At 39.7% G+C, this 144,179-nt stretch overlaps 2 long non-coding RNA genes and 2 pseudogenes across 7 annotated transcripts; 2 read left to right on the top strand and 2 right to left on the bottom strand.

Annotated features, from left to right (window-relative positions):
* Nucleotides 1-43,125: 43,125 nt before the first annotated feature.
* On the bottom strand, nt 43,126-129,602 carry LOC133092688 (uncharacterized). Of its 6 annotated transcripts, XR_009701107.1 has the most exons (8): nt 129,482-129,557; nt 126,521-126,592; nt 115,312-115,383; nt 105,267-105,370; nt 104,944-105,131; nt 104,036-104,187; nt 83,490-83,620; nt 82,997-83,392 (listed from the first exon to the last, which is right to left on the bottom strand). It is a non-coding gene; the product is annotated as an uncharacterized LOC133092688 (long non-coding RNA). The 6 variants fall into 6 exon arrangements; XR_009701106.1 differs by lacking the exons at nt 82,997-83,392; nt 83,490-83,620; nt 129,482-129,557 and adding exons at nt 43,126-43,204; nt 129,568-129,602; XR_009701105.1 differs by lacking the exons at nt 82,997-83,392; nt 83,490-83,620 and adding an exon at nt 43,126-43,204.
* LOC133092175 (uncharacterized) lies at nt 98,057-99,684 on the bottom strand. Its single transcript, XR_009701031.1, has 3 exons — nt 99,449-99,684; nt 98,440-98,583; nt 98,057-98,197 (listed from the first exon to the last, which is right to left on the bottom strand). It is a non-coding gene; the product is annotated as an uncharacterized LOC133092175 (long non-coding RNA).
* LOC133092477 (polyadenylate-binding protein 4-like) lies at nt 109,402-110,534 on the top strand (annotated as a pseudogene).
* A 643-nt stretch (nt 129,603-130,245) lies between the features above and the next one.
* LOC133091792 (nitric oxide-associated protein 1-like) lies at nt 130,246-135,914 on the top strand (annotated as a pseudogene).
* The last annotated feature ends 8,265 nt before the right edge of the window (nt 135,915-144,179 follow it).

The following is a 144,179-nucleotide window of genomic DNA, read 5'->3' as shown; positions in this document are numbered from 1 at the left end:
ATGTCCTTTCTGTGAACTTCTTGGTTTCAAGGAATTTTTTGTAACCACATCTACCTACAACTCTATTCATCAGGTTTGCATGTACATTTTATATCATTTATCGGAAACAGTTTGTCAGTTCTAAATAGTTAGGAGTGGGCGCAAAAAGATATTGATAAGTTCATGATGATGAGCATAGCATACACTACTTGGACCTATTTGAAATGTGATTAATTATGGAAGGCAGCGGGAGCCCAAAGTACAGCTTTATCCAGTATGGCCGGCATCTTCCTTTATCTTACAGGAAATGGCCAACAGTGGAAACCTGGAGAGTTAGGATCTGAAAAAGAAGCCCCTGGTCCTTGACTAATTGTTGAGGTGTGATGGGCTGGGGATCAGGACACCTATTAAACTGTTAAAATGTTTATAATTAGGTACTTTCAATAGTCTTAAAATTTCAGTTATTTCCCCCAAATCAGGATGTATTAAAAGTGAGCGTTTTGTTCCAATGTAACTAAAGTAATATATTGGATTAGACTATTTTATGCCCATCCCTGTGAATGCCACTGCCCTGGTATCATTTACTGAGCATACTGCCCCAAACAAGCCAGTAATCTTGAATGCCATTTCCCCATTCTCTCAAAGCTCCTTGTAGTAGAAAGAACATGATTTTAGAGTCTAGAGATCTGAATTTAGATCCCAAGAGAGCTTCAATTTTTCTCATCTATAAATTGGGACTCCTAAATGTTCTAGGATTAAGATGGATTTGTACAACTTGTGCCCCATAATCATGAACCAATAAATGTTAGTTCCTTTCTCTGGCACTGTCTAAAATGTCTTAATCCTTCAAGAAATATTGCTGGGTGTAGAAGGCAGAAATGGTTTATGGAAGACAGTCCCTAGGGCACTGTTATCACCCTAGCAAGGATCTCTTCTTTTCTCTACCTGCCCTTGGAATTCCCCAGCTACAGCCTCGCAATGTTAAGAATCACTTTGCCCACAGCAGAGGCAGCTTGTGAATCCAGTGGAGATCTGAGATGAAAATGCCGCCCCAAGCCATGTGACGATGGTCATACATTTTAGAAAGGAACATTATATAAGCAAACCCTTGGAAGTTCCCTTTGCTCTCAGTATAGCCTTCAGCAGTGCCTGCAGCCTCTGGCACCATGGATACTGCCTTTACTGAGGCAATAGTCTCCATTGTTGTGGGCAGCCTCCCAGAGTAATTGACAGTGGCAAGGGTTAGGAGAAGGAGGGAGGCCATAGAACAAACATCAAAGGCAATTATCGCAAAATCCAGCTTGTTGTGAATGGAAGCAGTCACTAAGAATGTCATTTTGGAAATAAATTCCTTGGATAGATTAAAAATTTTGATAGTCACCAAAGTAAAAATGTTACCCAAGAGTTTTGACCAAAAGCATACTAGCATCTGCTTCCTGGGGTTGAGTGTTTCCTGATTTGCAAATACACTCCTTCCTGGTACCTAAAAAGCTGTTTGATTATATTTCCAAAGTACTGACATCTGTTTTCCATTCCACAGTAAGTTCATACATTCCTTCCTGCCAGCTTGCAGTAAATAGTTGTGCAGTACCTACTACGAGCAAAGCTTTGCTTCAAGGTAATTTGAAAATTTGATAGAGGTGGGCAGGGGAGCACATTAATTCAAACCAGAGATCTTACACAAATCATCACCCTGTCAATTATTTTTGTCAGTAATGGCTCCAGGCCACTACGAAAAATTCTTCTTCAGGTAGACATAAAATCTGATAGATCTGATGTTTTGAAGGCCCCAGAGAATTCAGCTCCCCTTATTTTCCTTGCTCTTAATATTGGGAAATAGATCTCAAATTCAAGTGGTCTCTTTTTTAGTATTTTATATGCTTATATTTTAGTGTACATACTTCTCAACTTCCTTTTTTTGGTAGTACTCCTACATATGCCGAAAATTGAGATCCTTACACCTTATTATTTTGCAACTCCCATTTTTTATTTAACAACATATTCTAAACATCTTTTCATATCAATAAAATTTGTATTTTTTCTTTATATCACATGTCACTAGCTAAAATTAAACTTACTGTTATATTCCTATCTATCCTCTCCTTATTTCTACTGATTGTCATGTTCTCCCACCATAATTTAAGCTCTGGAATGAAGAGAATTTGTTTTCTGTGTTCTCCATGTCTGAAACAATGCCTGGCACATAGTTGGAACTTCACAGTTGTTGTTAAATGAATGATTGAATAAATAAAAATATCTTACTTTAAATGTTAAGATATAACTACTATTTTGGGACTTCCCTGGTGGCACAGTGGCTAAGAATCTGCCTGCCAATGCAGGGCACACGGTTCAAGCCCTGGTCCAGGAAGATCCCACATGCTGTGGAGCAACTAAGCCCGTGCACCACAACTAAGGCTCACAACTGAGCCTGTGCTCTACAGCCTGCGAGCCACAACTACTGAGCCTGCGTGCCACAACTAATGAATCCTGCATGCCTAGAGCCCGTGTTCTTCAACAAGAGAAGCCCTCGTTTGCCGCAACTAGAGAAAGCCCATGCACAGAAACAAAGACCCAAAGCAGCCAAAAATAAATAAATAAATAAATTTATTTAAAAAAAAAGACATAAGTACTATTTTACTTTTCTGAACCTGTGGTTTACTCAATTTTAAAATAACTGTAGGGACTTCCCTGGTGGTCCAGTGGTTAAGACTCCACACTCCCAATTCAGGGGGCCCAGGTTCGATTCCTGGTTGGGGAACTAAGATCCCACATACTGCAGCTGAGCCTGCACACCACAACTAGAGAGCCCTTGCACTGCAACTACTGAGCCCACGTGCTCTAGAGCCCACATGCCGCAACTAGAGAGAAGCCCACGCGCCGCAACAGCGACCCTGCAAAGCCAAAAAAACCCCAAACAAAACAACCTCTTAAAAAAATAATAACTGTAGAAGAGAAACCATTGAAAAAATGAAAAGACAACCTACTGAATGAGAGAAATATTTGCAAATGACATGACCAGTACGAGATTAATATCCAAAATATATAAACAGCTCATATAACGTAATATTAAAAAAAAATCCTGATCAAAAATGGGCAGAAGACCTAAACAGACATTTTTCCAAAGAAGATATACACAGGGGCTTCCCTGGTGGTGCAGTGGTTAAGAATCCACCTGCCAATGCAGGCAACACAGGTTCAAGCCCTGGTCTGGGAAGATCCCATGTGCCGCGGAGCAACTAAGCCCAAGTGTCACAACTACTGAACCTGCGCTCTAGAGCCCTCGTGCAACAACTACTGAAGCCCGTCTGCCTACAGCCCATGCTCTGCAACAAGAGAAGACACCACAATGAGAAGCCCGTGCACCACAAGAAAGAGTAGCCCCTGCTCACCGGAACTAGAGGAAGCCCCCGTGCAGAAATGAAAACCCAAGACAGCCAAAAATAAATAAATAAAATATATAAATTTTTAAAAAAAGAAGATATACACAAACATGATAATTATAATTGCAGAAGTTTTCCGCAGGTAGTGAAGGGTCTGATCCCCACATTGGGCTCCCAATGTGGGGATCAGACCCAGGTCCTGTGTTACAGGACCCCAGTCTAAGTGTCCTATATCAGAAGATGAGCCCCCAGAATACCTGGCTTTGAAGACCTCACAGCTAGCCATACATATTCAAAGTGGTGAAAGGAAAAAAACCCATAACCAAGAAGATTCAACTCACAAAGGCTATAATTCAGATCTGAAGAAGCAATAAAGAATTATAGACAAGCAAAAGCTAAGAGAGTTCAGCGCCACTAAACTGGCTTTACAAGAAATGTTAAAGGGACTTTTCTAAGTGGAAAAGAAAAGACCACAGCTATAAAAATTAAAACTATGAAGGGGAAAATCTCATTGGTAAAGGCAAATACACAGTAAAGGTAGTAGATCAACCACCTACAAAGATAGTAGGAAGGTTAAAAGACAAAAAATAGTAAAGTCATCCATATCCCCAATAACTAGTTAAGGGATACACAAAACAAAAAGAGGTAAAATATGAAGTCAAAAATATCAAATGTGTGTTGGGCGGTGGAGTAAAAATGCAGCGTTGTTAGAATACATTTGAACGTAAGAGATCATCCATTTTTATTTATTTATTTATTTTTTGCCGCACCATGCAGCTTGCGGGATCTTATTTCTTATGTCCCCAACCAGGGATCAAACCCAGGGCCCTGGCAGTGAGAGCACCAAGTCCTAACCACTGGACTGCCAGGGAATTCCCGAGATCAACTTTAAATATATGTATATTTAAAATATAATATTACCACAAACCAAAAATTTATAATAGATACACACAAAAAGATAAAGGAATCCAAAATAACACTAAAGATAGTCATCAAAACATAAGAAGAGAGCAAAAGAAGAGGAAAAAAACAGGAAGATTGGTTCAAGATGGCGGAGTAGAAGGACATGTTCTCACCCCCTCTTTCGAGAACACCGGAATCACAACTAACTGCTGAACAGTCATCGACAGGAAGACACTGGAACTCACCAAAAAAGATACCCCACATCCAAAGACAAAGGAGAAGCCGCAATGAGACGGTAGGAGGGGCGCTATCACAATAAAGTCAAATCCCATAACTGCTGGGTGGGTGACTCACACACTGGAAAACACTTATACCACAGAAGTCCACCCACTGGAGTGAAGTTTCGGAGCTACACATCAGGCTTCCCAACCTGGGGATCTGGCAATGGGAGGAGGAATTCCTAGAAAATCAGACATTGAAGGCTAGTGGGATTTGACTGCAGGACTTCGGCAGCACTGGGGGAAACAGAGACTCCACTCTTGGAGGGCACACACAAAGTAGTGTGCACATCGGGACCCAGAGGAAGGAGCAGTGACCCCATGGGAGACTGAACCAGACCTACCTGCTACTGTTGGAGGGTCTCCTGCAGAGGCGGGGGGCAGCTGTGGCTAACCAAGGGACAAGGAAACTGGCAGTAAAAGTTCTGGGAAGTACTCCTTGGCGTGAGCCCTGCCAGAGTCCACCATTAGCTCCACCAAAGAGCCTGGGTAGGCTCCAGTGTTGGGTTGCCTCAGGCCAAACAACCAACAGGGAGGGAACCCAGCCCCACCCATCAGCAGACAAGCACATTAAAGTTTTACTGAGCTCTGCCCACCAGAGCAACAGCCAGCTCTACCCACCACCAGTCCCTCCCATCAGGAAACTTCCACAAGACTCTTAGACAGCCTCATCCACCAGAGGGCAGACAGCAGAAGCAAGAATAACTACAATCCTCCAGCCTGTGAAACAAAAACCACATTCACAGAAAGATAGACAAGATGAAAAGGCAGAAGGCTATGTACCAGATGAAGGAACAAGATAAAACCCCAGAAAAACAACTAAATGAAATGGAGATAGGCAACTTTCCAGAAAAAGAATTCAGAATAATGACAGTGAAGATGATCCAGGACCTCAGAAAAAGAATGGAGGCAAAGATCAAGAAGATACAAGAAATGTTTAAGAAAGATCTAGAAGAATTAAAGAACAAACAGAGATGAACGATACAATAACTGAAATAAAAAATACGCTAGAAGGATTCAATAGCAGAATAACTGAGGCAGAAGAACGGATAAGTGACCTAGAAGACAGAATGGTGGAATTCACTGCTGCAGAACAGAATAAATAAAAAAGAATGAAAAGAAATGAAGACAGTCTAAGAGACCTCTGGGACAACATTAAACGCAACAATCATTCACATTATAGGGGTCCCAGAAGGAGAAGAGAGAGAGAAAGGACCCGAGAAAATATCTGAAGAGATTATAGTTGAAAACTTCCCTAACATGGGAAAGGAAATAGCCACCAAAGTACAGGAAGTGCAGAGTCCCATACAGGATAAACCCAAGGAGAAACACACCGAGACACATAGTAATCAAATTGTCAAAAATTAAAGACAAAGAAAAATTATGGAAAGCAACAAGGGAAAAACGACAAATAACATACAAGGGAACTCCCATAAGGTTAACAGCTGATTTCTCAGCAGAAACTCTACAAGCCAGAAGGGAGTGGCGTGATATACTTAAAGTGATGAAAGGGAAGAAACTACAACCAAGATTACTCTACCTGGCAAGGATCTCATTCAGATTTGAGGGAGAAAACAAAAGCTTTACAGACAAGCAAAAGCTAAGAGAATTCAGCACCACCAAACCAGCTCTACAACAAATGCTAAAGGAACTTCTCTAACTGGGAAACACAAGAGAAGAAAAGGACCTACAAAAACAAACCCAAAACAATTAAGAAAATGGTCATAGGAACATACATATCAATAATTACCTTAAACGTGAATGGATTAAATGCTCCAACCAAAAGACACAGGCTTGCTGAATGAATACAAAAACAAGACCCATATATATGCTGTCTACAAGAGACCCACTTCAGACCTAGGGACACATACAGACTGAAAGTGAGGGGATGGAAAAAGATATTCCATGCAAATGGAAATCAAAAGAAAGCTGGAGTACCAATACTCATACCAGATAAAATAGACTTTAAAATAAAGAATGTTACAAGAGACAAGGAAGGACACTACATAATGATCAAGGGATCAATCCAAGAAGAAGATAGAACAATTATAAATATATATGCACCCAACATAGGAACACCTCAATACATAATGCAACTGCTAACAGCTATAAAAGAGGAAATTGACAGTAACACAATAATAGTGGGGGACTTTAACACCTCACTTACACCAATGGACAGATCATCCAAAAAGAAAATTAATAAGGAAACACAAGCTGCAAATGACACAGTAGACCAGATAGATTTAATTGGTATTTATAGAACATTCCATCCCAAAACAGCAGATTACACTTTCTTCTCAAGTGAGCACGGAACATTCTCCAGGATAGATCACATCTTGGGTCACAAATCAAGCCTCAGTAAACATAAGAAAACTGAAATCATATAAAGCATCTTTTCTGACCACAACGTTATGAGATTAGAAATCAATTACAGGGAAAAAAACGTAAAAAACACAAACACATGGAGGCTAAACAATACGTTACTAAATAACCAAGAGATCACTGAAGAAATCAAAGAGGAAATCAAAAAATACCTAGAGACAAATGACAATGAAAACTCGACAATCCAAAACTATGGGATGCAGCAAAAGCAGTTCTAAGAGGGAAGTTTATAGCTATACAAGCCTACCTCAAGAAACAAGAAAAATCTCAAATAAACAATCTAACCTTACACCTAAAGGAACTAGAGAAAGAAGAACAAACAAAACCCAAAGTTAGCAGAAGCAAAGAAATCATAAAGATCAGAGAAGAAATAAATGAAATAGAAACAAAGAAAACAATAGCAAAGATCAAAAAAACTAAAAGCTGGTTCTTTGAGAAGATAAACAAAATTGATAAACCATTAGCCAGACTCATCAAGAAAAAGAGGGAGAGGACTCAAATCAATAAAATTAGAAATGAAAAAGGAGAAGTTACAACAGACACCACAGAAATACAAAGCATCCTAAGAGACTACTACAAGCAACTCTATGCCAATAAAATGGACAACCTGGAAGAAAAGGACAAATTCTTAGAAAGGTATACCTTAAAAGACTGAACCAGGAAGAAATAGAAAATATGAACAGACCACTCACAAGTAATGAAATTGAAACTGTGATTAAAAATCTTCCAACAAACAAAAGTCCAGGACCACCGTGATGAAGAGTGGCCCCCACTTGCCGCAACTAGAGAAAGCCCTCACACAGAAATGAAGACCCAACACAGCCATAAATAAATAAATAAATAAACCGAAAGTTTAAAAAAAAAAAAAGTCCAGGACCAGATGGCTTCACAGGTGAATTCTATCAAACATTTAGAAAACAGCTAACACCCATCCTTCTCAAACTCTTCCAAAAAATTGCAGAGGAAGGAACACTCCCAAACTCATCCTATGAGGCCACCATCACCCTGATACCAAAACCAGACAAAGATACTACAAAAAAAGAAAATTACAGACCAATATCACTGATGAATATAGATCCAAAAATCCTCAACAAAATACTAGCAAACAGAATCCAACAACACATTAAAAGGATCATACACACAACCAAGTGGGATCTATCCCAGGGATGCAAGGATTCTTCAATATACGCAAATCAATCAATGTGATACACCATATTAACAAACTGAAGAAAAAAAAACCATATGATCATCTCAATAGATGCAGAAAAAGCTTTTGACAAAATTCAACACCCATTTATCAAAAAAACTCTCCAGAAAGTGGGCATAGAGGGAACCTACCTCAACATAATAAAGGTCATATACGACAAACCCACAGCAAACATCATTCTCAATGGCAAAAAACTGAAAGCATTCCCTTTAAGATCAGGAACAAGACAAGGATGTCCACTCTCACCACTATTATTCAACATAGTTTTGGAAGTCCTAGCCACAGCAATCAGAGAAGAAAAAGAAATAAAAGGAATACAAATTGGAAAAGAAGAAGTAAAACTGTCACTGTTTGCAGATGACATGATACTATACATAGAGAATCCTAAAACTGCCACCAGAAAACTGCTAGAGCTAATTAATGAATTTGGTAAAGTTGCAGGATACAAAATTAATGCACAGAAATCTCTTGCATTCCTATACACTAATGATGAAAAATCTGAAAGAGAAATTAAGGAAACACTCCCATTTACCATTGCAACAAAAAGAATAAAATACCTAGGAAAAAAGCTACCTAGGGAGACAAAAGGCCTGTATGCAGAAAACTGTAAGAAACTGATGAAAGAAATTAAAGATGATACCAACAGATGGAGAGATATACCATGTTCTTGGATTGGAAGAATCAATATTGTGAAAATGACTATACTACCCAAAGCAATCTACAGATTCAATGCAACCCCTATCAAATTACCAATGGTATTTTTTACTGAACTAGAACAAAAAATCTTAAAATTTGTATGGAGACACAAAAGACCCCGAATAGCCAAAGCAGTTTTGAGGGAAAAAAATGGAGCTGGAGGAATCAGACTCCCTGACTTCAGACTATACTACAAAGCTACAGTAATCAAGACAATATGGTACTGGCACAAAAACAGAAACATAGACCAATGGAAAAGGATAGAAAGCCCAGAGATAAACCCACGCACCTTTGGTCAACTAATCAATGACAAAGGAGGCAAGGATATACAATGGAGAAAAGACAGTCTCTTCAATAAGTGGTGCTGGGAAAACTGGACAGCTATATGTAAAAGAATGAAATTAGAACATTCCCTAACACCATACACAAAAATAAACTCAAAATGGATTCGAGACCTAAATGTAAGACTGGGCACGATAATACTCTTAGAGGAAAACATAGGAAGAACACTCTTTGACATAAATCACAGCAAGATCTTTTTTGATCCACCTCCTAGAGTAATGGAAATAAAAACAAAAATAAACAAATGGGACCTAATGAAACTTCAAAGCTTTTGCACAGCAAAGGAAACCATAAACAAGACGAAGAGACAACCCTCAGAATGGGAGAAAATATTTGCAATGAATCATAGGAGAAAGGATTGATCTCCAAAATATATAAACAGCTCATGCAGCTCAGTATTAAAAAAACAAACAACCCAATCCAAAAATGGGCAGAAGACCTAAATAGACATTTCTCCAAAGAAGACATACAGATGGCCAAGAAGCACATGAAAAGCTGCTCAACGTCATTAATTATTAGAGAAATGCAAATCAAAACTACGAGGTATCACCTTACACCAGTTAGAAAGGGCATCATCAGAAAATCTACAAACAACAAATCCTGGAGAGGGTGTGGAGAAAAGGGAACCCTCTTGCACTGTTGGTGGGTATGTAAATTGATACAGCCACTATGGAGAACAGTATGGAGGTTCCTTAAAGAACTAAAAATAGAATTACCATATGACCCAGCAATCCCACTACTGGGCATATACCCAGAGAAAACCATAATTCAAAAAGACACATTCACCCCAATGTTCATTGCAGCACTATTTACAATAGCCAGGTCATGGAAGCAACCTAAATGCCCATCGACAGACGAATGGGTAAAGAAGATGTGGTACATATATACAATGGAATATTACTCAGCCATAGAAAGGAACGAAATTGGGTCATTTGTAGAGACGTGGATGGATCTAGAGAACACTAAAAAAGAAAATTACAGGCTAATATCACCAATGAATATAAATGCAAAAATCCTCAACAAAATATTAGCAAACTGAATTCAACAATACATGAAAAGGATCACAGAACATTTTTTTTTTTAATTAAAGTATAGTTGATTTACAATGTTGTGTTAGTTTCTGGTGTACAGCAAAGCGATTCAGTTATATACATATATACATACATATATACACATTATTTTTCATATTCTTTTCCATTATGGTTTATTACAGGGTATTGAATATAGTTCCCTGTGCTATAGAGTAGGACCTTGTTTATCTGTTTTATATACAGTAGTTTTTCTGCTAATCCCAAACTCCTCATTTATCCCTTCACCACCTCCTTTCCCTTTTGGTTACCATAAGTTTGTTTTCTATGTCTGTGAGTCTGTTTCTGTTTTGTAAATAATTTCATTTGTGTCATATTTTAGATTCCACGTATAAGTGATATCATATGGTATTTGTCTTTCTCATTCGTACATTGGTATGATTTATTGCAGAGAATGTTTTGCCTATATTCTCTTCTAGGAGTCTTATGATGTCATGGCTTATATTTAAGTGTTTAAGCCATTTTGAGTTTATTTTTTGTATGGTTTGAGGATTTCTGCTAACTTCATTAATTTACATGCTGCTGTTCAGCTTTCCCAACAACATTTGCTGACAAGACCATCTTTTCTCCATTGTATATGCTTGCTCCTTTGTCAAAGAGCAATTGACCATAGGTGTGTGTGTTTACTTCTGGGCTCTGTATTCTCTTCCATTCATCCATATGTCTGTTTTGGGGCCAATACCACACTGTTTTGATTACTGTAGCTTTGTAGTATTGTCTGAAGTCTGGGAGGGTTATGCCTCCATCTTTTTCTGTTTCCTCAGGATTTCTTTGGCAATTCTGGGTCTTTTATGGTCTGATATAAATTTTAGGATTATCACTATTTTTTTAAATACAAAAAAGTAAACATACCATTTTAATTGTCAAAAAATTATCAGAATTCATCAATGAATTCAGTAAAGTTGCAGGATACAAAATTAATATACAGAAACTTGTTGCATCTCTATATACTAACAACAAGCTATCAGAAATAGAAATTAAGAAAACAATCCCACTTACAATTGCATCATAAGGAAAAAAGTACCTAGGAATAAATCTACCTAAGCAGGTAAAGACCTATATTTGGAAAACTATAAAACATTGATGTAAGAAACTGAAGGACTCTCACCTTCTGATATGGCCCACACTCTGTCTGTGAAGTGTGTTTCTCCCAGTGCCACTCTTACCTTTAGAGATGGACTGTATTCTGTCTATGGAATATGTATCTCTCTAAATAAATCACTTCTTACTTATCACTTTGCCCCTCACTGGCCTCCTTCTATACTGAGAAATAAAGAAGCTGAGCTTCATTAAGCCCTGAGACCAGCTGGTGAGCCACAAAGGGACAGCAATAAGCTAGACCAACTCCTGCTCATTGTTGACACTGTGGGAGACACCTTCTGCAGCATTTCTTTGTGACAACTTTTTGGGCACTAACACCTGGTTGGGAGACTACCTTGGAAGGGATAGCACCTAAAATCGAACTAAGGTCCCCACCCAGGTGGAGGATGGTAACTTCAGGCTGAGCACAAGATTCCTGGAACACTGCCCTTTTACCTCACCACCAACCAATCAGAAGAAAGTCACACACTCTGCAGCTCTCATCCCAGATTTTGCCTATTAAAAACTTCTCCCTGAAAACCATTGGGGAGTTCAGGGTTTTTGAGCATGAGCCACCCATTCTCCTTGCTTGGCCCTGCAATAAGCCTTTCTCTCCTCCAAAAAAAAAAGAAAAAAAAAAAGGAAACTGAAGACACAAACAAATGAAAAGATATACCATCCTCATGGATTGGAAGAATTAATATTGTTAAAATGACCATACTACCCAAGGCAATCTACAGATTCAATGCAATCCCTATGAAAATACTAATGGCATTTTTCCAGAGCTAGATAGAACAGCTAATTCTAAAATTTGTATGGAAATACCAAACCCCAAATAGTGAAAACAATCTTGAGAAAAAAGAACAAAGCTGGAAGTAATACACTCCCTGAATTCAAACTATACTACAAAGCTTAGCAATCAAAAAGTATGGTACTAGCATGAAAACACACACATAGATAAATGGAACAGAATAGAGAGCCCAGAAATGAACCCACACTTATATGGTCAATTAACCTATGACAAAGGAGCCAAGAATATACCATGGGGAAAAGACAGCCTCCTCAATAAATGGTGCTGTGAAAACTAGACAGTTACATTCAAAAGCATTAAAGTGGACTACTTTCTCATACCAAATACAAAAATAAACTCAAAATGGATTAAAGACTTAAATGTAAGACCCCAAACCATAAAACTCCTAGAAGAAAACACAGGCAGTTCACTCTTTGACATTGGTCTCAGCAATAATTTTTTGCTGTGTCTCCTCAGGCAAGGGAATCAAAAGCAAAAACAAACACATGGAACTACATTCATCTAAAAAGCTTTACAGAGCAAAGGAAACTATCAACAAAACAGAAAGGCTGTCTACAGAATGGGAGATGATATTTCCAAACAATATACCTGATAAGGGGTTAATATGCAAAATATACAAAGAACCCATAAAACTCAACATCAAAAAAGCAAACAACCTGATTAAAAATTGGCAGAGGACCTGAATAGATATTTCTCCAAAGAAGACATACAGATTGCCAACAGATACATGAAGACATGATCAACATCACTAATCGTCAGGGACATGCACATCAAAACCACAATGAGATATTACCTCATACCTGTCAGAATGTCTATTATCAAAAAGACAACACATAAGTGTTTACTAGGATGAGGAGGAAAGGGAACCCTGGTCCACTGCTGGTAGGATAGTAAATCGGTACAGCCACTATGGAAAATGGTATGGGGAATTCCTAAAAAAAAATTAAAAATAGATCTACCCTATGACCCAGCAATTCTACTTTTGTGTATTTTTCCAAGTAAAACAAAAACACTAATTCAAAAAGATATATGTACCCTTATGGTCATTGCAGCACTACTTACAATAGCCAAGACATGGAAGTAACCTAAGCTTCCATCAATAGATGAACTGATAAAGAAGATGTGGTATAATAAAATGTAAATTACTCAACAATAAAAAAGCATGAAATTCTGCCATTTGTAACAACGTGGATGGACCTAGAGGGTATTATGCTTAGTGAAATAAATCAAACAAAGACATATTCTATGTTATCACTTATACTGGAATCTATAAAACAAAACAAATGAATAAAAATAACAAAACAGAAACAGATTCATAGATACAGAGAACAAACCAGTAGTTTCCAGGGGCACGTATGTAGGTGGTTCAGTGAAATGGGTGAGAGAGATTAAGCGGTACAAACTTCCAATTACAAAATAAATGAGTTATGGGGATGAAATGAAAAGCATGAGGAATATAGTCAATAATATTAAAACAACTTTGGATGGTGACAGATGCTAACCAGACTTGTCATGTTATTCATTTTGTAGTGTAGAGAAATATCAAATCACTATGTTGTACACTGGAACTTATAGTGTTGTAGGTCAATTATACTTCAATAAAAAATAATAACAAAATTTTTATAAAATCCATGTCTTTATTGACATTTATGTTAAGTTTTGAGAAGAATAGATGATATATGTATGATCATTTAGCTATGTTTAACCTTTTTGCTTTTATTATGAGGATAGTTCAATCAACTGAAAATTAACTACAAGGGTAAGGTTTATAAATTGTATTCAAAATTCAAATCTTTTAAAATATTCTGTTCAATAAAACATAATTAACATCAAAATAGTAACAATTAAAAATTTTTTAAATTAAAAAAGAAGTCATGGTAAATCTTCCCATGACTGAAATTCAAGGAATCCTCCTGTTTGGGCAGTTTTCTTCCAAGTAGTGATTCAGGGATCCAGGCTCCTTCTGTATTAAAAATGTGGCTCCCAAGGTTGCCCTGGGAGTCATCTCCCTTCCCGTCAGCTGGGAGGGTTCAAGGGCATAGAGGATAACGCACGGAAGTTTTAATGGGCCAGGCCTGGAGGTGCTACATATCACTTTTGACCACATGCCACTTGGCATATCTAAGTGTAAGGGAGGTGTGGAAATACAGTTCAGGTGTGTGTCTAGGAGGAGAAGAAAGCGGGTTTGGTAAACAACTAGCCAATCTCTGCCACTGTAGTTAAATAAGTCGGTCCCTGTTAGATATCTATAAATAAAGAGTTCAGAGTAAAATCATTCACTCCTGTATATTTGTGTTTATCAAATCTGGAAACTATTTGTTGCAGAGAATTTCCAAAGTCTCCATCTATGACAAAACCATTCCCTATTCTTGTGAGCTGCCTTTTATTTCTCCAAGGAAAAAAAGGAAAAACTTAAACTTGATTTTTATAAAAATTCATTTGTATTTAAACTGCTTTGCAGTTTTACCAAACCCACTTCCTTCTTCTCCTAGACACACAACTAATAAAATGTCTGCATAAAAGCTGTAGTTTTGACTTGATTACAAAACCTGCCAGAGTTGCCCCCAAAGGTGTGGATTTCCAAACAGTGTGGCTGTCAACACTGCAAAATGCATTTCTGAGGGTCTGAAATCTTACCACGTGGAAAGGAATGAATTTTTCAAAATTTCCAAATTCTAAGATAGGCCTAGATGAAGCCTGGTATTTCCACTCAGATTGTCTTACCATAGTGTTTGTTTTCTAATTAATACTGGTTAAGACTATAAGCTCCAGAAGGAGTTTTAGTCCATTGGTGAGAGGGGTAGAAAGGTGATACTAGGAAAAAAGTAACATTTACTGAGGCTAATTTGTCAGGACTGAGCTAGGCACTGTGCCCATACACTTGACTTCCTTTAATCCTCACATCAACACTGCAAGGAAGGTAGTGTGATCCCAGTTTTATCGGTGAGGACCCTTTGTCTCTGGGAGGCTAACTAGCTCACCTGTGGTCACAAGCCAGCAAAGGACAAAGCTTGGATGTGAGCTGAGGTGTGTCTGTCACCAAAGCCCACACTCTTGACTAGAGCAGACTGGGAAAAATAATGAAAATGAAGAACTTGGGACATGAGCTAGAGACCAACACTAAGGAGCTTTGGAATTTGATTCCTCAGTCTTTTTTTCCTAAGAAATCCCTGGAGATGATTAATTCCTTTGTATTTCTGTTAGCCACTAGCTCTGTAGAAAGACTGCAGGCACATGCAAGGTTAGAACTTCAGATCCTAGTACCAGCTCTCTGATATTTCTGGTCACTCACTGAAATCACCTTGCAGGGAGTTTTTCCAAACCAGTTGTCTGTGGAAGCAATCAAGTTCTAACCCAGATTCTGACTGGGAAGGTTTGGCTACCCTGATCACACCTCCATGGGAAAAATGAAACTGACAGATTAAGGGAGCAATTCCAAGAATAATTTTGGCACTCAAGACTGAAAAACAATTTTCCTTTTTATTTGGGCAGGGAAAATGCCTCAAGGACAGTAAAAGCCTGCAGGAGAAGCCAGCTGAGAGCCCTTTTTTCTCTTCCCCTCTGCCAAGGCTCATGTCTGTAAAACAGATGAACTATTTGCTACCTTCCTGGGTTTTTACTCAGTTGTTTATAGCAGACCTGGCAATATGTGCATCATCAAAGTAAAAAATGAAGCCAAACAGCAAGATTTCAGAGTGGGAGAAATAGCAGTCTTTACAAACACATGAATTAAACTAAAATTCCAACTTCAACTATAAAGTAAGTTTTTTGAACCCTAAGAATTATATTTTACAATATTGAATGTATCATTTTTGCAAAAGCACACCTTTCGAATCTACTTGGGTTAACACTATTTTCAAATTACCTTTCTCACAGCCATTGCATAGAGTACAAAGGAGATAAAGGAACAACTGTGCTAAAATGTATTCCCTGTAAATTGGTACAGTCTCTGTGGAATCTTGGTGAAGGATACATTGACAACGTTTATCAAAATTACAATACAAAATTACAAACTTTTTGACTCAGAAATTTCACATCCAGGAATTTATATTGTAGAAATACTTGCATAGGTACTGATATATGAACATGGTTATTCTGCACCATAGTTTATATAAAGGCAAAAGAATGGAAACAACCTAAGTTTCAGTAGAGGACTAACTAAATAAATCACAGTACATGTATACAATGGAATAGTATGCAGTCACTGGAATGAATAAGGAAACTAACATTTAATGTGCTGATATTTAATGAGATCCAGGATATATTATTAAACAAAAAAAGCCAAATGCAGAACAGTGTGGTAAGTACAGACAAAAGTCAGCTTGTATGGGGATAGGGGGATATATATGTTTTTGCTTTATACGCAGGAACTATCTCTAGAAAGATAAAGAGAAATTTGTAAAAGTTACTTCAGAGAACTGGTAGCTGGTGAGGAGACTTCTCACTGTATGCTCTTTTACCTTTGAGTTTTGAACTATATTAGCAATTTAACAGGATAATTTTTTAATAGAAAAGATTGAGAATTAAAAAACATATAACAAAATAAGCATAACCAATAGTTTCTTTAATAGTATGTTTTTTTTTCCTTTAAAGAAAAAGTAAATAACAAGAATTGTGGAGTTATACATCACACCCTAACACCTGGACATTTTAAAGCTCTCTTTACAATAACTTAGAATCAAAGAAAAATCCAAGCCCAAACTTCAAAATGTACAGAAGATAAATATAATAAAATTTCTAGGTATTTACATGGTGTCAAAGTGACTCTCCCCAGATTTCTTGTTTGATTCCAAGGAGCAAAAGTGTAACTATTCAGTGGAGAAACTAGATAACACCTTGACTGCGTGATCAAAATTAATATCACCAATCAGAGGCAGACAGACCTTGTGACACCATGAAAAAGACACAGATCACTTATGGGAATGTAAAACCAGAATCTAACCATGAGGCAACCCAAACTGAAGAACATTCTAATAACTGACCTGTATTCTTTAAAAAATGTCAAAGTGGGAATTCCCTGGTGGTCCAGTGGTTAGGACTCCATGCTTTCACTGCCAGGGGCCCAGGTTCAATCTTTGGTTGGGGAACTAAAATCCCACAAGCCCCATGGCGCGGCCAAAAAAAAAAAAAAAAAGGCAATGTTATGAAAGACAAAGAAAAGCTAAGGACTGTTCCACATTAAAAGAGACTAAACAGACATAACTAAATTCAATGTGTCATCCTAGACCAGGTCCTGCACTAATGGGAAAAATAATATTGTAAAGGATATTATTGGGACATTTCACAAAATTGGTATATGGATTATAGACTGGATAAAAGTAATGTACCGATGGTTATATAGAAATATATTCTAAAGAAGTACCTGTAATTATAGTAAGAGTGTGGTGTGTGCAACTTATGAATGGTTCATAAAAATATTATGCATAATCATGTGTGTATAGCTATAGATAGTGAATTATAAAGCAAATATGGCAAAATGTTATAAGTTGATGGATTCATTGTGAATGTACTGATTGCCACTGATTTGTTCACATTAAGATGGTTAATTTTTTTTAAATATTTTATTTGTTTATTTATTTGGATGTACCGGGTCTTAGTTGCGGCATGTGGGATGTAGTTCTCTGACCAGGGATCGAACCCAGGCCTCCTGCATTGGGAGCGCAGAGTCTCAGCCACTGGACCACCAGGGCAGTCCCAAGACGGTTAATTTTATATTTTGTGAATTTCACCTCAATGAAAAAACTGATGGATTGAGTAAAGGATATAAAAGTGTATCTAAGATTTCTCTGCACTATTCTTGCAACTTTTCTATAAGTTTGAAGTTATTTCAAGGAAAGAGTTAAATGAAACCTCTATGTAGTTAGTCTTAGGAAAATGGAAACCATAGTCGTGGTTCAACATAGAGAATTTAATTTGGAAATTAAATCAGTTAAAGAGATGTTAAAGGACTGAAAAAAGCAAAGGGACACTGAGGTAATTCCAAGGTAAAGCCTGCAGGTAGCATCTGCCGTGTTCTAGGAAGGGCTCCACAGAGCTGAGACTCAGGACTCTGAGGGGTAGCGTGGGGCTGCTTCAGGGAGCCTGGGAAAGAATCTGGAGGCTGAAACCCATCTGCTGCTGCTGCTGCTGCCACCAGGGTGATGAGGCGTGCTGGCCTAAGCTGAGCTTAAGGTCTTCTAAACTTTTCTGGTTCATATGCAGAATAATGGTCCAAACCAGTGCTGTGGTCCCCACTGGGAAGTGGCCCAGTTTCTCTTTACTCACCTTCATAGTGGGTCAGAAGTGGATTCACCTGAGAGTAATGGAATACAGTATGGATACCATTTCCCCCAGGAAAGGGCTTGGACCTGATGCGGACTTGGGTGTAGGCAACAAACTTGGGTCTTCCATGATCTCCATGGTGTGACTTCAGGAAGACAGTCAACGTGCTCACTCCCACCTCAGAGAGCCCTCCCAGTCATGGGCACCACCCAGAAACCCAGGCCTCAGCTGCCATTGCCATTTTCTACCAGGATCCAGCAAGTGCTATTTTAGTGTTGACTTATTATTTTATTCATGAGAAAACGATGACCCAGAGAAGTAATTTGCCAGCATTGGAACTCTTATTAAAAACTGGGAAAGGGGTATATGCAAAAGGGGACTCATTTTCACCTTTGCCCTTAGGGAACGTGAAGAAAGATAATCTGAAATGGGGAGATGGTGATATTGAAGACAGAGATTCAATGGAGGGGTTCTGAGTAGCAACATCCTGCTTTGCCACCTTGAAGTCATTCAATCTCCCCTACATAGGAGAGGCTTCAGATGCCCAGAGTAGTTTGCTTCTTCAGGGTTGAGCCGCTGACACACCTCACGGTGAGAAGTGGGATCAGGGCATCCCCAGGTCTTCCCTGTGGGCTATCCCAAGAAGCCAGCACTTCCTGAGGGCTTATTATGTCACTGGCACTTGTCTACCCACACATTTTTTTATGCATTAGCTCATCCCAGAAACCCTTTGGGCGGCTATTATTATCTCCGTTTTACAGATAAGGAAACTGAGGCACAGAGAGGTCAAGTAATTTACCCAAGGTCACACAGCTAATGAGTAGCAGAGCTTTGAATTTGGGCAGTCTGGCTTCAGGCTGTGCTCCTAAACACTCTCAGGTGAAGAGGTTCAGTCCTACCAACCTCAATGGGGGCTCAACTCAAGCACCCAGTAACCACCTCATGTGCTGGTCACTGTCATAGGCTGATATAATGGCCCCCAATGATATCCACGTCCTAATGTCCAGAACCTGTAAATGTCACCTTATATGGCAAAAGGGACTTTGCAGATGTGACTAAATAGAAGACTTTGAAAGGCAGACACTATCCTGCATTATCCAGATGGGTCTGAACATAGTCAGGTGTCCCTATAAGAGGTGGGCAGAAGGGGATTTGAGCACAAAATAGCAAGTAGGAGACCTGAGGATGGAAACAAGGGGTTGGATCGATTTGAGGAGGGAGCCAGGAGTCAAGGAATGCAGGCAGCCTCCAGAAATTAGAAAAGTTAGATTCTCCCCTACATCCCTAGAAAGAGCCAGTCCTGCTAATACCTTGTGTTTGGCTCAGTCAAATTGATTTTGGACTTTTGACTTCCAGAAGTAGAAGAGAACAAATGTGTGTTGTTTTAAGCATGTGGTCATTTGTTACAGTAGCAATAGGAAACTAATAGTCGCCAACTCTGAGGGGGCCTCATTTCAGGGGTCGTGGCATTGGGGCAGGGACTGCAGGCAGTCCTGCCTCCCTCCACCCCTCCCCCCACCCCAATCAGTCACCTGTCAAATCAACTGTCAGCTGCTCTCATTCCTTCATTCACCTATTTATTGAGTGCCTCTTAGGGTCGAGGCGCCATTGTAAGTCCTGGGCTTATAATAAGCAGTAAACAAGACAGAAATGCCATCTCAGGGCTTCCATTCCAATGAAGGAGAAACATATACACACGTATACACAAGTGAAGAAACAAATACTCTGAAGACAGTCATCTGTTGAGCTTAGGCCTCAGTCATCTCTCATCTGGGTAACCTCACAGGCTTCTAGCTGCCTCCTCGTGGAAGAAATACTCGTCTGGTTCCTATATGTGTCAGATCCCATGTGATGCACCTTCATTCTTGCAGTCCCCTCACCCCAACCAATGCATTCAGCCCACCACAAAGGAGTATTCTTAAATGGCCCACATGCCTGAGGGATCAAGACCAAACTCCTGAACGTGGCTGAAAAGATCCTTCACCCTTTGGACCCTGCGTTCCACTCCAGCCTCATCCCACCCTCCCCTTGCCCTGCCTGACTTTGCCCTCCAGCCTAGCTGACCCAATGGTGTTCTTAGCTAGGTTAAGACCCCTCTCTAGGCCTTTGCCTGTCTACTTCCTGTCTGGGATGCCCTTCCCCATTCCCTTTCCAGAAAGCCTTTTTAGGGCCCCCAAGTCTGGGATGGTTTTTTTTTTTATTTTTTTAATTTAGGTGTTTATTTGATATTTAAGTATGGAGCTCAAGTAGATAGATAAATAATCCTTGAGCTCAGAAGAAATGTTTAGACTCTGAAAATATAAATTTGGAAACCACTGGCTTATTTTTAAAATATATAGATTCTTACATTACGTATAGGTGAGAGGAAAAGAATTTTAAGAGTGGATTGAAAAATTCAACAAGTAGAGTGCACTAGAATGAATTCCAACAGACCAATACTTGAATAAAGTACTCTAAAATGATACTTGAGTTCAATATATCAACAATCATAATCAAAAAATCATCTTGTTTCACCTGTAAGCTTTTAGGTGGGCAAAATATTTTTATTCATGTTTTTTATATAAGGTAATAAAAATCTACATAGATGCCTGGGATGGTTTTTCATGATACTTGGGGAATATCCCAAACATAGCACCTACCATACAGTAATATATTTACATGTCATTTTCCCTCACTGATCTTCAAGCTCCGTGGGAATAGGACTGACCACTTTATACATCTTGGAATTGTTAGTGCACCTTAAAAATCTCCAGGCATGCAGTAAGCCTTCATAAATATTTTCTGAATTAGCCACTGTGAGTGTGGACGTTTTACAAAATAACCATAGGAGTGAAGAGAAAGAAGTCATTCATGAGGGCTAGGTGTGCCTTTTGGAGAATGTTGAAATTTCAGACACGCTTCATGGAAGGGCCAGGGCTTGGCAGGGCTTTTACATGCTGGCAAACTGAAGCCTGGTTTTTGGAGATGAAGGTGCACTTAGGAGGCTGGGGAGGAGGCTGAGGGGAGGAAGCTTAAACAGGGTGAGACAGTGGCTTTAAGCAGGAAAGTTTCAAGAAAACAGAAAGGTTTTTTAAAACCACATTGGTGAGGTGCATGGGCCTTAATTATTAAGGTGTCAGAAAACTGTTGAAGGTACGTAACTGGCTGGGCTTCTTTGGTGTACTGGACAGGTTATTTCAGAAGTAGAAGATCATTCTCCAGAGATATGTTAAAAGGAACAATTCTAAATACAATGGCTCTTCCTTTATTTGAACCAGATTGCTTTAAAATGGCTCAGGCTGCCCAGGGGAGGAAGAAGGACCCAGAGAGCTGGCAGAGAAGGGTTGGCCTAGGGCTAGGAGGCAGTTGAGCCCCCAGGAAGCCAAGACGCTGGAGGTGAATATACAAAGAGCTCCATGATTCTGTGCTCTTGTAGGCCCTCTTAAATTCTGAAGGGGGATGAGCATCTTCATTGTGTGCCTAAAGCTTGTTTACTCCCTGGGGCTGGTTCTTTGATTGCTGTGCTTCAGAATATTTGCTTAAAAATGAGATACAATGGGACAGTATTTACACAGAACCCCAGGTGGGCTGGTGTAAATTCTGGACCAAAATTGGAGGAGGACTGACCTTCAACTCTTCTGGGAATCTCTACAGCAATTTAATGGACTACAGAGCTTATTCAGAAGATAGACTGGGTGAGACCTGAATATTAGTATTCTCTTTTAACTATTTTTAGGCTGAGAGGGGGTAGGGGAGGATGACGTTTCTCTTTCGCACTACTAAAGGAAAATAAAAATGGAGTTCTAAGGGAGTTCTCTGAAATGGAGCTGGGAGGCCTGTGAGGAAGTGTGACCTACGCATGTCTCAGCATGGATGGAATCTTAATGCAGGCATCCAAAACATCTGCTCAATATTCTAGAATCTCAAGACACTTATTAAACCCTTACCCTAAAACAACTCATGACAGCCTATTCCTTAAGAACAAATATTTCCTTTCCTGCATCAGAGTCAATACTAATTCTTGACAGACAACTTTAACAACCTTGTGGATTTTGCCTTTTAAGTTCCCAACTCTCTCTTCCCTGAATCACTTTTTCAGTTTTCCCCGAATCTGTATCTCCTTAATTACAATTCCTAACACCCCAAATAAAGTTCTCTGTTCTTTGCAGCCTTGATATTGATTATTGTTTGACATTACATGGTGTCAGAAGTGGGATCCAAAGTGACTCACCTCTACCTCCAGCACTGCTGTGAAGGTGAGTAAGGTGTTTATGGGACTCCCTTGCACTCCGATGTTCTCCTTGGTGGCCTTGGGTCATGGGGGTAACTCCTCTTGGTTCCAAACCTACCGGTTTGTTAGAGGTTCTGAGCCTTTATTTGTGTGTCCTCTATTGCTGTCTTCATCTAGGAAGGGAATCCTTCATCTTGGTGAGTATTCAGTTATGGGGAGTTTGGTTTCTAAGGGCAGTGCTGACAGGCAGCTGCCATTGGACCTCAGCTCGTGTTTAAAACTGATGGGCCCTCCTCTTGAAAATTTCTGTTGTGTTGGACTAAAATCAACCACGACTACTTGAAACTCTGTTGGCCCACATGGGGCTTATTTGAGAGTCCTAAATTAGTTTATTTGCACACTCAATTGGAGAAAAGCTATAGAATAAGACAATAGGAATAGGAAGCATGTTTCGATGGGCATTTTCAGCCTCCAAATATAATACTAAATCCATAATTGCTTTCCTCAGAGAAACTAACACAATTATCTCAAAGGATTTCCAAGTTGGAAAAATCTTCCAAGTCTTCTGAGAACTCTCTCTCTCTGGCTCTCTCTGCTCCTTCCCATTCTTCTGAATGTCTACTGCAGTGTTCTCTTCCTTTATATCTCTGAACTTTTTTTTAATAACATTAAGATTGATGCCCCACAGATGGCTAGCCATACTGCACCCCCCCCACTCTGTAATGATGGCTCCTTTTATCACTTTTTTTTTTTTTAATTTATTTTATTTTATTTATTTATTTTTGGCTATGACGGCTCCTTTTAAAACCAGGTATAATGTAGTTGGATGGGTGGATCAACCTATCATTTAAGTTAAATCTTACAAATCTTGGCAAAACTGGAAATGCAGTCCTATAGGCAGTTCAAATTCCACCCATTCCTTATCATCAACCCCCAAACCTCCCCTATTTATCTCAAAAGGCTTGTAACCTCTCTGAGAACTCTTAATGGAACTCTAGACCATCTCCAATTCCTAAGACTGAGAAAAGAAAAGAGAAAAGAGGCCCTTTTAAACACAAATTGTTAAAAGGACAATTTTGCCCAAACAGCTTCCTTAAAATTTCTTGTCAAGGGCAAGTACAGATCATAAAAATCTTTTTCACAAATAATAAAAGACTTTAGCCAACTGAGTGAGTAGATTTAATTTATTCTTTTATTTATAAACTAGTGAGTTTTGTATTGTAGCTAATTTATGACTAAAGTAAAGTGAAAATTATGAGCTCTCTGTGTCTAAGTATGTTATAGTAATGCTATTTTTCTACCTTTGGATGATATTGTCAAAATTAATTTGTAAAAGAGCTCTATTTAATTGGCTTAAACAAACAACTACTTATATAAGAGTCTCAGAAATATAATAGAAACTAACCCAAAGAATTTCAGGTTCACGTGATCTGGGAAAATATTTGGTATTAAAGCTAGTTTGTTTGTTGTTTTAGTTAATATGGACACATCTTTAGAGTTATCAACATTAAGTATGATACTTTTATTGTACCTAGCTTTACTAAATGCCAAATAAATTTATTTTATCTCTGTTACAGAATTTTTCAGCAAGAAAAATAACTTATTAGGATGAAATTTTCAGAAGTAAATTAAATGTAAATGAGATAAGAGTTTTTAGATAAACTCTTTAAGAATAATTATGTTTTATGGTATGTCTACTTAAAACTAGTTTCTTAAATCTTTCTGCTAACATGATTCTTTAGGGCTTTGCTAAGTTAAGTTAAATGATGGGAATTCATTGAATGTATAAATCATTTCCAAATAAGATAAAATACTGAAACATTAATTGCTAAACAAGTCTAAGTTTACCTAGTTTTGTCTTATTACAGAAAAACTAAAGATGTTTGGGTTTATTAGAAGCATGTCTGTACCACATTAAGAAAAAGAATGCTATGAGGAAATGTATGTTTCTAAAAATTATGAAATGTATTCATAAGTTTGCCAATCCAAAAAAAAAAAAAATACTGGTATAACGAACAGTTCACAATTGCTTACTTCTTAGTTTTCACTAGAAATTAAGGTTTCTCAGGGTTAAGAATTCAAATTAATACATGTAATTAAGACTACTAAAATTAATAAGGAAAACATCTTTGTACACAAGAAAATTTTTAAAAAGGCATAAGGAATGGACATACATTTTGTTAAGGAAAAAGAAAGTGATTTTGTTCTAAAGTTGGTTATTTCTAAATGGGAAAGAAAACAAGGGACAAGTAGAATGGACATAGAAAGTTGTAAAAGGTTTGTGAAAAAAGGAATCTTTAGAAAGGAAGTTTATTTGTGGTCAGGACTGTCTAAGATTGGAATGAATTAAGTAAATGAGTTTTAATATCAAAAATAAACTGGTGCAAAATTAAAATTTAGTTTATCTCTCTGCTAAACGGACAAAATTTTCTTAGATTATTGTAAACAATGGTTACAATTTCTTTACCTTTAATATAATCTACCTACAAAAACAAAGATTCTATATTTTGTAGCTAAGGGTTTTTACAACTATTTAACTTTCTGTATTCATCTATGTAGTCTTTGTCACTTTGATTAAAGTACTGTTTCACAATGACCTATGATCCAATTAGATCAAATGCTTTAACAACTTTTGATATTTTTGACCAACTTCCCCCAAATCAAATTCTAAATGAAGCCTTATTGCCCTGGAAATAACTTTGGGGTTCCCAGAGGGCCCCTCAAACACATCAAAAGATTTATTTTTTCTCCTTATGAAAGAGAGATATTAAAGTAATTAAGCTTATTTGGTAAATTAAATTACATGGGAAGCACTGTCAAATAAGCAATAATAAACCTTTTGAAGTTATATTGTATGGGTAAATGTTATTAATATAAATATATTAGAATATATACGAAATTCCTAAAATTTAGATATATATGTCCTAGTATAATGTTATCACCATAATTCTAGTGATCTTAAAATGATGTGTGTCACAGATTTAACCAAATTTTCTTGTCAATTCCATTATAATGAATCAGATTTTAATACAAGAATAGTCTTGAATTACATACATGAATTAACTCATTGAATTACTGATGGCCTCCCAAGTTCAGAGATGGCAAATCTGTCTTAAACATAACCCAGGAAAACCTATTCATGCATCTTTGGGACATTTTCCTCTCCCCTGGGGACCCTTTGAGATATGCCAAATGGACTTCATCCAATTGTATCCCTCTCAAGAGTAAAAATATGTTCTGGTAATGATTTTCATGTTTTCTCACTGGGTAGAAGCATTTCCTTGTCACAGAGCTATAGCCACAGCAGCCCAACTTGGGGAATTCCTTCTGAAATACATAGTGACAGAGGCTCCTACTTTCAGGACAAATTTTACAGTCTGTCTGTAATATTTGGCCAGTAATGCAACATTTTCACTGTGCTTAGCATCCTCAGGCTTCTGCATTGGTAGAACATGCTGTTGGAATAATTAGAACTCAGCAAAACTAGTTGAATCATTTAACCTTCCTTGGCTCAAAGCATTGGCTTTGTTTTTGCTTAATCTCATATCCACTTCCTCAGGAAGAATATACTTTTACCATTTGAAATTGTTACTGGCAGGCCCATGCAACTAGATGAAGGAATATATGAACCTACTCTGATTAAAGAAGACCTTCTCACCTACTGCCAAGAATTAACTAAAGCCCTTGAAATACATGCAAAGCTCATAGAGCAGTCTTTTCACCGTGCATTCCCAGGAGATGAAGACCTACAACATCATGACCTTCAACTTAGTGACTATATCTACTGGAAATGATATCTTCACAAAGATGCCCTCCAACCTCACTGGAAGTGACCTTGCCAGGCATTGTTAACTAACCTTTGTGCCACTACACTTAAGGACACTGACTCATGGATTCATGTTTCTCATTTAAAGAAGACACCTAGACTTAACTGGCTAGAGAACTGAAACTAAAATTAACCAGAAAAAGACGGGGATAATGAAACAGATGACAACTGTTGTGGACAGCTTTCCCAAGATTCAGGACCAGGCCTCTATAATCTTCCTTTTTATATGCCTTTTTCCACATATCAATGCTTTTGATTCAAACGTTTTTTTCTCCTATGGGTACAATCCTATGTTAATTTTAAAAGTGAATCCAGGAGTCAAGATGGCAGTGTGGGAAGACACCGAGTTAGCGTCTCCCCACAACTAGGGAGGCTGCCGGCTGCTGGTGGGGGACGCTGATGCCCAAGGAGACAGGAGGAACCCCCAAGTGAACCAGTAGGACGTGGGGGGACAGAGGAGGGAGGAGAAGTGGAGGCCAGACAGGATCAGCACCCCTGAGTCTGGGAAGATCAGGAGAGGTAGGCAGGGGGGGCCCTCCGGGAGGAGCAAGAGAGGAACGGAGGGAGATCTCCCGGTCCACTCGGCCCGGGGAGCCTGCTGAGCTCCCAGGCCAGTACCCCACCTCCAAAGACCCCTCCAGGCCATGTGGGTCCTGGGGGCATAGGAGGGAGGCCAGGGATATCAGGAGAGGCAGGCGGGAGGGGCCTTCCTGGAGAAGCGGAGGGCGTTTGCTCACCCGCTCAGGCCAGGGAGCCTGCTAAGCACCCAGGCCAGTCCTCTGCCCTCCAAGGCCCACTCCACCAGCCACATTGGCCCTGGGGGCATAGGAAAGAGGCCAAGGGGAGAACAGGAGAGGCAGGTGGGAGGGGCCCTCCGGGACAGGAGGAGCAGGAGAGGAGAGGAGGGCATTTCTCCCGCCCAGTCGAGCCCAGGAAGCCTGCTGGGCTCCCAGGTGAGGTCCCCTGCCCTCTGAGACCAGGGGTGGGGGGCACGCCTGGGCCCCTTCTGTTCCTTGAGCCTAAGCCCCACCCAGCACAGCCACCAGGGCCTTTTCCAGCCCTGGGGGTCCTGAGCATAGGCCCCACCCACCTCCCAAACCTCACCCTTGCTTAGGCCCCGCCCTCCACAGCCAAGGGCTTTTCCCTGTTTTTTTTTTCCCTCTTTTCCCTCCTCCTCTTTTTTACTGTGGTGGTACTGTTGTACCTTCCGGTTGTTGTTTCATCTATATTTTTATTTTTATATTCTTTCTAACATATCTGTTAGCTTCCTAGTCTAATTTTATTTTTTACTTTGTTATTGTTCTCTCTCTCTCTCTTTTTTTTTTTTGCCACCCCACGCAGCTTGCGGGATCTTGGTTCATGACCCGGGGGGTCGGGCCGAAGCTCCTGCAGTGGGAGCTCCGTGTCAGAACCACTGGACTAACAGAGAAACTCAGACTCCAGGGAATAATCATCAGAGTGAGGTCTCATGGAGATCCTCGTGGCAGCACCAAGACCCAGCTCTACCTAACAGTCTACAAACTCCAGTGTTGGAAGCCTCAGGCCAAACAACCAGTAAGACAGGAACACAATCCCACTCATAAAAAAAAAAAAAAAAAATGAGATGGCAAAAAAAATATGTCACAGATGAAGGAGCAACGTAAAAACCTAAAAGACCAAATAAATGAAGAGGAAATAGGCAACCTAACTGAAAAAGAATTCAGAGTAATGATAGTAAGGATGATCCAGAATCTCAGAAATAGAATGGAGGCATGGATTGAGAAAATACAAGAAATGTTTAACAAAGATCTAGAAGAACTAAAGAACAAACAAACAGAGGTGAACAACACAATAACTGAAATGAAAAATATACTAGAAGGAATCAATAACAGAATAACTGAGGCAGAAGAACAAATAAGTGAGCTGGAAGACAAAATGGTGAAAATAACTGCTGAGGAGCAGAATAAAGAAAAAAGAATGAAAAGAAATGAAGACAATCTGACAGACCTCTGGAATAACACTAAATGCACCAACATTCGAATTATAGGGGTCCCAGAAGAAGAGAAAAAGAAAGGGTCTAAGAAAATATTTGAAGAGATTATAGTGGAAAACTTCCCTAACATGGGAAAGGAAATAGTCACCCAAGTCCAGGAAGCATAGAGAGTCCCATACAGGATAAACCTTAGGAAAAACACACCAAGACACATATTAATCAAACTAACAAAAATTAAATTCAAAGAAAAAATATTAAAAGCAGCAAGGGAAAAACAAAAAATAACATATAAAGGAATCCCCATAAGGTTATCAGCTGATTTTTCAGCAGAAACTCTGCAGACCGGGAGGGAGTGGCAGGATATACTTAAAGTGATGAAAGAGAAAAACCTACAACCAAGATTACTCTACCCAGCAAGGATCTCATTCAGATTCAACAGAGAAATCAAAAGCTTTTCAGACAAGCAAAAGCTAAGAGAATTCAGCACCACCAAACCAGCTTTACAACAAACGCTAAAGAAACTTCTCTAGGCAGGAAACACAAGAAAAGAAAAAGACCCACAAAAACAAAGCCAAAACAATTAAGAAAATGGTAATAGGAACATACATATCGATAATAACCTTGAATGTAAATGGATTAAATGTCCCAACCAAAACACACAGGCTGGCTGAATGGATACAAAAATAAGACCCATATATATTCTGTCTACAAGAGACCCACTTCAGACCTAGGGACCCATACAGACTGAAGGTGAAGGGATGGAAAAAGATATTCCATGCAAATGGAAATCAAAAGAAAGCTGGAGTAGCAATACTCATATCTGATAAAATAAACTTTAAAATAAAGACTGTTACAAGAGATAAGGAGGGACACTACATAATGATCAAAGGATCAATCCAAGAAGAAGATATAACAATTATAAATGTTTATGCACCCAACATAGGAGCACCTCAATACATAAGGCAAATGCTAACAACCATGAAAGGAGAAATCGACAGTAACACAATAATAGTAGGGGACTTTAACACGCCACTTACACCAATGGACAGATCATCCAAACAGAAAATTAATAAGGAAACACAAGCTGCAAATGACACAGTAGACCAGATAGATTTAATTGATATTTATAGAACATTCCACCCAAAAGCGGCAGAATGGACTTTCTTCTCAAGAACACATGGAACATTCTCCAGGATAGATCATATCTTGGGTCACAAATCAAACCTCAGAAAATTTAAGAAAATTGAAATCATACCAAGCATCTTTTCTGACCACAACGCTATGAGATTGGAAATCAATTACAGGAAAAAAACTGTAAAAAACAGAAATATATGGAGGCTAAACAGTGCACTACTAAATAACCAAGATATCACTGAAGATCAAAGAAGAAATTAAAAAAATACATAGAAACAAATAACAACCAAAACATGATGATGCAAAACCTATGGGATGCAGCAAAAGCAGTTCTAAGAGGGAAGTTTAGAGCAATTCAATCTCACCTCAAGAAACAAGAAAAATCTCAAATAAACAATCTAACCCTACACTTAAAACAACTAGAGAAAGAAGAACAAAGAAAACCCAAAGTCAGTAGAAGGAAAGAAATCATAAAGATCAGAGCAGAAATAAATGAAATAGAAACAAAGAAAACAATAGCAAAGTTCAATAAAACTAAAACCTGGTTCTTTGAGAAGATAAACAAAATTGATAAACCCTGAGCCAGACTCATCAAGAAAAAAAGGGAGAGGATGCAAATCAATAAAATTAGAAATGAAAAAGGAGAAATCACAACTGACACTGCAGAAATACAAAGGATTATAAGAGACTGCTACAAACAGCTGTATGCCAATAAAATGGACAACCACGAAGAAATGGACAAATTCTTGGAAAGGTACAATTTTCCAAGACTGAACCAGGAAGAATTAGAAAATATAAACAGACCTATCACAAGTAATGAAATTGAAACCATAATTAAAAATCTTCCAACAAACAAAAGTCCAGGACCAGATGGCTTCACAGGCGAATTCTATCAAACATTTAGAGAAGAGCTAACACTGATCTTTCTCAAACTCTTCCAAAAATTGCAGAGGGAGAAAAGCTCCCAAATTCATTCTACAAAGCCACCATCACCCCGATACCAAAACCAGAAAAAGATATCACACACACACACAAAATTATAGACCAATATCACTGATGAACATAGATGCGAAAATCCTGAACAAAATACTAGCAAACAAAATCCAACAACACATTAAAAGGATCATATACCATGATCAAGTGGGATTTATCCCAAGTATGCAAGGATTCTTCAATATAAGCAAATCAATCAATGTGGTACACCACCTTAGCAAATTAAGGAATAAAAACCATATGATCATCCCAATAGATGCAAAAAAAGCTTTTGACAAAAACTGTCCAGAAAATGGGCATAGAGGGAACCTACCTCAACATAATAAAGGCCATATATGACAAACCCACAGCAAACATCATACTCAAGGGTGAAAAACTGAAAGCATTTCCACTAAGATCAGGAACAAGACAAGGATGTCCACTCTCGCCACTCTTATTCAACATAGTTTTGGAAGTCCTAGCCACAGCAATCAGAGAAGAAAAAGAAATAAAAGTAATACAAATTGGAAAAGAAGAAGTAAAACCGTCACTGTATGCAGATGAGATGACACTATATATAGAAAATCCTAAAGATGTCACCAGAAAACTATTAGAACTAATCAATGAATTTGGTAAGGTTGCAGGATACAAAATTAATGCACAGAAATCTCTGGCATTCCTATACACCAACAACGAAAAATCAGAAAGAGAAATTAAGGAAACAATCCCATTTACCATCGCAACAAAAAGAATAAAATACCTTGGAATAAACCTGCCTAAGGAGGCAAAAGACTTGTACTCAGAAAACTATAAAACACTGATGAAAGAAATCAAAGATGACATAAACAGGTGGAGAAATATACCACATTCTTGGATTGGAAGAATCAATATTGTGAAAATGACTATACTACCTAAAGCAATCTACAGATTCAATGCAATCCCTATCAAACTACCAATGGTATTCTTCACAGAATTGAAACAAAAAATTTTACAATTCGTATGGAAACACAAAAGACCCCGAATAGCCAAACCAATCTTGAGAAAGAAAAACAGAGCTGGAGGAATCAGGCTCCCCAACTTCAAGCTATATCACAAAGCTACAGTAATCAAGACAGTATGGTACTGGCTCAAAAACAGAAATATAGATCAATGGTACAGGATAGAAAGCCCAGAGATAAACCCATGCACATGTGGTCACCTAATTTATGACAAGGGAGGCAAGAACATACAATGGAGAAAGGACAGCCTCTTCAATAAGTGGTGCTGGGAAACTGGACAGCTTCATGTAAAAGAATGAAATTAGAACACTACCTAACACCATACTCAAAAATGAGCTCCAAATGGATTAAAGACCTAAATGTAAGACCAGACACTATAAAACTGTTAGAGGAAAACATAGGAAAAACACTCTCTGACATAAACTACAGCAAGATCTGTTTTGACCACCTCCTAGAGTAATGGAAATAAAAACAAAAATAAACAAATGGGACTTAATTAAACTTAAAAGCTTTTGCACAGCAAAGGAAACCATAAACAAGACAAAAAGACAACCCTCAGAATGGGAGAAAATATTTGCAAATGAAACAACAGACAAAGGATTAATCTCCAAAATATACAAACAGCTCATGGAGCTAAATATCAAAAAAACAAACAATCCAATTAAAAATTGGGCGGAAGACCTAAATAGACAGTTCACCAAGGAAGACATACAGATGGCCAAGAGGCACATGAAAAGATGCTCAACATCACTAATTATTAGAAAAATGCAAATCAAAACTACAATGAGCTATCTCCTCATGCCAGTCAGAATGGCTATTATCAAAAAATCTAGAAACAATAAATGCTGGAAAGGGTGTGGTGAAAAGGGAACCCTCCTGCACTGCTGGTGGGAATGTAAATTGATACAACCACTATGGAAAACAGTATGGAGGTTCCTTAAAAAACTAAAAATAGAACTACCATATGACCCAGCAATCCCACTACTGGGCATATACCCTGAGAAAACCATAATTCAAAAAGAGTCATGTACCACAATGTTCACTGCAGCACTATTTACAATAGCCAGGACATGGAACCAGCCTAAATGTCCATCAACAGATGAATGCATAAAGAAGATGTGGCACATATATACAATGGAATATTACTCAGCCATAAAAAGAAATGAAATTGAGTTATTTGTAGTGAGATGGATGGACCTAGAGTCTGTCATATAGAGTGAAATAAGTCAGAAAGAGAAAAACAAATATCGTATTCTAATGCATATATATGGAATCTAAAAAAAAAAGAAAATGGTACTGATGAACCTAGTTGCAGGGCAGGAATAAAAATGTAGACATAGAGAATGGACTTGAGAACACGGGGTTGGGGGGGAAGCTGGGGCAAAGTGAGAGAAGCATCGACATATATACACTACCACATGTAAAATAGATAGCTTGTGGGAAGCAGCCGCATAGCACAGGGAGACCAGCTCGGTGCTTTGTGATGACCTAGAGGGGTGGGATAGGGAGGGTGGGAGGGAGGCTCAAGAGGGAGGGGATATGGGGACAGATGTATGCATATGGCTGATGCACTTTGGTGGACAACAGGAACTAACACAGTATTGTGAAGCAATTATACTCCAATAAAGATCTATTAAAAAAAAAAGTGAATCCAATTGTTGGATTTGTGGACAACTGCCCTCATCCAGCACTTCTGGGTTGATTGGCAAATATTAGTTAATTGACTACAAGGTTCTGACTCGTTGGCTTTAATAAGTTTCATTTTAGAAGACAGTAGTACTCTAGAAACACCAGTAGTACTCTAGAAACCACAGATATCACTAATTGGAACACACATGAATGGCCATCAACGAAACCTTAAATGACTCTAGGCGTAGGAATTTGTTTTCTCTTAATGCTACCAAGGCCCAAACATGGGAAAGAACTAGACCAGAACTGAAGAATGTCACCTTTCATTTTTTAGGGGGTACTGTTCCTCAATTATGGGACAGATTTATATGGTTAACACAGGATTATGAACATCTAGGTACCAAAGCCCCTTTATGTGGGGAATAGCTTAACCATACAAAGATGAACTTACCTAATAATACCCAGCATCTATGATGGGCACCACATGATTCTTGTACCGCGACTACCACTTAAAAAGCTAGTGATTGGTATTGGAACTGATTGGAATAGACTGTCCAATATTTATTGGGTAGCCCCAAATGGAACCCAATGGCTTTGTGGAACTACCTAAACCTTGGCCTTGGCTCCCTCCCAAGTGGACACTGTACTTTAGAATTTCCTTGGACTCAAGGGCATATTTGCATAACCCTCAACACGGCCCCTGCAAACTACTCCTTATTAAAAGCAAGACGGGCTAGGTCAGTCTTTCACTGGTATGATCATGTGGCAGCTATTTTTGTTCCCTCACTGAGACTTGAAGACGTCATTACTGATATAGAAGCTTTAACCAAATTTACCCAACCAGGCCTAAATGACAGCCAACAAGATATCAATCTTTTAAATTCTGAAGTATCTTTCATAGGAAAGGCAATCTTACAAAACTGGATGATTCTTGACATTACTATAGCCTCTCAAGGCAGTACGTGTGCTATAATACAAACTGAAATTTGTGTTTTATATCAGATAAATCATCTAATGTCACCCACTTAATAAGTTACATGAAAAAAGCAAATGCTATGAATGACCCAATACCAGTCTTGGAGTAATACTAAAAAGAATAATGATAGCTTGATGTCTGGAAATAATTAATCACTCCTATGATTCCTCCTAATGAAGGTCCGTGAATTTCTCCTGCTTTGATCACTGCTTAAGACTCACTTCCCAGATGGCCCCCTGTTGCTCAAAGGCGGCCATAAACTCTCTAAAAGCACACCTCTCACACAACTACCTCTTTCCCTCCTCTGTGGGACATGACTCTCTGGGAATGAGTCTTCCCAGTGAGAAGGAATAGACGCTGATGCCAAATAACCAAATGTTTGAATACCGATGCTTTCCAAAAGAAAGATCTTCATCAAAAGGGGGAAATATGGGGACTTCCCTGGTGGCGCAGTGGTTGGGAGTCCGCCTGCCAATGCAGGGGACACGGGTTCGAGTCCTGGTCTGGGGGGATGCCACGTGCCGCGGAGCGGCTAGGCCCGTGCGCCACGACTGCTGAGCCTGTGCTCTAGAGCCCGCGAGCCACAACTACTGATCCTGGGTGCCACAACTGCTGAGGCCCGAGCGCCTGGAGCCTGTGCTCTGCAACAGGAGGGGCCACTTCAATGAGAGGCCCGCGCACCGCGGCAAGGAGTGGCCCCCGCTCACCGCAACTAGAGAGAGACTGCGTACAGCAACGAAGACCCAACACAGCCAAAAATAAATAAATAAATAAATTTAAAAAAAAAAAAAAGGAAAAAAAAAATGGAGTGGGTACTGCTAAAAGAGTTCTCTAAAACGGAGCCAGGAGGGACTTCGCTGGTAGTCCAATGGCTAAGATTCCACGCTCCCAATGCAGGGGGCCCAGGTTTGATCCCTGGTCAGGAAATTAGATCCCACATGCCACAACTAAAGATCCCGCATGCCGCAACGAAGATCCCACACGTGGCAATGAAGATTTGCACGTGGCAAGGAAGATCCCACGTGCCACAACAAAAACCCGGTGCAGCCAAATAAAGAAATAAATAAATATTTAAAAATTAAAAATTAAAAATGGAGCCAGGAAACCATTCAGAAAGTAAGACTTATGCACATTTCAGCTCATGGAATATTAATGCAGGCATCCAGAACATCTGCCCAATATTCCAGAAACTCAAGATACTTATTGTACTCTTACCCTAAAACAACGCACGACAGCCTATCCCTAAAGACAAATATTTCCTTCATGCATCAAAGTCAATCATAATTTCTGCCAGACAACTTGAAAAACGTAGTGCTTTTTCACTTCATAAGCCCCTGACTCTTTCTCTTCCTTGCAACACTCTTTTGGTTTTACCCAAATCTGTGTCTCCTGAATTGCAATTCCTAAAACCCCAAATAAAGCTCTTTGTTTTATGAAGCCTTGATATTGATTATTGTTCAACAGCATCGGCCTCTGTCTTCCCCTCACTCTGGCCCTGCACATTGCCATGTTAGTCCACAACTCACACCTGCTTCCACTGAAAGGGCAGCCTGCCTCCTCTAGCTACCACCAAGTGTACAATTTTCCAAGGGGCCAGAGTTTTTGCGGTTGTCCCTGGTCTGTGACTGTATTCTGTTGCCAAATCTCTTCCCTGTCTCTGTGTCTTAATCTCTTCACCAACCCCATATGGTGTCACCTCACTCAACATTTCTTCAAAGACTTGATATTGTCACCAAATACAATACAAATACAAGTCACCAAGGTCACTGCAGTGGGTGCTACTAGTGATGTTTGTGAAATTTTAGCCTGAAAATGAAACCCTCCAATGATGGAGAAATAAGAAATGCTTAAATGTAAGTGTAAGGAAAATTGGGGACCATATATTTTTTTTGAACTGGGCTTCATTTAGAAAAGATAGCTCATCACTAATCCATGCCAGCTTTACTGCCTTCTCAGGGCTTCAGGGAAGGGGCACACAGGTCTCTTAGTACTCGAGACTGTGAGATCCTCGAAGCTAGAGGCTGTGTCATATTTATTCCTGGCACGGCCTCACAGCTGACATTCAGGGAGCCCGTTCCTTTACTTAGGAGAGAAGTTGCCCATGTTCTCTGGGCCAACTTCTCCCTCACACCCTTCCCTTTCTGCATAAGTCATAGACTCAGGTCTCCCCCCTGCAAAATCAAACCAAACAAGTGTCCCCATAATCCATTACGCTCCTCATCCCACTTTCTCTCACTTGCCCCTGACATCAGCCTTAGCTACTGTTTTTTCTCTGTCGTTCTAGGAAAAAAGAGAGCGAGCAGGTCCACTTGTCCTATTCCCCAACATTCTGACATCTGCTTTCCGTTTTCATTACTCACAGAAACTGTCCTTGCTGCATTCATCAGTAGCCTCTTCGTCGACAAACCAGCAAGGCCCCGATTAGTCTCTTCACAGGCGTTGCTGCTGATTATTTCGCCTTGACATGCTGCCACCCTGGCCTCCCCAACAACACACCGTCCTGGCTCTGCAAGGACCTTCTCAGGCCACCTCTCCCCTTCCCCGCGTCGGAGCCTCCCTTTATTCCCCCAAACACAGGTGTTGCTAAGGGTTCTAATGCTGATCTCCCCCGCCTCCCTCCCATCTAGAACCTTGCTCCTCAACGTGTTCCACCTGGACCAGCAGCGTTGGTTTCATCGAGAGCGCGTTAGAAACGCAGAATCTTAGGTCCTACCCTGGACTTCCTGCATCAGAATCTGTATTTTTTGGGCAGAAGACCTAAATACACATTTCTCCAAAGAAGACATACAGATGGACAAAAGGCACATGAAAAGATGCTCAACATCACTAATTATTAGAGAAATACAAATCAAAACTGCAATGAGGTACCACCTTACACCAGTCAGAATGGCCGTCGTTAAAAAGTCTACAGATAACAAATGCTGGAAAGGGTGTGGAGAAAAGGAAACCCTCCTACACTGTTGGTGGGAATGTAAATTGGTTCAGCCACTATGGAAAACAGTATGAGGTTCCACGAAAAACTAGAAATAGAGTTGCCATATGATCCTGCAAACCCACTCCTGGGCATATATCCGGAGAAAACTATAATTTGAAAAGATCCATGCACCTTCTTCATTGCAGCACTATTTACAATAGCCAAGACATGGAAACAACCTAAATGTCCATCAACAGATGAATGGATAAAGAAAATGCGGTACATATATACAATGGAATACTACCACTCAGCCATAAAAAAGAAATAAATAATGCCATTTGCAGCAACATGGACAGACCCAGAGATTATCATACTAAGTGAAGTAAGTCAGAAAGAGAAATACAAATACCATATGATATCACTTACATGTGGAATCTAAAATATGACAAAAATGAACTTAACTATGAAACAGAAACAGACTCACAGACATAGAGAACAGACTTGTGGTTGCCAAGGGGGGATGGATTGGAAGTTTGGGATTAGCAGATGCAAACTATTATATATAATGGATAAACAACAAGGTCCTACTGTATAGCATAGGGAACTATATTCAATATCCTGTGGTAAATCATAATGAAAAAGAATACGAAAAAGAATGTATGTATATGTACAACTGATTCACTTTGCTGTATAGTAGAAATTAATGCAACATTGTAAATCAACTATACTTCAATAAAATAAATTTTAAAAAAAGAATCTGCATTTTAATTCAGATTCCCAAGTGACTCATCTGCACACTAAAGTTTAAGAGGTGCTGGTCTATAGCAGCACTAAGCAATAGAAATATAATGCACACCACATGTGTAATTTGAAATTTCTAGCAGCCACATTTTAAAAAGTGAAAAGAAACAAGTGAAATTCATTGTCATCATATCATTCATTTAATTCAATATATCCAAAGTGTTATAATTTCAATGTGTAACCCATATAAAAATTACTGAAATGTTTTACACTCCTTTTTTTGTAGTAAATTTTTGAAATTCAGTGTGTATTTTACCCTTACAGCATATCTCACTTCACACCAGCCACATTTCAAGTGTTTAACAGCTACATGACTAGTGGCTACAGTATTGGACATTGCAGCTCTAGAGTTTAGCATGCAGGTGAGAACTTAAGAAATTTTTTTAAAGTGAAAAAAATCACTGTATGAACCTCAATTCAGCATGTATTAGATTTGTGATCTTGAGCAAATTACCCCTCTCTGGCTTCCTTTCCTCATCACGTGAACAGGGAACAATATTAACTATTTCACAGGGTTGCAGTGAAGATTAAAGTATGTAAAAGTACACAGCTTTCACTTGCTAAATGGTGACTATTAGTACTCTCCTCTATTTTCTGGGCTTTATCTAATTATATGCAAAATTTGTCTGTTTAATAAGCAACACATTAATTACCATCATTATTAGTATTTTTTGCATAAAGTTTTCTTATAATTTAATGGTTAAAGACGGTCTTAGTGCTTCTCCATGTGGTCTTCAGTAACTGATTAAAAATATAAACAATTTAGGGACTTCCCTGGTGGCACAGTGGTTAAGACTCTGAGCTCCCAATGCAGGGGGCCTGGGTTCGATCCCTGGTCAGGGAACTAGATCCCACATGCATGCTGCAACTAAGAGTTCGCATGCCACAACTAAGGAGCTGGCGAGCCGCAACTAAGACCTGGCACAACCCAATAAATAAATAAATAAATAAATAAAATATTTAAAAATATATATATAAACAATTTAAATCCTTGCTTCCACAGTTAAGATGATGGCATACACGCTGTGGAGGTTCATATCCGAGCTGTGTCACTTACCAGCTGTGCCTCTGTTTCCTCATCTAAAATAGGGCTAAAAATACTCTCTATCCTATGGGGTTTGTTGTAAAGATTAAAGGAATAAATACACAGAAATTCCTTGCACCAGTACCTGACCCATAGAAGGCATTACACAAGTTACAATGTTAATAAAGGACCTATTCACGGTAACAATTATGAAGAGTTTGGGGATATTGGAAATGCCTAAGTTAAGATGTTAAATAAAAGAAGCAGAACACAAAATGGTTTTTATAGTATGATCACAACTATATTAAAATCAAAGTAGCTTAGAATTATGTCTAGGAGTAAGACACCAAACATTAATTTTGATTGTGTTTGGGAGACAGAACTTTGAGTGATTTTTTTCTTTCTGCTTTTCTAAATATGTATTAATTTTATAATTAGGAGAAGCAAATTAACTTTATTTCTTAAATTGATTACTGGTTGAGAGTATGGGGCTCTGGAATAATACTCCCTGGGGTTCCCTTGAGGGCATTATGGTAAGTGAAATAAGTCAGTCAAAGAAAGACAAGTACTGTATGATCTCACTTACATGTGGAATCTAAAAAGAAGTCAAACTCAAAGAAACAGAGAATAGAATGGTGATTTACAGGTGCTGTATGGGTAGTGATAATGGGGAGATGTTGGCCAAAGGGTACAAACTTCCAGTTATAAGATGAACAAGTTCTGAGGAACAGCATGGTGACTACAGAATTAATAATGTTGTATTATATATTTGAAAGTTGCTGAGAGTAGATTTTTAAATGTTCTCATCACACACACATAAAATTTGTGATTATGTGAGGTGATGGATATGTTAATTAACTTTTTTGTGGTAATCATTTCACATACATTATGTGTATCAAATCATCATATTGTATACTTAAACTTGCACAATGTTATATGTCAGTGATATCTCAATAAATCTGGAAAACAAGAAATGAGGAAGGAAAGATTCACTTCATAGACTTCAGAGAAGCAAATTTTAATTTTATTTAAATTTTTTATAGTATTAAAACAAAACCCAAGATTCTCTGGGTTCCAATTCTGGCTATGCTTTTCCTAGCTGGTGACCTTGGATAACTTGCTTAACTCCTCTGTGCCTTGATTTCCTCATCTATGAAGTGGGAATAATAATTATACTTAACTCATAAGAGTGGTTGTGAGAATTAAATTATATAATACCTGTAAAGGGCTTAGGAAAATGCCTGGCACATAATCACAATGGTTTGTGATAATGAAGATGATGAAGATGAAGATGAGGGAGGAGGAGGGGTGGGGAGGAAGAGAAGGAGGAGAAGGTTTATGTTAGTGATGTGTGCCTCCCCTGGGTTTGAATCCTGATTAGCTGTTGGAGTTTGGGCATGTTTCTTAAATTCTCTGCCTTAGCTTTCTCATCTGTAAATGGAATAACAACACAGGCAATATCCATGGATCGCACGAAATTGATACAGGGAATAAGTAAGATCATTCATGTGCAGGGCCTGGGTCACAGTAAACTCATTAATATTAAGTAGGTCTAAAAAGTTAAAACAAACTGGAAAACAATGTCTACTTCTCAGGTTACCGTTAAGATAAAATGAGCACTTTGAAAACTAAAGTACCATAGAAATCAAGCACTAGTTAAAATGTCAATTCATTTCCACTAGATGGCAGTAGGCATCACCAAATACAGCTGAGCTCAACTAAACAAAGAGCCTGAGGGAGAACACAAATACAGGACTAATGGGAATTCCTTGGCGGGCCAATGGTTAGGATGCTTTCACTGCCGTGGGCCCAGGTTTGATCCCTGGTCGGGGAACTAAGATCCCATAAGCCGTGGGGCAAAAACAAAAACAAAAAAACCAGGACAGTTTTCATGCAGTTAACTTACTAGGCCTAGTCCCACTTCTGTAATTATACTGAAATGGGGCTGGAGGGATATATTATTTCAAATGAGTGAATTACCTGCTTGGGCTTAGTTAGGAATCTTTTGTTTGATGCAGATGGTCAAAAATGATTATTTTTATTAGAGAGCCTATTCTAGATCCACATTCATCTTCCTCAGTTTCCCTCTTCAGCTCTGGACATTCTCACATACACCTATGCTCTGGTCTAGCCCCTTGTTACTTAAAGTGTGGTTCATGGCATCAGCTTCACCTGGGAACTTGTAGAAATACAGAATCTTGGGCCTTACCCCAGACTTATTGAATCTAAGTGATTCACACGCATATCAAAGTCTGAGAAGCACAGTTTTAGCCACATTGAACCTCTTGGAATTCTCTAAAGGAGTCATGAAGCTTTTGCACATGCTGGTCTTCCCAAATTGGAAACACTCCCTTCCCCATATGCTGGGCAAACTGGCCTCTTATTTACTCCTCTTATTTAACTCATTAGTGAGGGAACCAGCAGGATGGTAAACCCAGTTCAAGGAGAAGAGAGGAGACTGGTAAATATACAGTCTATGGAAAAAAGAATGTTGGAATAAGAATGAAAGTTAAATGGAACACTGCTTTTTGTCGACAGATCAATAAAACAGTAACCCTTGGCATAATCTTTTCTACCTGACAAAGTCATTTATAACATCTTCTACAAATTAAGATTTAACTTTATAGACTCTAGACCCTATCAGTAGTAAATAATAAGCCATATAAGATCATAGCTCCTAGAATCTCATGATCCCCTTGCAGGCTTCTTAGACAATGCTCTAGTATGACTTTGCAAAAGCACATAGTAATACTTTGCTTTATTTCCACATTTTGGATAATTTTTCTTAAAAATTTAAATTTGATGACAGAGGCAATAGAAGTACACATGTCAGGTTGCCAAAACTGACTTAATATAGTAGAATTCTACTTATGTTAGTTTCAGAGGACAAAGTGAATATCTCCATCACAGAGCTGAATAGAAAGGAAAACAAGATTGAATTAGCCTTGTCTTTTACATCTTCCTGATCTTTTTGGGCCTATTTACTCTAACTATAAAATGGGGATAGCATTTATTTCATTTGGCAATTGATCTCCAATATTTTGGTCTCCAAAATCAAATTTTTATATTTTTAAAAATTATTGAAGATCCTGAAGAGTGTTTCCTGTTGTATCTATCAATATTTAATACTATTAGAAACTAAAACTAAGAAATTTAGAAAATATTTATTAAGTCATTTAAAATAATAATAAACAATTCGTTACTTGTTAACATAAATAACAAAATTTTTGTGAAAGTAATTGTATATTCCAAAACCCCCACAAAGGTTTGGATTTGATTCAGCGGAGCCAGTTAAAGTTTTCCACAGTGACTTTGGTGCTTCTGTAACTTCTGTTTAGATGAGATTTGATAACATGCTGGTCCAAGATGGGCTTAGGAGCAACAACATACATTTTTTGGTATTTATACGGCCTGATTTACTACACTGATTAAATTTTTAAAAAAATTCTCTGATCCATAGTTCTTGTATAATCAGTTAGGAGTAGGTTATACATTGATTGTGACTATATTTGAAGAGTCTTTTGTTGTTGTTTTAACTGGGTTTTTTATCACAGTAATATCACTAGAATGTAAGCTCCTAGAGGGCAGAGATTTTGATTCTGATGTATGTTTTATTCACTGCTAAATCTGATTCTTAGGACTGCATATATAAATATTTTGTAAATATTTGTGGAATGGATGAATGCATGAAATGAATGTGATGTTTCTAGGATCATTTATCCTTCTGGATAGTAGGGATGGTTTCATTCAAAAGTAATTACTTATCTTAAAAAAATTCTTTTTCTGTAATTTGCAAATTGTGATCATGCAGAGTGCCCACTGTAAAAAAAAGTTGGGGGGGCTTCCCTGGTGGTGCAGTGGTTAAGAATCTGCCTGCCAATGCAGGGGACATGGGTTCAATCCCTGGTCCGGGAAGAACCCACATGCCGCAGAGCAACTAAGCCCCTGCACCACAGCTACTGAGCCCACGCACCACAACTACTGAAGCCTGTGCACCTAAAGCCCGTGCTCTGCAACAAGAGAAGCCACTGTAATGAGAAGCCTGCTCACCACAACGAGGAGTAGCCCCCGCTCGCCGCAACTAGAGAAAGCCCGCGTGCAGCAACAAAGACCCAACACAACCAAAAATAAAATAAATAAATTTATTTTTTTTTAAAAGTGGGGGAAGGGACTCTAAAAGTACCTTTGTAGTAAAAGTCATAAATATTTGAGAATTCTTTCCAAAGATGTACAATTTAACTTTACTGATGATTAGTTTTTTTGTTGTTTTTTTCTTTTTTTGGCTGCGTTGGGTCTTTGTTGCTGCACGCAGGCTTTCTCTAGCTGCGGCGATCAGGGGGCCTGAGGAAAAAGTTAAGGAAAAAGTTAAGGTATTTTAGCATTATTTATTTCTAAGTCATACAGTCATTTTGTTTGTGGTGATTGTGTTCTGTAAAATAATCAGGATACACTTTGACAAAAGATTGTTTTCATATGCATTTATGAATCTGTTTAGTTGAAAGTCTTAGAAAAGTCTAAATATTAAGTCACATTAAACATTATATCATATTACTTTATGCTTAACAAACTGCCCTTCCTTATGGAAAATAATAAAATTACATATCCTCAAAACAGAGTTAAAGCCACCACAATTTGCTAGATCAACATTAATTATTCAGGTTAATTTAACTAATGATGATGTTCCTTTACTATTCAGATTCCACAGACAATTTTTAGAGCTTCACTTCTTTTTATGCTTTAAAACTTAAGATAATTATAGATTTGTATGCAGTTGTAAAAAATAATACAGAGAGCTCTCATATACCTTTTGCACAGGTTGCCCCAGTGGTAACATCTTGCATGATTTTGGTACAATTTCAAAACCTGAAACTGACACTAATACAATCCACCAACTTTATTCAGATTTCACCAGTTTTATCCATACCCATTTGCATGTGTGTGCATTGAATTCTATGCAATTGTATAACATCTTTAGATTCCTGTGACCCAGTGAATCTACAGAACAATTCCATCACATGGATATCTCATGCTACTTTTGAAAGAGCCACAGCCATTTTTCCTACCCCTACCCCCAACCTCAGCTCTTGGCAACCACTAATCTGTTTATCATCTCTTTAGTTTCATCATTTCAAGAATGTTATATATAGCTGACCCTTTAATAACATGCGTTTGAACTACATCGGTCCGCTTATACACAAATTTTTTTCAAACAAGTACTACAGTACTACACAATCTGTGGTTTGTTGAATCTATGGATGCAGAACCATGGATACAAAGGTCGGTAAAGTTATACTTCAACTGTATGGGATGTCAGCACCCCTGAGCTCTTCAAGGGTCAAATGTAAATAATATTCTACAGTAACTTTTTGAAGCTGGATTTTAAAAATTCAGCATAAAGCCCTTGAGATCCATCCAAATTGTTACCTATATCAGTTGTCAATTCCTTTTGTTGAGTAGTATTCTATGGTATGAATGTACCACAGTTTGTTTAACTATTCACCTGATGAAGGATATTTAGGTTGTTTCCAGTTTTTGGTTATTAGCAATAAAGCTGCTATAAACATTAATGTACAGATTTTTGTGTAAAAATAAGTTTTCATTTCTGTGGGATAAATGCCAAAGAGCACTATTGCTGGATTGTATGGTACTTTCATGCTTCGTTTTTTAAAAACTGCCAAACTATATTTCAGAGTAGCTGTACCATTTTACTTTCCCACCAACAAGTGATCTGGTTTCTCCACATCCTTGACAGCATTTGATGTGACTAATATTTTTTATTTTAGCTATTCTGATAGATATATAATGATAACTCATTGTGATTTTAAGTTGCATTCTCCTAATGATTAATGATGTTGAACCTCTTTTCATGTGTTTATTGGCCATCTGTATATCCTTTCCAGTGAAATGTCTGTTCATATCTCTTGCCCATTTTCTAATCAGATTGTTCTTTTGCTCTGGAGTTTTGAGATCTCTTTACATATTCTAGATACGAGTCCATTGTTGGATATGTGGTTTGCAAATATTTTCTCCCAATCTGTAATTTGTCTTTTCATTCTCTTTACAGGGTTTTTTTTGCAGAACAAAAGTTTTTAATTTTGATGAAGTCCAATTTATCAATTTGTCTTTTTATGAACCATGCTTTTGTGTCAAGTCTAAGAACTCCTTGCCTAGGTTCTGAAATTTTTCTCCTATGTTTTTCTCTAAAATTTTATTTATTTATTTATTTATTTATTTTTGGCTGCGTTGGGTCTTCGTTGCTGTGCACGGGCTTTCTCTAGTTGCGGTGAGTGGGGGCTACTCTTCGTTGTGGTGTGCAGGTTTCTCATTGAGGTGGCTTCTCTTGTTGCAGAGCACGGGCTCTAGGCACGCGGGCTTCAGTAGTTGTGGCTCAAGGGCTGTAGAACGCAGGCTCAGTAGTTGTGGCACACGGGCTTAGGTGCTCCGCGGCATGTGGAATCTTCCCGGACCAGGGCTCGAACCCATGTCCCCTGCATTGGCAGGTGGATTCTCAACCACTGCACCACCAGGGAAGCCCTTCTCTAAAATTTTAAAGTTTCACTTTTTACATTTAAATCCACATTCCATTTTGAGTTAATTTTAGTGTAACAAGACTTCCTTTTTATGCTTATGGATGCCTTTTAAAAGCCTAGTATCAATAATTAAATACGGACTGGATGATATCCTATGATGGGGTTTGTATGTAAGATTTCTTGTTTGGTTGTAGCATGAGAAACAGTAAAAGCACCTTCAGATTGCATAATTTCAGAAGATTCACCAGCACCTGTAATCAGAGGCAGAACAGCAGCAAGTGACAGACACTAAAGTTAAATGTCACACTTCCTAGAGGCACAATCGACCAGATGATTCAGGATAAAAGAAAAATGATTTTGAATGAAGGGACCATATATAGGGCTGAAAAAAAATTTTTATTTTGCCAACATTGCCTAGGCAATTTATCAAATGTTCATTCATTTGGAGCTGTGGAGACCTAAGCAGTAGTGAATACCTAAAGAAGGACTAAAAACAAAGCAACAAGCATTAACCACAGAACTGCAGAACAAATCTCCTAGCTTGCTCTTGGTGTTACTAACATGACAATGGTTGCATTGGCCATTTTTGTTCAGCATATTTGTCCAGGGGTCAGTAAACTATGGTCCACAGTCTAAATATGGCCTGATGCCTGTTTCTGTAAAGTTTTGCTGGAATGCAGCCACGTCCATTTGCTGACTCATACATAATCTGCCTGCTTTTGCACTAGAATGGCAGAAGTGATGAGTTGTGACAGACTGCATGATCCAGAAAGTCTGAAGTACTTACTCTCAGGCCCTTTACAGAAAATTTTTTGTCAACTCTTATTCTTGGCTGACAAATGCTGACACAACTATGTGAAAAGCACCCTGGTATAAAATATTTCTAAGGTGTGATATCAACTGTTTGGAACAAAATAACATAAAGGCAGCAGCGTTCACCCACATCAATCTATAAGAAATCTGCCTTGAGGGGTAAATGGCTTTCTTTTTGAAGCTGAAATTCCTGCTAACACAACTCTAAGCATTGTTCCTGAGTCTGTGCTCAGATTTCAGTTTGTGTTCCTGAACATCAAATGTGAAGGTGTTTATAAGCAAGTGTCTATGTTATTTGGTAATAGAAATCCCACAAATTTAAGAAAATATTTTTGTATGAAAGTCAGCAAAATAAGTCATCTCCATTTTATGACCATTGTTCAAAGAACTTACATTACGTATCTCAGAAAAGTATTAACATTCATTTCAAATTTACCCTCTGGCCTCAATAGGACACTAGCCAGAACTTTAGCCATGCACAGTTCCAGGTAGAGTTTAAAACTGCACATTGTCTTCTTGTCCCTGTACCTGAGGTTGCTACAGTCAAGGGGTAGGGCATGTGACAGTGCCAGTCATTAGGTTGTAGTATGGCAGCTCTAAAACCAGCCTTCCAGACTCTGTGATGATAGAATTCTGCAGACCTCCCATCTGCTTTGCTAGCTGCCTTCTTCTGCCAATAGGGATGTGTCAGGGGGTGACCGCAAGTCAAGGGGACGGAGGAGGGACTCACTGTTTCTTTCAGTGGTGCCCCAGCTATGGCCATTGGCAGTAGCAGCTGGTTCCAGTCTCCAGCTTTGTCACACACTCTCAAAACTGCCTCATCGGACATCCCTGGTGGAGCAGTGGTTAAGAATCCACCTGCCAATGCAGGGGACACAGGTTCAAGCCCTGGTCCGGGAAGATCCCACATGCCAGGGAGCAACTAAGCCCGTGCGCTGCAACTACTGAGCCCGTGCACCACAACTACTGAAGCCCACGTGCCTAGAGCCCATGCTCTATAACAAGAGAAGCCACCACTATGAGAAGCCCGCGCACCACAACAAAGAGTAGCCCCTGCTCGCCGCCACAAAGGCCCAATGCAGCCAAAAATAAATAAATTAAACAAAAAAAACAAACTGTCTCATCATGGCCCTTACACCCACCAGCACCAGCCAGGTAGCACCCCCACTCAGAGGTCTGAGTTCCAGCTTTCCAGGGCCTCCCCTCCAAATTGCTAGGTTCTGCGAATCCCAAATTCTTCCCTTTGTTCCCCCAGACTTAGGGATGATGCCCATATTCTGAAGTTACTAACTCTGTGTGTTACCTCATGGTTCCCTTTCTGCTTTTTTCAGTTCTCCGATTCTAGCCTGGCCAATTTCTTATATTAAATTCTCTCTGGTGAAATACCTAGCGAGGCTTGTGTTTTCCAGACTAGACCCTGACTGAACCAGGAAGTATGTCACAGATCAACATTGACACATATGCATAAGAGTTGGAAAAGAAACAGATCTATGCACTAACTTGTTGTGCCTCTTTGGCCAAATTATTTCTCTTCCCTAAACTTCTTATTAATATTCGCTGAATAACTACCAAAATCTGTATTTAGAATAAGTAAATATGTCAATGGGAGCTTCTCAAGGGAAAAAAATCAGTAAATAAATATTCTGAAATACTATATGAGGTCCTGTTGGAGGGAATTGATATATGTGTCTCAGAATAACCTTTCGTTATTTGTTAAATTTCTTTTTTTTTTAACTTAATTAATTAATTAATTTGGTTGCGCTGGGTCTTAGTTGTGGCAGGTGGGCTCCTTAGTTGTGGCTCACAGGCTCCTTAGTTGCAGCATGTGGGCTCTTCAGTTGCAGCATGCGGGCTCCTTAGTTGTGGCATGTGAACTCTTAGTTGTGGCATGCATGTGGGATCTAGTTCCCTGACCAAGGATTGAACCTGGGTGCCCTGCATTGGGAGCGCAGAGTCTTATCCACTGCGCCACCAGGGAAGTCCCCGGTTAAATTTCTTAAAATTTAATTACTTTAATAAAAAATGATACATGCCAGAAGGGCTATCATCAAAAACACCACAAATAACAAATGCTGGGGAGGTTGTGGAGAAAAGGAAACCTTCATACACTGTTGGTGGGAATGTATATTGGTGAAACCACTGTGGAAAACAGTATGGAGGTTTCTCAAAAAACTAAAAACAGAACTACCATGTGATCCAGCAATTCCACTCCTGGGTATTTATCCAAAAAAAATGAAAACACTAATTCAAAAAGGTACATGCACCCCAATGTTCATAGCAGCACTATTATTATTTTTTAAATTTACTTATTTATTTATTTTTGGCTGCATTGGGTCTTCATTGCTGCCCGAGGGCTTTCTCTAGTTGCGGTGAGCGGGGGCTACTCTTCATTGCGGTGCACGGGCTTCTCACTGCGGTGGCTTCTCTTGCTGCAGAGCATGGGCTCTAGGTGCACGGGCTTCAGTAGTTGTGGCTCGTGGGCTCAGTAGTTGTGGCGCGTGGGCTTAGTTGCTCCGTGGCATATGGGATATTCCCGGACCAGGGCTCGAACCTGTGTCCCCTGCATTGGCAGGCGGATTCTTAGCCACTGCATCACCAGGGAAGCCCCATAGCAGCATTATTTGCAATTGCCAAGATATGGAAGCAACTTAAATGTCCATCAACAGATGAATGGATAAAGAAGAAGTGGTACATATATAAAATGGAATACTACTCAGCCATAAAAAAGAATAAAAATTTGCCATTTGCAAAAACATGAATGGACTTGTAGGATATTATGCTAAGTGATATAAGTCAGACAGAGAAAGATGAATACTGTATGATATCACTTAAATGTGGAATCTAAAAGATAAAACAAACTAGTAAATATAACAAAAAAGAAACAGACTCACAGATACGGAGAACAAACTAGTGGTTACCAGTGGAGAGAAGGAGGAGGGAAGAGGCAAGAGGCAAGGGTTAGGGGATTAAGAGGTACAAACTACTACATATAAAATGAATAAGTAGGACTCCCCTACTTTGACTTCCAGCCAAAAAGACTTTTTTTAATAAATAAGTAAATGAATAAGCTATAAGGATATATCATACCACACAAGGAATATAGCCAATATTTTATAATAACTATAAATGGAGTATAACCTTTAAAAATTGTGAATCACTATGCTGTATACCTGAAACTTATATAACATTGTACATCAACTATACCTCAATTAAAATATTTTTAATGATACATGCATATAATTTTATATTTTATTTTTTTATTGAGGTATATATCCACCTCCAAATTTGTGATTCCAACTTGGAGGTCTAATAGGCATCCTCTCCAAATGTTCTTCATCACAGAAATGGCATCACCACACATCCAGCGGCTCAGGACAAAATCCCAGGAAGCATCCTTGGTTCTGCTCCTCACTCCAGTTGGTTCCACCTCCAAAAGACATCCTGAATCTATTTCTCACCAGTCCCCTATTATCCATTAATTCCAGCTGCCATCATCCCTTACTGTAAAAGCCACCTAATTTGTCCCCCTGCCTCCGCTCTTACCTATCTCCTCCATTCTTCATCCAATCTCTTAAGACGTAAGTCATATCAGGGCCATGCCCCTGCTTAAAATCCTCCACTGGCTTCCCACTGCAACAGGAACAAATCCAAACCCCTTATCATGGCCTACATTACCATACACGTTCTTGGCCTTGTCTAGATCTCTGCACTCGCTTTTCCTTGAGCCTGGAATATCTGTCCTCAAGGTCTTCACCAGGCTTCTTTCTCATCCTTCAGCTTTCAGCTTAACTGCCACCTCTGAAAGGCCTTTCCTGACCTCCCAATGGAAAGTCTTCTCCTCCCCACTCCCAACTCTCTAGCACCTAATTTTCGAAATTATTGTATTCACTTGTTTTGGAGTTCCCTCTGTTACCTCTCACCCAACGCCTACACTGGAAAGCTTCCAGACAGCAGGGACGCCTTTGTTAAGTTCATCCCCAAAACAGTTCCTGGGATAGAGAAGATGCTGAATAAACTGGGGTTGACTGAGTCCACAAGCTTATCCAGGGCTCTTACAAGGTTTTTGTTTGCTGCAGGGGACATGGTCCCCTTAATTGCATGCTCCCATTCTCAGTGGGGTAGGGGTGGGACTGGGGCAAGGGTAGGGAGGTTGGAGGCTAGTAACCACCCTCCTCTACCTTTTTCTCCATACCCACTCCTCGCACCCTTTCCTGCCCCTCCCCACTCCTCCTACCTGCTCCGTTCTTCCTCCTCTTACCCGCCCCTCCTTCACCCCACCCTGTCGCGTGTCCGACCCGAGGGCGCTGTCCGTGTCGCGCGGGCGCTGGAGCGCAGGGACCCGACCGCCGGCCGCGGAGGATGGCGCTCGAGGCACTGCGCTTGGGGCTGTTGCTCCTGGTCTGCTGGGACTGGACAGGTAACGCTCATCTGTGGGCCTGCTCCGCGGAGGACCGGCCGAGGAGTTACCGAGAGGGGGTCTCGCTGGCGACTGCCCCTCCCCGGGTCCGGGCGGCCTTGGCGCCCCTCGGCGCACCCGTTACTGGCGGTTCCAGGCCCGCCCAGCGGTTGTCTAGGGACACGAACTTGGGGGTGTGCGGGGCTGGCATTGTGAAGCCAGCAACCCTCTTTAGTTGTTGTTTGGGCTTCGTTCCCAGCATCTTCTTAGTGACCCTGCTGTCTGCTCTTTCTCCCTTAAAGCAGATTTGCTGGAGCCCAAGATCAGGAGTTGGGTTTTTATGTACCAGGGGTCCTACAGAACCTCAGCAGGAAATGTACCGAAATCAGGAATTGTGAATGCCAAGTGCGCCGGGCACTCCGGGGCTCATGAGAAAGGGGCCTTAGTCCAGCCAGACTTGATGCCCATTTAAAATGGAGTTAAAATGGTAACCCCTAGTGTTAAGTTTTGTGTTTATTACCGTGAGCCACAGAGGAAAAGAATACTGTGAGTTACTGAATTACTTCTCTGACTTTTGGGGTTTTTTAGCCAGGAAAATCTGACTTTTTATTTCTTAAATACTGTGAAGGAAGAGGGGCAAAATGGTCCCCTGATGATGGAGGGCCATGGAGCAAAGAGTAGGGGTCATCAGCAAAGGTCCTGTGGGCATTAGGGAAGTGCGGGGTGCCGTAGTTAGGGTCTTCCTGCAGTGGCTTCTGTATATCAGCCCGGAGCTTGCATCTCTTGGCAAGCCTATCACTGAGGTAGATGTCGCTCAGTGGGGCCTGTGGGTTCACTTTCCGCTGGCTCTGAATGTCCTGCTGGATAATAGGGACCCATTCTGGGGGGACTGCAGCTGCCCAAAGTTCTGTCTCAGCTGAAGCTCCATCATGCTTGTCTCGGGAGCCCCCCTCAAGGAGCAGTAGGTGGACCTTGGGACACGGCCTCTTCTGCTGTTGTTCCAAGGGCTGGGTAAGCATTCTCCAGCTGAGGCTCAGGGGAAGTTCTCTCTGATCCCTGAACTTCCACTGGCTCCTCAGGAATCGGCTGGGGCAGGGGGCGGGGCAGGCATCACCAACCCTGCAAACATATCTGAGGATGGAATCAGGGCCTCTTCTCTCATTTTTGTTATGTAGCTCCAAATTCCTTTCTCAAGCAAACTTATTAGGGTGGTCAGTTACGGAGCTGGTACCAAATGTTTTCTGTGTGCCTGCTAGGAGAGGTGCCAGAACACAACTGAACATACTTCTTAGGAGTTCTTCAAAAGCTGGACGTGGGAGAGAAAAGGAGAAGGTGTGGCCTGTATAAATCACAAGCTGGATTTAAAAAACCCCTTATGAAGAAGAACTGACCTTAATCACATCCTTTAAAATGTCTGTTTTCTTCTTGCAGCCTCTTTGAATGCTCAGTTTGGTCCACATTCAGAATATAGAACAGTAAGTAAGAAACCACTTGTATCGTTTCTACTGATACGTGAAGCTGACAACAATTTGGGTTGGGGGCTGGTTTTCAGGTCTGACCTGCCACTTTTGAAACAGTGGACTGCTTCTTTAGAAACCAGATTCTCAGGCAGGCTTTTTGATACGGATCACAATGTACAGGTTGGTTGAAAATAGCTCAGGCCTTGGATACCTCAGGGCTTTGTTTCCTTTAATGTTCCCTTTGATGATTTAGAAGATCCTAAGCCTAATAGTTACACCTTATACTAGGCATTTTATGTATATTAACAAATTAAATTCTGTGGAAGTAAAGGAAGACCAACCAGATAACTAGCAAAAGCTAGTTATTCAACATGCACCCCAGTGCTCATAGCAGCACTATTTACAATAGGCAAGACATGGAAGCAACCTAAGTGTCCATCGACAGAGGAATGGATAAAGAAGATGTGGTACATATATACAATGGAATACTACTATTCAGCTATAAAAAAGAATGAAATAATGCCATTTGCAGCAACATGGACGAACCTAGAGATTATCATACTAAGTGAAGTAAGTAAGACAGAGAAAGACAAATATCATATATCACTTAAATGTGGAATCTAAAATATGACACAAATGAACCTACCTATGAAACAGAAACAGACTCAGACAGAGAACAGACTTATGGTTGCCAAGGGGGAGGGGGAGGGAAGGAAAAATTAGGAGTTTGGGATTAACATATGCACAATACTATATATAAAATAGATAAACAACAAGGACCTGCTGTGTACCATGGGGAACTATATTCAATGTCTTGTAGTGACCTATAATGGAAAAGAATCTGAAAAAGAATATATATATATATATATATATATCTGAATCACTTTGTTGTACACCTGAAACTAACACAACTTTGTAAATAACTATACTTCAATTTTTTAAAAAGGTTAATAATAATAAAAAGCTAGTTATTCAGAGCTTGATGTAGCAAGTGAATTAGCCATGTCACTTGCGTCATTTTGGCTGAGACTCAAAGGCAGAGAGTGGGAAGGCTTTAAAGTGGGAAAAAGGGAAGGCATCAGGTATGCCCTGATTGAGGCTATTGGCATGGCGAAGCTGTAGGTGGGTAACTAGAAGCAGGCATCCTATGTGAATTGTTAGAAGGACATATTTGGCTTTCTCTGACTGGGCCTAAGTTGGAAGCAGGGACAAAATTTAGGAAACTATTAGTTTTCCTAATAAAGTCCTGGCCATTTGGGGCCAATTGTTACAGAGCTTACTGTTTGGCTCCCTGGATGTCACTAGAGATAGCTATCTGATTTCTTACAAGTCTGACTCTAGCAGATTGACTTCCTAGACTGGTTATTCTAAATAATGTGTTGGTTTCCTGGGCAGCTTGCTAAGGTTGTGGGTCAGAGCTCTTAATATCTGGTCTGACACTGTCCATTTGTATATGCAGTGTCTCAATTCTCATAATGACCTTGTAAGATAGATAGATATTATTATTTTACATATGGGGATATTGATCTCCGTGGGTTAGGTAACTTTGAGTATTCAATTTAGTACAGACCTTTTCCAGGAAACCTTCCCACCCTGTTTTCTTCCTCCAAAGCAGACATAAATACACTTTCTCTGTGCTTCCATTCAAACTACACTGCATTATCATCACCACCATGCTAGTGTAGGGGAGGAAAAAAATCTTTCCTCTACCCTTCTAAGTTCTCAGCTGGGGCCCCTATAACAAAGGACAGGTTAACAAGAGAAAAATAAACAAACATTTATTAACAAGTGCATTGTGCATACACATGGCAGCACTCAAGAGATGAGTAACTCAAAGAGGTGGCTTAGAAATCTGCCTTATATAGCATCTTTACCAGAGAGCAATAAGTTTGTAGATAAATGACAGGACAAAGGAAAATGGTTTTAGGCTTCCAAGGGTGGCAAACAGTGGGAAGATAAATAATGGGAGGAAACTAATGGGGTAAGGTTTGTTTGCAGATTCCTCAGGTCCCATCTCTGGACTGATAAGAGTCCAGAGTCATCTCCAGTAAAGAAGAATTTATATCCTGCCTTTAGGCAGAAAAGGGGAAGGGAGAGAGAGTTGCACCTTAACTGCCTTTAGCTCAAAATAATTTTTATATCAAAGAGCCATATTTTGGGGGTGACATAGCCTGGTTTCCTTCAACAGTGAATGCTTAGATACCAGACAGTGTTCTAAATTCTTTGTATAGAATAACTCACTTAATCCTTTATAGCACTGAAAGTAGGTACCATTATTATCCCCCTGGTCAAGGTCACATGGAAATGGTGGAGCTGTGGTTCCAACCCAGGCATTCTGACTCCAGATCCAGTGCTCTTCACTAGCCCATCAGAGCACTGAATTGTAATTGTCTGTCTCCCTCCAGTAAACTGTATATTTTGTGGTCAAGAATGATGTCTTGTTATTTGGTGCCCAATCTTCAGCACTTAATGGGTGCCCAATAATACTTTTGCTCAGATGACTCAGTTTTCTTGGGTTTGATTTTCTTTCAGAAAAGTGGGGATAATAACAGCAAAAACTCACTCTGGCATCTTCCATTTAAGCAACTCACATACGACCCTCTCCTTTCTCTCTGAACAGTTTCCACAGCAGATCACTCACTCACTGGTTGTAGACAGACTACTGTCTTGTATGACTACTCTCTTGTAAAGTTGAATATTTCCATCAGTGGAGTTGTATTCTCACCAAGACTCAAGTGTGTGTGTTCACAAGCCTGTTATGTGAGTCTCCAGTCTTATTTTAATTAAAAATGTAAAGACAGCATAAACATGAGTGTAAAGAGATAAGCCGTTTATATGAGAACTGTGTCAAATGCTTTTGAAAGACTTGCTAAAAGACAAAATGCTAAAAACAAAAAAATTGCTCTTGAATTAGGTGTAAGTAAAACAATGGTAAATAATTGGGGAATTATTTTTTAATTGTACATTACCTTGTTGTAACAGTGTCTTTAAATTCTCACAATATTTAAAATGGGTAGTTTTACCTGCCAGGAGACATTTAGACTGTCATTTTGATTGTCTAACTGGGGAGTTGTTACTGGCATCTAGTGGATAGAGAACAGAGATGCTACTAAACTTCCTACAATGCACAGGGCAGCCTCACACAACAAAGAATTATCTGGCCCAAAATATGAATGGGGTTGAGAAATCCCATTTTTAAAGAAACCAAAACAGGAAATCATAGGTGATTTATTATGCGTATGATTTTTGCAGTGATAGTGCACAGAACTCTAATTAGTTGAAACATTCATAGGAAAAGTCTTATGTCTTATGTCAGGTAGGATTAGATTCAGCTGCAAGAAACAACGACTCAAAATAACAGTTCGCAGAGCTGCCATCTTAGGATGTGGCCTTTGTCTTCCTGGTCTGTAAGATAAAAAGTAGCGCTTCATGCACCCAGGAGCAGGATGGAGGAATGGACAAAGGAGAATAAGAATTGGGGGAAGCAGAGGACAGGTACCAACTTTCTTTTAAAGGAGGTTCCCAGAAGCTACTACACAATAATTCCACTTGTATCCCATCAGCCTGACCTTGATCATATGGTCATACCTAGCTGCAAGGGAGGTTATCTTAGTGTAGGTAGCATTACAGCTGGCCATGTGCCTTGTCATTGTCTTACATCAAAAGATTGGCATCTGTTTTCTTTTATGTTTTAAGAGAAAATGTATTTTTTGTTATTGTTTCCCTGTTAATTGACTTTTTCAATTAAGTGAGCAATTACCACTTGTCCCAATCTCATCGGATAAGAGGGCATCTACTCTCCTGTGGAAGCCCTGGAAGGCAACATCTTAATGAAGCTGGGGCAGCAAGAACACATCAGGCTCCTAAATGGAGATAGAGGCCTGAATGGAGAATGGAAAGGGTAAAAAAAGTTCTTTACTTTAGAGTTTGGCCCATGGCCAGCCCTGCTTAACTCTTTATAAATCCAGATATCAGTAGAAATGTGTAGTTCATTTATTAAGAATGCTAAACAGGGTGACTTACTCTGAAGTGAGGAACGGTAAGCACTACTAAAACATGCACACACAAAACAGAAATACAGCAGGCCATATATTTAACCTGTTATTAAAGTGGGACTCTGCACATCATAGTGTGACCATTGTGACCATTTCTAGTCCTGGCCCTGCTAGAGACTAGTGGCTATGCATAAGACATGTTACCTCTCTGGCCTCGATTCCATTGAATCTGAGGGTTGAGTTCCATGACCCCATATCGGTTTCTTAGGGCTGCCGTAATAAAGCCACAAACTGGGTATCTTACACAACAGAAATGGACTGTCTCACAGTTCTCAAGGCTATAAGTCCAAACTCAAGGTATTGGCAGGGTTGCTTCCTTCCGAGGGAGAATCTGTTCTATTCCTCTGTCCTAGTATCTGGTAGCCTCAGGCATTCCTTGGCTTGTTACTGGCATTCTCTTGGTGTCTTCACATGATCTTCCCTCTGTGTGTGACTCTGTGTCCATATTTCCCTTTTTATAAGGAAACCAGTCATACTGGATTAGGGCCAATTCTACTAACCTTAAGTTGATTACCTGTATAAAGACCCTATTTCCATATATGGTCACATTCTGAGGTACTGGGGGTTAGGACTTTAACATACCTTTCTGGGTGGACACAATTAAACCCATAACAACCCCTGAGATCTGATTCTGAACCTACTGCTTTCTTTAATGCTGTTGCTTCAATGCCAGTATCTTAAAAGTCCAGACAGGATTCCCGAGTGTGTCTGGGCATTATGCCCAGGGATTAGGTGGAATGTAACAGGACAGTCTCATGGAGGTGGTAGTGAAGAGCAAATTATGAAGCTGGAGGATAGTAAAGTAGGTTTGGTGACATGTCTTGGACTTTCATTTAAAAATCAGCCAGACAGAACCTTCCTCTGAGGTCCTTTTCTTACATAGCAGGTACTGACCCATTATTTCAACACTGCATCTGATCTTTGCATTAGAAAAACCTTTTTTTGTGTGTGTGTGGAAAATAGAAATCTTTCTGTAGGCTGTTTCTAGGAAATCTAGGGAAACTTGGGACTTTGTCCTCCCCTCAGCTATTTTGTGATGAGAACGTCTCAAGTTATTTCCAATTTGTCTTCCTTTCTCATTTCCAGCCAGACTGCAATCAGTATAAATTACCAGGATGTCCCAGGGACTTTAGCCCTGTGTGTGGAAGCGACATGTCCACTTATCCCAATGAGTGTACTCTGTGCGTGAAAATCAGGTAACAATTTTACAGTATAAACTAGCCAAGTTTTCTTTAGGTCTTCTCATGAATTTTGATTACTTAGGAAGTTGTGACTCTTTTCTTGGACACAAGAATCAAATGTGACATAAGTAGTTCTGTTTTAAGACTGACATTTTAAAAAACACAGAATCCTCCAGTGCATTTTCTAGGTCAAAGTTAGAGAATAAGGTGTGTGATTAATCAGTCATAGACCAGACAATTAAGTGATGTACTATCAGGGATGGGTAGTTTCCAAAAATTAAGAATATATTTAGGATTGTAGCTGCAGTGCACTTTGCAGCCCCGTTGGTTGAGCCTGTGCTGGGCACTGAGAAAGAAGACCTGGGTCTGCCACCCAGTGTCTAGGGACAGTTCCAGAGTAGTGAATCAGTGTGTCTTCAGAGGAATGAAAGAAAACAAGGAAAGGAATGGTAGCTATTTCTGGGTTTTGAGGCAGGTCATGGAGCTGAGGCCCTGCCATGTAGACCCCAGCCCATAAACAACCCCACCCATCCTGGCACAACTTGAAGGGGAACAGGGATGTCCCAGAGCATCAAGTTCCCTCAGAATGCACTGTCCCTCAGGAAACAAGATAGGGGAGTAGAAGGACTTGAGCTCACCTCCTCTCACGAAAACACCAAAATCACAACCAACTGCTGAACAACCATCGACAAAAAAGATGGGAACCTACCAAAAAAGATATTCTACATTGAAAGACAAAGCGGAAGCCAAAACGAGATGGTAGGAGGGGTGTTTTCGCGATATAATCAAATGCTATACCTGCTGGTTGGGCAACCCTCAAACTGGAAAATAATTATATCACAGAGGTTCTCCCACAGGAGTGAGAGTTCTGAGCCCCATGTCAGGCTCCCCAGCCTGGGGTTCTGGCACTGGGGAGGAGAAGTCCCCAGAGCATTTGGCTTTGAAGGCCAGAAGGGCTTGAGTGCTGGAGCTCCACAGGACTGAGGGAAATAGAGACTCCACTCTTGGAGGGAGGTTCTCACGTGCACTGGGTCCCAGGCAAAGCAGTGACTCCCCAGTAGCCTGAGCCAGATGTAACTACAGGTCTTGGAAGGACTCCTGGGGAGGCAGGGGTCGGCTGTGGTTCACTGTGGGGGCAAGGACACTGGTGGCGGAGGCCCCAGGGAACATTCATTGGCGTGTGCTCTCCTGGAGGTCGCCATCTCGGCACCAAAACCTGGCCCCACCCAACAGCTTGCAGGCTCCAGTGCTGGGACGACTCAGGCCAAACAACCAATGGGGTGGGAACACAGCCCCACCCATCAGCAGACAAGTTGTCTAAAGCTGTCCTGAGCCAACGGCTGCCTATAAACAGACCGTTTGACATAGCCCTGCCCACCAGAAGGACAAGACCCAGCTCCATACACCAGTGGGCAGGTACCAGTTCCTCCCACCAGGAAGCCTGCACAAGCCCCTGAACCAACCTCACCGACCAGGGGACAGACATCAGAACGAAGAACTACAATCCTGCAGCCTGAGCAACAGAGACCGCAAACACAGAAAGTTAGACAAAATGAGATGGCAGAGAAATATGTTCCAGACAAAGGAACCAGACAAAACCCCAGAAGAACAGCTAAGTGAAGTGGAGATAGGCAATCTGCCTGAAAAAGAATTCAGAATAATGATAGTAAAGATGATCCAAGATCTCAGAAAAAGAATGGAGGCACAAACCAAAAGATATAAGAAATGTTTAACAAAGAGTTAGAAGATTTAAAGAACAAACAGAGGGACTTCCCTGATGGCAAAGTGGTTAAGAATCTGCCTGCCAATGCAGGCAACACAGGTTCAATCGCTGGCCTGGGAAGATCCCACATGCCACAGAGCAACTAAGCCTGTGTGCCACCACTACTGAGCCTGCACTCTAGAGCCTGTGCACCACAACTACTGAAGCCTGCGAGCCATAGAGCCTGTGCACCGCAACTACTGAGCCCATGCACTGCAACTACTGAAGCCCACACACACTAGGGCCTGCGTCCTGTAACTACTGAGAACACGTGCTGCAACTACTGAAGCCTGCATGCCTAGAGCCCGTGCTCTGCAACAAGAGAAGCCACAATGAGAAGCTGGTGCACTGCAACAAAGAATAGACCCCGCTCACTGCAACTAGAGAAAGCCCGCACACAGCAACAAAGACCCAACGCAGCCAATAAATAAATAAATAAATAAAATTAAAAAATAAATCAATAAAGAACAAACAGAGGTGAACAATACAATAACTGAAATTAAAAGTACACTAGAAGGAATCAATAGCAGAATAAATGAGGCAGAAGAAAAAATAAGTGAGCTGGAACACAGAACGGTGGAAAACTGCTAGAGAACAGAATAAAGAAAGAAGAATGAAAAGAAATGAGGATAGTCTAAGAGACATCGGGGACAACATTAAGTGCACCAACATTCACATTTAGGGGTCCCAGAAGGAGAAGAGAGAGAGAAAGGGCCTGAGAAAATATTTGAAGAGATAATAACTGAAAATTTCCCTAACATGGGAAAGGAAAAACTCACTCAAGTCCAGGAAGCCCTGAGAGTTACATACAGGATAAACCCAAGGAGGAACACTCTGAGATACATACTAATCAAACTGACAAAAATTAAAGACAAAGAGAAAATGGTAAAAGCAACAAGGGAAAAGCGACAAATAACATACAAGGGAATCCCCATAAGGATATCAGCTGTTTTTTTCACCAGAAATTCTGCAGGCCAGAAGGGAGTGGCATGATACATTTAAAGTGATGAAAGGGAAAAACCTACAACCAAGAATGCTCTACCCAGCAAGGCTCTTGTTCAGATTTGACAGAGAAATCAAAAGCTTTACAGGGCTAGAGAGACCGCGTGCTGCAACCACTGAGCCTGTGCACTCTAGAGCCCATGTGCAACAACTAGAGAGAAGCCCACACACCACAATGAAGAGCCCACATGCTGCAACGAAAGATCCCGCATGCCGCAATGAAGATCCTGCATGCCACAATTAAGACCCAACGCAGCCAAATTTAAAAAAAAAAAAAAAAAGCTTTACAGACAAGCAAAAGCTAAGAGAATCCAGCACCACCAAACCAGCTTTACAACAAATGCTAAAGGTACTTCTCTAGATGAAAAAGAAAAGGCCACAACTAGAACCAAGAAAATTACCAATGACAAAGCTCACCAGTAAAGACAAACATATAGTAAAGGTAGGAAATCATCCATACACAAATATGAAGTCAAAACCAGGAATCATGAGGAGAGAAGAGTACAAATGCAGGATATTGGAAGTGCATTTGCAATTAAGAGACCAGCAACTTAAAGCAATCATATATATAAATACATATATAGACTGCTATATAAAAACCTCATGATAACCACAGACTAAAAATCTACAATAGATACACATACAAAAAGAAAAAGCAATCCAAACACAACTCTAAACATAGTCATCAAATCACAAGAGAAAAGAACAAAAGAGGAGGGGAAGAAAAAAGACCTACAAAAACAAATCCAAAACAATTAACAAAATGGTAATAAGAACACACATATCAATAATTACCTTAAATGTAATTGGATTAAATGCTCCAACCAAAAGACACTGACTGGCTGAATGGATACAAAAACAAGACCCATATATACCCTGCCTACAAGAGACCCACTTCAGATCTAGGGACACATACAGACTGAAAGTGAGGGGATGGAAAAAGGTATTCCATACAAATGGAAAGCAAAAGAAAGCTGGAGTAGTAATACTCATGTCAGAGAAAATACACTTTAAAATAAAGACTGTTACAGGAGACAGAAGGGCACTACATAATGATCAAGGGATCAATCCAAGAAGAAGATATAACAATTGTAAATATATATGCACCCAACATAGCAGCACCTCAATATATAAAGCAAATGCTAACAGCCATAAAAGGAGAAATTGACAGTAACACAATAATAGTGGGGACTTTAACATCGCACTTACATCAATGGGCAGATCATCCAGACAAAAAATCAATAAGGAAACACAGGCCTTAAATGACACATTAGACCAGATGGACTTAATTAATATTTATAGAGCATTCCATCCAAAAGCAGCAGAATACACATTCTTCTCAAGTGCACATGGAACATTCTCCAGGATAGAGCACATGCTGGTCCACAAAGGAAGCCTAAGTAAATTTAAGAAAATTGAAATCATATCAAACATCTTTTCCGACCACAGTGCTATGAGATTAGAAATCAAGTACAATAAAAAGAAACTGTAAAAAACACAAACTCAGGGAAACTAAACCATATATTACTAAACAACCAATGGATCACTGAAGAAATCAGAGGAAATCAAAAAATACCTACAGATAAAACAAAAACACAAAGATCCAAAACCTGTGGGACGCAGCAGAAGAAGTTCTAAGAGGGAAATTTATACCAACACAATGTTACCTCAGGAAACAAAAAAATCTCAAACAACCTAAACTTACACCTAAAGCAACTAAAGAAAGAAGAACAAACAAAACCCAAAGTTAGTAGAAGGAAAGAAATCATAAAGATCAGAGCAGAAATAAATGAAATAGAGACGAAGAAAACAATAGCAAAGATCAATAAAACTAAAAGTTGGTTCTTTGAAAAGATAAACAAAATTGATAAGCCTTTAGCCAGACTCATCAAGAAAAAAAGGGAGAGGGCTCAAATCAATAAAATTAGAAATGAAAAAGGAGAGGTTACAGCTAACACCACATAAATACAAAGGATCATAAGAGACTACTACAAGCAACTACACGCCAATAAAATGGGCAACCTAGAAGACATGGACAATTTCTTAGAAAGGTATAATCTTCCAAGACTGAACCAGGAAGAAATAGAAAATATGAACAGACCAATCACAAGTACTGAAATGGAAACTGTGATTAAAAAACTTCCAACAAACAAAAGTCCAGGGACCTTCCTGGTGGCGCAGTGGTTAAGAATCCACCTGCCAATGCAGGAGACACAGCTTCAATCCCTGGTCCGGGAAGATCCCACATGCCGCGGAGCAACTAAGCCCGTGTGACACAACTACTGAAGCCCACGTGCCCTAGAGGCTGCGAACCACAACTACTGAGCCCACGCACCACAACTACTGAAGCCCACGTGCTCTAGGGCCTGTGTGCTGCAACTACTGAGCCTGCCTGCTGCAACTACTGAAGCCCACATGCCTAGAGCCCGTGCTGTGCAACAAGAGAAGCCACTGCAATGAGAAGCCCACACACCACAACAAAGAGTAGCCCAAATCTCTAGCTGCAACTAGAGAAAGGCTGTGCGCAGCGACGAAGACCCAATGCAGCACCCCCCCCAAAAAAGTCCAGGACTATATGGCTCCACAGACGAATTCTCTCAAACATTCAGAGGAGAGTTAATACCTATCCTTCTGAAACTACAGTAAGTCCCCTACATATAAACCTTCAAGTTGCAAACTTTCAAAGATGCGAACATGCATTCACGTGTCCAATCACATGAGTTAGTTCACGAATCTGGTGTACACTGTCACATGTGTGCATCCTATACAAATGGCGTGCTTTTGTGTACTTTACTGTACAGTACTGTATACAGTACAGTAGCACAGTATCTTTATTTCAAGCCCAGGATGTCCAGAAGCAAGCGTAAAAGCAGCAGTGATGTAGCTGGTACTGTACTGTACTTTTCAAGGTACTGTACTGTAAGATTAAAATTGTTTTCTTGGGACTTCCCTTCCACTGCGGAGCCGCAGTGCTTAAGAATATGCCTGCCAATGCAGGGGACATGGATTTGATCCCTGGTCTGGAAAGAACCCACATGCCACGGAGCAACTAAGCCCGTGAGCCACAACTACTGAGCCTGCGCGCCACAACTACTGAGCCCATGCTCCGCAACTACCGAAGCCCGCACGCTCTAGGGCCTGAGGGCCACAACTACTGAGCCCATGTGCTGCAACCACTGAAGCCTGCACACCTAGAGCCTGTGCTCTGCAACAAGAGAAGCCACTGCAATGAGAAGCCCATGCACCGTGACGAAGACTAGCCCCCACTCACTGCAACTAGAAAAAGCCTGCGTGCAGCAACAAAGACCCAACACAGCCAAAAAAAAAATGTATTCTTTATTTTTTGTTTGTTTGTCTTTTATGCATTATTTGTGTGAAAAGTATTATAAACCTATTACAGTACAGTACTATATAGCAAATTGTGTTAGTTGGGTACCTAGTCTAACTTTGTTGGACTTACGAATGAATTGGACTTATGAATGCACTCTCGGAACAGAACTCATTCATATGTAGGGGACTTACTGTATTCCAAAAAATTGAAGAGGAAGGAGTACTCCCAAACTCATTCTATGAGTCCACCATCACCCTGATACCAAACCCAGAGAAAGATACCACAAAAAAAGAAAATTACAGGCCAGTATCACTGATGAACATAGAAGCACAAATTCTCAACAAAATACTAGCAAACCAAATCCAAGAATACATTAAAAGGATCATACACCATGATCAAGTGGGATTTATCTCAGGAATGCAAGGATTTTTCAATATCTGCAAATCAATCAGTGTGATACACCACATTAACAAATTGAAGAATAAAAACCATATGATATTCTCAATAGATGCAGAAAAAGCTTTTGACAAAATTCAACACACATTTATGATAAAAACTCTCTAGAAAGTGGGCATAGAGGGAACCTACCTCAACATAATACAGGCTATATATGCTAAACCCACAGCTCACATCATACTCAATGGTGAAAAGCTGAAAGCATTTCCTCTAAGATCAGGAACAAGACGAGGTGTCCACTCTCATCACTTTTATTCGACATAGTTTTGGAAGTCCTAGCCATGGCAATCAGAGAAGAAAAAGAAATAAAATGAATCCAAATTGGAAAACAAGAAGTAAAACTGTGACTGTTTGCAGATGACATGATACTATACATAGAAGATCATAAAGATGCTAGCAGAAAACTACTAGAGCTCATGAATGAATTCACTAAAGTTGCAGAATACAAAGTTAATACACAGAAATCTCTTGCATTTCTATACACTAACAACGAAAGATCAGAAACAGAAATTAAGGAAACAATCCCATTTACCATTGCATCAAAAGAATAAAATACCTAGGAATAAACCTGCCTAAGGAGGCAAAAGACCTGTACTCTGAAAGCTATAAGATGCTGATGAAAGAAAGTGAAGGCAACACAAACAGATGGAAAGATATACCATGTTCTTGAATTGGAAAAATCAATATTGTCAAAATGACTATGCTATCCAAGGCAATCTCCAGATTCAATGCAATCCCTATCAAATTACCAATGGCATTTTTCACAGGACTAGAACAAAAAATTTTACAGTTTGTATGGAAACACAAAAGACCCCGAATAGCCAAAGCAATCCTGAGAAAGAAAAATGGAGCTGGAGGAATCAGGCGCCATGGCCTCAGACTATACTACAAAGTTACAGTAATTAAAACAGTATGGTATTTAGAAAATAGAAAATAGAAATATAGACTAATAGAACAGGATAGAAAGCCCAGAAATAAACCCATGCACCTATGGTCAATTAATCTATGACAAAGGAGGCAAGAATATACAATGGAGAAAAGACAGTCTCTTCAATAATGGTGCTGGGAAAACTGGACAGTTACATGAAAAAGAATGAAATTAGAACATTCTCTAACACCATAAACAAAAATAACCTCAAAATGGATTAAAGACCTAAATGTAAGACTGGATACTATAAAACTCTTAGAGGAAAACATAGGCAGAACACTCTTTGACATGAAATACAGCAATATCTTTTTGGATCCAACTCCTAGAGTAATGAAAATAAAAACAAAAATTTTTAAATGGGACCTACTTAATCTTAAAAGCTTTTGCACAGCAGAGGAAGCCATAAACAAAACAAAAAACAACCCACAGAATGGGAGAAAATATTTGCAAACGAAGCGACCAACTGGGGATTAATCTCCAAAATACACAAACAGCTCATGCAGCTCAATATCAAAAAAACAAACAATCCAATCCAAAAATGGGCAGAATATCTAAATATACATTTCTCCAAAGAAGACATACAGATGGCCAAAAAGTCCATGGAAAGGTGCTCAACATCACTAATTATTAAGAGAAATGCAAATCAAAACCTCAATGAGGTATCACCTCACACCAGTTAGAATGGCCATCATCAAAACGTCTATAGGGACTTCCCTGGTGGTCCAGTGGTTAAGACTCTGCGCTCCCAATGCAGGGGGCCTGGGTTCTATCCCTGGTCAGGGAACTAGATCCCGCATGTCTCAAATAAAGATCCCTCATGCCACAGCAAAGATCCCACGTGCCACAACTAAGACCTGGCTCAGCCAAGTAAATAAATAATTAATTAATGAAAAAAATTTTTAAAGTCTATAAACAATAAATGCTGGAGAGGGTGTGGAGAAAAGGGAACCCTCCTACACTATTGGTGGGAATGTAAATTGGTACAACCAATATGGAGAACAGTATGGAGGTACCTTAAAAAAAGAATTACCATATGATCCAGCAATCCCACTCCTGGACATATATCCAGAGAAAACCATAATTTGAAAAGATACATGCACCCCAATGTTCATTAGAGCACTATTTATAATAGCCAAGACATGGAAGCAACCTAAATGTCCATCAACAGAGGAATGGATAAAGAAGATGTGGTACATATATACAATGGAATATTACTCAGCCATAGAAAAGAACAAAATAATGCCATTTGCATCAACATGGATGGACCTAGAGATTATCATACTAAGTGAAATAAGTAAGACAGAGAAAGACAAATATCATAGATATTATATGTGGAATCTAAAAAAATGATACAAGTGAACTTATTTACAAAACAGAAACAGACTCACAGACTTCAAAAACAAACTTATGGTTACCAAAGGGGAAAGGTGGGAGCGGGATAAATTAGGAGTTTGGGATTAACATATATACACTACTATATATAAAATGGGTAATCAACAAGGACCTACTGTATAGCACAGGGAACTCTATTCAATATTCTGTAATAAACTATATGGGAAAAGAATCTGAAAAAGAATGGATATATGTATAATTGAATCATTTTGCTGTACACCTGAGACTAACAGAACATTGTAAATCAACTATACACCAATATAAAATAAAAATTAAACAAAAAAGAATATATTTAGTAGTTAAACTCTGTGGAATATTATGTGTTCTTTTAAAGTCAGAGGGCATGTTCAGGCAACCTACACACCCTGCACTATTAGTTGGAAAAGAGGTCTTAATAACTCTACCTGGTAGAATGCTCAGTAATAAGTGTATTCTACCTCTAGATGGTACGGCCAAAATTAATTTGTAGAAGAGCTCCACTTAATTGGCCTAAACAAACAAGCACTTATATTAAAATTCTCAAAAATATAATAAGAACCCAAAATTTTTTCAAGTTCTAGGATAATCTTTGATAAATAAAAGCTAATTTTAGGCTTTTTGGTTTAATTAATACACGTATGTCTTCAGACTTACAAGCATTAAATACAATGCAGATAAAAAATTTTGTTCTACCTAGTTTTGCTAGTCAAACGGGCTTATGTTGTCTCTGTTGCAAATTTTGCCAGCAAAAAAAAACCGCAAGAAAACCTTAAGATAATGAATAGCTGCTTTAATGACTCATGAAATTTTCATAAGTAAACTAAATATGATTGTTAAAAACAAGTGAATTAAATAGATGTAAATTAGATAAGAATTTTTAGCTGAGCCTTTTAACAATAATTGTTTTATGATATGTCTATTTTTCTAAATTCTTTGGTAATTTAATTTACAACCTTAGAGTTTTGCTAAGTTAAATTAAATGATGGGAATTCATTGAGTGTCTATATCATTTCCAAATAAGATAAAATACAGAAACATTAATTGCTAAACAAGTTTAAGTTTACCTACTTTTGATGTGTTATGTTTGGGTCTATTATAGATATAGCTTGTGCTTTATTGAAATACTGTGCTATGAAGTGGCATATATTTCTAGAAATTATGAAATGTATTTATGTTTGCCAAGCTGCAAAATGTTAATACAGTTCCCAGTTGTTTACTTCTTTATTTCCCCCCAAAATTAAGGATTCAAAGGATTAAGAATTTTAATTAATATATGTAGTTAAAGGTACCAGAAATAAAAAAAGAAGTATTATGTGTTTTGGGCTAAAAAAAGGTGAAGAGGTGCTTTTGTTAAGGAAAAAGAAAGCGATTTTGTCCTAAAGCTGGCTATTTCTAAATGGGAAAGAAAACAAGGGACAAATAAAATGAACATAGAAAATTATAAAAGGATTATGAAAAAAAGAATCTTTAGGAATTTTATGTGTGATCAGGACTGGCTAAGACTGAAATGAATTTAATTAAGTAAATGAGTTTTAATATCAAAAGTAAACTTGTGCAAAACTAAAATTTGGTGTTTACCTCTGTTAAAAGGACAAAGTTTTCTTAGATTATTGGTCTAGTCTTAATAAAAAAATGTAAAAAAAGTTTTCTTTACCTTTAATCTGTCTAGAAAAACAGATTCTATATTTTGTCTTTATCAGATTTTTGATCACTTAGAAGACACACACACACACACACACACAAATCTAAGTCTTTTCAATATTAAAAGAACTAAGGCTTTTTACAACTATTTAACTTTCTGTATTTGCCAGGGATGTCTTTGTCACTTTGATTAAGTGGGTAGCTCAGTATTCTTTCACAGTGACCCATGATCCTATTTGACCAAATGTTTTAAAAACGTTTGATATTTTTGACAAACTGCACAAAAAAACAAATTCTAAATGAAGTTTTATTGAACTGGAAATAATTTTGGGGTTTTCCAGAGGGCCCCTGGAACACCTCAAAAATTTATTTTCTCTCCTTATAAAAGAGATACTAAATTAATTAGGCTTACTTTGTATGTTAAATTACATAGGAAGCATTGTCAAGTAAATGATGATAAACCTTCTTAGGTCATATTGTATGGGTAAATGCTATTAACATAAATGTTCTAGAAAATAACTGAAATTCCTAAGCTTTGGATATGTCTTAGTATAATGTTAGCCATAATTCTAGTTATTATCTTAAAATGATATGTGTCTCAGAGATAACTAAATTTCTTTATCAGTTCCATTATAATGAATCAGATCTTCAATAATGGACATTTTAAAGTATTTTATCATCTACACACAGTTACTGTTTTACTCAGATGCTTTTACAAAAGCTTTCTGCAAATATGTTTTATCTTGAGGGGAATTCATGGAAAGGAATCTAACAAGTATTCTAGAATGTAAGTTTCTGATGACTTTCAAATCATACTTGGGTAAGAATTTACAGAACCCTAATGGAGAAACTGATGGCTTCAAAAAATTTCTAACAGAAGATCAAGTGGAGCAAGAATTAATTATGGGACCAAATAAACTGAGAAAGATAATTATAATTTTTTATGATTTATTAAAATTTGAAACATTGTTGATTTTTAAATTTTTTTTTTCTCCAGATTTAAGGAGACTTTTTTCTCTTTTATCTTAAGCTGTGACTTAGAACAATTTGGTCCATTATAGGTTTCTAAGCAGCAGTGGAACATTTATCTTTTTCTCTCTACTGGATCCCTCCAGAATTCAGAAACTCTCAGTAAGTACTTGTATTTTCTTGGCAATATAGTTATTTGCATAAGTTCAGTAAGAATCTGTTTTTCTTATAACAAAATACAATTGGAAACATTGATTATATAATATTATCAATGCTTTGACTGGAATGTCATATTGGAGAGAGACATGCATAGACTCAGATATGACCAGACAGCTTTGAGAAACTAAGGTTGACTTTATGTAGCCAATAAAGCCTCTTGGAAAAACAGCCTAGTACCTTACTTTCAGGGTTCCCAGCAGCCTTACCAGGTGAATAAGGAGGGTCATTTCCTGGCAGACCCAGGAAATAGTTTATTTTGAGGACCTCATGAAGAGAGGAATTCATCCAAATCTATACCTATTGCAGGGCAAAGTCTGTTGGCGAATTTTTGGCTTGGCTTCTTAGCCTTGAGAGGCTATTAAAAATTCAATCTGAGGGACTTCCTTGGTGGTCCAGTGGTAAGACTTTACCTTCCAATGCAGGGGGTGTGGGTTTGATTCCTGGTCAGGGAGCTAAGATCCCACATGCTGCACGGCCAAAAACCAAAAACAAAAACAGAAGCGATATTGTAACAATTTCAATAAAGACTTGAAAAATGGTCCACATCAAAAATTTAAAAAGAAAAATTCAATCTGAGATTCCTCATAAAAAGTTCCAGCAAAGCAGATTTAAAATAGTCTATATGGTCAATCACTATTCTTGCTGTACTTATGTAAACAACCAGGCCAAGGTTATTGAATCTAGACTTATTTTGCAAACAAATTAGTCTAATTTGGCTATCTTTGGTAAAAACTGGGGTAATTGTAGAGAGAAAATTATGCTTCAGCAGAAACTATAATACACACTTGTAGACACCAAATTCTAGTTCTGTTCATTGTCTTTGAGGGTTTTGTTATTTACCTGTAAACTAGACTATATTCTGAATTCTTCAAGTTTCCTCCTATATCAGGCTATTACTCTCCAAACTAACCTTTCCAAATTTGTTCTATTTTTTTTTATCTGAAATCACTGAAACCTAAAACTGCCCTTTTTTTCTGAAGCCCTACACACTGAAGCTAGACAATTTGATATAAAGTTCAAAAGCTCATATTTAAACAATCTTTGTGCCTGTTGCTGTATGAGCAACTCAGAAAGTTTACCTGAACACCTGATGACATCATCAGAGACATTTCAAATTGCAAAAGATGCTTTGAACCTGACATCTAGAAATCTTAACTGACTGCCCCCTGGGCTCAGAAACTGGTTTATAATCTGCTCCAATCATTAACCTCTGTTTTTCTTTTGTTTCCATGGACATGCCTCTTATTTATTTTTTTAAATTAAATTATTTATTTATTTTGGGGCTTTTCTCTAGTTGCAGCGAGTGGGGGCTACTCTTCATTGCGGTGCATGGGCTTCTCACTGCAGTGGCTTCTCTTGTTGTGGATCATGGGCTCTAGGCGCACGGGCTTCAGTAGTTGTGGCACGAGGGCTCAGTAGTTGTGGCTTGTGGGCTTCAGAGTGCAGGCTCAGTAGTTGCTGCGCATGGGCTCAGTTGCTCTGCAGCATGTGGAATCTTCCCACACCAGGGCTCGAACCTGTGTCCCCTGCATTGGCAGGTGGATTCTTAACTACTGAGCCACCAGGGAAGTTCCGATATGCCTCTTATTAAATGCCTGATTGCTTGCAGCATAGGCCTAACTTTGGGACCCCACCTGCATCACCTGAAATGAGCTTAACTCATCTGACTTACTGTCAAGTCTGAGACTGGTTTAGTGGGATGGAACACTCTATCAGCTTGACTTTTAATATGTGAGATTGCCAAGGAAGTTTTAGAAGAGGGAACTGTTGAGGCCCAGGGCAAGCCACCCCAAAATATGCCTCAATGCCATATTAATTATTTTGAATTAAATTTACTTAAGAAAGAGCCGATGCAAGAGTTACACATTGACCCTCCTCTCTGTCTCCCTGAGAGGAGGAAATAAATCTATCATATGAAAGATGCATTCCCTGCATCTGGAGGTAGAAGGACACTCTTATCACCAAACATAGGGAATTCAGAGCTGAAAAGCCTGTATAAACAAATCTTGTTACTTCTTTAATTTACTACCCCAAGACAAAGCTCTCTTTAGATTCTTTATGAATTAAGCTCCCAGACCCTAAGTTTCTTTGTCAATTCCTCACAGATTTGTTTCTTTGTCTAAAAAGTATAAAATCTGCCTGCTTTGGTCACTTATTAGGTCCCATTTCTATGAGACCTCCGTGCACAAGAATGAAAATTTCTTTTTCTACTGTTAATCTGTCTTGCGTCCATTTTGTTTTTAGTCCAGCCACAAGAACTCAAGATGGGTAGAGGGGGAAATTTAATAATAAATGTGTTTTTATGGTTGTTCGATTTGCAGGGACAATGGTCATGATATTAAGGTAATCCGAAGTGGACCATGCTGATGGACCAGAAAGGAAATTGGAGAAACCACCTTCAACTGCACACTAGATGAACTTCATTTTTCCCTTTTTCCCTTTTCCTATGTTTCTATGCATGAGATTTTTTAACCCATATTTCCTGAGATGAGTTGTGTAAGTGAGCAGTGACTGATAAAACAACAAAATCCTTGTTTTTTGGCTTTTGTCCCTTGAGTTAAGCTTATTGCCCAGGTGACCTATGTATTGCTTTATTTGGTTGGAATAAAATCTGCATTGTATTCAATTACCACTGTTCCCTGTTGAATATCCATTCTCACTCAGCAGCCTCATGTGGCTCATTTCTTCTCAGGCAAAGGTGAATTTCACTAAGGAAGTAGAGTCTTTTTTTTTTTTTTTAATTTTTAAAAAAAAAAAATTTTTTTTTTTTTTTAATGCTATTCTGGTCTGCTTACATTCTTTTTATGTATGTATGTATGTATGGCTGTTTGGGTTTTCGTTTCTGTGCGAGGGCTTTCTCTAGTTGTGGCAAGTGGGGGCCACTCTTCATCGCGGTGCGGGGGCCACTCTTCATCGCGGTGCGCGGGCCTCTCACTGTCGAGGCCTCTCTTGTTGCGGAGCACAGGCTCCAGAGGTGCAGGCTCAGTAATTGCGGCTCACGGGCCGAGTTGCTCCGTGGCATGTGGGATCTTCCCAGACCAGGGCTCGAACCTGCGTCCCCTGCATTGGCAGGCAGACTCTCAACCACTGCGCCACCAGGGAAGCCCTAGAGTCATTTTTGAGAGGGCAAGGTTTATTCTCCTTCCCCATTTCCCTAAATCTTGGATATATAATTTATGTGTAACTGGTACAGTGTTCTGCACAGAGCATATAATGTGAGACACTGTAGCTGACTTTAGCCAGAGCTGGTAGAGTCCAAGAATCATGCAGGTAAAAATACAAGATTCCATATCTCTTTTCAATACAATTTTCCTCCAGGGTTAATGCAGGAATTTGCCTTTTCCCTTCTTTTAGAACACTGATTCTCAACCCTGGGTGATTTTCCCCCAGGGGACATTTGCGACTATGTCTGGAAGCATTTTTGGTGTCACAACTTGAAGGGTGGGTGCTCCTGACATATAGTGGGGTAGAAGCCAGGGATGCTGCCAAAGACATCCAGCTCCCAACAACCAAGAAATTTTCAGTCCAAAATGTCAGTAGTGCTGAGGTTGAGACATTCTGTCTTAGAGTTTGATGTAACATAAAGAACATAGGGACTTCCCTAGTGGTCCAGTGGCTAAGACTCTGCGCTCCCAACGCACGAGGCCCAGATTTGACCCCTGGTCAGGGAACTAGATCCCACATGACGCAACTGAAAGATCCCGCATGCCGCAACTAAAGATCCTGCATGCCACAACTAAGACCTGGCTCAGCTAAATAAATAAATAAAACATTAAAAAAAAATAAAAAAGAACAGACATAGCAATAACAAAAGTGACCTAAGTTTAATTTAGAAAGATAGTGTTTTCCAGATAGAGGATTTTGAGTCAAGTCCTGGATTTAAGTGCATTCTAGGGCCAGGAAACTGAGACGTGAGGCAAGAGGTGGCTGGGAGAGTGTGTAGTGAAAACAACATGGCTTTGGGGGATGGGCTAAACATGAATTTGAATTCTGATTCCAACACTTACTTGAGCTTCTGTTTTCTTATCTGGAAAAGGGGGATAGTGCTCTACCCATGGAGCTGCTGTGAGGAAACTGCTCAACACAGCACTTGGCACATGGAAACCACTGAAATAGTAGCTACTGTTACTTAAGTACCCCTCTTAGGGAGGAAGAAACTGAGGCCTGCAGAGGCAAACCAACTTGCCCAAGGTTATAGAATACATGCAAAACAGTCTGGACTAGAAGCCTTGTCTCCAAATTCCCAGACCTCTTCTTAAATGGAATAGAGGCAATGAAGTGGGAAGTTGTATAACATAAATGTGCCACAATTACATTATGTCCTGTAGTTATTTTTGGCTTAAAAGTTTTATAAAAGTGGTATATGATTTTCAGAAAGTTAAAAATACTACACAGAGGGCTTCCCTGGTGGTGCAGTGGTTAAGACTCCACCTGCCAATGCAGGGGACATGGGTTCGAGCCCTGGTCTGGGAAGATCCCACAGGCCGTGGAGCAGCTAAGCCCGCGTGCCACAGCTACTCAACCCTGCGAGTCTAGAGCCCGTGCTCCGCAACAAGAAAAGCCACCGCAATGAGAAGCCCACACACTGCAATGAAGAGTAGCCCCCGCTCGCCTCAACTAGAGAAAGCCCACGTGCAGCAACGAAGACCCAGCGCAGCCAAAAATAAATAAATAAATTTAGTTTTAAAAAAATATACAGAAAATATTTAAAAAGTGAAAGTCTTTCCCATACTAGCCTCCAGAGGTAACCAATATTAACCTTTTGGAACACAGTCTCCGTAACTATGTGGTATATATAAAATCACACACGCACAGAAACACACCCCTGTCCTGTAAACTTGCTTCTCTCCTTATATTTTGTTTTTTACGTCAATATATGTAGTTTGTTCTTTTTTTTTTTTAATTATTTATTTATTTATTTACTTATGGCTGTGTTGGGTCTTCGTTTCTGTGCGAGGGCTTTCTCTAGTTGCGGCAAGTGGGGGCCACTCTTCATCGCGGTGCGTGGGCCTCTCACTATCGCGGCCTCTCTTGTTGCGGAGCACAGGCTCCAGACGCGCAGGCTCAGCAACTGTGGCTCACGGGCCTAGTCTCTCCGCGGCATGTGGGATCTTCCCAGACCAGGGCTCGAACCCGTGTCCCCTGTATTGGCAGGCAGATTCTCAACCACTGCGCCACCAGGGAAGCCCCTGTAGTTTGTTCTTTTTAAAAGCTACACTTAAAAGTATTTTATTGTGCCATAAGTTATCCAGCTCTATTGATCTGTATTCAGATATTAGGAGTCTCCTGGTTGAAACTGGAAGAATCCCAATTCAAACTAGCCTTAGGTAAGGAGGAAATTGGCCCATTTAGTCATATTTGCAGAAGAGTGGGGGGAAGGGGTGGCGCGTTAGCCTCAGAGGGTGCCTGGGACCAGGGTCTCTAACCCATCAGGACTCCTTGTCTCTTCGTGTCTCATCTCTGTTTATTTCAGCATAAACAGCTTCCTTCATAGACTAGCTTTACCCGCTGTGTGGGAGGCAGAATTGGCGGCTCCAGATCGTATCCTAGCAGCTTCTTGACCTGACAGGAGATGATTCTTTTGTAACAGCTCCAGGTGAAAAAGTCTGCCTGAGTCACAGCCCCACCGCCTCACTACCTGAAAAAAAAATGACCCTTTTCTGGGCCAAGACAGATCGATTCATGCTGGATCACACACCCACCCTTCAGGACAACTGCTGTAGTCACAGGAAGTAGGGTGATATATGATTGGTTCAGCTGAGATGAGCACTTGGGTGCAATGTTCCCAGAGGGAAAAAAGGGAAAAATTCAAGAAGAAAAAGTATCAGTAGATGTTAACTATAGGTTGCTTACAGTTTTTAATGATGATAAAACTATTTCAGAGAATATCCTTATAAATACATTCTTGGCACTTGAATGTATAGACGTATATATACACATGATGAAAATAACTTAAAATATCTAGAAGAAAGTTATGCTCATGCAGCATACACTAATCATCTGTTTTGCCGAACAACTCTTCCTTCTTCTGCTCCAAAAAAGCACTGTTTCTGCTTCCCACTCTCCTTCTCCACTCCACTCCCGACTTCTGGCTGAATGGAGCTGCCGCCTTCTTACATGATCCTGTATCCCTGACCCTGGTGATAGGTTGAAGGGTGAGCACCTGGTCCAAATTAGACCAGTCATGGCCAGTAATAATTCCCCCTACCCTGGTCACAGAGGTTGGTCTGCAGTGGGTTTCTGACCATTCAGAGTCCTTCCTCAGAGAAGAGCCCTTTTCCTTTTAGGTGGTGGGATTGAGAGTCTTTGTCACTGAAAGCTGCTGGAAGCCATGATCCCTGACTACAAAGAAAGACTGCGGTAGGAGAGCATGAGCCCAACGTGCCACGGGGAGCAGAGACCCGAGACCCAGAGAGTCTTGGTGGAGCTCAGCATTCCGGTTCCAGGCCTTAGGGTCCCTGGGGCACCCCAGTCGTCTACCTTGCCACGGCTTATGCTTAGTTGGTCAGCTTTTCCTTTGATTCTGTGAACTGGCATGCTGTCCATTCAATATCCCCCCCCGACACATTTTTTGTTTGTTTTTAGCAGTTTAAGTTGGGTTGTCATCACATAAACTCGGCTACTAATAAATTCAAGCAATTCATAAGTGTGTGAGGTGAAATAGTTTCCCTGTTCTAGTCCCATTCTCCTCTCCTAAGTAAAGAAAACAATTATGGCCTACTACACTGAGCATGGAAGACTTTTATGTTCAGGAAAAAAACTGATAATAATGGTATTTCAAAAAGAAACTCATATGTATAAACTTGTATTGTAAGGATTTTATTGCAGTATTGCTTTTATGACACTGAACTATCACTACTTCTGTGTTTTCCATACAAACTTCTATTATAAAACATATACAAATAAATATTCTATAAACTTGCTTTTCTCCCTTGTTTGTTTTCATGTTAATATATGTAGCTTCCTCCTTTTAAGAGCTACATAGTATTCCATTATATTATTGTGTCATAATTTATCTAGTCTCTATTGATCTATATTTGGATTGTTTATGAGAATTCCCTTGGTTGAAAGTTGAAAATCCCAACTGAAACTAGTCTAAGCTAAAGAGAGAATTGTGTAATTGGATCCTGGATATAGCAGAGTGGCTAAGCACATGAGCTCAAAGTCAGGTATCTGTGTTCATTAAGCAAGTTACAATTTGACCCCGTTTCCTCACCTGGAAAGTGAGGATGATAATAGTACTTATTTCATAGGGTTGTTGTGAGATGTAAATAAGATACATGTAAGGAGCTCAGAACACCTGAAATGTTGGCTATATTATACAAAACTATACCTTTAAGGAAAAAAACCCCTGCTTTTTGGCCTTATCCCTGATCCTATAACAATATATCACGGATATTTTCCCAAGTCTGTACTTCATTTTAAAGAGAACAGTATTGTATTCTATTATATGGACATACAATTACCTATTTATGCAATACTCCAGTGATGGACCTTTCAGTTACTTTTAATTTTCCACCATCACAGATTATGTTGCACATATATATATATATATATATCCTTTTTTATTTGTGCAAGCACTCTGTAGGATAAATTCAAAAGACTAGCATCAGTTAGAAGATAAAAAAATTTAAAATATTGAAAGAAACTGCAAAATTTCTTTCTGAAAAGGTTGTGCCTAATTACATACTCCCTGTGGTAAACTAGTGCCTAGTCTTCTTTTCATTTTGTGCAATGGAAGCAGTGCTGCCCAAATATGCTCACTCAGAGTTGTACTGGAAACTCAGATTTATATCCATACTTTGTTCAAGAAGTCTCTTTTTTTACCCTCTTAAAAATGTTCTCATTATAAAAGTGATATGTAATCATTAGAGTCACCCAAAGTTAGTGGAGAAAAGAAGAGTCCACCAATCCATGGAGAGTTCAGAAATAGAAGCTCCCAGAGGACAGAGATCTTGCCAGTCCTGCTCATCATGGTATCTTCAGTGCCTGGGACAGTGCCTAGCACAGTGCATATTTGTTGATTAAAGGAAGAAAAAAATAGCCCAGGAAGCTTCACAAAATAATGACAACAAAACCACTAACCTCCCTGAATTCCTTCCTTCCCCCCAAAACAGGCAAATAAATACACAACCCACACACCACAAAGGAAACAAGGTTCTGACTCTCAGCCAACAGTGAATTGCAATTTTTTTCCTTCATTACTCTGAAAAAGGGAATGAGACTGTCCAGATGATCTTGAACAAACTCTTGGAGCATATCTCAAAATTGCTTTAGGTCTTTTGTTAAGTATCCAGTTTATATCTGATTATTCCCTCAGTTATGCCATGAACATTTGTGGATATCTATTATGTACCGAGCACTGGGTCTACAGTGATGAATGAAACGTAGCCCTGTTCATGCAGAGCCTATCGGATCATACTCTTAAGTTCCTCTGAAAAGCAAACAACTCTCACTTCTGGAAACTAAAAACCTGATGTCTGCTATAAACTATAAATCCCATGAGGCTAGAACATTTACCTGTCATCTTCTCTACCATATTCCTAGCTTGACATACAGTAGGTGTTTAATACCTATTTGTGGGCTGGCTAGCTTAAGTCAGTTCTGTTGGCTTCTGTATTCTACGGCCAGATTTAGGAAGCTAAGAGTATTCTGAACAGCAGGAGAGTCTGAAATTCAGGAGGTAAAGCAGGTTGCAACGGTCAGAAAGAAATCACTCTCATTCAACCTCCAGGGACAGCCACTTCCTCACCAGGTGCAGGACGTGCACCAAGGCCATGAGTCTTGACATAAGTGATCTACATCCTAGTTTATTGGAATATTTGATCAACAATATTTAAGAAAGCACTGTTTATTTGTCTTTTTTTTTAAGGTATAAAGTTATTTTGACACACTGGGTTTTGTTTCGTTTTGTTTTTCTTGGCTAAACCAAACACTTTTTCTGTCTGTGAAGCCCAAGTATAAAATACATATTCCTAGAGTTTGAACTGGTACAGACTGAGGTATAACTGGTCCAATGTCCTTTACAGATGAGTAAACTGAGGAGCAACTGGGTTGAGAGTTGCCCAAAATGGCATTGTCTCTCTGGATCTGATCAGTAGACATCAAGTTGGTAATTATCGCTAATCACTGGTTTGGCATTAGCTTTGTTTTGTAATTTCCCCTTCCCCCTTTAGAAGTTGGCAAGGATGGCAGAAAGCTGGAGTAGATAGATGAGAGGTAAAACTGACAAATTTCCTTGGGGCATGAGGAATTCTTTCCAATAGTCTCTATCACAGTGAAGGTGTTCAACTGAGATGGTAAGAGAAACCACAGCCAGAAGGATTAGATCTGTGAACCTGACACAGGTACTTGTGGCCTTGGTTGGCTTTCTGCATCCTCATCTCTGATGAACTGCATCTTGAGAAATGTGGGCCCTATCTTTTGCTCTGCCTTCACATGCCCTAGAGTAGAGCACCCTATGTTACTACTTTTATAAAAAGCTGGTGAAGTAGATCTCTCTGGACCCTTCAGATCATCTCTATAGATGAGTCTAAAATGCAAATCCCACTAAAATATATGGAATACATATTTTCCACCATGAATAAGATTTGAATATTACATATTTCAAAGAATAAAAGTGGATTTAAGGGGCTTCCTTGGTGGCGCAGTGGTTGGGAATCCGCCTGCCAATGCAGGGGACATGGGTTCGTGCCCCGGTCCGGGAAGATCCCACATGCCGCGGAGCGGCTAGGCCCGTGAGCCACAACTACTGAGCCTGCGCGTCTGGAGCCTGTGCTCCGCAACAAGAGAGGCCGCGACAGTGAGAGGCCCGCGCACCGCGACGAAGAGTGGCCCCCGCTCGCTGCAACTAGAGAAAGCCCTCGCACAGAAACGAAGACCCAACACAGCCAAAAATAAATAAATAAATAAATAAATTTATAAAAAAAAAAAAAAAAGTGGATTTAAAAAGCAGAGCACCAAAAAGAGGGCACAGATTACAATCATGTTAACATATAGAAATGTATAATAAGTGATCAGAGGCTTTGAGGTATTATACTTAACTATTTAATATTCAGCAGACTTTTTTGTGAAATTAAGTTTATACAGTATTGGGGTTTCCCTGGTGGCGCAGTGGTTGAAAATCTGCCTGCCAATGCAGGGGACACGGGTTCGAGCCCTGGTCTGGGAAGATCCCACATGCCGCGGAGCAACTGTGCCCGTGAGCCACAATTACTGAGCCTGCGCGTCTGGAGCCTCTGTTCCGCAACAAGAGAGGCCGCGACAGTGAGAGCCCCGAGCACCGCGATGAAGAGTGGCCCCCGCTCGCCGCAACTAGAGAAAGCCCTCGCACAGAAACGAAGACCCAACACAGCCAAAAATAAATAAATAATTTTTTTAAAAAAGTTTATACAGTATTATTTTGTATGTATGCATAATAATGGCCATTTGCAATCACCAATAACTGGATCATTTAAATGACCAAAGTACATAATTCCCCATAATTCTGTAAAGGCTGTCTTTACATAAGGAAGTTCTATTTTTTTCTGTGTTGAAAGTGGCAATATGTTAATATACATTTTTTTAAGTGATACACAAGAAGTAGGTGGACTGTGGAATTTTTTCCTATAGAAAAAAGTTAAAAAGTGACCTGCGGATCAAAAAGATTGAGAACCCTTGTTCCAGGGCTCCTTTCCCCTGTTGCTCCCCAAATCCCCAATCGGGACTGATCCTGACCCACACTGAAATATTCTCTTAGTCACAGGGTCTCAAAGGAAAATAAAGGATCAGATAAAGTAGCTAAAGATATGCTGAACTTCCTCCCAGCTCATTCCCGTTCTTGTCCACAGACTGTCTCTGACACCATCGCCCATATTTATATTATATTGTATATACAACTAGATGACACAGACAACAAGATATAGAAGGAAAGCAATTTAGAGACACAAACGACTCATTCTTATCTCCTCCTATAATGCCCAGATCCAAGCCTTTGTTTCTACATTCTCCATAGTTGGGGGAAGCAACATATCTACATGACATTTAGAAATATGACCAATCACATTTGAAAGCACATCTGAAATCACATCTGAAGCATTTGCCAATGACTGGATCATTTACACTGCTAAATTACCATAACTCCCACAGGCTATCTTTAGAGCAAGGAGTTTTATTCTTCTGTCTTGAAACTGAGATAATATTCAATTTAATGTGTCTAATAATTGCATTCACTATAGTATTCTTAATCCATAAAACTGAAATTACAGGCAAAGTTTATGAGGTTCTATGATCTGAAATGCTACCCTTTACATTTTAAATTTTGTGAGAAAAGGCAACTGTTTCTTAGTACTCTAGCATATTCAAAAGTTGATTTTCTTATTGTAGAGAAGAGATCATGTTTACACATTTATGATAAAATTAGATTCCATAGTTCTGTGGCTTTTTTTTCTGTCTCCAAGTAAAATCAGGTTTCCTTATATGGAGAAAGAAAAAAATTAAGGAGGAAATACATCAAAACATTAACAAAATTAAATAATTTTACACAAATTTTTCTTCAAGGAGTATACACTACTTTGATAATTATAATAAAATATTCCTTGAAAAAAAATTTTTTTTAAAGAAAGAAGAAAGATTTTAATTTAAAAAGCCATGAGATAAAAGGAAATTTTATTTGAACAAACAAATCTAAGGGCCAGAAAGAGCCCACCAATAATCTTTTACAGACTTTTGACAAGTGTTCTCCCCGTCACGGAATAATTCCTGGCCAGTGCTGAGCCACAAAGGGGCAGCGGCTCCCTGGGAACTGGCACTTGCGGGCAAATCATGCAGCTCAGCCTGAAACCAGCTCAGTGATATGTCTCTAGTGCATTGCCACTGGCCTGGGAGAGTCACATTTCACTTGCAAACTGCTTTTAAAGACTCATGCTTTGGGACTTCCCTGGTGGCGCAGTGGTTGAGAATCTGCCTGCCAATGCAGGGGACAGGGGTTCAAGCCCTGGTCCGGGAAGATGCCACATGCCGTGGAGCAACTAAGCCCGTGCGCCACAACTACTGAGCCTGCACTCTAGAGCCCGCGAGCCACAACTACTGAAGCCCACGTGCCACAACTACTGAGCCCGTGTGCCTAGAGCCTGTGCTCCGCAACAAGAAGCCACCGCAGTGGGAAGCCCGCGCACTGCAACAAAGAGTAGCCCCCGCTCTCCGCAACTAGAGAAAGCCCGCGCGCATCAATGAAGACCCAACGCAGCCAAAAATAAATAAATAAATTTATTAAAAAAAAAAAAAAGACTCATGCTTTGATTCTTTGAAGACACTATTTCTATGAATATAACACCGAAAGAATGGTCCAGTTGGAGCTCATGCGGGGTCAAGGACCTAGGTGAAATGCTGACAAACAGTTTTACCCTCTGGAGAAGGGGTTAGGCAAATGCTCTCAGATTGTGGCTGGAAAGGGTGGAATTTGAAAAGCTGCCAGAGGAGGAGGGTGCAAGCTTAGGTGACATGAGCAAAAAGCTCTGACCCGACAGGCCTAAGAGAAGACTGCTCTTCTGTGGTGGGCAGGTTTATGAAGAAGCTTCCAACCTTTCTTCTCTAGGTTTTCTGCCTCCTGTCCCTCTCTGGTTCAACGTCTTTCATGCTGACTAAAACTTCTGCCCTGGTGACCATATCCATTAATTCAGAAAATCCATAATATCCAATATTAGCTTGGCTATTTACAGTTTCCAAAGTCTTTCCTACTTTATAAACCACTTTCATGTATGTTTATCACCCACTATTTGAAATGCTTTGACTTTTGACCCTGACTTAAATTAACTTTTTTTTTTAACTGGAAATAGAGTCCATATACTGACTAAAGGTAATATAAAAAAACCAGTGAAAGGTTGGGGACCAAGTGCTAAGGACATTGCATTGGCCTGGCAACACAGACCAGGCTGCAGGGTAAACAGTGTGATGTGGGCAGAATGGAAGTGTTAGATTCTGGGGTATGGAGCTCAGGAACACATTCCTTTCTGAAAAGGAAGGGCAAGGTGGCACTGTAGAAGCATTTGCCACTCAAAGACTTTCACAGGCATCCATGCACATGAAATTGACAATGAATAGTTGTGAGACAGATGACCCTAACTTGCAATGTCATATGTTAGTCTTTGGAGGAGTGAAGAAATCCTTTGTTTGCCATAAGGTTGATTTACTAGGAAAATAAATCATAAGTTGCAACGTCTAGGCCATGGAGAAGAGTATCACGAAAGAAGCATGTGTTACATAGTTCTTAGGGCTGTGTTGTTTTACAAACTTAATATACATATAATTGGAATTTTTTTGACCTTCGAGAAGGTGTCATTCATCTCTGCCTTGGCAGAGATGACGGGAAGACTGGGACCTCTATCTGTTGGTACATGACCTCTCCCTCTATGTGGTCTCTTCAGTAGGGTAGCTTGACTTATGTGGTGACTCAGGGGTCCCAAAAGTTCAAACATAGAAGATTCCAGGCCTTCTTTAGCCTTAGCTGCATTTTACTACAACTTTCTGTGAATCTATTTAAAATTCTATCAAGTGGATTACATATTGGAGTTTCAAGCTGTGATGAGCAGTATGGAAGACAGATCCATGGCAGAGCTAGGAGTAGGAAGAAAGTTTTTTTATACACAGTATCACTTATCAGGTAGCCTATCTCATACGACTCATTTTTAAAAAAGAAATTGAAATACAATCTATACATGCAAAATCTAGTGTAGAGCTTGAATTTACACACACATACATGCGCACACACACACCCACACCCATCTTCTTTACCACCTGAAGGATGCCACCTGAAGGTATTCATCATTCTGACTGCTACCACTTAGATTTTGTTGACTGGTCCATTTTTATTTATATTCATCAGCACTTTCAGTGCTAGCTTGGGAAAGAAAAAGAAAACAACTCTATTGATATTGCTGCTTGTGAGAACTCTCAAAGCAAGAAAGAAACCAACCTAAGCAGTGGCACTCTTTCTAAAAAGGAATCAGGTCTTCTTGTTACAGAGGACCTACTTTCAGTGAGGCTGAGTGAACAGTGAAGCAGCTCTGATGGCCCAAGCCCTGCGCACCAGGCTTTCACATGCAGTATTTGATTCCACTGCTTTCCAGTGCTGGCTGGTGACCGAAATGTCTATGCCACATTAAATTTACCACTCAGCTTTTTTTTTTTTTTTAATGCACCAGTGTAAAAGGCTGATTGTACAGCTTCCTCTCACTGTGTCACTGTAGTATAAGTCCAGAATTAGGATGGGCTCCAGTAACAGTGTTGATCAGCTTCTCAATGACGTCCTCAAGAACTCGGGCTCTTTCCACTCCTCCACTCCATTGTCCTTAGCTTCACCTAAGGTCGATTTTCCTTAGAGTTGTAAGTTACCTGCCCAAGTTATCAGGGCTACAGCGCTTCCTTGTTGAGGCACACCTGGAGAGAAAGGTGGTACAAAAGGGGGTTGGGGATGTCCTGGAAGCCATTAGGTATGAGACAACAAGTTAAAGGTACAGGAGGATGCAGATGGTACCTCAGTGAGCGCAGCAAAGTCCCTTGATCTTTTGATATCGCCTGTCATCTTCACAGCTGCAGAGATACAGAGCATCTTGTCTGGGGCCTGAAATGTCTGCTCTTCCCAGTGTTTTGGAACATGGCAGAAAGCTTAAAAGTAACACAATTGCTGGAGCTGTATTTATTTGAGCTAACTAGGGGCTTTCCACTCATTTTTAAAATTTTATTTAATTGAAGTATAGTTGATTTACAATGTTGTGTTCATTTCTGCCATACAGCAAAGTGATTCAGTTACATATATACACACACACACTTTTTTAAATATTCTTTTCCATTATGGTTTATCTCAGGATACTGAATATAGTTCCCTGTGCTGTACAGTAGGACCTTGTTTATCCATTCTATATGTAATAGTTTGCATCTAAGCTAACTAAGCTTCTTATTCTTGAATATTTTAAATCCAAAGGGGCAGAAATGATGTTAATGGGAATCCTCCATTGTTTAAACTTCCTGCAGCTCACTCATTCACAGGTGCACTTCACTGTGCACAGGATCTATAGCCAGGAAATGCCAGGCAGGGTTGCTTTATTCTCTAAGGGGAAAGGTAACTGCCAGAGTCAAGGGTCCTGAGGCCTGGACTGTGCCCCACCTTTGCTGGGTGATAGGCACCTACGACTGACATCAGTCAGGGTCCTGCCACAGACAGATGCCACACCAACAGAGGTCAATGGAGGAGGAGGGTTTAATATAAGGCTATTTACAAGGTGTGGGTAGGGTTAAGAAAACTTAACAAGGGATGCTGAGACCTCTCAGGGCTAGAATACCCGCTACCCCAGGTCTAAAGAGACAGGGGGAGGGAGTAGTTACAAAGCTCAGAGACAACAACTGAGAAGAGGGACTGAACAGCTGGGTCCTTCAGTGGAGGAATGCAGCCAATCTGAAGCCCAGCAGGAAGGGAGCCAGGGCACTAAATACCCCAACCCTTCTCTTCTCCCTCCTCTATCTTCTGCTGTAGCCTCCCATTTTCCTAACCCAACTCAAAGACAGGGCACCAGGGATCCTTGTTGAGAAAGTGGATCTGGTGGGAAAAAATGGAAAATACCCAGCACACGACCCTTTCATTCATCGTTGCACAATTGGCGTCTGCCCAAGGAGGGGATTTTCTACCCACCGGGCGAAAGGAAACAAAGAAAAAATTAAGTACCAGTGGTACCTCTTGAGAATGCCAACCCAGGCTCCCACATATGGTCAAAGTGGATTTAACCTATTTTCTTTTCTGCCTCTGAACCCCCCTGGGTCCCAGCACTGTTCATCACACAGTAGTCATGCATGCAGGTTTCACAAAACAATTTTACTCTGTTTCTGGGGGTTACTAGGGTGCCACTGATCAACATCACCGTTGCCCAGCCCATATGTCTAATTGTGAGGGCCATTTTAGATTTCAGCTGAAAGTCTATCTCAGGGAAGCTTTCAAGCTAACCCAGGCAACACTGATAAAGATATTAAGAAAAGGTGGTGAACCACCCCCCCCCCCGTCACTGAATACACAAGTCGTGATTAAGGTGTTTACCTATAGTGCAGACAAAAGAAATGGCATCACTTTGAGCTAAGTGGTGAATAAGGGCATCATGAGGGCTGTTACCTACAAATTTCTCTCCATCCCTCTAGCATGAAGAAGTGGACTTACCCCCCCTTGAAGCAATTGCTGGTGCTTGAAATCTCAGACTAGAAAAGATCCTGTCCTCAGAAATGCACAGATCCTGTCTTCATTTAAAATTTTAATAATTTGTTCATCATGAATTTTTTGCATTAATTTTGATTTGTTAGATTATTGTATTAACATATTATTCATCTTGATTGCTGAGTTTTTTGGCCACCCCTTACTTGCCTCACTCTAATCCTGGCCCTGCAAGGGCCTTGCTTTATGAAACTTTCTGGTGAAGTTTCTTTGGAGAACTTACCTACTGCATTGTGACTAGGAATCGGTTTAAAAATTTTTCATATAACTTTTCAGGAATATAGCTAGTTTATAACAGAAGTTACAAATTCTTTATTTTTTTTTTCTTGGTGTTTTGGAGCCCGTAGGTGCAACCAAATACCTCCAGTACCATAGGGTGGGTCTCCAACTCCAGGGCTATCACTGCTTTTCCCCCAGCTCTAAAACTTTGCTCAAGCCAATGGGCATTCTTTATACTGACCAGAACTTTGTTTAACCCTGGGTGGGAATTAAACTCAAGTTATGTAAAAACAAAAAACATTTTAAAGTCTCCCTATTTTACTTTCATCCTGGCCTTTGGTTACTCAAAGTACCTTTTTAACAAACTCTGACAGAAATTGATACTGCAATAAGCTAAAGCCCAAAACAACCAACCATATAGGAGAAAAAAAAGAAAAAAAAGAGCACCTAGGTTCAGCCAGAGCAGAATGAACAGACTCCCAGGAAGTAAAACCCATTTCTTTGCAATAAACTCACCCACCTCCATATCTTATCACTGAAAGCCAAATCCTGGCAGTTAGCCCCTGAACCCCTGTCCCAGGCTTTCCATTGTTAACGGTCTCTCCTAATTCAGTGCCAAAACCAAGGCTCCAGAGATGCCAGATTTCATCCTGTGTCCCTCCCTCTTGACAGCCTGAGCAGGGGCTTCACACTCACAGGGCAGAATAGAAGGTTGGGTGCCAGGACACTCCCCAGCTGCTTGAATGTTCGAGGGAGATGCACTGGATTCTCTCAAGCAATAGATCAGTAGGCAGGCCAGCAGGGAAAGAGACAATAACATAATTTGTACTTGTACTTTCTTAAAAGAAAAACAAAAGGCACTTCCCTGGTGGCACAGTGGATAAGACTCCGCGCTCCCAATGCAGGGGGCCAAGGTTCGATCCCTGGTCAGGAAACTAGACCCCACATGCATGCCGCAAGTAAGAGTTCACATGCCATTGGGCTTCCCTGGTGGTGCAGTGGTTGAGAATCTGCCTGCCAATGCAGGGGACATGGGTTCGAGCCCTGGTCTGGGAAGATCCTGCATGCCGCAGAGCAGCTGGGCCCGTGAGCCACAAATACTGAGCCTGCGCGTCTGGAGCCTGTGCTCCGCAACAAGAGAGGCCACGATAATGAGAGGCCCGCGCACCGCGATGAAGAGTGGCCCCCGCTTGCCGCAACTGGGGGAAGCCCTCCCACAGAAACGAAGACCCGACACAGCCAAATAAATAAATAAATAAATAATAACCAAGGAGGCTGCCAGCCACAGCTAAGGAGCCCGCCTGCCTCAACTAAGGAGCCCGCCTGCCTCAACTAAGAAGCCTGCCTGCTTCAACTAAGAAGCCCACGTGCTTCAATTAAGGAGCCGGTGAGCCACAACTAAGGAGGCTGCAAGCCACAACTAAGGAGCCCGCAAGCTGCAACTAAGACCCAGTGCAACCAAATAAAATGTTTAACAATGTCAAGCCCATCCAGCCCTACCAGCATACCCTAGCTGCCCGTAGCTCTCAGACTGTTTGATATGCTGGTGCTGCCTGCAAGGCCTGGGTACAGAGGACCCCGCTGCACTATGTCTGAGTATTTTCCCACCGCATAAGCCCACAGACTGCCAGCATTTTGCCTCTGGCCTGGTGTACACCCTCGATCTTTGGCCATTTCCATCCTACATCTCCCAGAGCCCAAGCTGGTTTGAGATGACACAGGGGTGACCTTTGAAACTGGCCCAGGCTGGGCCTGGAACACACCATCCAGACCCACAATCAGCCTGAAGGACCAAGCTTCCTGGGGTTGGGCAGTGAGGCCTTGACAAGCACCAAGCTGGCTATTCCCCCAGAGGCAGAGCACCCTGCAGCCCTAGAGGCCAAGAGTTGAGTCCCTTGGAACAGGTTGACCTGTCAGATTAACAGCTGCAAACTAGGAGGTGCAGGGAGCCTCTTCTGGACCTCCTCCAAGCCAGCCACAGGCTTTGTATACTGGTCTTGTTACAAACTGTTCAAATAGTAAAGTCTTAGGGTGTTCTTGCCTCTCCTGCTAATGCAGGATCCCAGCCCCCTGCAAAGTTCTCCCCACTCCTCATTTTAAATAATTCTGGATGCCCGCAGGGACTTTCTCTTGGGTCCTTAGGATTAAGTCAGCTCAGTTACAATGTTATGTCCCTGGACTCTGCTGCCAGCATCCTGCACTGTCCCCCTGCACTACTGAGGTGCAGGGCAAAGCAGGGGGAGAGCACCTCATTCCCCACTTTAAATTTTACTGTTATTAGGGTATTTAAGAGTCATGTAGTAAGCCAAAAAATAGCCCCCAAAAGATATCCACATCGAATTCCTGGAATCTGTGAAGGTCTTTGCCAATGTGATTAAATTACCAATCTTGAGAGGAGGTGCTTATCCTAGTGGGCCCTAAATGCAACCATATGTATCCTTATAAGATAAATACACAGAGGAGAAGAGCCAGACATACAGAGGAGAAGGTAACATGAAGAGAGATTTGGAATGATGAGGCCACAGGCCCAGAAATGCTAAGGCAGCCATCAGAAGATGGAAGAGGCAGGAATGGATTGTTCCCTAGGGCCTCCAGTGGGAGTACAGTCCTGCTGACATCTTGATTTCTGACTTCTGGACTCCAGAATTGTGCCACAATAAATTTCTGTCGTGTTCATCTAACCAGTAATGGTAATTTTTTACAGCAGCCTCAGGAAATGAATACAAATAGTGTTGCTTATATTCTCTCACTGTCTGACAGAGGTTTTTGTTTTAATTGAGTGAGTGTTCTTTAACTGAAAGCTCTTTTAGTTGTTGCTCCCAGCACTCAGACATGAATATATGGGGATCCTGGGATGAGACACCAAGCTGATTAAAAATTCCTACATGGAAAAAATACCTTTAATACAGTAAAAGGCCCTAGAAAAATACTTAAAACAATTATGACAGACAAAATGCTAATTTTCTTCCCATAAGAGGAACTCTTACAAAACGATAAGAAAAATACCAACAGAAAAAGAAACAAAATGGATGAAGGCTATGAATAGGCAGTTCACAGAAAAAGCTTTTAAACGTAGGAAGACATGCTCAAATTCATTCATCATTAAAGAAGTGCAAATAAAACCAAAGTATCATTTTTTCACCCATCATATTGGCTAAGAGCTGTACTGCTTGATTCTTTTTACTGCATCTATATTTCTCTGTCAATAAAATATTTTAAGAAAACCTACATGTTAAAAATAACATATAACAATAGACTCTGAAACCAGAAACCTGGTTTCAGATCAAGACAAATTTTCTCCTTTATTCAAAATTTACCTAAAATCTTGCTTTATTTCAACCCTTCTGAGATCCTTAGGTAAATGAACTCTTCCTGCTATAATAAGTCCATGAGTATTACACAGAATATGCTTTAAGAGAGGCAAAGCCACCCCCCCCCCCATCATCTTTCTCCTCTTCCCTGTGCTGCCATCAAGAAGAAAGTTGGCATGGATTGTTCAAATTCTACGACTCTTATTGGGTCAAGTTTACTAGCAATTAATGTACATTAAAACGTCACTCATTTTGGGTGTGGGAAGACTGAAACTCTTTCAGCATTCTCTTCTCTCCATGCTGAAGAACTGGAAGGTGTCAGGGCCCATTCCTAGCTGTGTGTGTGTGTGAGTGAGCCCCAGGTTGCAAAATAGTGAGTGGACATAGGGTCTGCTTCTCCCAAAGCTACCCAAGGCCAGCCCAGCCATCCCTTGTCTCTTCTCTCCCTTCAATCACTGACAGGCCAGAGTCTGTTCTCCTTCCTGCTTTCCTTTTGCACAGACACACACAGTGCTCACTACCCCAGCAGTAGTCTAAGCCAGCTCAGTAGTAGGCAGTGAAAACAAGTACCTTCTATCTTGCTGCCTGTGTGCTTCTTTCTGAACACTCTCTGTGTCTTGCTGGATGTGTCAGATTGGCTTTTTGCCTGAAGGTTCTTAGTCCTAACCAGACTGGCCAAAAAGGACTGATGCACGCATTTCAGTTCAGATCACCCAAGCTCTTCTCACTGAGTTCCAGGTCCAAGCCCAGTCAGCAACGAAGGCACACCAGCTACTCCTGGGTGTAAAGCATCAATGCAACTTCCAGACCCTACTTGCCAAATGGGGAGGGGACTTGCTTAGATGTGGCTAAATGGTCAAGAGCAGCTGGCCTGCAGCTGAGGGGACTGAGGAACATAGAAGTGGACTTGGATTTGACTTAACCCACTGCCAGGGCATAGCAGGGTCTCAATAAATGTGGACTGAGGTGATGACTGAGGTTGGAAAGACAAAAGAAACACATAGTGAATACTGTTTTTCACAATATAAGAACATGTCATCAAATACTACATTATGAGATGCAGCTGAATTTATTAGGAGATTGTACTAGTTAGGATAAAGACTATGCTACTGCAACAAAAACATCCACAAATCTGACTGGAAGAGGATAGAAGTTTATTTCTCTCTGGTATAATAACAACCATTTAGTCTAGGCTACCAAAACAGCGCTACTCTGCGAGGTCATTCAGAATCAGTGCTTCTTCCACCACTGCTTAGGGCTACAGTTCCCAAGTTGTCCCAAAGAGCCTCAGTGAGCTCACAGGAGCACCATGGGACGTGTCAGATTTTTGAGAAAAACACAGTGATCCTCAACATCTGATATACACCACATAAACTACTAGCTTGAGGTCGTTCAGTTTCAACATGAGATAGCACTGCTTTCCTTTTGATGACATGAGATATTTCTGAATCTAGGTTTTTGGTGGTTGCTGTGATAAAAAGCAAGTCCTCTAAGAAAATCAGTGTGGAACAGGGGATGGGGCAGTGATGTCCAATCTGATTCCAAGGTTTGAGGAGTTGTGCAGTGCCCCATAGGTATACACATTCCATCACCAAGTGACTGCAGTTGTTTAAGGTAAAATATTTTTCTTTCAGTTTATGCATATTACTTGTTACAAATATCTACTAAATGTTGGGAGACAATTCTCCATGGATCTCTCATGGTTTTGCATATGTTGTAAGCAGAGGCAATGACTGCCTTTGATCCAGGCTATCTTTCAAGGATGCTTGTACAGGTGGTCCTCGAACAACATGGGGGTTAGGGGCGCCATCACCAGTGCAGTCAAAAATCCATATATAATTTTTGACTCCCCCACACCTTAACTACCAATAGGCTACTGCTGACCAGAAGTCTTACCGATAATACAGTCAATTAACACATATTTTATGTTACTTGTATCAATATTATATACTACACATATACTATTATATAATAGTACTACTATTATATGATAATAGTACCATTATACAAAATACATGTACACTATATATACTATTATTGTACTCTTACAATAAAGTAAACTAGAGACTGTATCAATACAAGTTAATGTCATCTGTTTATGAGATTATCTGTCAGTACCTAACATCCATATTGTTGTATATGATACGAAACACTGTAGATACTATATGAATTACTAACTCTAGACATCACAAATGAAAAGATAATGTGTAAAAACAAATTCATATTTATATACAGATATATTTATATACATATATAATAATACAGCAGCAATATGATTACTTCATGGTAAGCTTAGTGTAATTGATACAATTGCTTCACAGTAGCTTAGCTTATACAGTGAATGAATCCTTATAAAAATTTTATGGCATACAGTATTACAGTCATATTCATAATACAGTGTTGGAAACACTGTTACATTTTTAAAAATCCACTTACCTATGGTGACATCCTGATACACAGTTTCTCCAATTAGGAGGGAAGAGAGAGGCATACTGTATGGTAATGTATATAACTTTGAAAGCAAAGTTATAGAACAGTAGGAAAACTAATACATTATTAATTTTATATTAAGTATCACTTACCTTATTCCTATATAAGGTAGGCTAGCCACTTCAATACAAGTCTTGCACCTGATGTTCTACATGATGATATTTAGGCAATGATGATGATATGATGGTGATGACACAATGTCTCATGGTTCTTGCAGTAGTTATTAGATTTTCATAGAAAGACACTCACACACATACATAACAGATAAGTTTATTAACTGTAGCACATGATGACTGTCTACTATTCATTAAGTAGAAGTGGATCATCACAAAGGTCTTCATCCTAGTAGTCTTGATTCACATTAAGTAGGCTGAGGAGGAAGAGAAAGAGGAAGGGCTGGTTTTGCTGTCTCAGTTGTGGAAGAGGTGGAGGAGGTGGGAGGGGAGGCAGGAGAGGTACGCACACGGGGTGTAACTTGACAAAAATACATCCTAATTCCTTTTTTTAAAATGTAGTATAGAGGAGCTATTTATTTACTTTATTTATTTATTTATTTTTGGCCGCGTTGGGTCTTCGTTGCTGTGCACAGGCTTTCTCTAGTTGCGGCGAGCGGGGGCTACTCCGTTGCGGTGCGCAGGCTTCTCATTGCAGTGGCTTCTCTTGTTGCGAAGCATGAGATCCAGGTGCACGGGCTTCAGTAGTTGTGGCACGTGGGCTTAGTAGTTGTGGCTTGCAGGCTCTAGAGCACAGGCTCAGTAGTTGTGGCGCACAGGCTTAGTTGCTCCGCGGCACGTGGGATCTTCCCGGACCAGGGCTGAAACCTGTGTCCCCTGCATTGGCAGGCGGATTCTTAACCACTGTGCCACCAGGGAAGTCCTTACATCCTCATTTCTATCTGACTTTTTTGCTTTTATATTTTTCTAAAAATGTTTCTATAAAGTACTAATCCTTCTTCCACTGTGTGCTTTAGTTTCAGCACCAGTATCATAGAATGGTCCATGTCGTAAAAGAAGTCAAAAGCAGTTTTTAATTATCAGAACCCTTCTGCCAGAGTGTCTAATGTCAATTTGTTTTCTGGCACTACTTCTCCCATGTCTTTTTCCTCATTGTCTGGCGCTGGTTCAGAAGCACTCCTGTACAAGTCATCTCTTGTTAAATCCTCTGGTATGGTGTCTATTAGCTCTTTTTTTTTTTTTTAAGACTTATTTATTATTTATTTATTTAATTTATTTTTGGCTGCACTGGGTCTCAGTTGCAGCATGCAGGCTCTTCATTGTGGCGCGTGGGCTCTTTGTTGTGGTGTGTAGGCTTCTCTCTAGTTGTGGCGTGTGGGTTTTCTCTTCTCTAGTTGTGGCGCACAGGCTCCAGGGTGCGTGGGCTCTGTAGTTGTGGCACGGGGGTTCCAGAGTGCATGGGTTCTGTAGTTTGCGGCACGCGGGCTCTAGCTGAGGCACGTGACCTCATTAGTTGTGGCACGCGGGCTTAGTTGCCCCGCGGCATGTGGGATCTTAGTTCCCTGACCAGGGATTGAACCCTGCATTGTAAGGCGGATTCTTTACCACTGGACCATCAGGGAAGTCCTGTCTATTAGCTCTTGAATTTCTCTGAGATCCCTATCTTGAAACCCTTCACCGCCAACCTTTTTTTTGCCATATCCGCAATCTCTTTCATGATTTCTTTGATTGGTTCTGTCCTAAATCCTGTGAAGTCGGCACCTCTGGACACAGTTTTCTCCAGCAGGAATTTATTGTTTGGGGCTTGATGGTCTTCACAGCTTTTCCTATAATAACAACAGCATCTTCAATGGTATAATCCTTCCAGACTTCCATGATCTTTCTCTACCATAGCACTGACAAGTTTTTCCATGGAGTACCATGTGTAATGAGCCATCAAGGTCCTTAAGATCCCCTGATCTAGAGAATGAATTAGATGTTGTGTTTGGAGGCAAGAAGACCACTTCAGCACCTTCAGTGTTGAACTCATGGGGTTCTGGGTGGCCAGGGGTATTGTCCAAATCAAATAAACTTTAAAAGGCAGTCCTTTACTGGCAATGTAATTCCTGACTTCAAGGACAAAGCATGGATGGAACCAATCTAGAAAAAGGGTTCTCAATGTCCAGGCTTCCTTGCTGTAGTACAACCAAAAGACTGGCATCTGGTGTTTATTTTTTCGCTTCAAGGCTCGGGGGTTAGCAGCTTTATAGATAAGGGCAGTCCTGATACTAAACCCCGCTGCATTTGTGCAAAACAAGAGAGTTAGCCTATCCCTTCCTGTCTTAAATCGTAGTATTCACTTCCCTTCCTTACTAGTAAATGTCCTTTGTGGCTTTTTTTTTCCAGAATAGGGCACTCTTGTCTACATTAAAAACCTGTTCAGCCTATTGTTTCTCCTCAATGATTTTCTTAATCGTGCCTGGGAACTGGTCTGCTGCCTCTTGGTCATCCTCCTGTTATCTTGACATTTTTTTTAAAGCCAAACCTCTTTCTAAAATTATCAAACCAACCTTTGCTGGCATTAAATTGTCCAGCTTTAGATCCTTCACCTTCCTTTTGCTTGAAGTCATCATATAATGACTGCTTTTTCTCAAACCATATTAGTAGGTATGCCTTTCTTATAGCAATCCTACACCTACATAAAAGCTACATTTTCAATATAAAATAAAGTTATTTCACAGAAAGTACATTTTCATGCATACTGGCATAGGTGTAGTGATGCTTTCACGTATTTCCTTTTCTTTTCTTTTTTCTTTTTCTTTTTTTTTTTTACAGTGGTCTTTATGCTGGATTCATTTATCCTGAAATGGCTGGCAACCGCAGCTACAGATCTCAATCTACAGTATACATCAAGCAATTCAGCTTTTTCTTGAAATGTCAAGACTTTGCTTCCTGGGAGCACTTCCAGCATCACTAGTGGCACTTCTAATGAGTCCCATGGGGTTATTCAAGGTTTACAGTATTGCCCTAAACATGAAGAAAAATATGCAAGAACTGCAAGAAATCACTTTTTACTGTGATAAGCAGTTTAGTGGAAAGATGAAGTGCTCACGTGGAGATGATTAGTGTCACATGGCATTTTAAGTGGATACCCACAAAACTTGAGCTCACCACAATATTAAAAGGAGGTTAATTATTATAATAGTACATTATGCACTATAGTTAATTTTATGCAGTTATGATTCAATACTGCACATTTATGTTTGTTTATATTTCTCTCAACTGCAAATGCGCCATGTACTATCTATAAGTCTTTGCATAAGTTTTGATAAATTTTAACTCTTATTAATAGATTTGTGTATATTTTATGGTAGAAAATGATCAAATAGACTAGTATCTATACATATTTTATACATTCATGACATATCTTTTTCTTATTTTTTTCAATATTTCTAGGCTACATGGTTAGTCTGTGAATTTTTCAAATTGTTGCAAATCTCCAAATAATTTTCCAAAATGTTTACTGAAAATAATCCACATATAAGTGGAACTATGCAGTTCAAACTTGTGTTGTTTAAGGGTCAATTGTATCTGATAATTTCTTATTTTGCCTCTCTGATAATTATACATACTTCACTCTGTAACCTTTCAGTATCCAGTCCTATATCACTCTGCCTTGATCAGGCTTTCCCAGTTATAAGCCTGACTTCTCACAATTGCCTATCAGACAAATGGCTTCTAGCCTAGCTGTCTAATACAGCAGTAACTAGCCACATGTCACTACTGAGCACCTGAAATATGGCCATTCTGAAATGAGGTATGTTGTTAGTATAAACTACACACTGGACTTCAAAGACAATATCTCACACACACACAAATATAAAATTCTCATTAATAATTTTTACGTTGATTATATGCTGAAATAATATTTTGGATATATCAGGTCAAATAAAAAATATTATTAAAATTACTTTCATCTATTTCCTTTTTTTAAATATAAATTTATTTATTTTTGGTTGCATTGGGTTTTCGTTGCTGCGTGCAGGCTTTCTCTAGTTGCAGTGCACGGGCTTACCATTGCAGTGGCTTCTCTTGTTGCAAAGCACAGGCTCTAGGCACACGGGCTTCAATAGTTGTGGCACATGGGCTCTAGAGCGCAGGCTCAGTAGTTGTGGCTCACGGGCTTAGTTGCTCTGCGGCATGTGGGATCTTCCTGGGCCAGGGATTGAACCTGTGTCCCCTGCATTGGCAGGCAGATTCTTAACCACTGCACCACAAGGGAAGTCCCATCTATTTCCTTTTTACCTTAATATGGCAACTAGAAAAATTTTAATTGCATATGTAATTCACATTATATTTCTACTGGATAGCACTAGAAAATATATTCCGTGAAAATATCAAAAATATTTTGGGAAAATATGCAATATAGGACATAATAGTTATTAAAAGCATTTCAGATTTTGAGGTGCCTATATATAAAGGTATAAGTCAAAAAGTAAACAAATTAAGAATTTCCAGTGAATTATCTATATCTAATGTACAATCGTGGAAGTCAACTAAGAAATGAATTGCCAGTTAGTTGGGAAATGGAAAAATAGATTGGTATTTCTCCACAAAAGTACTTTAAAAAAGTAAAATCACATCTGGACACTTTTATTTTTAAAAAGATCAGGTTTATTTAAGAAAGGAAAATCTTTGGCTTACTCAGTTTAAAAACAATAGTAAATCATAAAAGGTTGATCAAAAACATCAAGTTCTCCCAAAGAGTCAGAAGTCAAGAAACAGAAAATGCCCCACATTCTTAGCCCACTTCCTGTCCTTAGAAAACAATCTAAGATGAAACACTGTTTGTGAGCAAAAACAGCATGAGTGACATTCTCAAATGCTTGCCTTCAATCCTTAGAGAATTCCTAATAGCATATAGAATATTATATTACAATATAGCTAATAGAATATAGCTCTATTGTCTTAACAGGAAGACATAAACTGAGCTGTGTCTTCTCAAAGGCCAAATAGTATCTTGTGTTCCAAAGGAAACAGGTGTTCTTTAGTGGGTCTAGAGAGGACTACTGACAGGAAACCCTACCAGAAACAGGCAAAATGAGGACCTCTGGTTATCAGAAAATATGAAGTAAAAGAAAACTACTAGACTCCTGAAAAATACAATTTTCCCACTCAGAAAATCCCAATAACACTCCCCAATAGAAGATTAAAGAGCCTAGTCCAAGGACACAGGATCCACTTATAGGTTCAACAAACACACACTCAGTGTCAGACACTGCATGTCAGGCACCATTCTCAGAGCTGAAAATACAAAGTCATATTAAGACATGTTCCCTGCCTCTGAAAACTGAATAGTGTAGTCAGTGAGGCAGGCATGTAAATCAACAGTTACTATCTGGTATACACATTCTGTCAGAAGTTATTTAAGGAGAATATGCCATATATAGTCACAAGGATAGATCTAAATCAGGGGCTCAGCGAACAGCCTGCAGGCCAAATCTGCCCTCATCTGCCATCTGCTTTTGTAAATAAAGTTTTATTGGTTTACGTATTGTCTATGGCTGCTTTTCACTACACAACAGAGTTCAACACACAACAGGTAAGGTAAACAAAGACTAAAATATTTAATATCTGACCCTTCACAGAAAATGTTTGCCAACCTCTGATCTAAATCAAATTGAGGGGTCAGGTAAGGTATCCTGAAGGAGACGAGAGTTAATATAAGTTTTGCAGAATAAGTGAGATTTACCTGAAAAAAGTAATAAGCACCCTTCTCCCTATTACCCATTTTTGAGGAGGCATGGGTGACAGGGCATTCCAGGTTGAGGGAGTGGGCCCATGGAAAGGTAAAGAGGCCTAAAACAGCATAAAGAACTCAATTTTACCCTAGAGAACACAGAAAAGCTGAAGGCAGCTCTCAGCAGAAACACATGGCATTAACAGTGAGTTCTCAATCATAAAAAACACAGCCAGTGTTGGTTCTTAGGCTTTCTCTTAGCCCTGCCTGCCCTCAGGTGAAGCATGCTGTTCCTGACTTCAAGCTAGGAATACACCCGAGTCAAAACCCAGGGTCTGCCTGCTTTGGAGCAGCCAAACCTCGATTCTCTGCTTTGCTACATAGACAGGAGGCCAGCTCTGGCTGAAGTGTGTTACAGTTTCTCTCCAAACCTACTTTCACCTAGACAGACCCCAAGGTGTATATCTGAGAGAATCAAAAGCCTGAGCCCTATCCCTCAATACAGTACACTAAAAGCAAAAGCCCTATTTCAGGGAGTATTAGAACTCATACTCTATTTTAATGATTAAAAAAAATTCGTCCTAATCCCAGAGTACTTCAACAGCCTCTAAACATAAGAAGATCTAATAGAGGTGTATCACATTTCATGAATGAATCTCTGGAATCAGACAAAGGAGAAATCAGAGATGCTCATTCCCTTTTTAAAAGCACTGTTGTCGCCTTTACAAAAAGATTCTCAATGCATATAGATGCATATATCTAATGCATTAAAGCAAGGAATACCTTATAATTAAATTTAGCTCAAAACATCACCGATAATTTTGACAATATACTTTACAATTCAAAGGAAACCGGTTCAAGAAAGATACCAATGCAAAGATAACTTTCACTAGTCTTATACCTCATTTGGAAATCTCACAGATCACATGGTCTTAGTTAATTAAATACTCTTATTTCAGACACAGTGATGTCCACCTGATGCCACAATTTCCATAGAGTGTTCATAAGTTGTTCAGGATCTTTATGTATTCCAACCCAGCAGCCATTAACAAAAATCTTGGTTGCACTAAAATGCAACACCAAAAGCATTTTGTACTTAGTAACCCTATAATAAGCTATAACTAAAGATTAACAATAGTTTTTGCATCTATACACACTCAGCAACAGCTGCAGGAGAAATTTCTTCTAAATTTCCATACTCCTTTCTTCTAAAAATACCAGAATTGGAGAAGGTTGAGCTCCAACTGAAACATAAGCCATCAGAGCTAAATTCTTCACAAGTCCTAGAGCACGGCCCTTGGAATAAATAAAGTACATATTACTCATACTGATTTAACATGCCTATCGAAATTCTTTTCCAAAAATATTTTTCCTTCAATTTGATCTCAGGATGTACTCTTACTTCCTAAGAACAAAATTATAAATAATATCTTAGTTCTAAACTACACTACATAATAAAAACTTGCTTCTAAAAATAATTATACCCTACATAATTACTGTCAGACTTTTTATCCTGAACATAAATTCTAATGCATTACCTCTGGAGTCTCAGCAGGACACACCATTCCCCACAACGTATTATGTAACTGTCTTGGTTTTGCTAGCTTGCCATCTCTACCAACGGAAGGATTTAAACAACACAGGTGAGAAAGAGTAGATGCAAAAGTCAGGCAGTTTAATACCTAGAAAACAATAGTAAATCTTTAAAGTTTGGGCATTTCTGTTTCTCACACTATCATGTTTTTGGCAAATACTAGAATGAAGCAAAGTCATATTTTTACATATAATCCACTCAGTGTTCAATTGTCCCCATCCCTCCTTTCTCCATCCTGCCCTGGATAATCTTATTCACCCCTGTAACTTAACTGACCCTTAGAGCAGGGATGGCAAATACATGACATATAGTTCTAACATACCACGTAAATGTTTTGTTTATGGTCTACCTCCAACCACTAGGATGTTAGTTCCACAAGGGTGGGGAATTTTTATTTGTTTGTTTCATTCTCTGTTGGATTTAAAGAATCCATTTGGGTCATGTCACCATATCAATAAATACTCTAATAACTAAAATATACTCCACTTTCTAACTCTGTGACCAGTGTTTGGTCTACATTTTACCTTACTTCTCTGTAGCCTTAAAGACTCTGGACAATTCAGGACAACTTTAAGAATATCAATTACTCCTGAGACAAGGATCATCAATGGAAAAAATTGATAAGGAAATCCATATTTATCTAGACTCAACAAACCTTTCCACAAAAATAGTAACTTTACAGTGGAAGAATCTAACAGATGCCACTGTGAAGTTAATATTACCAATAATGGGACAAAATGACATCCTGTGACTCCTGATGTGATGCCCTGGGAAGCACACAATATGATCTCTGTATTTGTCCTGCCAAAAAATGCATAAATTGAATCTAATCATGAGGAAATATTGGAAAAGCCCAAATTGAGGATATTCTACAAAATAAATGGCCTATCCTTTTCAAAAATTTCAGTGTTTTGAAACACTGAGGATAAAGACAAGGGAAGATAGGGACTTACCTGGTGGCACAGTGGTTAAGAATCTGCCTGCCAATGCAGGGGACACGGGTTTGAGCTCTGGTCCAGGAAGATTCCACATGCCACGGAGCAACTAAGCCTGTGCACCACAACTACTGAGCCTGCACTCTAGAGCCCGCAAGCCACAACTTGGCTGCATGCCACAACTACTGAAGCTCATGCCCCTAGAGCCCGTGCTCCGCAACAAGAGAAGCCATCGCAGTGAGAAGCCCATGCACTGTAACGAAGAGTAGCCCCCGCTCGCTGTAACTAGAGAAAGCCCGCACGCAGCAACAAAGACCCAAAGCAGCCAAAAATAAATAAATAAATAAAGACAAGGGAAGATAAAAAGAGACTAAAGAGGCATAAAAACAACATGCAATACATGATCCTGGACTAGATTTCTGAACCGGAAAAAAAAAAATGCCATTAAGGACATGATCAGCACAACTGGCAAAAACCTGAATAAGATCGCGAAGCTAATAGTGTTGTACCAAAGTTAAATGTCCTGATTTGGATAACTATACTACAATTGTGTAAGTGAATGTCCTGGTTCTTAGGAAATATACACTGAAGTATTTAGGAGTAAAGGGGCATGAATGCCTGAAATTTACTCTCAAGCGGTCCAGAAAAAAATAAAACGTATATATAGATAATAGAATCCTAAAGTAAATGAGGCAAAGTTAACAACTGGTGATTCTGGGTGCAGAGTATAGGAGAGTTATTTGCAACTTTCCTATAAATTAGAAATGATTTCAAAGTAAAAGGTTTAAAAAAAAAAGGTATCAACTACTCTTTTTCCCTTTATACTAAATAGCACCAGACTAGTATGGTTTTCCTTACTACTGTTTCTTCTTGTTGATGTCAATGAACTCTGGCTGCCTCTAGGTTTCATGTCTGTTTTACAGAGAATTGTCAGGAGAGAAGGCAAGGCAGGGCTGAAGGATTGCACTACACAGTAAACAGCATGGGGTTTGCAACAGCTAAACTGATCTTCAGAGCAGCTTTGTACTGTGTTTTAGGATTAGCAACAGTCAGTAACTTTAAATCTCATGAAAAATACTATGAATACATTTTGCTTGCGCAATACCATTTCCATCATCTCTGGATCTTCAAAATCATGAATAATATGCTCTGAAATATCTCTGTCAGACACAAAATCTAATGCTCTAAAAAAATTAATGATGAAAATGTCTGGGTTAATATATGGTAGGGTTGCCACAATGTGCTGACCGATAGCACTCTTTTTGCACCCTAGGAAAAAAAACATCATTAGAATATGAGGACACAGAGATCGTAGCCATATATAAACATCATAAGAACCATTTTATATACATGTTCATTACATGTATTTCAAAAGAAGCATGTCTCTCATATTTTAAGGAACATCCTATGGCTGCTTTTCAAACCAATGGAACAGGTTTACTCATTTGATGGACAGGCTGGTCATTTGGACCTGAGAGAACTTGCATTATCTACTCTCTCTGTCTGCCAAGATCCTCTAGAATTCCCCAAGACTGTATTTGGAAATGACCTTTGGCTGCAAAACACAGACCCCCAAGTCCTTTCCCCCAACCAAAAAAATTAAAAACTTTGGAACAAAGAAATAAATGAGGGCAAAATAAGAGAGAATATGGATAGACAAATGTGGGAAAAGCTAAGCACAAAATGAAAAATAAATATTAACTCTTAGTTGGTCTGTGAGGTATCGCCACATACGAACAATGTTGCAAAATTAACAAACAGCCTCTCTCATATAAGCTTCTCTTTTCCAATTTTTCCCCCTTTAATTGCAACACAGACAGAAATGAAATAAAAGCTACTAGCTTACACTGCATTACACAACACCTGGTTTCTCAGTTTTAATCAAATTTCTTTCCTTCAATATCAAATTCTATCTTCTTTTGGCCTCATAACCCTACATTATCATGGTCCATCTAATAACAGTTTCTGTTGTCTTCCTCCTCCTACTTCAGGCCTCCTTCCTTACAAACCTTATCCCATCTTACGGATGTTCAGTAACAACTTTACATAAAGGATACGCAAATCTTCATCTTGATCTTTTTCCTGTACCCTCAACCCTCATGTCTCCAATTGCCATTTCATTCTTTCAACTTAGATACCAATTATTCCATTCAGTCTATTATTTGTTTCATCAAAAAAATTTTTCTGAATAAGCAAAACATTAAAGCAGAATGCCTACATCATGCACCACCCAAAATCTTTTGTCTAAAAATGAACTCACTAGGTTCTCTCTAAAAACCAATTCTTGGAAGGTCTCTATTTTATCTAGGACCTCAGAGTAAGAACCATACAATCTTAATTGACTCATTCTCATATTATATCAAACTTATCACTATATCTGGATAATTTTCCTTTCTCTGCCGCTAATTAATTCATTTTGCCCATAGCTGCCATGATAATCTCTCTAACATACTGTGTTCTTACTTTTGCCCTCCATAATCCAGGCCAATGCTTATCAACAAAGAATGCACATCACAGTCACCTGGGGATCTTTTCCGAACACTTGTGCTTGGGCCCCGTTCTACACCCATTCACAAGTAAAAACCATTTTAATTCTTTAAAACACCTATTCTACATGGGATTTTAACTTCAGGCACTTAAACGTCTCTAATATTCAAGACTCCTTCTTTATAAAACTTATAAAAGTGATATTAGACTCTGCAGAACTGTTTGTAAGAGCACAAGACTGGAAACCTAAATGTCCATCAAAAGAGAAATGGTTCAAAAAATTATGCTACATCTACACATGGAATATCACAGCTCAAAAACAATGATCAATTGCTGATCTAAATATATTTTTAAAGGATACCAGCAATCTTCAAACAGGCATATGTTATGCTCCCATTTATAATTTTGTGTTAAGACTATTTATGGATGGATTCATGAGAAATTATCAAAAACAGCTACCACGGGACTTCCTTGGTGGCGCAGTGGTTAAGAATCTGCCTGCCAATGCACGGGACACGGGTTCAAGCCCTGGTCTGGGAAGATCCCACATGCTGCGAAGCAACTAAGTCCATGCGCCACAGCTACTGAACCTGCGCTCTAGAGCCCGCGAGCCACAACTACTGAAGCCTGAGCACCTAGAAGCCTGGGCTCTGAAACAAGAGAAGCCACAGCAATGAGGAGCCCACGCACTGCAACCAAGAGTAGCCCCCGCTCACCGCAACTAGAGAAACCCCACGTGCAGCAACGAAGACCCAATGCAGCCATAAATAAACAACCAAACAGCTACCGCTAGGGCAAAGGAAGACTACTTTTTTTTTTTTTAATTAATTAATTAATTTATTTATTTATTCATTCATTCATTTATTTATTTATTTATTTATTTATGGCTGTGTTGGATCTTCGTTTCTGTGCGAGGGCTTTTCTCTAGTTGCGGCAAGTGGGGGCCACTCTTCATCGCGGTGCGCGGGCCTCTCACTATCGCGGCCTCTCTTGTTGTGGAGCACAGGCTCCAGATGCGCAGGCTCAGTAATTGTGGCTCACGGGCCCAGTTGCTCCGCGGCATGTGGGATCTTCCCAGACCAGGGCTCGAACCCGTGTCCCCTGCATTGGCAGGCAGATTCTCAACCACTGCGCCACCAGGGAAGCCCCGAAGACTACTTTTTATAGTGTACCCTTTTTTGTAATTTTTTGAACTATTTTAATGTGCACATATGCCTTATTCAAAAAAATTTAATAAAAAATGTACATGAAATTAAATAAGAGTTGATTACAACAAATTCCCAATATAGTTGTAAAGATTAAATCAAGCAAACTGAGTAACATAATTGGCACATAGCAAATATTCAAGAAATGCTAGCTGTTATTATATTACATTACTATAAGCAACATGCCTAGGGTAGGCAGCTACTAAGATAGTGCCCGATGATCCCTGCCTACTATTACTGCCTTGTATAATCCCCTCCCTTGAGTATGGACTGGATGTGCTGACTTGCATCTAATAAATAGAACTTCTAACAAAAATTATAGGATGTTGCTTCCAAGACCAAGGTATAAAAAGATGGTGATTTCCAGGAATTCCCTGGCAATCCAGTGGTTAGGACTCGGCGCTTTCACTGCCAGGGTCTGGGTTCAATCCTTGGTTGGGGAACTAAGACCCTGCAAGCCTCGAGGCGCAGCCAAAAAAAAAAAAAAAAAAGGTGACTTCCATCCTGCCCTTATGCTCTACAAATTTTCTTAATTACTCTCTCTGCCAAAGTGAGCTGCCATGTTATCAGTTGCTGTATGGAGGGGAGCCAAACGGCAAGGAACTGATTCCTGCCAACAACCAGGCAAACGAGCCTTAAGATGATGACTGCAGCCCAGACAAATAACTTGACTGAAGCCTTGTGAGAGACGCTTAGCTAAAGGACCCAACTAAGCCACATCCAGAAACTGTGAGATGATAAATGTTGCCACTGGAGTGATTTATTACACAGTAGTAAGTAAATAATAAAATGCCTAGCATATAACACTGATAATATGCTCCAGAAAAACTTTTTGACTAAACATGCAGTCTGGTAACTTACAAAACTAGACCAACAGGAATAAACCCAAACAATATCATGTAATAGTCCATACCTGTCCTCCTCTTGCCAGCATGCTAACCCAGATAGTGGGTCAGAAGAATTCTCCAGACATGATCTACACTCTCCTGTGTAGGCATATTTAGAATCCTTTTTGGCAAACACAAAGGTTGTGTTTGTTGCCATTTTCTCTTGAGCAATCAGAACCTATATGGACAATAAAAGTTACAGCCATAAAACCCACAAGGTCCTTGAAGTAGAAAGAAGAGTGAAATCTGCATCTTAATTTAATCTCATCATACAGGCTCACTGAAACATCAATTCTTGAACTTTACAAACTCCATTTTGCAAAAATGCTCCATAAAAACATACAAGTTCAAACAACTGACCAAATTTCTAGTGCTTATTATATACAGCTAAATAAAACTTTGGTTTATATAAATTCAGCTGTCACCCCCCTAAATAATTCAACTACCACTTTCAGATTATTCTGTAGGAAAGCTTACTTTTTAATTTCAACTTTCATAATTTAAATCTTAATGATAATTGTGTAATTTTTAAAAAATAATGCTACTAGGGCTTTCCTGGTGGTGAAGTGGTTAAGAATCCACCTGCCAATGCAGGGGACATGGTATCGAGCCTTGGTCCGGGAAGATCCCACACGCCGTGGAGCAACTAAGCCCGTGCGCCACAACTACTGACCCTGCGCTCTAGAGCCCACGAGCCACAACTACTGAGCCCACACGCCGCATCTACTGAAGCCCGCGCGCTCCAGAGCCCGTGCTCCACAACAAGAGAAGCCACCGCAGTGAGAAGCCCGTGCACTGCAATGAAGAGTAGCCCCCGCTCGCCACAACTAGAGAAAGCCTGTGCACAGCAACGAAGACCCAACACAGCCCAAAATAATAAACAAATAAAAATAAAATAAATTTATAAAAATAAAATAAAATAACGCTACTATACCTTTTCTGATCCATTAATAATGAAGTAGCCATCAGGATCCAAGAGGCATCCATTTAACTCACAAAGATCATGATCTGCTAAGCCATTTAGTAGACAGTAAATTGAATGCAACATAACTGGAACTTTACCAATAAAAGTTTTCTGATGCTGCATCTGAAGTTGTTCTTCACCTTCTTTAATGACTGTTTCTGTTATAAAGTGGAGCAGAAAATAAAAGCAGATAACAAGTTAATAGTAAGGTAATTGTTAAAACTTTCAGCTGGTTAAAATTGCATTTTCTAAACTGTATTTCAATATCAGCTGCTGGAATAACTCTTTCTTACATGAGATTTCTTAATCTGGCTTCACGTGGCAACACTGGTGAAGCAGCACAATCTCTTATGGGCTTGGAGAGGTAAAGTTGTTCAAACTTCAGCAAATGTCTTGGCTAAAATGAAACCAAAAAACATGAAGAGGGTAAATAATTTTTTTCCATAAAGGTTTTGATGATTCCATTTAAACCACCATTAACATTTTGAGTAGAAGAAACTCTATAAACCGACTAAATCAATCCACTTTAATATGGGTACTCTCCAAAGTCAACAGCCATGTTCCATATACATTAAGTTTTATACTTCATCACTTTCTTAAGGTGTAAGACAAAAAAAGAGTTAATATATCGCAAGTAAGTAAAGACTATACACGTATCATATGCTCTGAATTTATATGAAACAATTAAAATGGATTTGCACTAATGATCTACACAGCCGTTTCATGTGCCCTCTCCTTCATTCAGGTCAGAAGTACAGTTACCAGAAAAAAAAGAAAAGATAAATTTGGACAATTAGAACTATACTCTAATCTCATCAATAGAACATAGAAAAAGTAAACCTAACTCTTCAATTAAACATACAGAAAATCCTAATTACTACTCTACATAAAGGACTGAATACTTCTAGCCCTGGCTGACTATAGCTCAGCCCTTAGCAGGAAAAAAAAAAGTTTTCAATAACGTATCTATTTGTTGCCCAATAAAACAAGACCCATGAAAACTTTCCAGTAATAAATGGATAGTGTATTTCTCTCTAGATCAATTCTCAGAGGAGAAGATGTGAGTAAGCAGACCATTAAAGGTAAATTGTTGACACCCAAGCTTCCCAAACTGGAGTAGGAAAAAAGCATAGAGAACTGGTGGTGATAATGAGTCAAAGGGAAGCCAGCCATCCAACTACTCATTTCTACTATCATCCTAGTCTAGGACATTATTATCTGAAACCCAAGCTATACCAAGATTTTAATCTGACTCCAGCCTCTCTCCACGCCAAGTAAACATGATCTCCAAAGTAACCTTTCCAAAATAATGCTTCATGCACATTCTCTGACAATCCTTCCACAATTCCCCTTGACATCCAATGACATCCAAAGGCTGTGACAATCTGGTTTCATCTTATCTTCCACTAATACCCATCAAAAACAAATCAAATCAAAAATCATATACTGACTGTTACGGTCCCTAAAATCTATCCCCAAGCCAAATATTGATATACCAAGTATTTTTTTGCTGAAATGATTAAGTACCTTTTCTCTACTAAGACAAGTCCTACCCTGCCCTTCAGAGTTAGTTAAAGTCCATCCCATCTCTTCCTCTAGGCTCTGACAGCCCAGCTTGGGAGATCTCTTCCTCCATAAGTACTTATGACACTGGCACTTTGAAAATGCTACATTATAATATTGTTGTCTCTCTTGTTTTGCAAAGACCATGAAGAGAAAATGCTCTAAGTATAAAAAAGGCATTTTATGCCCATTTTCCAACACAGTGCCAGAAGTGCCAATTATTTTTGTTCTTAACAGCAAAAGTCTGTGCAGCACCTCCAGCCAAAATGAGAATAATACATCAGCCCTTACAAGATAAGCTACAGAAAAGAGGGACTGAACTGGCCAGAAGTAATATTCTCTCTTTCTGTCTAATTCTATTTCTGGGGCTCTCCCTACTTCCCCTTGTTTTTCAGTTTTCCCTGTCCCTTAAGGCCCATCATGCTGCTTCTCTACTCAAAATCTGGGGTCAGTCATTATCATTCATGTAAAACTAGATTCTAAAATTATAGCCTTAGGACTTCCCTGTTGGTGCAGTGGTTAAGAATCTGCCTGCCAATGCAGGGGACATGGGTTTGATCCCTGGTCCGGGAAGATCCCACATGCTGCAGAGCAACTAAGCCCATGTGCCACAACTACTGAGCGTGTGCTCTAGAGCCCGTGAGCCACAACTACTGAGCCCACGTGCCACAACTACGGAAGCCCGCATGCCTAGAGCCTGTGCTCTGCAACAAGAGAAGCCACCTGAATGAGAAGCCCGTGCACCGTAACGAAGAGCAGCCCCTGCTGACTGCAACTAGAGAAAGCCCCCGCGCAGCAACAAAGACCCAATGCAGCCAAAAATAAATAAATAAATAAATAAATAAATTTACATAAAAAATAAGTTAATTAAATAAAATTATAGCCTTGCTATGATTTTAACAATGTTAAAAAAACATGCATATGTGAAAACAAAGACTACAATGAACTTAGAAAAATTAAAACAGCTAATATGATTGATGGTTTTCCTTTATTGTATCTCCTATTGTTATGATAATGTATTTCATGCAACAAATAATCAAGGGAAAAAGTCCTTCACATACTTTTTCTTTTATGATTCCTTATACTGTGAAAGAAAAAAGTGAGGTTTTTCTGAAGCAATATAACTATTTCTGGCTTGCTTCTCTTAGTAGTCTATCATATCTCTGAGTTCTGTCTTACTAGCTATTAAATACTTACTATCTGAATAAGGATTAGGGTTTTACATTACTTGCAAAAATGCATCTCTCCATTAGTAAGAATAAATCAGGAGCTGATTGATGATGCTAGAAGAACACTACTAAAAACACCTACAGACCCTCTTCTTTTTTTTTTTAACTGTTAGGCCAGGTGAGTGAAGGACTGAAATTTCAAGTCAATACTCTCATTTATGTTACTTTATTAGAATAACCATTTTACTGGTTCTTCAACTTCTCTACTAGCATGCTGTTTCCGCTTATAGGTCTATAGGTGGAGCATCTTCCACAATTCTTTGAACAGACATCTGAATAAACTCATCAAAAGCATCCAGCTGTTGTCTGACCACGCCTTTCTTGTCAAAATGGGAACTGAGAAAATAGTTGAGTTCATAATCAGTTACAACTCAGTGATGTTTTTTAGCATATTTCCCCATTTCCATTATTATTAAATTCAATAAATACTAATCATTAAATACCAACCACTCTATACAAATCATTACAAAAAATACTATGTGGTATCCAAAAAAGGAATAAGTCTAAGAACACTTTCTCTGTAGAACTTAGTTAAATTTGGGGGAAAGAGACATATTGGTAAAATAATTCAAACAGAACTTAAGAACTATAAGAAAGCCCTAATTTACAAATGTCCTTTATACATCAATTTCATCCAACATGTTTGAAACATTTCTTGAAAAAAGTGTCAGGAGATAAAACTAAAGAAAATGCACAAAGATAAAAATAAGTATGACAACATGAATGGACCTTTAGATAATTATGCTAAGTCAGATGGAGAAGGACAAATACCATGATTTCACTCATATGTGGAATCTAAAAAAAAAAACCCCAAACCCAAACCAACCAACAAACAAGAGAACAGAAAAACAAACTCACAGATATAGGAAACAGATTAATGGTTACCAGAGGGGAGGGGAGTTGCGGGGTAGTTGAAATGGGTGAAGGGGGTCAACTGTACGATGATGGATGGTAACTAGACTACGGTGGTGATCACTCTGTTGTATATACAGATGTTGAACTATAATGCTGTATTCCTGAAACTTATATAATTTTAAAAAAGGATTAAAAAAAAGATAAAATAAGAACTCTAGGCGGGGTCTGCAGGGAGGAGAGCGGCCGGGGTTGGTCAGGGCACGCGCGGCCGGCGGCGCCTGCACGACCCGGTCCCGGGCGGTTGGGGGCTCCGGGGCCCCGCGCCCGCCGCCCACGCGCCGCGTCCCCAGGCCGCGGCCTCAGACGCTACTTGTGGAATTCTTTCCCCGGCGGCTGTAATTTTAAACCGGCCTGAGCGAGCCCTATTTTTATTCAGAAACCAGCCACCGGAGAATGGCTGTGGAGAACGCGGAGATGCAGGGCCAGCCCGCCACTTGAAGATTCCTCACCAAGTGGCCGGGAAGCACCGGCTTTACCTAGGAATCTTTCTTTGAGATGTCAAGGTTCTGTCGCCCCCTTCCAGGGTTGGCCGGACTGGTTGCTGAGGGGCTTTTGATTGAGGGTGCTGCCCGAGCCTGGGGAGCTGTGCATGAATGAACCGCATCGCCTGGCCTCAAAGCACTGACTCTGAGGCCACCACGCATGAGCCCGGGCCACCCTCCTGCAGAAATCACTCCAGGAGCTCCTTAGGGACCGGCTTGTGGTGGTGAGGAGCCAGGAGATGCATGTAGCAGCCACGTACCGCCAGGCCTCCCTGTACGTGGGTGACCTCCATGCGGACGGCACCGAGGACCTGCTGTTCAAGAAGTTCAGCGCTGTGGGGCCCGTGCTGTCCATCCGCATCTGAAGGGACCTGGTCACCCGCCGCTCTCTGGGCTATGCCTACGTGAACTTTCTGCAGCTGGCAGATGCCCAGAAGGCCCTGGACACCATGAACTTTGACCCGATAAATGGCAAATCCATCCGTCTCATGTGGTCTCAGCGTGACGCCTTCTTGAGGAAGTCTGGAATTGGGAACGTGTTCATCAAGAATCTGGACAAATCCATTGATAATAAAACCCTCTATGAACACTTTTCATCTTTTGGGAAGATCCTGTCCTTCAAGGTGATGAGTGATGATCACGGCTCCAGGGGCTATGCGTTCGTGCACTTTCAGAACCAGATTGCCGCGGACAGGGCCATCCAGGAGATGAATGGGGCACTGCTTAAGGACTGCAGGCTGTTTGTTGGCAGATTCAAAAGCCGCAAAGATCAGGAAGCCGAGCTCCAAAACAAAGCCAGTGAGTTCACCAATGTTTACATCAAAAACTTAGGAGATGACATGGATGATGAGAGACTGAGGGAAGTTTTCAGCAAATATGGAAAAACCCTGAGTGTTAATTTAAGGTGATGACAGATTCCAGTGGGAAATCCAAAGGCTTTGGCTTTGTGAGTTTTGGTAGCCATGAGGCTGCCAAAAAGGCTGTTGAAGAAATGAATGGAAAGGACATAAATGGACAACTGCTTTTTGTAGGCCGGGCACAAAAGAAAGCAGAGCGACAGGCTGAGTTAAAGCAAATGTTTGAGCAGCTGAAACAGGAAAGATTTCGGCGGTGCCGGGGGGGCAAAGCTCTATATTAAGAACCTGGATGAGACCATTGATGATGAAAAGCTACGGAGGGAATTTTCTTCATTTGGATCAATTAGCAGAGTTAAGGTAATGCAGGAAGAAGGGCAAAGCAAAGGGTTTGGTTTGATCTGCTTCTCCTCTCCTGAGGAGGCCACTAAAGCAATGACTGAGATGAATGCCGCATCTTGGGCTCCAAGCCGCTCAACATCGCCCTGGCCCAGAGGCTGTAGGAGAGGAAAACTTAACGCACCAGCCAGTGTTTGTAGCAGCTTGGGGGATGGATGTTAGTGATCTCTGCCTGAATTGTCCTCAGTAAATTTCAAATCCCAGCTGATGGCTGCTTAGTTTAGTAAACATTATGATCCAAGGTTTTGTATACAAAGCTATTCATTTTTCTTTGGAGGAAAAATAAGTGAATCTTAGAACCTCGGTTCTTTTTATAGAGGCATACCATCTAATTATAATATGGTATATTTTTCTGATTTTGATGTAGTGCTCATAGCAATAAGTATAATTAGATATATTTTTACTGCATTTTGAACCAACTGAAGTGTGGTAATTGTTTGCATTTATTGCATACTTTTTATTTTAATAATATTGCTAGCTTTAATTTCTTCCATGAAAATATGCCCAAAGTAGTTCTTATACCCAAGGATTGCAAAGTAATTTATTTTTACAAACAGAAATTTTCTAATTTCTCATCTATTTTTTTTAAAGAAACCAAAGTTTAAAAATTGCTACTACAAACTCAATATCTAATTTCATTTTGAATTAATGTTTAAAATACTAGGAAATAGTTGAATTTCCTTTCAATTTATATCCTGAAATGGTGTTTTTCTGATGGCTGAAATTAATGATGGAGTTTTTTAATGTTGCCTACAAACCTGCTTTATAGGATATTTTACTGTTCTTTCCATTGGTTGACATAATCCAGGTGGCTTGCTGGTTATCAAAATTGTGACTTGAATAGTAAAACCTTAACTTCCACATTCCTTAAGATATAAGCCTGTATCATTTCAGGTCAAAAAGTTGGCCTAGTCTTAATTCTCTTCATACGTATACAGCATAAAATTATGCCTTAAGTTTTGAACCAGGTACCAACCTTATAAAAGTCATATATAGAAAACACAGACATTCTGTTTAACAACTGTGTTTTCTAATCTCTGTTATATGTTGTAACACGTAGTGATATTGTCTCAGGGTTCAGAACAGTAAAAGTTTGTTTATGAACTCCACGTCTCCTTTTATTAGACTTTAAGAGCTATGTAACCCATGAAGGCTCACTTTTAGCCTTGATTGATCAGAAGTTCACTAATTGATTTTCTGATAAATTGAAGTTACATCACTTAGCCTGCTTTCCAGCATGATTTTTATTTCAGTCCCATTCCCAGATCTTTTCTTCTCTCCTGCCTTTCCTGTATATTACTCAGCTCCTCTATACTTTTTAAAAAGGGTTTTATTATACTGACTTTTACTGTGTGCTGTTTGAAATCCACTTTGGAAATAGATGCAAGAGTTATTTATTTACATTTAAGTAATTACTTTTAAAATTCTGATTCTCTCATACCAAAGGTATCTAGAAAATAGTTTTGTTATTTTTTTTTTTTTTTACTCTGCTTCATTGTTTCCTGTAACCATATATTCAGGTCTTCTGTTTCATATATTACCAGTACAAAAGAAATATTAAAGTATTTCCGTGGCCATACTTTAGCTATGAAAGAATGAGAAAATCTGTTTCTGTTTTTTTTTGTATGAACTATATGTATATTCATTGCACATTTTCTAAATTTAAAATCTCTTTAGACAATAAAAAAATTACGGCAACACATAATCCTATTATGCAGACAGATCTTCTGTTAAAATTTCTTGTATCTCCTCCCAAATTTTTCTCTATACTTATACACATGATTTAACAAAAATGGAATCATGCTATAAGCCTTGTTTGAAACTGCTTTCTTAATTTGACAATACGCCATAGTCAACTTCCAGGACCACAAATAATTATTTGCACTACAATTTTAATGACTTTTATCTTTCCTTTAATGTTCGTACCATAATATAACAATTTCCTCTTGATAAACGTATAGGTTGCTAGATTGTTTCCTCCCTTTTTTTTTTCCTCTATCATAAACAACTTGGAGATAAACACCCTTTGCAAACTCTTATACGCTGATGTATATAATTATTTTCTTCAAAAAATGTATATGATTCATTGGAATTAATGTTGAATATTTAAATTGCCCAAATGCTGTTCAGAGATTTGTGCCACTTAACATTTCTGTTATGAGTATGGAGGATTGCTCATTTCCATATACTCTAAGAACAAAGGATTTTGTTTAAGTTGTTGTCTGATTCAACATGACATGTAAAAACAGAATATTTCATTGTTATTTTACTTTTTTATTACCTCAAAAGTTAAACAGCATTTCTTGTAAAAAAAAAAAAAAAAACAAACTCTAATTTGAATGAGCATGAGGATGATAATATCAATGACTAAAATATGGAATGGGTAAGAATTTCAACTTTAGGTTAAAATTATTCTATTTTGAATATGTTAAAGGTAAGATGAGAATAAGTCACTGAAGTGAAAATATTCAGCAAATGATGATGATAACAAATGGAGCAAGGGTGAGAGATCAGAATTAGTAGTGTAGATAGAGAAATCACAGAATGATGCCTTAAAGAAGAACAAAGAATCTAAAAGAGTAGATGTACTGTTTACAAGGAATAGACACTTGTTCATGTCAGGGATGGGGAAGGAGATATACAATGAAGATATAAGTAGATATAAGTGCAAGAGGAATCTCTCCCCTCACCACCACACAGGAAGAGCTGCATAGCTGGACTCAGCTTCTAGCCTCCTCTCCTTAGTAACTAACTCCCCCATCCTCAGATTAATTTTCTGAAACAACATGTGTAGCCCAACTAATCATCAGCCTCCCATTTTGACATCATCAGATCACCACACAGGTTACTGGCCAGCCTACAGACTGGCTGGCTTTGGGTCAAAGTCCCACCCTGATTCAATCTACCATGGCCACCAATATTGGAAGTCAGGTCCTATGGTAGAGAACACAGTACACAATCATCCCTGTACAAGGTATGGCCTCAAGAATGGTGGGGGCAATTTCCTTCAGTAGAGACTGTGAGCTGACAGGAAAGAAAAATTTCTCACAATGATCTGGGTTAGCCATCGATATGTAAGAAGCACCTAGAAGGCACTGTCCGTAAGATAAATAGCAATGGTTTTTATGGACAATTTACAATGAAAAATCTTTACAAAACTATGAACAAGTTTCAGTCCCCCAGGAAGCTGAACCATAGTTACTTTCCCCCAAATCATCAGAACAGTATTACTTCTTCATTCAAATGCTATTCTTTAAACACCTAAACTCTATGAATAGTTCATATTTATGCTATCTACCATGATAATTGTACAAGAAATCATCTTACTGAAATCATTGGTGATATTAAGTAATATCACATTCACAATGCTTGGGACAGATCACTTGATGTTAAATAGTGAAAAAACAAAATGTCATCTCACAATAGCCAAAGCACCTATAATCAATTCAAGTATAAGCATCTAATAATTTATTTTGTAACAAATGTTAAATGCAATGACTGGTCAAATAGGGTATTTTATCCTTGAGCAACCTGTCACATACATTGAAAATAATTCTCTTTTGGCTAAGATCAAAATATTCCTTCTCCCTAGAGATTACAGAATATAGGCATACCCTACAGAATATAGGCATTTACTAATAAAATGTCTCTTGGTGTTTAATACTCAAACATCATAGAAAATACAAAATATCTCAGTAAGAAGTTTTTATACTCATGTCTAATAGGGAAAATAGATATGTACTTACACCCCAAAAACTCAATAGATTTTTAACAAAACAATGTTCAAGAAAGGTTCACTTATCCTCCAAATACAACTAGTAGAATGTCAGAAGCATGTGTTCTTTGAAAAAGAAGAGAGGGTCAACCGAGAGGATGTGCATCTTGGAGATGGCAAGGCTCAAAAAGGAATCATAATGTTACTGTATACAAAGCAACTGTCAGTTTGGTAAGAGAGGAGAGTTTTTACATTGTACATCCCATAGCAGGATGTTACTTTATTTAGTTAAAAGTTACTCTTCTTACCTATACGTAAGGCTTCTTACTGACTTTTATTACAGTTAATTATACTCACAATTGAATGGGAATTTGGGTTGAAATACTACCATCTACTGTAACTTCATCCATTTAAAATAATGAGAAAACAAAGGAATCAAATTAATAGCACCTAATAGGCATCATGTGCCTCCTGATATAATGCACTAAGAGCAGAAAATTCAATGTTTCCAAAAGTAATCATCTGAATCTAATTATGAGGAAACCCAAACTGAGGGGCATTCTAAAAAGTAACTGGCGTGTATTCTTCAAAAATGTCAAGGTAAGGAAAAACAGAAAAAGAGTGAGAAACTGTTGTAGATTATGGGAGACAAAAAAATAAGACGTGAAAACTAACTCCACTATGTGCTCTTATGTTGGATCCAGGATCAAAAAAATTTTTTTTATTTTGTTATAAACAACGTTAGTAGGACAACTGGCAGAATTTGGATATGGATTCTAGATTAAATAACTGTATTAATATTAATTTCCTGATTTTGATGAGTTCTATTATGAGTATGTAAAAGAATGTTCTTATGTAACCAAATTACTCTCAAATGTTTCAGAAAAAAAATATATGTAGAGAGAGAGAAAAAGGAAAAGACAAAGAAAATGTAATATAAGGTTAACATTTATGGAATCTGGGTGAAGTACATACATGATTTCTTTGTGTAACTTTTGTGTAGGTCGGAAATACTTCAAAAGTTAAAGTTAAATATTTAAATAAATAAATAAAATGAGAAACCAGCTCTCATGTAGCATATTCATATAGAACATTTAATTTTCAAAAACAGAATTAGCAGGAAATTCCTGTATAGCTTATAGTGCTTTTTAAAGTTGATTCAGTTTGGTCTAAAAAGTTACCTGATTACAATCAAGCATGCCTCTTGCCACAAATCTGGGGGATTTCATCCTCCTCCTCATCATACTGCATATCTACAAAAAACAAAAATATTCTCACTTTCAGTAAAATGCAACCAGTTAACATCTTGCTCCTATGATATGATGTAGCAGAAACATATAACTATCTGCTAAGTAAAAAACAATCCTTTTACCCCACTTTTCTAAAATTTCAGTCAATTACATTAACTGAATTGTAATGAAATAATATTCATAGGTCTATGTATACATATGTCTACATCACACAGGTATTCTCCCAACACACTAAGTGGCTTCATGACAAAGGTTCAGAGTAAATTGTGTGAATTTTAAGTATTCCATCTTCTCCAGAAAGTCCATGTAATTCTCATTAATAGCTAACTATTGATAACTAGGAACAAGGTCATAGTCCTCTGACCAACAGGCTCCTTGGAGACATTTGGGTAAGAGGGTACAGCCAGCAAAAGACTCCAATAGCTGGGCAATACCTTAAGGTGGGCTGTCTATTACAGCAACATTTCATACATGGACAGGGATAACAGGCTGTATTTTCCAAAGATGACCACAACCATATCATCCATTTCACATGCTCCTTTATAATAATAAAAGTGGTCTTGACACTCCTACTACCAAGATATGAGAGTCTATCTTTTCTTCCCTTGAATGTGAGTGGATTTTTGACTCTCCTATAACCAAGAGAATACAGCTAAAACAACGCTACATGACTATGACTTTAGAAGCTAGGTCAGGAAAGGCAATGTGGTTCCACCTTGTTTGCTGAGACACTTTCTTCTGGAGCCCTGAGCTGCCACTAAGAAGTTCTACTACTCTAAGGCTGGTATACTTGGGTGAGGAAGCCCAAACCACATGGAGAGGCCACTTACAGATGCTCTAGTCAGCAATCCTAGTCCTTGAGTTTTCCTAGGCTGGATGCCAGACATGTGAGTAAACACTCTAGGATCACCCAACCCCCAGCTGTCAACACTCAGCCTTTGAGACTTCTCAGTTCAACCACTGACATCAGGCAGCAGACGAGCCATTCCTACTATGCTCTGTCCAAATTCCTGACCCACTGAATCCATGAGCATATTAAATTAATTTTTGCACAGCCAAATTTTGGGGTAGTTATGCAATAATAGGTACTTAAACAACAGGGCATTTGAAAAATTAGGGTGCACTGGTCCTAATATTAGTCTCATCTTCTTATGTAAAAGAATAAATGTGTTGTGGAGATAAGGACAAGATGGGGGAGTAGAAGGACTTGAGCTCAACTCCTCTCACGAAAACACCAAAATCACAACTAACTGCTGAACAACCACTAACAAAAAAGATGGAAACCTAACAAAAAAGATATTCTACATCCAAAGAAAAAGAAGAAGCCACAATGAGATGGTAGGAGGGGCGCTTTCACGATATAATCAATCCCATATCTGCCAGGCGGGCAACCCACAAACTGGAAAATAATTATATCACAGAGGTTCTCCCACAGGAGTGAGAGTTCTGAGCCCCACGTCAGGCTCCCCAGCGGGGGACTGGCAACGGGAGGAGGAGCCCCCAGAGCATTTGGCTTTGAAGGTCAGCAGGGATTGAGTGCAGGAGCTCCACAGGACTGGGGGAAATACAGACTCCACTCTTGGAGGGAGCACACAAGTTTTCACATACACTGGGACCCAGGGCAAAACAGTGACTCCACAGGAGTCTGGGCCAGATGTAACTGCAGGTCTTGGGGTGTCTCCTGGGGAGGAGGGGGTTGGCTGTGGCTCACACCAGGGGCAAGGCCACTGGTGGTAGAGGTCCCAGAGTGAGCTCTCCCGAGGTTGCCACTTTGGCACCAAGACCTGCCCCACTCGAAAGCCTGCAGGCTCCAGTGCTGGGACGTCTCAGGCCAAACAACCAACAGGGTGGGAACGCAGCCCTACCCATCAGCAGACAGGCTGCCTAAAGTTGTCCTGAACCAACAGCTGCTTATAAACACACCACTGCCCACCAGAAGGATAAGACCCAGCTCCACACACCAGTGGGCAGACACCAGCCCCTCCCACCAGGAAGCCTGCATAAGCCCCTGAACCAACCTCACCCACTGGGGGCACACACCAGAAGCAAAAGGAACTACAATCCTGCAGCCTGAGGAACAGAGACCACAAACACAGAAAGTTAGACAAAATGAGATGGCAGAGAAATATGTTCCAGACAAAGGAACCAGACAAAACCCAAAAAGAACTAAGTGAAGTGGAGATAGTCAATCTACCTGAAAAAGAATTCAGAGTAATGATAGTAAAGATGATCCAAAATCTCAGAAAAAGAATGGAGACACAGACCGAGAGGATACAAGAAATGTTTAATAAAGAGCTAGAAGATTTAAAAAACAAAGACATAGAGACGAACAATACAATAGCTGAAATTAAAAATACACTAGAAGGAATCAATTGCAGAATAAACGAGACTGGAAAACAGATTGGTGGAAATCACTGTTGCGGAACAGAATAAAGAAAGAAGAATGGAAAGAAATGAGGACAGTCTAAGAGACCTCTGGGACACATTAAATGCACCAACGTTCGCATTATAGGGGTCCCAGAAGGAGAAGAGAGAGAAAAAGGGCCTGAGAAAATATTTGAAGAGATAATAGCCGAAAATTTCCCTAACATAGGAAAGGAAACAATCACTCAAGTCCAGGAAGCGCAGAGAGTTCCATACAGGATAAATCCAAGGAGGAACACTCTGAGACACATATTTATCAAACTGATAAAAATTAAACACAAAGAGAAAATGTTAAAAGCAACAAGGGAAAAGCAACAAATAACATACAAGGGAATCCCCATAAGGTTATCAGCTGTTTTTTTCCCCAGAAACTCTGCAGGCCAGAAGGGAGTGCCATGATATATTTAAAGTGATCAAAGGGGAAAACCTACAACCAAGAATGCTCTACCTAGCAAGGCTCTTGTTCAGATTTGACAGAGAAATCAAAAGCTTTACAGACAAGCAAAAGCTAAGAGAATTCAGCACCACCAAACCAGCTTTACAACAAATGCTAAAGGAACTTCTCTAGATGGAAAAGAAAAGGCCACAACTAGAACCAAGAAAATTACCAATGACAAAGCTCATCAGTAAAGATAAACATACAGTAAAGGTAGGAAATCATCCACACACAAATATCAAGTCAAAATCAGCAACGATGAGAAAAGTCCAAATGCAAGATATTCAAAATGCATTTGCAATTAAGAGACCAGCAACTTAAAGCAATCATATATATAAAAATATATAGAGAGACTACTATATTAAAAACCTCACGATAACCACAAACCAAAAATCTACAATAGATACACATACAAAAAAGAAAAAGCTATAAAACACAACTCTAAACATAGTCATGGGACTTCCCTGGTGGCGCAGTGGTTAAGAATCCGCCTGCCAGTGCAGGGGACACGAGTTTGAGCCCTGGTCCGGGAAGATCCCACATGCTGCGGAGCAACTAAGCCCATATGCCACAACTACTGAGCCTGTGCTCTAGAGCCCACAAGACACAACTACAGAGCCTGCAAGCCACAACTACTGAAGCCTGCACGCCTACAGCCCGTGCTCCACCACAAGAGAAGCCACTGCAATGAGAAGCCTGCGCACCGCAACAAAAGGTAGCCCCAGTGTGCCGCAACTAGACAAAGCCCGTGTGCAGCAACAAAGACCCAATGCAGCCAAAAATAAATAAATAAATTTATATATTAAAAAAAAACATAGTTATCAAATCACAAGAGGGAAGAACAAAAGAGGAGGGGAAGAAAAAAGACCTACAAAACAAATCCAAAACAATTAACAAAATGATAATAAGAATATACATATCAATAATTACCTTAAATGTAATTGGATTAAATGCTCCAACCAAAAGACACCGACTGGCTGAATGGATACAAAAACGAGACCTATATATATGCTGTCTACAAGAGGCCCACTTCAAATCTAGGGACACATACAGACTGAAAGTGAGGGGATGGAAAAAGGTATTCCATGCAAATGCAAAGTAAAAAAAAGTTGGAGTAGCAATACTCATATAGACAAAACAGACTTTAAAATAAAGACTGTTACAAGAGACAAAGAAGGACACTATGTAATGATCAAGGGATCAATACAAGAAGGAGATATTGCAATTGTAAATATACATGCACCCAACATAGGAGCACCTCTATCACACCCAACCTTCTGAAACTATTCCAAAAAACTGCAGAGGAAGGAACACTCCCAAACTCCTTCCAGGAGGCCACCATCACCTGATACCAAAACCAGACAAAAATATCACAAAAAAAGAAACTTACAGGCCAATATCACCGATGAACACAGATGCAAAACTCCTCAACAAATGCTAACAAACCGAATCCAACAATACATTAAAAGGATCATACACGATGATCAAGTGGGATTTATCCCAGGGATGCAAGGATATTTCAATGTCCACAAATCAATCAGTGTGATACGCCACATTATAAATTGAAGGATAAAAACCATACGATCATCTCAATAGATGAAGAAAAAGCTTCTAACAAAATTCAACACACATTTTTGATAAAAACCTCCAGAAAGCGGGCAGAGAGGGAACCTACCTCAACATAATAAAGCCATATATGACAAACCCACAGCTAACATCACACTCAATGGTGAAAAGCTGAAAGCACTTCCTCTAAGATCAGGAACAAGACAAGGATGTCCACTCTCGCCACTTTTATTCAACATAGTTTTGGAAGTCCTAGCCACTGCAATCAGGGTAGAAAAAGAAATAAAATGAATCCAAATTGGAAAAGAAGAAGTAAAACTGTCACTGTTGGCAGATGATATGATACTATACATAGAAAATCATAAAGATGCTACCAGTAAACTACTAGAGCTCAAGAATGAATTCCGCTACACCAGTCCCTCCCATCAGGAAACTTGCTCAAGCCTCTTAGATAGCTTCATCCACCAGAGGGCAGACAGCAGAAGCAAGAACTACAATCCTGCAGCCTGTGGAACAAAAACCACATTCACAGAAAGACAGACAAGATGAAAAGGCAGATGGCTATATACCAGATGAAGGAACAACATAAAACCCCAGAAAAACAACTAAATGAAGTGGAGATAAGCAAACTTCCCGAAAAAGAATTCAGAATAATGATAGTGAAGATGATCCAGGACCTCGGAAAAACAATGGAGGCAAAGATCGAGAAGATACAAGAAAGGTTTAACAAAGACCTAGAAGAATTAAAGAACAAAAAAACAGATGAACAATACAATAACTGAAACAAAAAATACACTAGAAGAAATCAATAGCAGAATAACTGAGGCAGAAGAACGGATAAGTGACCTGGAAGACAGAATGGTGGAATTCACTGCTACGGAACAGAATAAAGAAAAAAGACTGAAAAGAAATGAAGACAGCCTAAGAGACCTCTGGGACAACATTAAATGCAACAACATTCGCATTATAGGGGTCTCAGAAGGAGAAGAGAGAGAGAAAGGACCCCAGAAAATATCTGAAGAGATTACACTCAAAAACTTCCCTAACATGGGAAAGGAAATAGCCACCAAAGTCCAGGAAGCGTAGAGAGTCCCATACAGGATAAACCCAAGGAGAAACACGCCAAGACATATAGTAATCAAATTGGCAAAAATTAAAAACAAAGAAAAATTATTGAAAGCAGCAAGGGAAAAATGACAAATGACATACAAGGGAACACCCATAAGGTTAACAGCTGATTTCTCAGCAGAAACTCTACAAGCCAGAAGGAAGTGGCATGACATACTTAAAGTGATGAAAGCGAAGAACCTAAAGCCAAGATTATTCTACCCGGCAAGGATCTAATTCAGATTCGATGGAGAAATCAAAAGCTTTACATATAACCAAAAGCTAAGAGAATTCAGCACCACCAAACCAGCTCTGCAACAAATACTAAAGGAACTTTTCTAAGTGGGAAACACAAGAGAAGAAAAGGACCTACAAAAACAAACCCAAAACAGTTAACAAAATGGTAATAGAAACATACCTATCGATAATTACCTTAAACGTGAATGGATTAAATGCTCCAACCAAAAGACACAGGCTTGCTGAATGGATACAAAGACAAGACCCATATATATGCTGTCTACAAGAGACCCACTTCAGACCTAGGGACACATACAGACTGAAAGTGAGGGGATGGAAAGAGATATTCCATGCAAATGGAAATCAAAAGAAAGCTGGAGTAGCAATACTCATATCAGATAAAATAGACTTTAAAATAAAGAATGTTACAAGAGACAAGGAAGGACACTACATAATGATCAAGGGATCAATCCAAGAAGAAGATAGGACAATTATAAATAAATATGCACCCAACATAGGAGCACCTCAATACATAAGGCAACTGCTAACAGCTATAAAAGAGGAAATCGACACTAACACAGTAATAGTGGGGGACTTTAACACCTCACTTACACCAATGGACAGAACATTCAAACAGAAAATTAATATGGAAACACAGCTTTAAATAGCCACAAAAGACCAGATAGATTTGACATTTATACGACATTCCATTCAAAAACAACAGATTACACTTTCTTCTCAAGTGCGCATGGAACATTCTCCAGGATAGATCACATCTTGGGTCACAAATCAAGCCTCAGTAAATTTAAGAAAATTGAAATCATATCAAGCATCTTTTCTGACCACAACGCTATGAGATTAGAAATCAATTACAGGGGAAAAAAACGTAAAAAAACAAAGACACGTGGAGGCTAAACAATACGTTACTAAATAACCAAGAAATCACTGAAGAAATCAAAGAGGAAATCAAAAAATACCTAGAGACAAATGACAATGAAAACACGATGATCCAAAACTATGGGATGCAGCAAAAGCAGTTCTAAGAGAGAAGTTTATAGCAATACAATCCTATCTCAAGAAACAAGAAAAATCTGAAATAAACAATCTAACCGTACACCTACAGGAACTAGTAAAAGAACAACAAACGAAACCAAAAGTTAGTAGAAGGAAAGAAATCACAAAGATCAGAACAGAAATAAATGAAATAGAAACAAAGAAAACAATAGCAAAGATCAGTAAAACTAAAAGTTGGTTCTTTGAGACGATAAACAAAATTGATAAACCATTAACCAGACTCATCAAGAAAAAGAGGGAGAGGACTCAAATCAATAAAATTAGAAATGAAAAAGAAGTTACAACAGACACCGCAGAAATACAAAGCATCCTAAAAGACTACGACAAGCAACTCTATGCCAATAAAATGGACAACCTGGAAGAAATGGACAAATTCTTAGAAACGTATAACCTTACAAGACTGAACCAGGAAGAAACAGAAAACATGAACAGACCAATCACAAGTAATGAAATTGAAAGTGTGATTAAAAATCTTCCAACAAACAAAAGTCCAGGACCAGATGGCTTCACAGGTGAATTCTATCAAACATTTAGAGAAGAGCTAACACCCATCCTTCTCAAACTCTTCCAAAAATTGCAGAGGAAGGTACACACCCAAACTCCTTCTATGAGGCCACCATCACCCTGATACCAAAACCAGACAAAGACAGTACAATAAAAGAAAATTACAGACCAGTATCACTGATGAATATAGATGCAAAAATCCTCAACAAAATACTAGCAAACAGAATCCAACAACACATTAAAAGGATCATACACCATGATCAAGTGGGATTTATCCCAGGGATGCAAGGATTCTTCAATATATGCAAATCAATCAATGTGATACACCACATTAACAAATTGAAGAATAAAAACCATATGATCATCTCAATAGATGCAGAAAAAGCTTTTGACAAAATTCAACACCCATTTATGATAAAAACTCTCCAAAAAGTGGGCATAGTGGGAACCTACCTCAACATAATAATGGCCATACAAAACAAACCCACAGCAAACATCATTCTCAATGGTGAAAAACTGAAAGCATTTCCTCTAAGATCAGGAACAAGGCAAGGATGTCCACTCTCACCACTATTATTCAACATAGTTTTGGAAGTCCTAGCCACGGCAATCAGAAAAGAAAAAGAAATAAAAGGAATACAAATTGGAAAAGAAGAATTAAAACTGTCACTGTTTGCAGATGACACAATACTGTACATACAGAATCGTAAAGATGCCACCAGAAAACTACTAGAGCTAATCAATGAACCTGGTAAAGTTGCAGGATACAAAATCAATGCACAGAAATCTCTTGCATTCCTATACACTAATGATGACAAATCTGAAAGAGAAATTAAGGAAACACTCCCATTTACCACTGCAACAAAAAGAATAAAATACCTACCTACTTTCACTTCGCCCCAGCTTCCCCCTCCCACCTGTGTCTTCAAATCCATTCTCTATGTCTACGTCTTTATTCCTGCCCAGCCACTAGGTTCATCAGTACCATTTTTTTTTTTTTTTTTAGATTCCATATATATGCGTTAGCATACGGTATCTGTTTTTCTCTTTCTGACTTACTTCACTCTGTGTGACAGACTCTAGGTCCATCCACCTCACTACAAATAACTCAATTTTGTTTCTTTTTATGGCTGAGTAATATTCCATTGTATATATGTACCACATCTTCTTTATCCATTCATCCTAGGGAGACAAAAGATCTGTAGGCAGAAAACTATAAGACACTGATGAAAGAAATTAAAGATGATACAAACAGATGGAGAGATATACCATGTTCTTGGATTGGAAGGATCAATACTGTGAAAATGACTATACTACCCAAAGCAATCTACAGATTGAATGCAATCCCTGTCAAATTACCAATGGCATTTTTTACAGAACTAAAACAAAAAATCTTAAAATTTGTATGGAGACACAAAAGACCCCGAATAGCCAAAGCGGCCTTGAGGGAAGAAAACGGAGCTGGAGGGATCAGACTCCCTGACTTCAGACTATACTACAAAGCTACAGTAATCAAGACAATATGGTACTGGCACAAAAACAGAACTATAGATCAATGGAACAGGATAGAAAGTCCATAGATAAACCCACGCCCCTGTGGTCAACTAATGTATGACTAAGGAGGCAAGGATATACAATGGAGAAAAGACAGTCTCTTCAATAAGTGGTGCTGGGAAAACTGGACAGCTACATGTTAAAGAATGAAATTAGAACCCTCCCTAACACCATACACAAAAATAAATTCAAAATGGATTAGAGACCTAAATGTAAGACCGGATACTATAAAACTCTTAGAGCAAAACATAGGAAGAACACTCTTTGACGTAAATCGCAGCAAGATCTTTTTTGATCCCCTTCCTAGAGTAATGAAAATAAAAACAAAAATAAACAAATAGGACCTAATGAAACTTAAAAGCTTTTGCACAGCAAAGGAAACTACAAACAAGACGAAAAGACAACCGTCAGAATGGGAGAAAATATTTGCGAATGAATCAAGGGACAAAGGATTAATCTCCAAAATATATAAACAGCTCATGCAGCTCAGTACTAAAAAAACAAACAACCCAATCCAAAAATGGGCAGAAGACCTAAATAGACATTTCTCCAAAGAAGACATACAGATGGCCAAGAAGCACATGAAAAGCTGCACAACATCACTAATTATTAGAGAAATGCAAATCAAAACTACAATGAGATATCACCTCGCATCAGTCAGAATGGGCATCATCAGAAAATCTACAAACAACAAATGCTGGAGAGGGTGTGGAGAAAAGGGAACCCTCTTGCACTGTTGGTGGGAATGTAAATTGATACAGCCACTATGGAGAACAGTATGGAGGTTCCTTAAAAAACTAAAAATAGAATTACCGGGCTTCCCTGGTGGCGCAGTGGTTGAGAATCTGCCTGCCAATGCAGGGGATACGGGTTCGAGCCCTGGTCTGGGAAGATCCCACATGCCACAGAGCAACTGGGCCCGTGAGCCACAACTACTGAGCCTGCGCGTCTGGAGCCTGTGCTCCGCAACAAGAGAGGCCGCGACAGTGAGAGGCCCGTGAACCGCGATGAAGAGTGGCCCCCGCTCGCTGCAACTGGAGAAAGCCCTCACACAGAAACGAAGACCCAACACAGCCAAAAAAATAATAATAATAATAAATAAATAAATAAATAAATTTTATTTAAAAAAAAAAAAAGAATTACCATATGATCCAGCAACCCCACTACTGGGCATATACCCAGAGAAAACCATAATTCAAAAAGACACATGCACCCCAATGTTCATTGCAGCACTATTTACAATAGCCAGGACATGGAAGCAACCTAAATGCCCATCGACAGATGAATGGATAAAGAAGATACGGTACATATATACAATGGAATATTACTCAGCCATAAAAAGGAACGAAACTGTGTCATTTGTAGCGACGTGGATGGATCTAGAGACTGTCATACAGAGTGAAGTAAGTCAGAAAGAGAAAAACAAATATCGTATATTAACGCATATATGTAGAACCTAGAAAAATGGTACAGATGAACTGGTTTGCAGAGCAGAAATTGAGACACAGATGTAGAGAACAAATGTATGGACACCAAGGGGGGAAAGTGGCGGGGGGGGGAGGTGGTGGTGGTCTGATGAACTGGGAGACTGGATTGACATATATACACTAATATGTATAAAATGAATAACTAATAAGAACCTGCTGTATAAAAAAATAAATAAAATAAAATCGAAAAATTGAAAAGAATTAATTCCGCCTACGTTGCAGAATACAAAATATATACATAGAAATCTCTTGCATTTCTATACACTAACAATCAAAGATCAGAAAGAAAAGTTAAGGAAACAATCCCATTTACCATCACATCCAAAGAATAAAATAACTAGGAATAAACCTACCTAAGGAAGCAAAAGATGTGTACTCCAAATACTTTAAGACACTGATGAAAGAAATGGAAGATGACACAAACAGATGTAAAGATATATCCTGTTCTTGGACTGGAACAATCAATATTGTCAAAATGAGTGTACTATCCAAGGAAATTTACAGAGTCAGTGCAATCCCTATCAAATTACATATTTTTATACATTTTTCACAAAATTAGAACAAAAATTGTTTTTAATTTGTATGGTAACAACGAAGACCCCGAATAGCCAAAGCAATTATAAGAAAAATGCCACTGGAGGAGTCAGGCTCCCTGACTTCAGACTCTACTAGAAAGCTACAGTAATCAAAACAGTATGGTACTGGCACAAAAACAAATACAGCTCCCCTACCCTTTCCCCCAGATTCTCACCTTTGCTCTGTGTCTCCAGCTGATTAGCTTCAGACTTTTCCTTCATTATTTTTCTTTTGTAAATACAAAGCACTAAGTTCAAAAAAAAAAACAAATACAGATCAATTGAACAAGACAGAAAGCCTGTTGGGCATATAAAACTTATGTTTATACTATACCATAGTTTATTAATTATGCAATAGCATTATGTCTAAAAAATTATGTAGATACCTTAATTAAAAAATACTTTTTCGTGAAAAAATGCTAACCATCATCTGATCTTTCAGAGACTCACAGTAGTAAAATCAAAGATCACTGATCACAGATCACCATAACAAATATAATAATGAAAAAGTCTGAAATATTGCAAGAATTACCAAAATCTGATACAGAGACATGAAATGAACAAATGCTGTTTAAAAAAATGGCATCAACAGACTTGCTCAATCCAGGGTTGCCATAAACCTAAATTTGTAAAGAATGCAGTAATGTGAAGCACAAAAAGAGGTGCAAAATAAAACAAGGCACACCTATAAATAGTTGTCAGCTCAAGGCAAATTCAAGTTTTCCTTCCTGGCACTTTCTTCCCAAATATTTTCCATCCGAGGTTAGTTAAATTACCAGATGCAGAACCTACTGATATGGAGGGCTGACTGTACTCAGAAGTCATCCACGTATGGAAACTGAAGCGATGGAGAAGGGATGAAATCATCCAGGGATAATGTGGACAGCAGAAGAGAAAGAGAAAAAAAGCCACAAAGGTAAGAAGAATTAAGTGAGAGTGATGTTGCACATAGAACGAATGACTTTCCATGAGAAAGTCATCAACAGTGTTGACTACCACAGGGTTTAGATAAGGTTTTAAAAATGTCCATCTGATTTATCAATTGAGAAGTCACTTATTTTCTCAAAATATTGGAAGAAAAAGGAAATAAACCATTCAACTTGCTTTCTTGAGGACAAGAGAGATCTAATATTTCGCACAGAAAGAAGCCAGCTGAAGAAAAAGTGTCTAAAAACTGATGAGGGCATATCAAATAATGATCAAAGGACACAGGCAGGAATGGAATGGAGACTCAATGCTGGAGCAAACTTGATAACTGAGATAACGTTAACTCTTTTCCCACAGGATTATTATACATTGTTAAGAGAATATTAATTAGCACAATCACTACAGTGGTCACTTGGCGCCATTTAGCAAAATGTTAGTATTTTGTGTAACATATGTACATTATCTGACCTGACAATTCTATACTTAAAAATTTATCCTACAGATATACTTGTATTGGACAAAATGATATGTACAAGATTACTCATTACAGCATTGTTTGAAGCAGAAAAAGACTGGAAATAACCCAACTACCCATCAAGACACAACTTTAGTTATGGTATATCCAGACAAACTAAGTAGCTGTGAAAAAAAATTAGGATGCTCTCTATGTACTGATATGAAAATCTCCTGGATATAGTAGATAAATAAAGCAAAAAATAAAAGTGCAGAAAAATGTGAAGTTACTTTTTGTCTGTAAAAAGGGGGAAAACAGAATACTATATTTGTAGGGACTTCCCTGGTGGCGCAGTGGTTAAGAATCCACCTGCCAATGCAGGAGACACGGGTTCGATCCCTGGTCTGGGAAGATCCCACATGCCGCGAAGCAACAAAGCCCGTGTGCCACGATTACTGAAGCCCGTGCGCCTAGAGCTCGTGCTCCTCAACAACAGAAGCCAACGTAATGAGAAGCCCACACACCTCAACGAAGAGTAGCCCCCGCTCGCCACAACTAGAGAAAGCGTGCGCAACGCAGCCAAAAATAAACAAATAAATAAGCTTAAAAAAAAAAAAGAATACTATACTTGTATTTCCTTGAATATAAATAAAGCATCTGGAGAGCTAAGAATCTAAGAACAGTGGTTACTTATGACTCTAAAGAACAGTGGTTACTTATGATGGAGAGGGCTCACACAGGAGAGATGGTGAACAAGAATAAGACCTTACACTTCACATTTTCATGTCTTGTTGAGCCATGAGAATATATTACCCACTCAAAAATGAAGCTAAAAAACTTTCAACTTTTTTTCCAACACAGAAGTTAAGAGAATGTAAAAAAAAAGAGAGAGAATATAATAATGATGCTAATAAATTAGACTCAAGATTAAAAGTGACAGAAGTTTAAACAGTAGAGTTTAAGCTTCTGCTTCTACTTTCTCCAAGAAGCAGCTGAGAAAATAAGGAGAAATGTGAGGGGTGAACACGGTATAAGGAGCTAGAAGAAAACGATGTAGAAATAGAAGCTGTAGAGAATGGAATTGGGAGCTTTAAAAATACATAATGAAAATACACTAAACATGACCAAGAATTCTACATATAAAAAGAAAAAAAAAAGATATATTGGTCCTGTTCAGCGAAACACACGCCACCTAGAACTGTGTCATCTTGTGGAAAGAGGAAATGGAAAAGTCATCTTTTAAGATAATTTACTTCGGCATATGACAGCATGAAGGAACGCCAAAACAGACTAATCCCTGCTCCCCTCCCCTCAATATTCTTTGTCCCCGGTGTATTTCCAGAGCCTAGCACAATGCCTAGCACAGGCTGACGCTCAAAAATTCAACTATTCATAAATTCATTAACTCTGGCCTTAAGGGAAATCAAGAAAGGAGTCCTTTGCTTCAAAGTCGGAACAACAGAACCTGTCACATGGTTCTGCGCGCTATTTTCAACACGGGAAGGGAGTGTCAGATTCACCCAGGGGCAGACAGATGAGAGAACAACAGTCACCCTGACCAAAATGATAAAGGCTACGTTCCCTGCACCCTCCACCTCTCAAAATCCCGGATTCGTTCGCGGCCTCGGGAGTGTGGGGAAACGACTGGGGCCATGGGGCGGCGGACCGGGGAGGAGGCCGCAAATCCTCAATTCGTCCAGCTACCCGTTTCCCCCCTTAGATGGGTCGCCGCGGAGCGTTCTGAGTGGTCACCTACCCTCGTGTGCGTCACACATATTGACAAACGGTTCACGAGAAGCTAACTCTCAAAACCACAAAGAGAAAAGCCAAGCGCCCACAAACCTACGCAGCGTCAAACGAAAACATTTCCGTATCGGGCGTTCCCAGAATACTCTGCGTCTCATGGCGCGGGAGGGGCAGGGGGCGCGGAAAAAAACCCCCACAAAGGCCCAATATTAATTCTGCGCCTGCGCAAAGTGTAGGTTAAGGTTTGCTGACGGCTAGAACTGCACATGCGCAAGTTGTGGGCTGAAGCTTCAAGTGGTTGAAGCGGGGGGGGGGGGGGGGGGGGAGGGGGGGGCTGCTTCTACACTCTTACCTTTGGATCTAGCCAGTGAAAGTTTTTGCTTTTTAATGCTGTTGCACAAATAATGACACATGAAAAAAAAAGCCAAGAAGATGTATTAATAAAATGTTTTTACCATTGTAAAGCAATTATACTCTAATAAAGATGTTTTAAAAAAAAGGATTTTATTGTGGCCATATGTCTGCGGCATTCGATTTTCTATTTTTTTCCAGTTCCAAAGACAGAAAAACACGAAGATTTTTAAAATGTGACTTCTCACCAGCAGATGGTGCCAGCGCGTTGAAGAAGCCTGAAAGTGAACAAAACCTCACTCGCTAGCCTATTCGACCAACCCACCGTAGTCTAAGTCCCCGGTGCCTTTATCTTGGTTTCAACTGGGCTCTCAGGCCACAGAGCCTTCATCGCGAGAACTCACGAGATTAGACGCGAGAGGAGGAGCCGAAGTGAGGCGCTGACAAATGACAGCTCTCAGGTAGTCTCTACTGTTTTACTCACATCTGGGGCCACAGAGCACGTGCGAAAAGGTGGTTCAGCCCCTTTTGCCCACGCCCGCGTTTCTCATGCTGCCCACGGGCCTCACTCGTAGGCTGCTATGTAGCTTCCTGCGGGGATCCACTCCCACGGTAGCGGGTCATGGCCTCCGGGAGACGCTCCTTAAGAGGAGATGTGAGGCCAACTCCTCCCTGTACCCATCCGGCCTGGGATGTGGGCTTCCCCGTGGCGCGACAGCGACTGGAGATAACCAAGGAAGGGCTGACATGGAGGAGAGTTTTCTGTTCCCCGAGTACGTCCCGGATTCGGAGCCCGCAGTGACCCTCCAGGACCAGCTGCGGGAGCTGCAGCAGCGGCAGGAGGAGGAGGAGCGACGGTGCTGCAGCGGCGGGAGGAGCGGCGGCAGCAGGAACTACGGAACGGCCGGCAGATGCACCCGGACCGTATGCCAGCGCTGCTGACTGCTGGTGCTTCACCGGCGCGCCCTGCCTCTGCAGGTGAGCCGCGAGCAGTACTGGAGCTGGTGACCGCCGCGCTGCGGCGGCCCAGGCTCGCCCTGGTGCCGTACATGGTGGACCTGCTTGATCTGCCCGACGCCCTGCTGCCCCACCTGCCCACGCCGGTGGGCCCCAAGCAGCTGATCTTGCTGGGAAACAAGGTGAATCTGCTGCCCCTGGATACTCCCAGCTACCGACAGCGACTCCGGGAGCGACTGTGGAACGACTGTGCCCGCGCCGGGCTCCTGCCGCCCCCTGGCTACCGAAGGCCACAACACCCCCAGCGGGGACCGGCCACGGGACGAGCAGGAGAAAGCGAATCATTCGCCCAAGTCCAGCACGATGCTCAGAGACGTGCGGCTCATCAGCTCCAAGACTGGCTATGATGGAGTCGAAGAGTTGATCTCCGCGCTCCAGCGTTCCTGACGCTACCGCGGCGACGTCTACCTGGTTGGCGCCACCAACGCTGGCAAGTGCACTCTCTTCAACACACTCCTGGAGTCCGATTACTGCATCGCCAAGGGCGCCGAAGCTGTTGACCAGATGGTCTGGTGAGCCTTAGGGCGCCCGTCCCCATCGTTTTCTGAGACGCTGGAAGTCTGATCGTGGTTCAGGCACCTAATCCTATATCTTTCCTTAATGTCCACTAGGGGCTGGCTGGAGCCTTCCCTTTAAAAATTACCTACCTACTGTGGTCACATTTCTCTTCTGTGTCAGTTTAGTGCTTGGAAATTCGGTATATGTTGTAGTAACTTTCCAACAGAAATAATCAGAGTACTTCTATGTACCAGTCCCTCTTCTAGGCACTGTAGGTGAACTAGATGACAAAGTAGTTTCTGTTATCTTGGAGGTTTCCCTCGTAGCTTTAGTTCTTTGTATATTTCTCCGGAAAATCCTTCTTTCACTTTCTACACCTAGCTCCACCCCTCACTTTCTCTTCATATCTTGAGTTTACTCATGAGATTACTATACAGATTTAACATTTGAATAATTCATTAATGCAATATGATGTGTGGCTTCGCTGAGAAGAAATGTCAAATATGTGGCTTTAAGAAACGTCTGTAGTAATTGCAAAATGGGTGCTTCTATGACCCTGTTTGTCATAGAAGGCAAAACTAAATACCTCATTTGTTCCTTTGAAACCAGTAATTAACTTTGAAAAGCTGTTTTTCTCTGTAGAGAACTTTGGTTGACTTATACACACAGCGATTTTATACTGGTTGGTAGCTTTTCATTGTATAAAATAAGTTCCTTCTTCCTTTCTTAAGGAAAATCAGTGAACTTGGCTTACAGTTGTGGCTTCCTACTTCCTTCCCGTTCACATTACTTCATTGGACAAGGCGGACACTGTATATCAGAAGCACGGGGGTCATACGTTACTCAAGGTGAGGCAACACGCTTTGATGGTTGTATAGTTAGGTTAACACACCCTGTAATAGTCCCACGGCCCTGCTAAAAAAGCCTTTGTTGGACAGAACCAACTTTGTTACACCATCAGCTAGCTCTCCCCGACCTTGTTCACCTTGAGGATTTTGGCTATAAAGTGAGGTGGGCTCTTATAGAAAAGGGATGTTGGATTGGACTGATCCTAGAATAGTGACAGAGCTGGGTTTTCTCTAGGTGACACTGTCCAATATTGTAGCGCCATGTGCCTATTTAAATAAGTTAATTAAAATGAAATAAACTTTAAAATTTAGTTCTTCACTTGCACTAGCCACTTTTCAACTGCCCAGCGGCCACATCATTGCAGAGAGTTGTACTGGATAATGTGAGTGAAGAGAAGTTACAGATTTTCTCACAGCTGGGTGATGCTACTGGCATCTAGTAGGTGGAAGCCAGAGATGATGCTAAACATAATGCGATGCACAAGACAGCACCTCACAACACAGAATTATCTGGTCCAAAATATGAGTAGTGCTGAGTTGAGAAGCCCTTGTATGAGTGGAAAAGCTCTCCTCCGAGGTTCTTAATCCCAGGCACTTAGAGATTATCGTACCTTTTCTCTCCTGCTTTACTTGCTCCTTCCTTTGTCCTGTTAAGGAGTGTGTTAAAATTTCTCTGACCTTTAAAAAACAAAACAAAACTCACTGTCCCACTCGTTCCTCCTCTTTACAATCAAGCTTAATCCTGCTCCTCACGTCCCATCCTCTGCAGTCCCTGTTGTGCCCTTTCTATGCCACTGAAATTGTTCCAAGTTCACCAGCGACTGAATGGGGCCTGTTTACAGATCTTTAACCAGACATGGGTACACACTGTTGGCTAGTGTGTAGTGTATGATAGTTAAGATCACTGGAGCCAGGATGGGTCCAAATCCTGCTCTGCTCCACCACTTAACGAAGCTGTGTGACTTTAGGTAAGTTTCCTTTACCTCTCTCTGTTGTACCTACACCACGAGGTTGTGGAGAAGATCAAGTGCAAGGGGACTGTTGTCACTGCTACGTAAGTATTTGTGGTGATGAAGATTATGGGGCATACCTACTGCAAAAATAGCGGGTACGTCCAAGGAAGAGGTGATTTACCATTAATTAATGCTCATACAACTGAAAATAAGTCAAAACACAAAATACACACCCGCCCTTCAACAAGGATAAAACCAACCTGACTTGGGAAGTAAATGCTTCTTTCTCTCTGGATTTCCTAAGAAAGCCAGAGTGAAATTAAAACTCCATCGAAATAACTGCCCTAAAGTTAATACTCCAGAGACATGTAGGATTTGCAGGGTAGGGCTCCACCCCCATGCATCTGTGTAGTCTTCAGGGTGGACTCACTGATACTTCTCAAAGCAACACTGAGGCTTCTCTCCCGGTGTAATACAAATGGTTTCTTGGGCTGCTCTGTGGCTCATCCTTGCCTTCTGGTTTTCTTACTCACCTCCCAAGTCAAAGTCAATCCTGCCTCCTAATTATCACTGAGACCAGCCTCATAGTCCAAACTGTAATCTACTTTCTTTAGGCTGTTTTGAGATCCTTAGATATTTTCCCAGCTCCCAGTTTTACTGCCTTCTGCCCACCCTCACCCCACCACAGCTGTAGTTCTCAACCAGGGTTGACTCTTACCTCAAGGGAACATTTGACAAAGACTGGAGGCGTTTTTGGTTTTCACAACTTGGTGGATGCTGAGTAGAGGCTGCTAAAAATTGTGCAATGCACAGGACAGCCTCCCGGGACAAAGAATTATTTGGCCCAAAAGGTCAATAGTGCTGAGGTTGAGAAACCCTGCACTACGCAGATTTTTCCAAAATACAAAGCAGGCCACAGTATTCCTTTTTGATTCTTTTCTCTTTCCTGCTTATAATTCCTTGGTAGTTCCACATTACTGAGAGAACTCTAAACTGATAGCCTCATCACTAATGCACACACACATAACATACTCTGCACAGTTAAACTACAGTTCTCTGAACTCATTATCCTTTTTCCAATTTCTGTGTCTGTACATGATACTAACCCAGGATACCTTTCCACTGAGTAACTTTCATCTATTTTTCAAATTCTGCTCTTCATTAATGTTTTCCTTGACCAAACCACGTTCATTACTTCCTTCACAATCACAGTACTTAGTAGATGCCTCTCATCACGTTTCTTACCTTGTAGTTTACTTACTTGCTGTTTCCACCTTCTGATCTCCTCAGGGGTAGGGACCATATAGAACATATTGTAATAGCTATCTTTGTGTCCTTAGTGCTAAACACAGAGAGGTCTGTTAATAAACAGGTAAATTATTATCCAGTTACTTCCAATTCATGGAAACACCTGTAAACATAGAAGCTGAATCTTACCCATTATCCATGTACCCTTGAGAGGTAATGAGGCAGGGATTAATCTCTGTGTCCAGCCAGGCCTGTAAGCACTAAGGTATTTGGAAGGATGTTGCTTTAATTGCCCAAAATTATTGTGTCTAAAGCTTTATGGAGCACTGTAAAAACTGTAAGCTAATAAAGCAAGATTCTGCTGTCTGGAGGTTACCACCAGTTGGATGCCCACATGGGGCCTTTGTCACTGGGATCTATAGGCTTCATCCATCACAAAGCTCCCGGGCTTTTCATTTGACCTAGAAGTGTGATTTGGGTTTTTTTCAACAGTTGAATGTTTAAAAGGATTTTATTCTTGATACCTGTACAGTATTATCTTATCAGTGCCTTACTTAATATTAGAGTTATCAGGGGTTTAATTTGAACTTCCAAATATCTTCATCTCCTCCCAATGGAAGGTTCCAATGGGTGGAGAAGAAAGAATGGCAGGATTTCCTCCTCTTGTTGCTGAAGACATCACATTAGATGAAGAACTTGGGGAATCTGAAGTAGTGGCTGTCATCAAGTTCTCCTCTGCAGGTAATTTTACACCAAGCACTTTTTTATTTTTTAATTTGGCCGCACTGCATGGCATGTGGGATCTTAGCCCCCTGACCAGGGATCGAACCCACACCCCCTGTAATAGAAGCACAGAGTCTTATCGACTGGACCGCCAGGGAGGTCCCTACACCAAGCACTTTTTAAAAGGTGAATAAAGTAGCCTTACTGACTTTTAGTATATTTTTATACAGATGTGCCTTAACTGACATAAGCTGAATATTTTAAGAAATACATACTAGATTATTCATAAGATGTAACCTACTCTGAAAATAAATCTGTACCTTTTCACAAATGCATTGTATGCTTTTAGAAAATAGAGTGAAAGACAGCAGTAGCCTCCCTTGGGTTTCCATTTTGAGCTGTGTTTGGTGTTTTTAATAAGATAGTTGCTAACACCATTTGTGTTCTGCCATGTTCTTGCATAGGCTGGGTAGCAGTAACGCTGCAGTTTAAGGACAAACTGCACCTCCGAGGCTACACACCTCAAGGAACAGTTCTGACGGTCCGGCGCCCACTCTTGCCACATGTAGTTAACATCAAAGGAGAGTGCATCCAGAGAGGCGTGGCCTATAAAACCAAAAAGCCTCCTGCCCTTGTGTACAATCTGCAGAAAAAGAAAAAAAGATAAATATATGAAGCTGACCTGTTCACATTGAAGATTAACGATATAGAACATACTGTATACATTGCATTGCATTAAATATTGCTATAATAAAGCCTTCCGCCACCCTTTTTAAGCTACCAAGGACCGTGCCTCTTTTTAATGAATTGAGTTTGTAAACAGAAATTATTTTTTGCTGGGTACATATATGTGTGTATCTGTGATTCAGATATACCTAAAAAGGAGTTCTGTTGAATTCAGGTTTCTCCCACTATATTTTTAATGAAACCAGATGGCATTTCTAATTTGGAGTCTAGTTGAGAGAGCAACTTAGTTGGCATATGAAAAAATGGCAGAAAATCAATTTCTCCAAAATACATTGGCTTAAATGAGATAGAAGTGAGTATGTGGCTTTGCTCCACGTAGTCATCCAAGGACCCAACTGGGGGAATGTGCCACAGCTTCCATCTCTGGGTCTAAGGTGGTTGCTCAAGTCGTCATCCTTTCGCAATGGGAAAAAGAGAAGAGAGTGAAGAGCATGCAGCTCCCCTACTGAAAAGAAGGGGGAAGTGCTGGAAGTTGCCCACTCACAGCGTCCATTGCTCAACAGTTACATGGCCACACCCCCCATGGGGAAGCTGGAGGATGCAGAGGGAAATGGGGATTTCGGACTTTTATTACTTAAGGGAAGAAGGGGAGAATAGAAGGTGGAAAACAAGTAGAAGTTTCCCTTACATAATCTAAAAGTGCCTGAAAATCTTAGAAAAGAATTCATGTTATGTCTTTCTGGCATTCAGTTTCTTCTGCAAGGATCAGAGCACTTTAACCATTTTATCAACATTTGCCTGTAAACACTGTATAACATTACATCAGTCAGAAGTCTTTACCTTTATGTATTCCTAATTGAGTAAGTGGCACTACAGCTGTGGACAATGAACTGGCCAGCCAAGTCCCAGATCCCAATGTTGACATAAAAGCTCGTGGAGTAAGCTGGCCTGAAACGCAGATCCATGAGCTTCCTATAGACTCAGGTTTAGCATGAACTTTTTTTTTTAAATAAATTTATTTTATTTATCTATTTTTGGCTGTGCTGGGTCTTCGTTGCTGCGTGCGGGCTTTCTCTAGTTGGGGCGAGTGGGGGCTACTCTTCATTGCGGTGCACAGGCTTCTCACTGCAGTGGCTTCTCTTGTTGCGGAGCACGGGCTCTAGGCGCATGGGCTTCAGTAGTTGTGGCACGTGGGCTCAGTAGTTGTAACTCGCAGGCTGTAGAGCACAGGCTCAGTAGTTGTGGTGCATGGGCTTAGTTGCTCCATGGCATGTGGGATCTTCCTGGACCAGGGCTCGAACCCGTGTCCCCTGCACTGGCAGGTGTATTCTTAACCACTGAGCCACCAGGGAAGCCCTAGCATGAACTTCTTAATAGTCCCATGTTCTCTGTCAACGTGTACACTCTAGCTCCCTTCTCACTAAATAAGTCACTGTAGGATAAATGGTATTTTAAAATGCAACTTGTCAAAACTCTGTAGATCTCACTTTCATTGGGTTTCAAAATGAATACTATTGACATCTTGGGGAAGGTAGTTCTTTATGTGCATCCTTCATCCCCAGATATGAAAGGCCAGTAGCAACTTCCCAGCCCCATCCCTCATCGTGATAATTGAGAAAAACCCCTGACGTTTCCAGACCCACCCTCTAGAGGGCGGTAGCTTCCCAAGTTGAGAAAATGATTGGTAGTCGATTTCTAGTTGATTTTGGAGAGAGTGAAATACAGTTAATTTTACAAGTTAAAATTGTGACCATTATATTTCTATCTACTGTTTATAGTTTGGAGCTAGGCCTGAATCTTTAGATAAAATGAAGAAAATATGGTAAACTTAGCATTTGTGGAAAAATACAGAATCCAAAAACTGATGCTGTATTTACCCTGAAAACTTATAATGTATTTTAGAAAGCAGAATATTTCTCCCTCCTTATCTTCTCTCTAGGCTTTTAGACCTCTCAACCAGCAAAGATTCCATTTTTAAATGTTCATAACTTATATTCTCAGGTTTTTCTTACCTGTAAAATTCAATGGTTATGTTTTGACTGAGGCATATCTAAAAATGTTCCAAGGTATTTTGCTAGCAACTTCAAACAGTGCAATTTACTAAGTAAGTTTCAGTTTCCCTGGTTGTATTAGTCTCTTTGGGTCATCATTTTCTCATCTGTAAAATGGGGGAATGACAGTAGCTATTTCAGTCCTAACATTTTATGATTCTCAGCAAAAACAGGCAGGAAAGCCAGGAAATGGTGGTTATAATGCCTCAGACAGAAAAGGCCCTCAGACCTCAGACAACTGTGCCTAGACAGTTGAGAACTGGTGCTAGGATCTGCTATTAATTTACACCACATTCTGCCACCCTACTGCAGCCCAGGATCACTGCTGTTCTATCCAATTGACCCACAATGGATTTTGGTTTAAGAAAGTTCTCTTACTGTGTTGGTTTCTGAGCATACGTCAGCTTACTGATACTTCTTAATCCATTGATCTTAGTGTGAAGAGTGCCCTTCCATCATTAATCATTTACACTACGGCAGCATGCAGGAATTAGTAAAGAGTAGAAATTAATGGCAAGGTGTCAGTACAGCCCCCTCATGTCCACAGAACAGAGGTTGTTTTGAGGGGCTAGAAAATGATTTAGTAACTTTATACCAGTTGGTTCTGCAGCCTTGTTGTGTTCAGCATGTCACCCCTTTTGTATTCATGACACCTTAAAAGAAAGAAAATATGTGCCATCAAAGAGTTTTTTGACTTCTATGTGATATTAAATATGCATTTTTATTTTTTAAAGTTCCATCATATCTTTCTTCCCCTCTTTAAAACAGGAGCATTTTCTTCAAAGTTACTGAGACAAAGTGAAGTTTAAACATTTTGCATTTTTAATCACCATAAACAGCAAGCCCTACTAATCACTAGGTCTTTACTGTGTAGTTCCACAGAGTCTAAATTTGTTTATGTTACTTGCAACAATTCCCATGACAACCAAGGAAAAGTGGAGCACAGATGCAATCCTGTGTGCCTGTGTTTCTTGATCACTCAGACGCTTTTTGCAAAATGGAAATCAAGGCTAGTTTCCTGCAGATGACTAACTTGGAGCTCCAGCTGTGCCGGACATGGCAGAGCTGTTATTCACCGAGTAGGCACCCAGCACTGAAGCTGAGGAGAGCTGTTTTGTAGATGGCCTCTGATCATTTACCCTGGCTTCCCTCCCACTTGGCTCTGTCTTGTGGAGCAATAGAATCATTTCCATTCTTTCTCAGAATGTTCCATTTTCTCTTGGCTGCTCTCTTCCTCCCCGGGGGATTGTTTTCTCTCAACTGTCAAAGAGTAGTGCTTAAACAATAAAAACAAAACTTCAGACTCATGTGAATCCAATAGAGAGCACCTCTGCCTGCTCTTAATGTCTCTGTCATGTTGTCTGCCCCACTGATGCCCTGTAGTGGGTGGGAATGGCTAAAGATTAATATTTTAACATCATGTAGGAATGATGCCTCACTTTTCCCCTTCATGTCAAAGACCATCGATATTCTCTCATTTAATACAGGAGTTTCATGATCTGATTATTAAGTCTAGACCATCCTTAAAACACTGTTTTGCAGAAGCTTCCTTTTGCTTCTCAAACAATTCTCAGAATTTACCTTCTGGCTAATCAACCTAGCAGAAGAATTTGGTCATAATATTCTCACTGGTAGGTGCAATAGGTATGATGCTTAATCACAGACAGTCAGTACCTCTGGCCAGTAACTGTGGTAAATCTGAGAAAACTGAGGCCACACACAAAGACACACATGCTAGAGAACACATCATCAGGTGATTTTGGACATGAGAGACTGCCAAGATCCTTTCTAATTTTTCAGTAAGTCTCTCGAAAACAGCCAGCATTCAATGCATGAATGAATGAATTAGGAGGAAGAGGGGACTTTTTTGTTTTGGGAGTTGGTTTTTGCCTTCCCTGAAAAATAGCAATAGAGCAGACTTAAATTTGCTTAGTAACTTGACACTTTTCTAGGGTTTCTTCCTGTACTGCCTAAAGACAGTAACTCAGGACAGTTGTATGTGAGACTATTCGCAGCTGCTATGATCATGATAGCCCATATAGTTTCTTTTTATTCCTTTATATTTTTATAATAGTAATAATAGCTAACTCTTGTTTAAGCACGCACAATGAGCCTGGCACTTTTAAGTACTTTACATTATTAACTGAATCCTTACAACAATCCCATGCAGGTGGTATTGTTATTACCTGCATTTAGAGATGAGGAAGCTAGGGAACATGTAACCAGCCCAGGGTCACACAATGAAGGAGTGATGGATCTCTGATTCAAACAAACCCAAGCAGTCTAGCCCCAGCACCCTGTGGGTTTGTTTAATTATACAGTAAAACTGACTTTTTTTTTTCCCCTTTCCATGTACAGTTCCATGGAGTTTAATATATGTACAAGTTAATTAACAACCACCATAATCAGGATACAAAACAGTTCCACCAGCACCCAGGTTTTAACCACCACACAATACTTCCTCTATATACTAGAACCCATTACAAGGCTAAAGGCGAGAAGACGAGAACTTTTCAACATTAAGAGGAAAACGTGTTATCTTAGAAAAGAAAAGCAACCCACTTTGAAGACCTCAAAGGTTATGACACAATTTCCTTGGAAACCCTGTGTTACTGCCACTTAGTTCTCTTTCTATCTTCCTTTGAACCCTCCCATATACAATTCCAGCCTGAGAACATTCCTCAGAGCTAGGGTGTGTGTGTATGATGTGCTGCACCCTTGCTGTCTGACTTCACCAATGCTATCCAAATCTAAAGTGTCTCACTGTGATTTTCATGCTGTCTTACCATCTCAGGTAGTTTTAAATTGAAAGTGCTTTCATGGCTGGCTGGGAATCTTTTCACATTGCTAGTGAGCTTTGTCAAGTACCACGGACAGATCACAGCATGAGTGGAGATCCTGACCCACAATTCTGATTAAGAAAATAGGAAATTACATACACAGGAAATTTGGAATGCAAACATCCAAAGAAATACACCAGTAAAGTATCCTAAAAAAAAACTGATATAAAGTCCTGATCCTGAGGCTTTAAAAAGTGCAGTCATCTGCAGTTACAGAGCCAGAAGAGAGGTCAGCAGGCAGCAGCTTGACTTCTACATTTGTGCCTACAGCTGTGCTGGAAAATATGTTCTACTCAGAATTTACTGCTTCTCATGAAGGTCTGTACTTGATCTGAGAACGAAATTATCGATGGAGCTCTACCCACCACCAGTACCTCCCATCAGGAAACTTCCACAAGCCTCTTAGACAGCCTCATCCACCAGAGGGCAGACAGCAGAAGCAAGAAGAACTACAATCCTGCAGCCTGTGGAACAAAAACCACATTCACAGAAAGACAGACAAGATGAAAAGGCAGATGGCTATGTACCAGATGAAGGAACAAGATAAAACCCCAGAAAAACAACTAAATGAAGTGGAGATAGGCAATCTTCCAGAAAAAGAATTCAGAATAATGATAGTGAAGATGATCCAGGACCTCGGAAAAAGAATGGAGGCAAAGATCAAGAAGATGAAAGAAATGTTTAACAAAGACCTAGAAGAATTAAAGAACAAACAAACAGAGATGAACAATACAATAACTGAAATGAAAAATACACTAGAAGGAATCAATAGCAGAATACCTGAGGCAGAAGAATGGATAAGTGCCCTGGAAGACAGAATGGTGGAATTCACTGCTGCAGAACAGAATAAAGAATGAAAAGAAATGAAGACAGCCTAAGAGACCTCTGGGACAACACTAAACGCAACAACATTCACATTATAGGGGGCCCAGAAGGAGAAGAGAGGGAGAAAGGACCAGCGACAATATTTCAAGCGGTTATAGTCAAAAACTTCCCTAACATGGGAAAGGAAATAGCCAACCAAGTCCAGGAAGCACAGCAAGTCCCATACAGGATAAACCCAAGGAGAAACATGGTGAGACACATAGTAATCAAATTGGCAAAATTTAAAGACAAAGAAAAATTATTGAAAGCAGCAAGGGAAAAATGACAAATAACATACAAGGGAACTCCCATAAGGTTACCAGCTGATTTCTCAGCAGAAACTCTACAAGCCAGAAAGAAGTGGCATGATATACTTAAAGTGATGAAAGGGAAGAACCTACAACCAAGATTACTCTACCTGGCAAGGATCTCATTCAGATTCGATGGAGAAATCAAAAGCTTTACATATAACCAAAAGCTAAGAGAATTCAGCACCACCAAACCAGCTCTACAACAAATGCTAAAGGAACTTCTCTAAGTGGGAAACACAAGAGAAGGAAAGGACCTACAAAAACAAACCCAAAACAATTAAGAAAATGGTCATAGGAACATACATATCGATAATTACCTTAAACGTGAATGGATTAAATGCTCCAACCAAAAGACACAGGCTTGCTGAATGGATACAAAAACAAGACCCATATATATGCTGTCTACAAGAGACCCACCTTAGACCTAGGGACACTTACAGACTGAAAGTGAGGGGATGGAAAAAGATATTCCATGCAAATGGAAATCAAAAGAAAGCTGGAGTAGCAGCACTCATATCAGATAAAATAGACTTTAAAATAAAGCATGTTACAAGAGACAAGGAAGGACACTACATAATGATCAAGGGATCAATCCAAGAAGAAGATAGAACAATTATAAATATATATGCACCCAACATAGGAGCACCTCAATACATAAGGCAACTGCTAACAGCTATAAAAGAGGAAATTGACAGTAACACAAAAATAGTGGGGGACTTTAGCAACACCTCACTTACACCAATGGACAGATCATCCAAAATGAAAATAAATAAGGAAACAGAAGCTTTAAATGACACAATAGACCAGATAGATTTAATTGATATTTATAGGACATTCGATCCAAAAACAACAGATTACACGTTCTTCTCAAGTGCGCACGGAACATTCTCCAGGATAGATCACATCTTGGGTCACAAATCAAGCCTCAGTAAATTTAAGAAAATTGAAATCATATCAAGCATCTTTTCTGACCACAACGCTATGAGATTAGAAATCAATTACAGGGAAAAAAACGTAAAAAACACAAACACATGGAGGCTAAACAATACGTTACTAAACAACCAAGAGATTACTGAAGAAATCAAAGAGGAAATCGAAAAATACCTAGAGACAAATGACAATGAAAACACGACAACCCAAAACCTATGGGATGCAGCAAAAGCAGTTCTAAGAGGGAAGTTTATAGCTATACAAGCCTACCTAAAGAAACAAGAAAAATCTCAAGTAAACAATCTAACCTTATACCTAAAGAAACTAGAGAAAGAAGAACAAACAAAACCAAAAGTTAGCAGAAGGAAAGAAATCATAAAGATCAGAGTGGAAATAAATGAAATAAAAACAAAGAAAACAATAGCAAAGATCAATAAAACGAAAAGCTGGTTCTTTGAGAAGATAAACAAAATTGATAAGCCATTAGCCAGACTCATCAAGAAAAAGAGGGAGAGGACTCAAATCAATAAAATTAGAAATGAAAAAGGAGAAGTTACAACAGACACCGCAGAAATACAAAGCATCCTAAGAGTACTACAAGCAACTTTATGCCAATAAAATGGACAACCTGGAAGAAATGGACAAATTCTTAGAAAGGTATAACCTTCCAAGACTGAACCAGGAAGAAACAGAAAATATGAACAGACCAATCACAAGTAATGAAATTGAAACAGTGATTAAAAATCTTCCAACAAACAAAAGTCCAGGACCAGATGGCTTCACAGGTGAACTCTATCAAACATTTAGAGAAGAGCTAACACCTATCCTTCTCAAACTCTTCCAAAAAATTGCAGAGGAAGGAACACTCCCAAACTCATTCTATGAGGCCACCATCACCCTGATACCAAAACCAGACAAAGACACTACAAAAAAAGAAAATTACAGACCAATATCACTGATGAATATAGATGCAAAAATCCTCAACAAAATACTAGCAAACAGAATCCAACAACACATTAAAAGGATCATACACCATGATCAAGTGGGATTTATCCCAGGGATGAAAGGATTCTTCAATATACGCAAATCAATCAATGTGATACACCATATTAACAAATTGAAGAAGAAAAACCATATGATCATCTCAATAGATGCAGAAAAAGCTTTAGACAAAATTCAACACCCATTTCTGATAAAAACTCTCCAGAAAGTGGGCATAGAGGGAACCTACCTCAACATAATAAAGGCCATATATGACAAACCCACAGGAAACATCATTCTCAACGGTGAAAAACTGAAAGCATTTCTTCTAAGATCAGCAACGAGACAAGGATGTCCACTCTCACCACTATTATTCAACACAGTTCTGGAAGTCCTAGCCACAGCA

This window comes from Eubalaena glacialis, chromosome 5, assembly GCF_028564815.1.
Source record: "Eubalaena glacialis isolate mEubGla1 chromosome 5, mEubGla1.1.hap2.+ XY, whole genome shotgun sequence".
In the NCBI taxonomy this organism is placed as follows: domain Eukaryota; kingdom Metazoa; phylum Chordata; class Mammalia; order Artiodactyla; family Balaenidae; genus Eubalaena; species Eubalaena glacialis.
The sequence above is the reverse complement of the archived record's forward strand: the minus strand, read 5'-3'. Positions and strand labels throughout refer to the sequence as shown.